This window comes from Salvelinus sp. IW2-2015, linkage group LG15 (genome assembly GCF_002910315.2).
Source record: "Salvelinus sp. IW2-2015 linkage group LG15, ASM291031v2, whole genome shotgun sequence".
Lineage (NCBI taxonomy): Eukaryota > Metazoa > Chordata > Actinopteri > Salmoniformes > Salmonidae > Salvelinus > Salvelinus sp. IW2-2015.
The window spans coordinates 18,807,481-18,938,864 of NC_036855.1; the positions used below are offsets into that span (position 1 = coordinate 18,807,481).

Consider the following 131,384-nt stretch of genomic DNA (forward strand, 5'->3'; position numbering starts at 1 on the left):
AGGCTACCTAAGTATGGTTCTCAATCAGAGACAACGATAGACAGCTGCCTCTGATTGAGAACCACACCCGGCCAAACACACAGAAATAGAAAACATAGAACACAAAACATAGAATGCCCACCCAAACTCACATCCTGACCAAACCAAAATAGAGACATAAAAAGGATCTCTAAGGTCAGGGTGTGACAATCGCAGGTACAGGCATTACAGGGGCTTGGCTCTCTCTAGGCGTATCATCTTTTAAAGGGTCCGGTAGGGAAAGCGTTAAATGGTTGGTCTCTCTCTCACCTTGTTTAACCAAGGCCAAATACCTTTGCAAGAGGTTTGTGTATTTTTGAACCTTATCATAGGGGTTCAATCCTTTTCGGTTCAAAATATCCTTCATGGCCATATTCAAATCATTTCCCGCTGTTTGTCTGATATTTTCAGGACCCTGCATTTGTTTTTTTAAGTCTATTCAACTCTTGTTGAGGCACCAAGTACATTTTATTTGCCATCACACTCTGTGTTCAACCCCCACGTCTGGCAGCAATAAGGCTGGTGATGAAGGGCACAGCTATAGTTAGCAAAGGCAGAAGAAAACCCACAGACTGTTGTATGCTATGTCTTTTCTTTTGAAGACTGGCCCTTTAATTGGCAAATAGTTTGATCGCGGTCTTTTGTCTCTTAAATTGTTTAAATTGGGTCAGGGTGAGTGGAATGCGTCCTTTGAGAAGATTCAAAGCAATCTCACATAGGGATAATATGAGATCTGAAGAACAGTGACCCAAGATGGCCTTCCGTTCTTTAGCGGTAGCCCCAACTAGGCTTCTCAAGAGGGGCAGGTTTCTTTTTAAATAAGAAAATGGCGCTTTGGTAGCGTCCTCATAGCGCTCCATGAAGTAGGATTTCCTTCCCGGGTACATCTGCTGAGCTAGAGTGTTAATTTGTAGTTTGTCTCTAGGGTTTTTGAACAAAACCATGTAATTGGCGTTCAAACTAATGGTACGGCTATTTTTACCTTGGTGAAACACATTCTGTACCAAGTAAAGCACGGACTATATTGGGTAAAAGCTCGTGCAATTTCAGGATGTTCGCTACCTGCAAATAGCATATCGTCCAAAACCAGCAGATTGTTTTTATGAGGAGGGAGAAGTTCATCATCAGACAGGGATTCGGGTATTCCTTCAACAAACGTGATTTTTATTTTCTTCAACAGTTCATCATACAAAGGTTGATAACACGAATAACAGGAAGTGGGAAATCTGAGGATTGTAGTTTTTCAACTCTTTGCCTATCCAAGATACAGTGTAAATTAGGTCCGATTGCACTTCCTAAGGCTTCCACTAGATGTCAACAGTCTTTAGAACCTTGTTTGAGGCTTCTACTGTGAGGGGGAGAGAATGAGAGCTGTTTCAACCAGAGGTCTGGTAGAGTGCCATGAGCTCAGTCTCGCGTGCGCCCGTGAGAGTTAGCTGCGTTCCATTGCATTTCTAAAGACAAAGGAATTCTCCGGTTGAAACATTATTGACGATTTATGTTAAAAACATTCTAAAGATTGATTCTACACATCGTTTGACATGTTTCTACGAACTGTAACGGAACTTTTTGACTTTTCGTCTGGACCTAGTGCTCGCGCCTCATGAATTTGGATTTGTGAACTAAACGCGCGAACAAAAAGGAGATATTTGGACATAAATGATGGACTTTATCGAACAAAACAAACATTTATTGTGGAACTGGGATTCCTGGGAGCGCATTCTGATGAAGATCATCAAAGGTAAGTGAATATTTATAATGCTATTTCTGACTTCTGTTGACTCCACAACATGGCAGGTACCTGTATGGCTTGTTTTTGTGTCTCAGTGCCGTACTCAGATTATTGCATGGTGTGCTTTTTCCGTAAAGTTTTTTTGAAATCTGACAGAGCGGTTGCATTAAGGTGAAGTGCATCTAAAGTGCCATGTATAACACTTGTATCTTTTATCAATGTTTATTATGAGTATTTCTTTTAAATTGATGTGGCTCTCTTCAAAATCATCGGATCTTTTGGAAGCAAAACATTACTGAACATAACGCGCCAATGTAAACTGAGATTTCTGGATATAAATATGAACTGTATTGAACAAAACATACATGTATTGTGTAACATGAAGTCCTATGAGTGTCCTGTGATGAAGATCATCAAAGGTTAGTGATTCATTTGATCTCTATTTCTGCTTTTTGTGACTCCTCTCTTTGGCTGGAAAAATGGCTGTGTTTTTCTGTGACTAGTTGCTGACCTAACATAATCGTTTGGTGTGCTTTCGTCGTAAAGCCTTTTTGAAATCGAACACTGTGGTGGGATTAACAACAAGTTTATCTTTAAAATGGTGTAAAATACTTGCATGTTTGAGGAATTTAATTATGAGATTTCTGTTGTTTGAATTTGGGGCCCTGCACTTCCACTGGCTGTTGTCATATCGATCCCGTTAGCGGGATTTCAGCCGTYAGAAGTTAAGTACAATTTCGACACATTTCTTTTGGTTTTGTTGACCTCTATTCTGTCTGGGTCAAGAAGTATGCCTTCTCTGTCGTGATAGTCTTGAATGTACTTGTCTTTGCTCTCTTGATCTGTGACCGATGCAGGATAGCCTGAAGCCATTTGCTTGCATCTCAAGAAGGTCTTGATGTACTCTTTAAAAAGAGTGTCTGATTTCCTGGAAAAGTTTCACACTTCAAAGATTTTGGCCACGCGGTACCCCATCTCTAGAGCCTTAGAGAATTCAACTGTGACCCATACACCTGTCAGGGCTCTTTCTTGATCTGAGTGATCACAAGGCTTTTCATGGTTGTTGTTTTCACTGCAGGGGAAAGAAACATTTTTCTTGAGGTCCCTTGTAAGGCCACACTGGTATAAACAAACCCCTAGGAGGGTAGACAGTTGCTTTGATCAGACCAAAATAGTTTTGGGGTAAGTCAAAGTCGTGGTGAATAATTTCAGGATGCCCCATAGGATAGCATGAGGAACTCATTACATGAGGATAAAGGGATGTAAAATCTACATATCCTATTGTCTCGTCGGGTTGTGCTACATATCGCAATGTCAAAGCATTGGTACAGCCTCCATACAAGGCCTGTCGTGGTTCCTGTCACGTGTCAAAGCTGGAAAGGAAGGCTCGAACATGAGGATCAGACTTTTTGAGTGCGGTCCACTCATGCTCCCACATCATATTCACTTTCAACCCGTAAGTAGCCTATAAAGATTCCAATTTGTCTTGGAACTCTTGGTACATTTCCCCAAAAGTCTTTTGGGTTAGGACACAGGCACAAAGCAAGATTTACAACCGTGGAAGAAACAACCGTTGTACACAAACACGTTCTCAACACCATCAATCTGTGTGTATCCATCTACATGATAAGGCCCAAACGCCTTCTCACCCCTATTCAAAGCATGTTGAATAAAAATAGCTTTATCCTGGGCCAAGTACTCCAACCATTGAATGGACCCACTAGAGCAGGGGTCGGGAACCTATGGCTCCCGAGCCAGGTGTGGCTCTTTTGATGATTGCATCTGGCTCGCAGATATTTTAATTAAATGATACTGGCCTACGTTGGCCGTTGCTAGGTAAAACAGGTAAACGCCTCCTTTTGAATCAGTCTGCTCGGTCATTAGCTCAAAGCTAACCCTTCGACGAAGAAGATGGCGAAAAGAAAAAAAGATGACGAGTATCGTACATTTCAGGACGAATGGACCGAAGAATTCGCCTTTGTGGAGAGAGCAGGTTCTGCGGTGTGTCTAATTTGCAATGACAAAATGAAACGGTCGAATGTAAAGCGGCACTTCGACACGCGCCATGCTACCTTTGCATCAAAATACCCTGCGGGAGACAGCAGAAAGAAAGCGTGCCAAGAGCTACTGAGCAGGGTGCAAGCTAGCCAGCAGCAACTCCGCGTATGGACCGGCAAGGTGACTATAATTCCGCTAGCTTTGCTGGATCTTTAGCAATAGTGAGGAACGGAAAACCATTCACAGATGGCGAGTATGCTAAAACGTTCATGCTGGATGTAGCCAATGAACTTTTTGATGATCTTCTGAACAAAGACAAGATAATTAAACGGATACAAGACATGCCTCTGTCGGCAAGAACTGTTCATGATCGTACCATCGTGATGGCAAACAAAGTGGAGGAAACGCAAGTGAAGGACATAAATGCAGCGCCGTTATTTTCCCTGGCTTTGGATGAGTCAACAGACGTGAGCCATTTGTCGCAGTTCAGCGTGATTGCAAGATATGCTGTTGGTGACACACTGCGCGAAGAAAGTCTTGCAGTTCTGCCATTAAAAGGGTCCACAAGAGGTGAGGATTTATTTAAGTCTTTCATGGAGTTTGCTCAAGAAAGAAATCTACCTATGGATAAACTTCTCTCAGTGTGTACTGATGGTGCTCCGTGTATGGTGGGGAATAAAAAAGGATTTGTGGCGCTTCTCCGTGAACATGAAAATAGACCCATCCTAAGTTTCCATTGCATTCTACACCAGGAGGCACTTTGTGCTCAGATGTGTGACAGGCAGTTTGGGGAAGTGATGTCGCTGGTCATTCGTGTGATCAACTTTATTGTTGCTCGAGCCTTAAATGATCGCCAGTTTAAAACACTGCTGGATGAAGTTGGAAATAACTATCCTGGTCTGCTTTTGCACAGCAATGTGCGTTGGTTGTGCGTTGGTTGTCAAGAGGGAAGGTGCTTAGCCGTTTTGCGGCTTGCCTGAAAGAAATAAAATATATTATATGGCTCTCACTGAAATAAATTTCATTTTTTTTGCTTTCATGGCTCTCTCAGTCAAAAAGGTTCCCGACCCCTGCACTAGAGTATGACTTGAATTGGCGTCGGTAGTTATCTGGCGATGGAATAGCGATACATGCTGGAGGTAAAAAGTGTGTACGATAGGTTTTCATGCATGCCGATGCAATAGTTGTACAACTCCAGGGGTCAATGCCTGCATCTTTGATTACCTCTTCTCTGAATCTGAGGCATCCTTCACGAAGTATAACTACATCGTTGTCACAGTATGACTCCATCTCTTTGTGGAAATCAAAATGCTGTGACATACTGTCTCGTACCATGTCATGAATCTCTCTCGCTCTTTGGGAGACATCTGATCACACCCGTACATTTCGGGGCTGGGATAAGATCCAATATAATGTAGATTCTCTTCAGATGTGAAGAAATGAGGGAACCAACCTTTCAGAGAGTTTTCAAAACCCAAGGCCTCAGGCATTTGAGCCAATCTCATGGGTAAGAAGCTTAAACTGTCAATGTATCTCTGGTTGAAGGCAGGGTCTAAAAACACAAGATTTGACTACCTTGAGCTATGACACTGGGTGCAACGCCTTGTTGTATCAGAGGGTTCAAAAGAAGATAGGAGTCATAGGCTCTAGAATTGTGAGCTATAAATGTGAAGTTTCTGTTCTGGGGTTTTCTGAAGTGTTTTAGAAAGAGGAGTGCACAATTGGGCCCCTCTGCCGACCACTTTTCACCCTTGAAAGTCATGGTAGATACAAAAATAGGTAAATGAACACCTGATTGCTGATTCTCAAAATCATAAAACATGTATTTCTCTGAATGTTCATCTTCAGCCAAGGGCTGAATATAACACTCGTGTGGCACTTCTTGAACCACCTCAGCGTCTCTGCTTTTCAAAGGCCCTTTACAGATTGGGCAATGTATGATTCCACACACATGAYGTTTAGGACGGTCTATTTTAAGGTTGTAATTGCAATGGCATTTTGCACATATCTTGTTAACCTCTCTAGGGTACGTGAGATGGTAGCGTCCCACCTGTTCAACAGCTAGTGAAACTGCAGGGCGCCAAATTCAAAACAACAGAAATCCCATAATTAAAATTCCTCAAACATTTTTTACACCATTTTAAAGATACACTTGTTGTAAATCCAGCCACAGTGTCCYATTTCAAAAASGCTTRACGACGAAAGCAAACCAAACGATTATGTTAGGTGAGTGCCTATTCACAGAATAACACAGCCATTTTCCAGCTAAAGAGAGGATTCACAAAAAGCAGAAATATAGATCAAATGAATCACTAACCTTTGATGATCTTCATCAGATGACACTCATAGGACTTCATGTTACACAATATATGTATGTTTTGTTCGGTAAAGTTCATATTTATATCCAAAAATCGGAGTTTACATTGGCGTGTTACGTTCAGAAGTTCCAAAACATCCTTTGATTTTGCAGAGAGCCACATCAATTTACAGGAATATTCATTATAAACATTGCTGTTATGCATGGAATTATGCATGGAATTTTAGATGCGCTTCTAAAATTCCATGCACAGCAACCGCTGTGTCAGATTTCAAAAAAGCTTTACGGAAAAAGCAAACCATGCAATAATCTGAGGTCGGCGCTCAGAGCCCTATCAAGACAAAAATATATCTGCCATATTGTGCAGTCAACAGAAGTCAGAAATAACATTATAAACATTCACTTACCTTTGATGATCTTCATCAGAATGCACTCCCCCAGGAATCCCAATTCCACAATAAATGTTTGTTTTGTTCGATAATGTCCATCATTTATGTCCAAATTCCTCCTTGTTGTTCTAGCGTTCAGTACACTTTCCAAACTCACGACACGCGGGCAAGTCCAGCGGAAAGTACGGACGAAAAGTTWAAAAAGTTATATTACAGTCCGTAAAAACATGACAAACGAAGTATTGAATCAATCTTTAGGATGTTTTTAAACATAAAATATATTAGACAAAAATATCAAATACATTTCAGATATAATACTATATATTAACAATATTAATTAATTTACAACGGCTTTTTTGACGCTGGCTGTTCTGACGAATCGTGGATACCGTGGGCTCTAGACTTTTTTCACCAGGCATTCCAGATTCTACCTGGCGTGTATCGTTGGAGTCTGAAAAAACATTATTTGTCATTGTTTTAACATATTCAATCATAWAAATTTAMAAATAATAATAAAAAATGTATAACTAATGACATATATATATTGGCTTCATACCATGTCCATAGAGCYTCTGTTCTTGAAGCCGTACGTTTRCCGCCCAGTAACACTTCTCGGGCCSGGGTGATTCTGCGCAGTGCACTTGCACCTGAGTTGTGCGTTGCGTCTTGGGTTCGCGAATATGGCGTGATTGGCATGAGGTTCTCGGGGGAGTTGATGGGATGGTTATAGCATCGGTTCTTGGTGTGTTTGAAAAAACTTTCGTACAGAACGGGAGAATATTGTCTGTTTCATCGGCTCCTCCGTAGTCGTTCAGAGTCCATAATGCAGCAGGGATCCTTCTTGGCGGACTGTCAGCTGTAAACACAAAAATAGATTTTAATATAGYGTGCACACTTTTTGTTTTTAATGTATAAATATTCTTATGGATTTTATTTTTGGACTTACGTCGAAAATAGTGTGATGGTGAAGGGCTTCGTAAATGATCGGGCGCAGTTTGCTTCTGAGAATCCCCGTCTAACGCTGTCGTTTCCAAATCAATTATTCCCGGTAGCAACTGGCTAAAGGAAGCATATCCTACAAACGTTAGATAATATTAACATGTATTTATACGAAATATATACATTTTAACTTATAAAAATATGTGCATTTGACATATTACCTAAAAAAATCATTGTCCACCCGTTTTAGAATATCTGTAAAAAAAACATAACTCCTGTTTAATGTTAGAACAATTTCAAATTGCAAAATTCAAACAATTCCCAGAAAAAATACCTAACGCCTCCAAATCTAATATATTATTTTCACTAACTCACCGTTAAAAAGCTCCATTAGGATGGATTCACAGATGATCTTTTAGCTGCTCGGTATTCCGCTGTTCTGGGCTGTTGGCCTGGGGTTTGGAGTTGTGCTAAAGCCGTTCCTACAGAATGGATAGAATACGGTCTGTTTCATCAGGACCTATAGCGTGACCGAGAGATAGTAGGGAATGAGTTTACAGAGCGGGGGTGATGTTTTTTCGGGCGACATCCAAAAATGGGCCTGTAGTACCCCATAATGTTTAGAGAACAAAACAATGATTTAAAACAGGAGGGTGTCTCGACATGTTGTCTGGCTGTATTGCCTTTATGCTTCATAGCACCTCAGGGGAAACAGCTTGGGGGGTGTCTGATGTAAATTTATAGACCGAGGTGGGGGGACCGTTAGTATCTGTGTTGATTAGAAATAAATGTTTTAAAACAACAGGGGGCGGTCTAGACATGACATATTCCAGCCTGCGGGTTTTGACTTTTACGCCCCACACATCCTCTGGGGTGAGATAAATACGGATTTGAAAGGCTTGTGTGGTAATGAATCGAAAGTGCCGTTATTGTTTCAAGAGCAATTGAAGAGAAGCCCACACACTTTTTGATGGGGGTAGACAGATATCTGTACATACAGTTTGCATGATAGTGCAAACCTTGGTTTCAAACGCCCCATGCAGAGACACACACCCCCCACTCCCCTTTGTTTTTGAAACACCCACATACATACACGCCCGCAACGCACGCACACACACGCACACACACACGTATTTCCCGAAAGCCAGGCTCTGTCGCAGCCGGCCGCGACCGGGAGGTCCGTGGGGCGAAGCACAATTGGCCTAGCGTCATCCGGGTTAGGGAGGGTTTGGCCGGTAGGGATATCCTTATCTCATTGCACGCCAGAGACTCCTGTGGCGGGCCGGGCGCAGTGCGCGCTAACCAAGGGAGCCGGGTGCAAGGTGTTTCCTCCGACACATTGGTGCAGCTGGCTTCCGGGTTGGAGGCGCGCTGTGTTAAGAAGCAGTGCGGCTTGGTTTGGTTGTGTTTCGGAGAACGCATGGCTTTCGACCTTCGTCTCTCCCGAGCCCGTACGGGAGTTGTAGCGATGAGACAAGATAGTAARTACTAYRAATTGGATACCACGAAAATTGGGGAGAAAAGGGGGTAAAAAAAATAATAATACACAGTATATATATATTTAGTACAGACATTTTAAAACATGCTATAATTAATACAAAACATTTTTACTATTCCTTTCTTACAGAAAAATTGGAAGCTATAGGGTTGTCCCCGACCCCCTGCCCGTCTCTAATTCCCCCCGTTAAAAGGTGAGATACAATTTTAAAGCCATTTATTTAATTCAAAATATTTAGTACATACCTTTTAAAACATGCTATAATTAATACAAAACGTTTTTACTATTCCTTTCTTACAGAAAAATGGGAGGCTATAGGGTTGTCCCTGACCCTCCGTCCGTGTCTAATTCCCCTTTGTCAAGACAGGCTCTCTTGCTCGCTCCAGCATGGTTCCATAAGTTTTCACTCCATGGAGAGATCAAACGTCTTGCATGTAGACCCTGGGTATGTCTTAAGGATAGAAGCGGCCAGCGACGTAATTGTTCACGATTTTGGAATAGACTGTCCAGCTTATTCATCATGGTTATGAATATATGGTAATCACGCCACTTAAAAGCTAAACACTGACATAAAAGTTAACATCCTTGCAGGCTTTGGAAAATACATATGAACTGACAGATTTTGTCGCATTTGTACTATCATATTGTTCACATGCTAAAATTGTCACTTCGGAGTCGGGGCTATACGCCATTAAAGAGATTCTTATGGCTTTCAAATCATCGCGCCTGCACACCAACTCTTCCAAAGCGTAGCCTGGTAGGGTTGTACCACTCAGGGCCTGTTCAATTTGACAGAGCGCTAGCTGTATCTTAAGCCATTCTCTCATATGCAACGCAGGAGAAAAACTCCCGGGTTTTGCTTGATAAAGGGGGTTGGGACCGCTGTCTGTCAAAATCTTCACAGTTGAATCCTCAGGTTGGAATATGTAAGCCATATGTCCATCACTCACATCCAAAACTCCTTTAAAACATTCAGGGGCCTCACACAAAATGTCCTCAATGCTTTTATTATTGGGTTCTTGACAAGAGGTGTATAGTACCCCCAGAATTGGCCTAGTAGACATAATTCTCTGTATAATGTTCTGGGTTTATTTTTTAAATCGTGTTTAGTGGTCTGGGGCCGCATGTGTTGTTCTGGGTCTTATTTTTAATGCATCTGCCCCCACACAATACCCCCGGACATTCCTGTTTCATAGACAACAGCCCTAAGGGCAATAAAATAGGTGGTGTGGGGCCATCCTCTTTGAAATGTTCAAACACATCCCCCCCAGTTCAATGAGGTCCCTACAGATAAATCATCATGACAACTTCAAAGGAATAGATGCAATATATGCATAAATTAACACACACTCTAACACGTGACAACAGGAACAGGGTGCCCTTATATGGGCATGACCACGTGATAACTTCCCACCAGGATGTCCTGACCGGATGCCCAAATATGGGCATGCACACGTCATCCGGACATAGGGTCATAAATCAAATGTTTGACGCGTGCCGTCTACTGTATTCTCTCTCAGACAGTTACATGACCTACAACATGGTCAAGCAAGTTAATGTCTCTGACATTTTCGGACCACGAAACAACGATTGGTTTAGAACCACAGAGTTACCGCAAGGTGCAAACAAAACAGGAGCTGCCTCCACTATTCCAGCACCATTTCAACATCATCAAATCACCTCTGCTTTGTCTAATAAAGTGATAACTAAAATATACCAAAAACAATTTAGTCCAATCAACGTAAGCTAAATATGATGTGGCTGTCCATGGTTCTGACTTCTGTGTGCGTTTGTATGCGTGTGCTTGCGCGTTCGTACAAGTAGAAAAACATGTTGACTCACCCTACATGTAGAGAAACGCCAATGCCAACCTTCTGTCTTCAATCAATCAAATGTATTTATAAAGCCCTTCTTACATCAGCTGATGTCACAAAGTGCTGTACAGAAACCCAGCCTAAAACCCCAAACAGCAAGCAACGCAGGTGTAGAAGCACGGTGGCTAGGAAAAGCTGTCTAGAAAGGACAGAACCTAGGAAGAAACCTAGAGATAAACTAGGCAATGGGGGGTGGCCAGTCCTCTTCTGGCTGTGCCGGGTAAGATTATAACAGAACATGGCCAAGATGTTCAAATGTTCATAGATGACCAGCCGGGTCAAATAATAATAATCACAGTGGTTGTCGAGGGTGCAACAGGTCAGCACCTCAGGAGTAAATGTCAGTTGTCTTTTCATAGCCGATCATTCAGAGTACAGCAGGTCTGGGACAGGTAGCATGTCCGGTGAACAGGTCAGGGTTCCATAGCTGCAGGCAGAATAGTTGAAACTAGAGCAGCAGCACAGCCAGGTGGACTGGGGACAGCAAGTAGTCATCAGGCCAGGTAGTCCTGAGGCATGGTCCTAGGGCTCAGGTCCTCCGAGAGAGAGAAAGAAAGAGAGACAAAGAGAGAAAGAGAGAGAGAGAGAATTAGAGAGAGCATACTTAAATTAACATAGGACACTGGATAAGACAGGAGAAATACTCTAGATATAAGAACCCCCTCTGCAGTTTAGAAAATGCTGTCATAATGCTGTGCTGATAAACATTTACAATACATGTTTAACTTGTGGTGGTTCTGACTTCTGTGTGCGTTTGTATGCTGCAGCATAAATACTGGCGGCTGAGACAGGAGGGGTTGGGAGACATTGTGGCCCCATCCGACGATACCCCCAGACAGGGCCAAACAGGCAGGATATAACCCCACACACTTTGCCAAAGCACAGCCCCCACACCACTAGAGGGATATCTTCAACCACCAACTTACCATCCTGAAACAAGGTCGAGTATAGCCCACAAAGACCTCCATCATGGCACAACCCAAGGTGGGGGGGCCAACCCGGACAGGAAGATCACGTCAGTGACTCAATCCACTCAAGTGACGCACCCCTCCCAGGGACGGCATGGAAGAGCACCAGTAAGCCAGTGACTCAGCTCCTGTAATAGGGTTAGAGGCAGAGAATCCCAGTGGAGAGAGGGGAACCGGCCAGGCAGAGAGAGCAAGGGCAGTTTGTTGCTCCAGTGCCTTTACGTTCACTTTCACACTCCTGGGCCAGACTACACTCAATCATAGGACCTACTGAAGAGACGAGTCTTCAATAAAGACTTTAAGGTTGAGACAGAGTCTGCGTCTCTCACATGGATAGGCAGARCATTCCATAAAAATGGAGCTCTATAGGAGAAAGCCCTGCCTCCAGCTGTTTGCTTAGAAATTCTACGGACAGTTAGGAGGCCTGCGTATTGTGACCGTAGCGTATGTGTAGGTATGTACGGCAGGACCAAATCGGAAAGATAGGTAGGAGCAGGCCCATGTAATGCTTTGTAGGTTAGCAGTAAAACCTTGAAATCATCCCTTGCCTTAACAGGAATCCAGTGTAGAGAGGCTGGCACTGGAGTAATATGATAGCATTTTTGGGTTCTAGTCAAGATTCTAGCAGCTGTGTTTAGCACTAACTGAAGTTGATTTAGTGCTTTATCCGGGTAGCCGGAAAGTAGGGCATTGCAGTAGTCTAACCTAGAAGTGACAAAAGCATGGATTAATTTTTCTGCATCATTTTTGGACAGAAAGTTTTTGATTTTTGCAATGTTATGTAGATGGAAGAAAGCTGTCCTTGAAACAGTCTTGATATGTTCGTCAAAAGAGAGATCAGGGTCCAGAGTAACGTGAACAAGTTGAACATGTGCTCCTTATGACCGAATGTAATTTTTTGACCAAGTTACACTTCTCAAAAGTCACCGAATTGGTCGAACGACCCAGGACTCAATTCAACAGGCAGGCCAATGTATTTATTTACCACTAGATGGCAGTTTTTACCGAACTGTTGCAGGTCCACTCATTCATTCAATTCAATTTAATTTCTGTGCCTGTACAAGTTGAGGACCATCCTTATTTGTGTGAACACATCTGTATAATTTAGTGCTTTGGTGCTCACATCATTGCCAATGTATGTACATTGCATGATTGTCATATTTATTGACCCATAACTCCTCCTGCCCTGCAAACTCATCTGTCCTTCTAATAACATGGATGACTAACTGCCTGGCTGGCATGTCATGCTGTGGTGAGCATGCATGTGGGAAAAAAATGGATAGATTATGGTCACGCTCTGATATCCACCAGGCTTAAGCCACTCTGGAAATAAATAAATAAATCACAACTTTTGTGTTGAATTTTCCTGGCTGGTAATCCCTTGGACCTGGTAGCTGCTTGCAAGGTAATTCTTTCTGGTAGGCAGCTTCCTGTCTCTCTGCTGTGGGCAAACTGGGTTTAATATTAGAGTCCTTCCAGTTCTACAGAGTACAGTAGCTTCTCCCAGTGAGAGGATGAGTCCAAGAGAAAGGCCTGGAATGAACAAGTTTTTGGTGTACAAGTACTACGGTAACTGAGTCCAGTTTATTTAAAATGAAAAACTGCAATGTCTCCATCCAGTTTGTGTTGCTGATAATGACAAGTAGCCGCTGTAGATGACAAACATATCTACTTAGCAGGAACATATGAGAGTTAGCGTATGCTCTTGCATGTGTACCTGTAGTCTTCTTTCTTACTTTGTCCAAAGAGTGATCATCTGTTGCAGTATTGAGGTTATGGATGTGTATCCATGGGGATGGCAGGGCCTCATGACTCTCTCCATCATGGCCGACTCCGTCCATCATGGCCGACTGTCCCCTGGAGGGTTAGGGAAAAGCTTATCTGTCTTGTCGCTTCGCAGCACGCAGCAGTCAAATCTAATGCTGCAAACTTAGGATGCAAACACATCACTAATGGAGCTACCGCCAGACAGATCTGCACAGGAATCATTATGGTCAGCAATGACATACTGTCAAATCATGAGAAATTACCATATACAAGTGTTCTATACATAGCCTAGGCACCTTTGCCTTGATGGAAAGGAATATTTTTTAGCATTGCCCAGAGGTGGTTTATTCAATTCTTCAAATGTATCATGACCTTGTCAATCAAGTTGTTCTTAATAAATCTATATCATTGTTTAACGTGTCTGTATCAACATCTATTTGAAAAAAGGTAGGTCATTTTGACCCCAGCCAAAAACACCTAATTATGCCGATAGTAATTTAATAGATAGGACCTTTATTTGAATCTACATTTCTCTGGAGACATAATAACAAGTTACCAATACCAGAGGGTGTGTAACAGTACTATTCTTGTGTTGTGCACAATCATCAACAAGGACTCCAGCATGTAGCACCAGTCACCGATTTATTATCTGATGGCAAACAGCAATTTATTCAATGTAGCCACCACAGATCCTCATCCTACTCTGCATGCATTGGTGTGGTGCTTGTTGACTGGGGTAACTATAGTTAACTAAAATAATTTGTTTACAACAGGAATACATGAAAACTACAATACGCTAATCATTTCACAAATATACCTGATGGGAAACAGCACGTTATTCAATGCAGCCACCACAGATCCTCATCCTACTCTGCACGCACACAATACATGGAAACCCCCGCAAGACACAGTAAATAACCAGCTATCACTAGCTGAACTTATACTCAACAAAATGCACCACAAATATTCACAAAGGAAACACCATATCATGTACAATATTCCAGCAATGTTTACACACAAATTGATATAACTTGTACATTCCGATCTGCTCTTAGGAGTATAAAAATCATTATTGATGTAAAATGCTTTGCAACAGTTAACTTACCGCTCTGTTTGGCCCTTGTTGACTGGGATGATTCTAACTCAGACACTGCCCCTCTGTAATGATGGGGCGGTGAGTCAGAAGCAGGTGCAGGTGAAACGTTTTAATAAAACAAAAAAACTAAGAACATGACACTAACAAAAGGCAGTACGCCGATATACAAGAACAATGCCAACTGGTGAGTGAACATGGGAGAGTGATATATAAAGGGGAGGAAATGATGAAGATAATGGAGTCCAGGTGTGAATCAATGATTCACAGGTGCGCGTAATGAGTGCTAGATGTGCGTAATGATGAATTGGGGAACAGTAACAGCTAGGGGACTAGGAACCACCGGCCTGAGAAGAAAGACATGAAAAGAGGGTGAGATACGGTAGTGACTGGGTAATTGTAACCTGTATGTCACCTCATTGACCCTCCGAAGAACCTTGAACGGCCACACAAACCGGTGGCTCAGTTTCTTGCCGGGCAGGCGGAGTGGGAGGTTCCTGGTAGAGAGCCAGACGCGATCCCCAGGATGGAACACAGGGGTCTCACTGCGGTCCTGACAGTGACTCCTCAGGAACCTCCCCAGCTCCTGATTCATCCTCTCCACCTGCCCATTAGATTGAGGCCGGTACCCGGATGTGAGGCTAACCATGACCCTGAGCTTCTCCAAGAAGGCCTACTATACTATGGATGTGAATTGGGGGCCAKGGTCCGAGACAATGTCCTCCGGAAGGCCACAATGCCGGAAGAGGGCCTCAGCAACCTGGAGAGCAGTGGGAAGACCAGGAAGAGGGATTAATCGACATGACTTGGAGGATCTATCCACTACCATCAGAATGGAGTGGAAACCATCAGAAGGGGAAGCTCAGTAACAAAGTCAATGGATAGATGGGACCAAGGTCGCTGAAGCACGGGAAGCGAAAGGAGTTCCCCTGCTGGAGCATCGGGGCGACTTGGTTTGAGCACACACGGAAAAGGAGTTGACATACCGCGTAACATACTGCATCAAGGTGGGCCACCAGTATTTCTCAGTGATGGAATGGATGGTGCGAGAAATTCCTGGATGTCCAGCGACAACAGCTGTGTGTGCCCAGGTCAGCAGCCGATCCCTTATCCCTGTGGGAACGTATATGCGTGCGGGAGGACAATTCTGGGGTGCAGGCTCCCTCTCTAGAGCCTGGCGGATGTCCACATGACATCTACTAAACCCATGATTCGGGAGGATGGGATTATGGGTGCTCTCTGGACTGGAGCCTCTCCCGAATCGTAGATAGGGGACAGGGCATTGGCCTTGATGTTCTTAGAACCTGGGTTATAGGTCAGCGTGAAGTCAAACCTGGTGAAGAAGAGGGCCCACCTGGCTTGGCGCGGATTCAGTCTCCTCGCTGTCCGTATGTACTCAAGGTTCCGATGGTCGATGAGGATGACGAATGGTTCCTTGATACCCTCCAGCCAGTGTCTCCACTCCTCTAATGCCAACTTCACCATCAACAGTTCCTGATCGCCAACGTCGTAATTCCTCTCTGCGGGGGACAGTTTCTGGGAGAAGAAAGCACAAGGATACAATTTTTGTGGGTCCCCCTGTCTTTGTGACAAAACTGCCTCCACATCCACCTCCAATGCGTCTACCTCAACCACAAAAGGTAGCGTGGGATCTGGGTGTTTTAGCAAGGGGGTGGAGGTGAAACGCCCCTTGAGGAGATGAAAGGCCTCGTTGGCTGCTGGAGACCAAATCAACCTATGAGGCCCACCCTTGAGGAGGGAGGTGAGAGGGGCAGCGACGGCGCTGAAGTTCCTGATGAAGCGGCGGTAAAAGTTGGCAAACGCCAAAAAACGCTGTACCCCTTGATGGTAGTTGGGACTGGCCATGACCTTACCGCATCTACCTTTTTGTCCTTCATCCTCACTCCCTGCGGGCTGATTTGGTAGCCCAAGAAGGAGACAGCCCTCTGGTGGAATTGGCACTTCTCCGCCTTGACGAACAGGTGGTTAGCCAAGAGGCGTTCCAGGACTGCTCGAACGTGAGTGATGTGATCTTCCAGGTTGGTCGAGAAGATCAGGATGTCATCGATGTACACAATCACCTGACGTCCGAGCATGTTCCTGAACACCTCGTTGACGAATGCCTCGAACACTGACTAAGCCAAAAGGCATAACCAAGTACTCGTAGTGACCAGACATCATGCTGAACACCGTCTTCCACTCATCCCCCTCCCGGATGCAAATGAGATTGTAGGCACTCCGCAGGTCCAGTTTGGTGAAGAACCGGGCCCCGCGGAGCTGCTCGATGGCTGATGGCACCAGCGGGAGAGGGTACTGATACTTCGTGGTGATGTCATTGAGTCCATGGTAATCGATACAGCGGCGTAATCCTCCCTTCTTCGCCACAAAGAAGAAACCAGCCGATTCAGGGGACGTGGACCTGCGGATGAAACCCTGTTGGAGCACCTCTTGAATGTAGTCATCCATGGCCTGGGTCTCAGCCACCGACAGAGGGTAGATGCGTCTGCGTGGAGGTGTAACACCGGAAAAACACACAGTTCCAGGGGCGATAAGGAGGGAGACAGTTAGAGTGGGTCTTGGAGAATATCTCTTTAGATCCTGATATTCCTCTGGGATGTTGGGCTGGAGGGCAACCACAGGACTCTCAACCGACGTGGAGCCACAGGGGACAGGAAAGCAGGTTTTCCAGCATTCAGGTGACCGGTCGGTGATTCTCATCCTCGACCATGAGATGGTATGGCTATGGCGCTGAAGCCAAGGCAGGCCGAGAATGATCTTGTGAACTGGTGCACTGGTGATGAAGGGGATGTTTTCCTGGCAATTGGGCTCCACGGTGAGGGTGAGTGGTTGGGTGATGTGTGTGATGGTTCTGGATCCTAGAGGCCGACAGTTAAGACCTTGAACAGGAAATGGAGAGGAGAGCGGGTAGGTAGTAATATTGATAAAGAAGGCAAGTGTCTGATCATAAAGTTCCCCGCGGCGCCGGAATCCACTAAAGCTGTAGACACAGGGCATGAGGGACAGTCAGCCAGAGTGATGGGTACTAAAAAAAAAAGTCTAACAGGAAGAGCAGTAGATGGAATACTCACTCTGGATCCTGGGGATGTAACATCACGTGAAAAGTCCCTCTGCTCTAGTGGATCCCAAAATCGGAAGTAACGGACACCTGGTTCTGGTTCTGTGTTTCCTAGTCTGCCCCAGACTAAGTGCTCCTGCATAGGCTCAAGAGTCACAGCCCCCTTTAGTCTAACAGTTCCAACTTTGTCAGGTACTTCACAGTCTTTCCATCGCCCCACGTTAGCCATCATGCTGATTAGCTTACCCTCCTCACCACTGTCACTCTCAGCAGTGGACACCTTTTTCCAGAAGTCACCAGGTGTCTTCAGCTGGTGAAGGAAATGCTTTAGGATATTACTGCCTAAGATGAGGTCTTCAATCTAGCCTTCAACCACCAATGAATGCATGGCGACACTATAGCCGTACACCTCTTATCTCCAGCTCAAAAACTCCCAAAGGACTCGTCTTCGACCCACCACAACCAACCAAAACCGCCTCTGTAGGACTCAATTAAGAGCTTCCCAACACTATTGCATGCAACAGCTCAGGTAAGACACTAGAGCTCAGGGTACAGGCCATCGACCCACTGTGAAGCATAGCTCTCACTTCCACTTTGCCTCCTATTAACACTTTGACAAAATAAATCATCATAATGAGAGAGTCTCTGTGTGTTCCCATAAAACCTCACTTTGTTCCTATTCCCTTTTTGGAACTGACGGTTAGACAGTTGTGGCCTCTGCTCCAGCACACGCTCCAGCATTGCAAGGATATGGTCCATCGGCTCAGCAGAGCCCTGAGTAGCCTGGGCTGGGGAAGGCACCGGGTTAGGTGGTACAGTGGCGGGTCTAACAGCAGGCATGGTGGGAGGCGTGACAGCAACAACCTCTTGCTTCAATGTTTTGATGACTGGGGCCACCTTAGATGAGTGTGAGTACCTCTGCTCCCTCCTGTATTTGTCCAGCGTCTCGTGAACATCTGCAGCGGTCCACCGCTGTAATGGCTTGCAACTTAAAGATAAGCGACAGTTCGGCATCAGGGCAATATCTGAGGAACATGACTGAGCTCACGAGATAGGTCTAAAACACTCTTATTCTGTCTCTTCAAACAGTCCTCAGCAACCTCCATTGCCCTGTTCAGTCTGAGCCAACAGTCGAATGGCTGTTCCCGTCAGAGGTATCGGAGGTAACGTGGCATAAAAGTCAGCGAGGGGCATGCTTGAGAAAGCAGTGTCACAGAAATGTTTCAGTATGTCAAAGACAGGACTTGGGCAAGTGCCATGCTCTACCAACTGAGCCACATTATCAAATCACATCACAAACCACTTGATGTCTCAATGTTCTCAATTACTGTATTGTGCATCGTTTTTCTCCATGGTGATGGAAAGTCTACACATACAAACCTAGATGACCAGCCTATGTACAATACAGTAACATACATTTATGTTAACTGGTTTGTAAGGATGGTAAATTAATACTGCACAAAAAGTGGATGTTTTCCATGTTATTTGATTAAGAAAAATATGCAATTTTATGTGGATGTTTTGTGTCTTTGCCCATAACTTTGCACCTTTTGATGAAAATATTTGAGGACAGAATTGTATTCTTTCTGATTCCATTAGAATGACAATCGCAGAGAACGGGACAGGGCAACACATCTTAGAATTCCAACTATTGAATCCTGCATAATACTGTTCTTAATTATACAACTACATTTTGGGCCAAAGCGGAGATGCTGATTATTTTTTTGTTGCCAGAGGTACAGATGTCTATATCAGTTCGCTAATACTAGTAAAGGCCCAGTGCACTACTTTTGTTTTATGAATATACATTTTTTATTCAGATTTATCAGGGGGTGTTGCAGCACCCTTAGCAGCCCTACTTCCCATGGCTATGGATATAGCTTGCATTGTACTTTCCAGAAAATATTTTACTTTTCTATACTGTATAGCTGTATAGCTGTGTACAAAACCAAAATAACCTTATTTTTGTGCATTTAAAAATCTGTCAATGGTATAGAAAGTCTTCCAATGGTATACATAATTGATAGAACTGCAATACATAACTCAGATATGCTCTGAATCTACACAGAGAGCGGAATTGGTTTGTATTCCACCCAAAAGTTATTCTAGGTCAAATCTAAAAAACTATTTATTTGAATCAATGTTTCTCTGGAGACATAATATTAAGTTATAAATATCCTCAGAGGGTGGGGAGGGACCTGTGTCAGTGATCTCGACCAGATAGAGATCACCTGCAGAGATGTAGTACTTTGTGTACTCGCATATGATTATTACTGGTTATTGTTGGTATGACCTTGTACAGAAGTACATACACTGCCGGTCAAAAGTTTTAGAATGATTACTCGTTCAAGGGTTTTTCTTTTTCATTTGACTATTTTCTACATTGTAAAATAATAGTGATGACATCAAATCTATGAAATAACACATATAGAATCATGTAGTAACCAAAAAAGTGTTAAACAAATCGAAATATATTTTATTTTTGAGATTCTTCAAATAGCCACCCTTCGCCTTGATTAAATATTTCTACTGTAAATGTTATATACAGTGCATTCAGGAAGTATTCAGACCCTTTGACTTTTTCCTCATTTAGTTACGTTAAAGCCTTATTCTAAAATTGATTAAATTATAATTTTTTCCTCATCAATCTACACACAATAACCCATAATGACAAGGCGAAAGCAGCTTTTTAGAATTTTTGCTAATTTATTACAAATAAAAACAGAAATACCTTATTTACATAAGTATTCAGACCCTTTGCTATGATACTCAAAATTGAGCTCAGGTGCATCCTGTTTCCATTGATAATCCTTGAAATGTTTCTACAACTTTATTGGAGTCTACCTGAGGTAAATTAAATTGATTGGACACGATTTGGAAAGGCACACACCTGTCTATATAAGGTCCCACAGTTGACAGTGAATGTCAGAGCAAAAACCAAGCCATGAGGTCGAAGGAATTGTCCGTAGAGCGCTGAGACAAGATTGTGTCGAGGCACAGATCTGGGGAAGGGTACCAACAAATGTCTGAAGGTCCCCAAGAACAATGTGGCCTCCATCATTCTTGAATGGAAGATGTTTAGAACCACCAAGACTCTTCCTACAGCTGGCTGCCCGGACAAACTGAGCAATCGGGGGAGAAGGGCCTTGGTCAGGGAGGTGACCAAGAACCCGATGGTCACTCTGACAGAGCTCCAGAGTTCCTCTGTTGAGATGGAGGAACCTTCTAGAAGGACAACCATCCCTGCAGCACTCCACCAATCAGGCCTTTATGGTAGAGTGGCCAGATGGAAGCCTCTCCTCAGTAAAAGGCACATGACAGCCCACTTGGCATTTATCAAAAGGAACCTAAAGACTCTCAGACCATGAGAAACAAGATTCTCTGGTGTGATGAAACCAATATTGAACTCTTTTGCTTGAATGCCAAACGTCACATCTGGAGGAAACCTGGCTCCATCCCTACGGTGAAGCATGATGGTGGCAGCATCATGCTGTGGGGATGTTTTTCAGCGGCAGGGACTGGGAGACTAGTCAGGATCGAGGGAAAGATGAACGGAGCAAAGTACAGAGAGATCCTTAATGAAAACCTTCTCCAGAGCGCTCAGGACAGACTGGGGAGAAGATTCACCTTCCATCAGGACAACGACCCTAAGCACACAGCCAAGACAATGCAGGAGTGGCTTCGGYATAAGTCTCTGAATGTCCTTGAGTGGCTCAGCCAGAGCCKGGACTTGAACCCGATCGAACATCTCTGGAGAGACATGAAAACAGCTGTGCAGCGATGCTCCCCATCCAACCTGACWGAGCTTGAGAGGATCTGCAGAGAAGAATGGGAAACTCCCCAAATACAGGTGGCCAAGCTTGTAGTGTCATAACCAAGAAGACTCGAGCCTGTAATCGCTGCCAAAGGTGCTTCAACAAATTACTGAGTAAAGGGTCTGAACACTTATGCAAAGGTGATATTCCAGATTTTAATAAAAAAATTGCTGAAATCATGAAAACCTGTTTTGCTTTGTCATTTTGGGATATTGTGTGTAGATTGATGAGGGAATTTATTTTTAAAATACATTTTAACTGTAACATAACAAAATGTGGAAAAAGTAAAGCGGTCTGAATACTTTCCGAATGCACTGTTTGCATTGAACCCATCTCTTGGATAGATTCAATAAGTGTTGAGTGTGAGAGAGAAAGAGGCTTTCTCTGGCAGACTATCAGCTGTGTGTAGCCTTGTCCTCTTTGCCTCGGTGTGGATGATTTCTCTGTAGTCCAGGATTACCCCAGGGATTAGCAGCCCTGCCGGGCGGCACACTGGCAGCTTCCATCGATGGGAGAGATGACAGTTTCCATCATCATGTAGTCCCAACTCCAAACCTCCGGTACACTGCGACTTAAAATGAATCAACATCAGATTACATGGCAGGACGGCAGGGGGAGAAGGAGTCACCCATCACAAACACAGTACAGATTAAGAAGTTGAACAAGCTCTCTCCTCAGCTCTCAGGGTGTGTACAACTAGACTAGAGGATGGGAACTGTCTTCTTATGGCCCAGTTTGGGTTAGTTCACGATCACATAGCTATAAGAAACCCCTACTGCAAGAGTAAAGGGTGAGTAAAATAAAACAACATGCTCGAATAAATATATAAGACTCATAATCGTCTTCATATTCTGTATTGATGGATCCACTCAGTATTTTTGATATATGAGTTTGCCCAAAACAATACAGCCAAGGTAGACACCCCTCTCTGTAGTCAGTGACAATGATAGTTAATGTGTCTAGTCTCTGACATTGACACGAAAATGAGTTTCAACACTTGAACAAGGTGCGTGGGAAGGCACTCCCCAACAACAGCTACCTCCATCTGTCAAATAGAATAATGATATACTGTACATTGAAAACACATTGTTTCCCTTGGCATCCACATCTATCAGCAGCTTATGGACACTATTCTATTCCCACTCTGGCAGAGCTCTGCTGCTATAGCTTTGACATCCATCAATGACAATAGAACCCAACTAAGTTGTATTTCCTGAGGCACTGCTGTTCTCGCAAAGTTTTTTTCTCCAGTGTTGCTTTTTTCTTATGCAAGGATGTGAGGTTGACCATGCGCTAGGATTTTAACAAGGAGTAGGCTTACGAAGTAGATGTGTTTTTTCTTGCCCAGAGTGAGGCTTTCATTTGAAAGGTGATGATAATAAGACCACGAAACTGTACAGGTATTTTCAAAGCAATAAACAGGACAAAAAAACTTAAGGGCAAACTGAACTTAATCAAATAAATTGAGCTCTATCAAAAGAAAACCCAGGCTACAATAATACCTGAACACCCGGCAGCATGCCAACCTTACCCTGACACACACACACACACACACACACTCTCTCTCTCTCTCTCTCTCTCTCTCCAAGATATGACAGCACACATCTCAATTAAGTTGTGAAACCATCATTGGCAATTTTAGCATGCAAATCTTGGTGGGGCAAACAAAAACAACAATTGGAGGATGCATGCCAGCAAAGCTACAACACAACACTGAAAAATACATTAATTGTACTATAACGGTGACAAATGGTGCCCACAAACTGTTAGGGCCTACATAAAGCTGTCCCAACAGCAGAGTCCCAACAGCAGTCCCAACACCTTACCACTGCTACAACTGAATATCAGCGCGGAGCCTTGTCTAGCAGCGAAACAGTTCATTCAGCCTCATTTACTTCCTTTAAAAAAAACATGGCTGACTTGCTTAAACAAATGTGGTTTCTACCGACAATTGAGATTTACAAACTATGGCATAAGGGGACTACGAGCGGATAAGAGGCAATCCGTAATTTCGATTAAGACATTAATGAGCTAGCTGTCACATGGAATGACGCTGGAGAGACGAAGCAGGTACGGGGAGTCAAACATTTAATACGGAACGGACATGGAATGAGACAGGAACAGCATCAGCAAACAGGTAACACAAACAAAAGACAATTAATGCAGCAGCGGGGAACAGAGCAAGGGAACTGACAAATATAGGGGAGAAAATAAACAGATGATGAGTGAGTCCAGGTGAGTCCAATATCGCTGAAGCGCGTGACGAGGGAAGGCAGGTGTGAGTAGTAGAWGATAGGAGTGAGTGATGCGTAGTAGATGATAGGGGGGGCAGACGTGACACGAGCTAGGACGGACYTAGTCAATATAACTATTTGTTCAGCACTTTTGAAATGTACAGCGAGAGAATTCAGAACATGGGCCATTCTTACAACGTTCTCTCTGTACACCAAGTCAGAACCGTAGGATAAATAAAGGGGGTATGTAAGCAGACGATGAAAGCTTTTATAATATTCAACGATTATATTTCTCTAAAACCGGTTATAGGCTACATGTGCACCATCAAGTCAGAACAGGAAAATAGACCAAATTATCAGGGTGAGGCACATGGGCTACTAACAGCTTACTACACAACATACACTTACTTTTACTTTCTTAGCTACAGTATACATATCTCCCTGGCATATTACATCATTTATGCAGTACCATACAAGACATTTTTGGACTCACCTTGTTGTGCTGTGCTCACTTGAACAGGAAGGTGGTGCGGRGGTCCTTCGTGGGAAAATGTTGTCATCAAACTTTGTCATCAAAGTTTGGCATTCTCTGAATTTATGGTGCTTTCAAAACAACTGGGAACTCTGGAAAAAAAACAAGGTTGAATAATGATGACGTCAGTGATCTTCAGGTCGTAGCTCTGAGTTCCCAATTTACAATTCCGAGTTGGATGACCAGAACTCGTTTTTTCCCATGAGTTCCCAGTTGTCAGATTTTTCAGTTCTGAGTTAACAGTTGTTTTGAGCAGGGCAGAAATAATGCTCGATTGACAGCATGGACAATGTTAAATGTGTATAATTTTAAGCTTGGAAAAGAGACCCTTCAATCCAGAATTGGGACCACACATCCACTCCACTGAATAGCAGGCTAGTGATTGCTTTGCAATGCTTCCAGTTAGCCACTGATTCCTTCCAAACCACTCATTGCTGAATTTGCAATTTCCAACTTGTTGTGAAATGTTTATGTTCAACGGCCGATGAGCACCGATATGTTTTATCTATAATTTCTCTTCATATGAGGATTGAAAAGGATTATCCACTAGATTGCCGACGTGATTCTTGATCATGACTGCTTGCTAGCTAAGATTTTGAAAGTATGATGTTGACATGATCAGTCCAATCAAAGCTACGGTAGATATAACGTGATTTGACGTCCTTATATCTGTGGCCAATGACCTTGAGCCTTCTTGGATGGTCACTTCTAATGTAAATCTATGGCAGCACGCAAGGGGGCTTGAACTTTCTAGCTGTAGATTTTGCAGTGAAGTAGTGACCCCATGAGTGACAGAACACTGAGCCAATCACTGCGCAAATAGAGAAGATCACCTACCCCTACACTCTGTATTTTCTGCTGGCTGCCCTTCCAGCACAGAAAGCACTGAGCTAGGCTGAAATACCTGCATTTTGGAGCTGCCTTATTCAAGAAAGCAAAGAAGAGACCATGTTTTTATGCGGCTTTATTAACTCAATATAATTGTTTTTACATTGTTTGCAAACTGATATGTGACACGTATTAATTCACAAAATAACATGCAAAACAGGCAAATAAAAACACATTATTTTAAATGTTTTGCTAAACAGGTGGGTCTCTGTCTCTGTTTCTTTAGCTTAACCTTCACAATGTAATAGATAAACATGATCACATTTTCTGATCATCAAATTAACCAAAATAAGGAGTTATTTTAACGGGAGACACACAACAGTAGGTTCCGGCGCCAAACCAATTACTGACGTGCCTAAATCAAACTTTTAAAATTTTTATTTTCTCTTTTACATTTGATTCTATCAACACATCCATAAAACAAATAAATGTTATTCTCATCCTAAACCATGAACCGTTTGTCATGTATGGTCATTTATAATAGGCTTTAGATTAAGTGACGGAGGACATAGGACAATCGTCACAAAGGGTCATCTCATTTTCAATCTTTTTCATAGAAAACGTGCGATGTGCTAGGAACACAAGCATTTTGCTACACCCGCAATAACATCTGCTAAATATGTGTGTGTGACCAATACAATTTGATTAGATTTTTGTCAGTGTGTGTGTATTTGTTAGTGGTTGTCTGTTTTCAGAAGCTGAGAGTTTGTGAGAGTTGTGCGTAGTTAGCTTGTACTCCATGGTGCAGCTTTAGGTAAATAGAGGATCTAAATGACCCTACGGCACCACAGCACTACAGCAGCAGAGCCCAGGTACTGTACCATCATACCACCACCACACAGTTTATCACAGAGCTGCAGTGAGGGGAGAGGTGTAGCTCAATGTAGCTTGTGGCATCTTCCCCCTGACTCTCTATCCGTGAAGTCTAGTACACAATTAATTAAGCGTGACCATAGAGAGTCTGTTAGCTATTGCCATAGTGGAGCACCTCAACCCCAACCCAATTCCTGAATAAATATGAAGTGTGTGTGTTCCCTGGCATCTGCTTTGGATGCTTGACTTGAACAAGCCCCTCACTGCTCACAGGGTGCTCCAATACAGGGGAGTACCGCTGCAAGCGACTTCAGTTACAGCAGTGTTGAAAACATCAGTACCTCTTGCTGCAAGAGCTTGCCAGAGTAGGGAAGATTAATCATAACATGAGAGGTACGGAGTGCTTTTGAAGCTTTGTTCACTTTGTTACATATCCTAATCCAATATCTGCACACCCCGAGCACAATGTTTGTTGGGTTAACCCACAGTCTAAAACTGTTGCCAAAGCTTTAGGAGAATATCAACATTACTGTGGTTGACACAAATATTTAACTTCCATGCAGTATGCCATAGACCTGTCTTACTCTTGACAACTTTGTCAAAATCTAGAGTTCTCTGTATTCTAATGAAATGACAACCCTTTAGACAATGAGCTCCAAACACTGATAATTGCTGATGTAACTGACTGCAAGGAATATAGGCATGTAAAATACTCCAAATCCACCAACATACAGTGGACTACTCTTATAATTCCTCATCTATAGCCAACAGAGGGCACTAGAATTCCACCACTATAGCATTAACAGTAGGCGTTCACAACAGCATGGTTTAGCCTCATTTACCTCATGCATTTACAGATGAGCCAATCAGAGATGGAGAGCATCATGTCCACCATGTCCATCACATTCGTATTGCCCCACTTATAAAAGTTTAGGAAAGTTATGGCAATATGTCATGATATATCCCACCCAGATTCAAAACTGGACAGGAAGGAAAATCTCCCCCTAAAATAATTGAACAAATAATTGGAGAAAAGTAAAATTTTTAAAGAGCACCCTCTACTCTAAAACCTACAATGGGATATTGTCAAAACCCCAAATAAGTAATTTATGTTCTGGTCTAACAGGCTATAGTCGACTGGTCAGTGTAATTAGCAGCATGTACAGTAGTCAGGCTATTTGTGTACATCATCCGTAGTCCATCTATRTCCTCATCATGGATGTGGAATCCCAAATTATCATGGTTTTGTTTTTAATTTACAGATGCTGTTAAATCCTGTCGCCACCGCATAGGACGTGCTCTGACCGGATGACATGATGCCTTTAGTGCCCCAAGGATTGTGCACAAGGCAGTCGATGATCTGTGAATCTCACTGTACATTGCAGCGGCGTCCCGACGATGGTCAAAGTTGGGTAGACGTCTGAGTCTGGGAGCGGATGCAAAGACTTCAAAATGAATCAGATGGAGTTTCTCTATCAAATAATCGCATTCAATACGGCGGCATAAGGGATAAAGTTAAAAAGAAAAACAAAGAAGAAACTACGTTGATCGCAATCTGATCAAGGACTTGGACAGGACGTCTCCAAACTCGTTACGCAGAACTTTTCCAAATTTGAGACCGTATCTGATAGCTCAATGCATAGTTTATGTGACACACGGAGTGCACACGACAAGGCTGTATTCTTCTTACAYGTGTGATTTTGTAGGCTACCCTAGGCAAGTTCACTTCCTGGGTAGAAATGAATGAAGTATACCATTATTCACTTTGTTGAAACTCCGATTCTGGGAATTTACATGTAATAAATTAACAGTTGGATGCCAAAATGAGTGTTTACTCTCATATCTGGAGGATTTTACAGATATTCCTAGCGACGATTGTCACAATTGTCACGCAAGGTATGTACCATACAAAAAGGGTTTACAATCAGCCTGAGTGACTATCTGCATATTCTATTCTATTTGTATGTTTTTGTTTGGTACATATTTAATTGCAGACTCTTTATGATGTTGAAATAGTATAAATGATTATTTAGGTTTATTTGTATTCCATTAGATAATGTGTAACAAACGAGTATATTATATGATCAAGGAGCTGATATGAGATAGACAGTATACCCGTGTGGTTAAAAATGTATTTAACTTTTATAGTTTCCTCTGAAATGTTATGCCGTACTTTTATGAATACAATACGCACACTGCCATCAGTCAATTGGCTTTGCAACATAGTTACAGACTGCAATTTCACCATGATAACTGGTCATTGTGGTCAACTGCCCTTATATGACACAAAAAGTCCCATTTGTCCAGTGAATAAGACAATGGCTTGAAATGAGTGTGCCTAGTCCAGTTTAGGTGCCACTCAGTTTTGTGAGAATACTGGTATACAGGTACAGTAGGCCAAGTAGATCCACCTTAGTCTAATTACTCCAAAGTGCATGTTAAGACTAATCGATCTTATTAAGTCTTGATTTTTACTTAGAGTTTATGTTATTGAGGGTTAGTGCGGATGTAACTTGCATTTAGATGAGCAAACCTTATAAGGATGAGAATGTTTTTGATTATGTACTGTGTACCAGTACTTTATGGGACATTTGGCACTGTCATTAGGTTATGAAATGGACACACATTTCAAAATGTAAAAATAAATAAAAAAATCCTTAGTTTAGTCTCAGTGTGCAGCAGAGCTGAAAAGGAGTTTCAGTGCATATTAGCAGAAGTCCAGAACACATTATTGTACTCATTCACATCACCTCAGTAATGAAATGGACAGGACCCTGTGAACTTTGATTAAAAACCCAGCAAATATTCCACATCACAAAGGCATTTGCTGAAAAGCTTTTAACTGCCTCAAAGACAGCTATTTCCAGACAATGTGGCCTTCCTGAATTATAATAAACAGACTGGATAAAGAGGACAAAAAGGGAGAAATCCTGATAAAACCAGCTTTAAGAGTCTCATTGGATATAGCAATCCCTACCAATCCCCACACAGGCCTAAGCATCTCCCTCCCTTCCTCTCCCTTTCTGTACACATATGATCAGTGCTCTATCACGTTTCTATCTTTATGTAGCGGTTGCAGGGARATAGGGTCTTTTCAACAAGTAAACCATTGCTATTAGGAGAGCTTTCTCCCTAAAATACTTAGGTCATGCCTGACTTTTCCTCTGGGGAGAGGACACAGCCAATATGGAAGTAAACAACATCTTGACCTAAAATTACAGACTCTATTCAACACTTCAAGTGGAATAAGTGAGACATCTGTGTCATGTCTCTGTCATGCCATTTGAAGTCGGATCACGTACAGGCTGTTCTTCACAAATATAAACATTCATTATAGCACATTAGAATGCATGGAGTTAAACTGTTACTGTTCTTTCAAAACACCATGCAGCATAGGCCAGGTTTGTTTGGTTTGTGGTCCTCTTAAATCTGTGGGTTCCATCAAGACAAACTCAAGTTGAATAGCTTGTCAGAGCGTGATAGATAATTCTGTATTAAAAGAGACATTGACATGTATACTTGTTGGTCTCAATATAATGCTGCTGAAAATAGCATAGAATGACAGCATGGGTAATCTTTTGTTTCCTAGTAACAACAAATAGCCTACTGTAATTGCACAGTAGCCTACAGTAAGTACAGAGCTTATACTCTTAAGTGAGCAATCCTGTGCTGTCCAGACATTGGTCAGCTGGCAGCTTTACCACTACTGGGAACAATGCCAAGCAGACCTACATACACGTATAACCATGCCATTAATTAGCTTTTGCCTCAGTCTCCTCACTTTTCTAGCGGCCTTAATTGTTTGACTGTGTCCAGTGATCCTAATGGTACTGTAACCCTGTTGTTAGAACATCGGGCCTAATGTAGTCCTGTCCTTCTCCCTGTTCCTTGTGTTCTAATGCCTTGATTATTTTCTGTATCTAACAGGCCAACAAGTAGTGACTTATTCTGAGAAAAGGTACCTGAAGATTATGTTTAAAGGTCGCCTCAGTCTTGTTTAATCAGATCTGAAAATCTCTCTCCCTCTCCCTCGTTTCATTTCTAATATACTATATATAAATTGCTTAATGCAATTGCAGTTTCATATTCTCAAGAAATATAGCCTATCCTATTGTACAAATGTAACCTATACACAGATGTTTTCATTTGGAATCAACTGTAGAATTTGTAACATAGATTTGATTAACAGCATATTATGTTGTGCTCAGCATATGGATTCGGTTGTGCATTGGATGTCTCATAGTAGCGTGGGGAATGCAAAATGGGTCAACTTTGAGCAATTTTTATCTCCTAAATGTTTTGGCATTTAGGTCCAAAAAGTAACTTTCTGATCACTTCGACCATGGGCAAACATATGGTAGAGGGTTTCGTTCAAATAAAAAAGGGGTGTAGTCAAAAAGTGATTGAAATGATTTAGAATGATCCAAGAGGGAAAACAACAATGTCAATGGAGACAAGTGAATTTCTGCAGACCAGAATAGATATTGTTCTTCTGGACAGGAAAATAGAAAAGTCAAAGATGTCAGTCTCCAAGTTGGGGGATTGGAGCAGCTATGTGCTGAAACAGCTGGTGGAGGAATTTGGCTCCTTCTTTATCAGCTGGATGCAAATCGTTTATCATGGCGAGAGAGGAGATACAGTACATACGCACGACATATACTGTAGCTTCACAGTGGAGAATCACAGTGGAGAATCAGTGATTATTGTCTCAGCAAATGCTACTGTTAACATACAGTATATACTCACTAGTGCATTATTTGCATTGAGCACAATTAGATTTCAGAGCTAACTCAAGTGTTCTTAAATACATTGGGGAGCACAGATGACCAGTCAAACCCAGCTTGAGAAAGATATAATAGCATGTGATATGTGTTGCCACAGTTGCAGCACATCTCCCTCCTGCAGAGATGCCAAAGCAGAAAAGACCCAGTGAGTGTTTATTCACAGTGGTGGGAAATACTGCCAGCTCTGGTATTAAACAGCACATCTGTCAATGGCCACTGGTGGAGCTAAGGGGGAGGCAGCCCCTGCCCCAGCCCAGGAAGATGATTGAGATACTGTACATGTCTGTGTGAGAAAAACAACAACATCCATTTGTGTTTCTCTTTGGGGGTCACTCCGTAGACTTGTCTCCGTTGTGACACACAAACTGTTTCCCTGACTGTGTAAAGCTCTCCAACCACTGCACAGGTGTCTGCTTGGTGATAAAAGCAGGTCGAAGGAGGGATGATGTAGAGACCTGTCACACGCCACAGACCGTGAGGGACAAGACTTAGTTAGACTTAGTTTACAAAAAGCTCCAAGCCCTCCTCCTCCTCAGGAAAAATAACCATCAACAATCCAGTGACAGACATGTCATTCTCTCTGGCATCTTTTGTCATAATTTGACAAACGGAACAGAAAGGTGTGTCACTACACATGCAGATAACATTATAGGAAATTAATATTATGGACATTTTGGGGGGGAATCTCTCTAAACTCTGTGGTAAGGACACATTTATTTATTTTATTTCACCATTATTTAACCAGGTAGGCTAGTTGAGAACAAGCTCTCATTTACAACTGCGACCTGGCCAAGATAAAGCACAGCAATTCAACACATACAACAACACAGAGTTACACATGGAATAAACAAAACATACAGTCAAAAAACAGTAGAAAAATAAGTCTATATACAATGTGATCAAATGAGGTGTGATAAGGGAGGTAAAGGCAAAAAAAGGCCATGGTGGCGAGGTAAATACAATATAGCAAGTTATACACTGGAATGGTAGATTTGCAGTGGAAGAATGTGCAAAGTAGAAATAGAAATAATGGGGTGCAAAGGAGCAAAATAAATAAATAAATACAGTAGGGGAAGAGGTAGTTGTTTGGGCTAAACTATAGATAGGTAATGTACAGTAATCTGTGAGCTGCTCTGACAGCTGGTGCTTAAAGCTAGTGAGGGAGATAAGTGTTTCCAGCTTCAGAGATTTTTGCAGTTCGTTCCAGTCATTGGCAGCATAGAACTGGAAGGAAAGACAACCAAAGGAGGAATTGGCTTTGGGGGTGACCAGTGAGATATACCTGCTGGAGTTCGTGCTACGAGTGGGTGCTGCTATGGTGACCAGTGAGCTGAGATAAGGCGGGGCTTTACCTAGCAGAGACTTGTAGATAACCTGTAGCCAGTGGGTTTGGCGACAAGTATGAAGCGAGAGCCAACCAACGAGAGCGTACAGGTCGCAATGGTGGGTAGTGTATGGGGCTTTGGTGACAAAACGGATGGCACTGTGATAGACTGCATCCAGTTTGTTGAGTAGAGTGTTGGAGGCTATTTTATAGATGACATCACCGAAGTCGAGGATCGGTAGGATGGTCAGTTTTACGAGGGTATGTTTGGCAGCATGAGTGAAGGATGCTTTGTTGCGATATAGGAAGCCGATTCTAGATTTCATTTTGGATTGGAGATGRTTAATGTGAGTCTGGAAGGAGAGTTTACAGTCTAACTAGACACCTAGGTATTTGTAGTTGTCCACGTATTCTAAGTCAGAGCTGTCCAGAGTAGTGATGCTGGACGGGCGAGCAGGTGCGGGCAGTGATCGGTTGAATAGCATGCATTTAGTTTTACTTGTGTTTAAGAACAGTTGGAGGCCACGGAAGGAGAGTTGTATTGCATTGAAGCTCGTCTGGAGGTTAGTTAACACAGTGTCCAAAGAGGGGCCAGAAGTATACAGAATGGGTGTCGTCTGCGTAGAGGTGTATCAGAGAATCACCAGCAGCAAGAGCAACATCATTGATGTATACAGAGAAGAAAGTCGGCCCGAGGATTGAACCCTGTGGCACCCCCATAGAGACTGCCAGTTTGTCCGATTTGACACACTGAACTCTATCAGAGAAGTAGTTGGTGAAAAAGGCGATGCAATCATTTGAGAAACCAAGGCTGTCGAGTCTGCCAATAAGAATGTGGTGATTGACAGAGTTGAAAGCCTTGGCCAGGTCYATGAATAGGGCTGCGCAGTAATGTCTCTTATCGATGGCGGTTATGATGTCGTTTAGGACCTTGAGCATGGCTGAGGTGCACCCATGACCAGCTCTGAAACCAGATTGCATAGCGGAGAAGGTACGGTGGAATTCGAAATGGTCGGTAATCTGTTTGTTAACTTGGCTTTCGAAAGACCTTAGAAAGACAGGGTGGGATAGATATAGGTCTGTAGCAGTTTGGGTCTAGAGTGTCACCCCCTTTGAAGAGGGGGATGACCGCGGCAGATTTCCAATCTTTGGGAATCTCAGACGATACGAAAGAGAGGTTGAACAGGCTAGTAATAGGGGTTGCAACAATTTCGGCAGATCATTTTAGAAAGAGAGGGTCCAGATTGTCTAGCCCGGCTGATTTGTAGGGGTCCAGATTTTGCAGCTCTTTCAGAACATCAGCTATCTGGATTTGGGTGAAGGAGAAATGGTGGGGGCTTTGGCGGGTTGCTGTGGAGGGTGCCGAGCAGTTGACCGGGGTAGGGGTAGCTAGGTGGAAAGCATGGCCAGCCGTAGAGAAATGCTTATTGAAATTCTCAATTATAGTGGATTTATCGGTGGTGACAGTGTTTCCTAACCTCAGACCAGTGGGCAGCTGGGAGGAGGTGCTCTTATTCTCCATGGACTTTACAGTGTCCCAGAACATTTCTGTGTTAGTACTACAGGATGCAAATTTCTGTTTGAAAAAGCTAGCCTTAGCTTTCCTAACTGCCTGTGTATATTTGTTCCTAACTTCCCTGAAAAGTTGCATATCACGGGGGATATTCGATGCTAATGCAGAACGCCACAGGATGTTTTTGTGCTGGTCAAGGGCAGACAGGTCTGGAGTGAACCAAGGACTATATCTATTCCTAGTTCTACATTTTTTGAATGGGGAATGCTTATTTAAGATGGCGAGGAAGGCACTTTTAAAGAATAGCCAGGCATCATCTACTGACGGGATGAGGTCAATGTCATTCCAGGATACCCCGGCCAGGTCGATTAGAAAGGCCTGCTCGCAGAAATGTTTTAGGGAGCGTTTGACAGTGATGAGGGGTGGTCGTTTGGTCGCAGACCCATTACGGATGCAGGCAATGAGGCAGTGATCGCTGAGATCTTGATTGAAAACAGCAGAGGTGTATTTGGAGGGCGAGTTAGTTAGGATGGCATCTATGAGGGTGCCCTTGTTTACGGATTTGGAGTTGTACCTGGTAGGTTCATTGATAATTTGTGTGAGATTGAGGGCATCAAGCTTAGATTGTAGGATGGCCGGGTTTTAAGCATGTCCCAGTTTAGGTCACCTAGTAGCACGAGCTCAGAAGATAGATGGGGGGCAATCAATTCACATATGGTATCGAGGGCACAGCTGGGGGCAGAGGGAGGTCTATAGCAAGCGGCAACAGTGAGAGACTTGTTTCTGGAAAGGTGAATTTTTAGAAGTAGAAGCTCGAATTGTTTGGGTACAGACTTGCATAGTAATACAGAACTCTGCAGGCTATCTTTGCAGTAGATTGCAACACCACCCCCTTTGGCAGTTCTATCTTGGCGGAAAATGTTATAGTTAGCGATGGAGATCTCAGGGTTTTTGGTGGTTTTCCTAAGCCAGGATTCAGACACGGCTAAGACATCCGGGTTGGCAGAGTGTGCTAAAGCAGTGAGTTAAACAAACTTAGGGAGTAGGCTTGTTTATGACAGTTATAAGATCAACAGTAGTTGTAAAGAGGGACATTATTGATTATAGCTACAAACAGTTGACTCATCACTGGCACATAAGATGCATGCATTGTGTATTAGTTCATAATTCATGAATTAATAAAATTACGTTATATTACAAGGCTCAGATGCTCTGTCCTCTMGGCAGAATAGAATGTGGCAATTTGTCATGAACAAGCACCTGCTTTTATTTTGTGTCATTATACTGCAAAATCAAGCTATAGGTCTACACTTAAGAGGAGAATAGACTGTTTCATACTTTTTTTAACAGACAGTTTATTAGCAAAGCCAGAGTGCTGTTGAGTGCCATTGAGTATGAGATCATCTCAGTTAATGAGCACATACCAGGCTGCTTCTCTCTCTCTCTCCCACCAAGTAGGCCAATTAGCCTCCCATTGACAGTGCAGCCTCAGGTCAGCAGCCATAATGTGTAATCTATCAAAATGGGGGCAAATGAGAGTGGATGCTGGCCTGTGGACCTGCGCCTCAGTTCACTTCCAGAGAGACAGTTGTGTCATACCCCTCATGCTTTTATGCCGGATCAGAGGCCTCTAATGCTGTTGTCCCCCTCGACACCCTCACCCTACTCCAAACACACACACCATGAACATGCTGCCCTGTGTAGGACCAGATCAGCCTCCACCTAGGTAGGTCAAGTTGTTTTAAGGCATACAAGTCAATATAGCTGGAATTACATCATTTACAGGGAGTAATCCCATTTAATTAATCTCTGATACAGTAAAATCTGCCAATAAATAATATGTGCTTTCATGCATGTCATCGGATCATGCAGATATTATTGCTTTCTACTTTGCCATTTGGTTTTACATAAAAGTTTTGATCTGAAAGAAGAGGGAGGATGAAAGTCAAGTCACTTCTGCAAAGCACAACAGAAAACACACCTCTTTTAACAGGGAAATCATAATGAGTAATAGAACACACCTGAGTGTCATAATTGTCTCTAGGACAGTCTCTGCCTCCCTCTGGTGACAGGTGGAACCATGACACCAAGTGTTCATGACAGGTAGTCRGTCCCGCACTTTGGTCATTTTCACTAGAAATCACTCTCATTTGGGAATGGGATTGACTTGATTTGGATGATGGATGATATCAAGGGAATGTAGTCTGTTCTGCTGCTGTCCCACCAGTGCTCCTTTGCCACTGCATCACACACAGTAATACTCTTAGCTGCTCCTGGTATGATTTCTAATATAAAGACCCTCTTGTATACTATGGGAATTTGAAGATTAAGTAAATGGTCACTTTAATGATGATGTCCCATCTAGTTGATCAGCTTGCCTCAAGTCTAGTTCCTGGAAATCTCTGGATGGTTTCTATTTGGCAATTCCCATTAAACTAATAATTTATTGGGATATCTTTGTACTCAGGTAATTATTATGATTTTGTACTTAATGATTGAGGCCAGCTATTATTCCTGTTCACTTGATATAACCATGAAACAATGGATCCTGTTATAAAACTCCTGACCCTGATTGTGGTAGGTAGCCCAGAGTTTAGAGAAACTGACCAGTAGCCGGAAGGCTTGTTAATGCCGGGCCGTAGGCTATTAACAGAGGTTAAGGGTCTCTAGTGACTCACTAGTCCATCCAAAATGATGAACATGAATTTCCTCTACATGTCATCAAAACAACACTGTCGGTTAACCTAAGGGTAATGTTTTGCCTCTTGCTTTCCCACAGAGTTGGACAGCCGGGAGATGTCAGACAACACTAAGAGCTCTCTGCCATTCCCTGTGTTCCTTCCAGTGAACTACCAGGTGAAAGACGCAGATTACTTATTTTTGAAGGAGGCCGGTCAGGACATCATGAGGAACTCCAGCATGCAGACACAGACACAGCCATTTGTCATCCTGAGAGCCAGCCGGCCTCCTGCTGTCAATGCCAGCTATGGGCCCCTGTCCACAGAGCAGCCTGTCCCTCTAGACCTGGTCCAGTCTGTGCAGCTGTTCCGGGCCCCGGGGGTATTCACCTACAACTGGAAGGTCCAGTCCTTTGTGCTGACCCCTCGGGTCTACTCCTCCATGCCCAAGGTGCGGGTGTTGTTCTATGTGGCTGGGAGGGACTGGGACAGGGGAGCAGATGGGCTAAAGGATGAGTTGCCCTGTGTTACGGTGTTTGCCTTCTGGCAGACTCAGGAGGTGAGGGGCTCCTGTGCCCTTGGAGGTCTGAGGGGCACATGCATGGCTGAGCTGGAGCCTGTAGCCAGCTGGTTCAGTCCCGCAGCAGAGAGCTCTAGCCCGGGGAGGTTGGACCCAACAGAGGTGAACACAGTAGAGCTGTACTACCATGCCCGGCCCAGTGCATATGGGAAGTGCAMGGAGGGCGATTGGGATCGCTGGGGCAGCTCAGAGCAGCAGCAGGCTGAGTACATCCCTGTGACTCCCATGCAGAGGATTAGCAGTGTGCGCCTCCTTCAGGTGCCCAAGGGAGCTCCATCTCTGTCTCAACTCAAGCTGGGAAAGGCTGTTGTCATCCAGACTTCCTCCAAACCCCTGAAGAAGACAGATATCGCCACTTTCTACATCCTCACGGCCAGCTCCTCCTCCCTGGAGAACTTCACTATGCGGTGAGTTTCAGATGTCATGTTTGATGTTTTCACTCATACTAACCTTGACTTTTTATTAGGTCGTCAATTATTATAAAACAATTAGTTATCTTGAATATTCAGAATTCCAAATGCAAATGCAACTATTTACCCATTAAATAAAGGAAAAACTATAGTGAGGTGCTTATCAGACCAATAATTGTCCTGCAGCGCACTGTGGTTATAATTGGTTAATAACAGTTAACCCTATTTGCTGAAGTACTGCCAATGTATTGCACAGTAGCCTTACTTATCTAGTCGATTTGGCCACACGTACCCAAACCATGTCCGTTAGAAATATCCAATGYGATTTGAAGTGGATTAAAGTATTTCTCTGAAAATATGATAGATTTTTGCGTTCTTACAGGGAATTGAGGCAGATTATTGAAGTTAAATTGAAAAATAGTGGAGAGTAATGATATTCAGAGCTACAGTGGCAAGAAAAAGTATGTAAACCCTTTGGAATTACCTGGATTTCTGCATAAATTGGTCATCAAATTTGATCTGATCTTRATCTAAGTCACAACAARAGACAAACATAGTGTGCTTAAACTAATAACACACAAATTATTGTATTTTTCTTGTCTATATTGAATACATCATTTAAACATTCACAGTGTAGGTTGGTAAAGTATGTGAACCCCTAGGCTAAGAACTTCTCAAAAAGCTAATTGGAGTCAGGGGTCAGCTAACCTGGAGTCCAATCAATGAGGCGAGATTGGAGATGTTGGTTAGAGCTGCCTTGCCCTATAAAAAACACTCACAAAATTTGAGTTTGCTATTCACAAGAACCATTGCCTGATGTGAACCATTTCTAAAAGCCTTGATGTTCATCAGTCCACGGTAAGACAAATWGTTTATGAATGGAGAAAGTTCAGCACTGTTGCTACTCTCCCTGGGAGTGGCCGTTCAGCTAAAGACTTACAGAAATCTCTGGAACATGCTAACATCTCATGAAAACGTATAATTGTTTTTGTGTTATTAGTTTAAGCAGACTGTGTTTGTCTATTGTTGTGACCTAGATGAAGATCAGATCAAGTTTTATGACCAATTTATGCAGAAATCCAGGTATTTCCAAAGGGTTCACATACTTTTTCTTGCCACTGTATTTCAACTTCCCATGCAGTCATCAAGAGTCTCTGTGTCACTGTGATGGAGATAAAGTGTGCTCAGATGTAGCTTTCTAGTGGCTCATTATCTGACTGATGTAAAAGGATTGCGTACAGTGTGCTGTGCGTCTTATTATAATGACTGCATATGTGTATAGTGGGGATTACAGGCAAAGCCCAATTTCATCATTTCAAGGCAGTGCTCGTTCATTATGTTAAATGTCCTGGTTGTACTCGAGGACAGAGCACTTGCACACTACAGAGCTTCAACATCATAGTGTGACAGCCACGCATGTAGGGTTTATATCCACACTGCTGAGAATTTTTGTCTGACTAATATTTTTCTCCGCTCATACAGGAGCAATACAGGCCTAGTGCACTAATTTGGTGGGAAAAAATATTTGATTTAGATTTCTCAGGGGGTGCTGCAGCACCCTCAGCACCCCTACTTCCCGTGGCTATGTTCACACAGCTGCCTGACCCTTTTGATTCTTTACACTAGGCATTGAAACTTATGGTTTCAAGGACTCTCAGGGCCGAGGTAATAAGGATGGAGTTGGCCTCTCTTTAGTTCCCTGGTTTATCATCTTTAGATTGAGGTGTTTCTGACAGCATTTTCATAGACTTGTCTATAGTGTGTGCAATATAAATTATCTCCACACAGCCTTCAATATCGCCACATCATCCTTATTCACAGCCAAACCCCTGCCTAGACCAATGTATTTTCACTGATGAACACATACAGTTGAAGTCAGAAGTTTACATACACCTTAGCCAAATGTATTTTAACTCAGTATTTCACAATTCCTGACATTTAATCCTAGTAAAAATTCCCCTTCTTAGGTCAGTTAGGATCACCACTTTATTTTAAGAATGTGAAATGTCAGAATAATAGTAGAGAGAATAATTTATTTCAGCTTTTATTTCTTTCATCACATTCCCAGTGGGTCAGAAGTTTACCTACACTCAATTAGTATTTAGTATCATTGCCTTTAAATTGTTTAATGTGGGTCAAATGTTTCAGGTAGCCTTCCACAAGCTTCCCACAATAAGTTGGATGAATTTTGGCCCATTCCTCCTGACAGAGGTGGTGTAACTGAGTCAGGTTTGTAGGCTTCCTTGCTCGCACACACTTTTTCAGTTCTGCCCACAAATTTTCTATAGGATTGAGATCAGGGCTTTGTGATGGCCACTCCAATACCTTGACTTTGTTTTCCTTAAGCCATTTTGCCACAAATTTGGAAGTATGCTTGGGGTCATTGTCCATTTGGAAGACCCATTTGCGACCAAGCTTCCTGACTGATGTCTTAAGATGTTGCTTCAATATATCCACATAATTTTCCTACCTCATGATGCCATCTATTTTGTGAAGTGCACCAGTCCCTCCTGCAGCAAAGCACCCCCACAACATGATGCTGCCACCCCCGTGCTTCACGGTTGGGATGGTGTTCTTCGGCTTGCAAGCCTCCCCCTTTTTACCCCCAAACATAACGATGGTCATTATGGCCAAACAGTTCTATTTTTGTTTCATCAGACCAGAGGACATTTCTCCAAAAAGTACGATCTTTGTCCCCATGTGCAGTTGTAAACCGTAGTCTGGCTTTTTTATGGCGGTTTTGGAGCAGTGGCTTCTTCCTTGTTGATCGGCCTTTCAGGTTATGTCGATATAGGACTCGCTTTAATGTGGATATAGATACTTTTGTACCTGTTTCCTCCAGCATCTTCACAAGGTCCTTTGCTGTTGTTCTGGGATTGATTTGCACTTTTCACGCCAAAGTACGTTCATCTCTAGGAGACAGAATGCGTCTTCTTCCTGAGCGGTATGACGGCTGCGTGGTCCCATGGTGTTTATACTTGCGTACTATTGTTTGTACAGATGAACGTGGTACCTTTAGGCGTTTGGAAATTGCTCTCAAGGATGAACCAGACTTGTGGAGGTCTACAATTTTTTTCTGAGGTCTTGGCTGATTTCTTTTGGTTTTCCCATGATTTAAAGCAAAGAGGCACTGAGTTTGAAGGTAGGTATTGAAATACATCCACAGGTACACCTCCAATTGACTCAAATGATGTCAATTAGCCTATCAGAAGCTTCTAAAGCGATGACATCATTTTCTGGAATTTTCCAATCTGTTTAAAGGCACAGTCAACTTAGTGTATGTAAACTTCTGACCCACTGGAATTGTGATGCAGTGAATTATAAGTGAAATAATCTGTCTGTAAACAATTGTTGGAAAAATGACTAGTGTCATGCACAAAGAAGATGTCCTAACCGACTTGCCAAAACTATAGTTTGTTAATTAACAAGAAATGTGTGGAGTGGTTGAAAAACAAGTTTATATGACTCCAATCTAAGTGTATGTAAACTTCCTGTAACGGCTGTCCTCCTCCTCTTCATCCGAAGAGGAGGAGCAGGGATTGAACCAAGGTGCAGCGGGTTGTGAATACATAATGAATTTATTGACAAGACGAAAAACGAACACGAACTACACTTGAAATGATACAAAATAACAAACGACGTAGACTGACCTAAACATGAGAACTTACATAGACACGAAGAACGCACGAACAGGAACAGACTACATACACACCGAAACAGTCCRGTGTGGTACGAAATAACATACAGACACGGAAGACAACCACCCACAAACAAACAGTGTGAAAACACCTACCTTAATATGGCTCTCAATCAGAGGAAATGAAAACCACCTGCCTCTAATTGAGAGCCATATCAGGTCACCCTTAAACCAACATAGAAACAGAAAACATAGACTGCCCACCCAAACTCACGTCCTGACCAGCTAACACATACACAAACTAACAGAAAACAGGTCAGGAACGTGACACTTCCGACTTCAACTGTAGCTATCTTCATCAACGGTTGCTGTCAACACAGGTGGAGATTTACGCTGTCTTGGTTAGAGATAGTACTTTTTCTGCTGCTACTGTATTTCCTCCACACTACTGTATGTGGTAAATTATGGCCATGTCAGGGGTTCCAAAACTCTATTTACTCAATATGTCACAATTATTTATTTGTGTTGCATGTATTCTGGAGTTTATTTGATGGTATCAGGAGTAGTGATGCACCGATATGACATTTTTGGGCGATACCGATATCTGATATTTTCCTTGCCCCCCAAAAAACGATACCAATAACCAATATTACATTTTTTGCATCCTTTAAGCATTCTAGTACAGTTAAATAGTTAACACACACACACATGGACACAGAGGTCTAAGGCACTGCATCTCAGTGCAAGAGGCATCACTACAGTCCCTGGTTCGAATCCAGGCTGTATCACATCCGGCCGTGATTGGGAGTCCCATAGTGTGGCGCACAATTGGCCCAGCGTTGTCCGGGTTTGGCCGGGGTAGGCCGTCATTGTAAATAAGAATTTGTTCTTAACTGACTTGCCTAGTTAAATTGACAGTGTGAAATCACCTCCCCAGTCAGCCTATTGTGTGTATTGATGTTCATATTGCACTGTACAGCTTTACTTAATGATTGGGGATCAATGAAATGGGGTATCAGTCTACTCAAAACCCAATATAGGCGGGCTGAACAACAGATTTTTACCTTGTCAGCTCGGGGATTCAATCCAGCAACCTTTCGGTTACTGGCCCAATGCTCTAATCACTAGGCTACCTGCCGCCACAAAGATAAGCGATAAGAGCTACAACATTAATATTTGCGTAAACTCTTCACAGTTATGTTCTGTGGATGTCACCGGGTAGACTGATACCCCATTTCATTGCTTCACATTCCAACCTTGTTMAACATMATCTAGTCTYAATATGGCATGATTCCACCAATTGTAACCTTCTGCATCACTTTCAAAGAGGTACTTTTATTTTGAAGGAAAACCGCAAAGTCCACTATTGTGCCTAATCCTTACTGTGGCTAGCTTCACAACACATAACCCGGTCRGGTCGAGCATCACTAGCCAGATGAAGCTAGCTGGCTGCTTATAACTTTGGCTTTGGGCAACAGGGTTAAATAGCTGGCTAGCTATTTATTTCCATGAACTAAAGTTCAACTTCAATAGGCGAACAACAAGTGGCTACCTAGCTAATACTTACTCACAAGAATTCCTAAATCATTGCTAAGAATAATGAAAATGACTGCAGTTTCTACTGGTCATTGTCTTCAGGCTGGTTGTATTGGTGCTAGCTAGGTACCAAGCTAAAGCTAGCTACCCCAGAAGTTTCTGTTGAACAAATAATGCTTTATTACCAACACGGTATTGTAAACACATCGTTCGTGGCCGGTATTTGCTTGTTTGTAGACTTTTTTGTACAGCTTTGACAGTGCTACTGATAGTAGTGGTGGTGCTTGGCTTGCACGTGCAAATTCAGAACACACAACATTCTATAATAGAACTGTGTTATTTGACGTGTCAAATTAAAAGCTTATTTAACGTTTAACGTTATTCGACTCTTTTGTATTTTTTGACACGCAAAGACCCAAACAGCGTTTCATAGTATGTTGTAAAGCTAATAGCAGTGACGCTATTACTGTGTAACTCCGGTAGGGCAACATGTGTACCAGTGCTCGAACAGTCGGCGAAAGCCAACATCACCCACAACAGAGAACTGTTGATTGTCAAGGACAGTGAATGCTATTATCTTGGSGTTAATGGATTTCACCTTTGAGTTGTCTCGCTGAAATTCTTACTCTTTCAAATGACTGCTCGACTTGTTGACTGCTCAATCCACACAGCAGACATTGTGGGCTAGGTTAGGAATGCTGTGTTGCACGTGTAGCGCAACATTTTACATGGCGGTATTATGTCATGTACCTACGTTATATAGGTATGCACATCAGCTTTGACATCGGTTTTGTACATCGGCGTTAAACTAGACATCGGGCCAATACTGATGTTGGCATTTTTAGCTAATATCGTCCGATTCCGATATATTCACCGATAAATCATGCATCCCTAACCAGGAGTAAATGTTTGCCAAAGTCCTACCTTTGCTGCTATAACAGCCTCCACTCTTCTGGGAAGGCTTTCCACTAGCTGTTGGAACATTGCTGTGGAGACTTGCCCCCATTCAGCCACAAGAGCAGTAGTGAGGTRGGGCACTGATGTTGGGAGATTAGGCCTGGCTCCTAGTCGGTGTTCCAATTCATCCCAAAGTTGTTCAATGGTGTTGAGGTCAGAGCTCTGTGCAGGTTCTTCCACACCTATTTCGAAAAACCATTTCTGTATGGACCTCACTTTGTGCACGGGGACATTGTCATGCTGAAACAGGAAAGGGCCTTCCCCAAACTCTTGCCACAAAGTTGGAAGCACAGAATTGTCTAGAATGTCATTGTATGCTGTAGCATTAAGATGTCATTGTATGCTGTAGCATTTAGCATTCACTTGAACCACCAAACTGTACAATTGCCACTATGCATTGGGGCAGGTAGTGTTCTCCTGTCATCTGCCAAACCCAGATTCGTCCGTCGGACTGCCAGATGGTGAAACGTGATTCATCACTCCAGAGAACGCGTTTCTACGGCTCCAGATTCCAATGGTGGCGAGCTTTACACCAATCCAGCCAAGGCTTGGCATTGGGCATTGTGATCTTAGGCTTGTGTGCTTTTTGTCCATGTAGCGTATCTCCCCCATCTCCCCCACAGAGATCTCATTCCCCCAGAAGTTGAGAGGTAAACTCTGCAGCAGTCGGACTCTGTTCACACCCTACAAGGTTCCCTAGCCTCCCTCACATTCACAGGGGCCTTCATTAGGCTGAAAAGGGGATGGCCCAAAAATTATTATTCAGCTGACCCTTCATTTAACCAGATGGGAATGGTGCCTGGAGGAGACCAATATTAAGTCAGTCAGTGCTGAGCGTTGCATGCATGCACCTCACTTCCTATTGGAGAATCTCAAATTAAGGCCAAAGTACAGATGGAAGGTGTAGCTGTGGGAGTTGGTCTCTCCCTCAGCTTCAATAGGTCCCTGTACACGTACAATGCTGCTATTSCCAGAGCACACTGACAGGAACATGCGCTGTTCTGATTTAATGCTTTAGGTGAGATTTATTAGAGTCAACAGTTGGTAGAGCATAGCGCTTGCAACACCAGGGTTATGGTTTCCCATGGGGACCAGTAAGAAGAAGTATGAAAATGTATACAATAATGTAAATCACTCTTTGCCAAAGCAACAATAGTATGTTAATAAGAGGGGGAGAAGAAAAGAGAGGAAAAAAGGAGAAATGTAGCATTCTTCTTCATAATTTAAGTGTTTATTATCTATGACGATAAGCTGGATGGAAATGTGTTTTTTTCCTGTGTTTGAGGAAGGGGATGAGAGGACCTCAAGGTCCCCAGTTCAAATCCCGCCTCAGCCAGAAAAAAACATTTCTAAACAAACCCTATAGTCTCCAAAAGTGTTTTGTTTTTCACATAAGTGAATTTGAGATCACCTGAGTTAATYGAACGATTATGGTAGCATAAACATAACATATAGAAGTGTTGTTCTAATGAGGTTGGTTTATTACCATACTATACTCCTGTTACCTTGTTTATGCAATTACTATCTTAAATGATCAGTTATCTGTTATGGTTTCTTGTGGACTGCATATTACCTGATATAATTATGAATACATCACATCCCACTGGGCACAGATGTCAATTAAACGTCTATTCGACATTGGTTCAACGTAATTTAATTGAAATGACGTGGAAACAACGTTGATTCAACCAGTGTGTGCCCAGTGGGATGTATGATTATTTACTCTGAGAGACATATATTTTAGTCATTAAAAGTGAAGAATGATTGACCTACAATCAAAAATCATTCAGAAAATGTGTTGAAATATAGAAACATGTTTATTAATGACAAATGTGAAACGTTGAACACAAACACACTCATAGCCCTTAGGGACCCAGGGTAATGAGTGGGTATGGCAGCTGACTGATTCTGAGTGAATAACACAACAGGATCCAAACATATGACAACATCCGTACAAACAGAGGAAAAAYCTCCATATGAACGTTCTAGGGCTCGATTTAATCAGATTAACATTGGTCGACACCCGCTTAGAGTTTTTTTGGTGGAACTGCGTTAGAGCTGTCTACAAGCAGCTCCTTGTGTTACCTTATCGCCTACACTGCCTTCGGATGCAACGAAACCACCCAACTTTATATCTGACAAATTCCATAAAGCCATGTTAGAAGTTCCACCAGCCTCGTTGCAAGTTCAAACACTTGAATGCATGAGGTTCAATTGTAGACTATAGGCAATGGTGGAAAATATTCCTAAATGTCATACTTGAGTAAAAGTATAGATACCTTAATAGAAAGTTACTCAAGTAAAAGTGAAAGTCACCCAGTAAAATACTACTAGAGTAAAATTCAAAATGTATTTGGTTTAAAATATACTTTAGTATCAAAAGTAAAAGTATAAATAATTTCAAATTCCTTATATTAAGCAATCKAGACTGCACCATTTGTTTGTTATCAAAATGTACTGATAGCCATGGGCACACTCCAACACTCAGACATCATTTACACATGAAGCATTTGTGTTTAGTGAGTCCACCAGATCAGAGGCAGTAGGGATGACCAGGGATGATCTCTTGAAAACGTGTGTGAATTGGACCATTTTCCTGTCCTGCTAAGCATTTAAAATGTAACGAACACTTTTGGGTGTCAGGGAAAATGTATAGAGTAAAAAGTACATCATTTTCTTTAGGAATGTAGTGAAGTAAAAGTAAAAGTTGTCAAAAATATAAATAGTAAATAAATAGACACCCCCCAAAAAACGACTTAAGTGTAACGCTTGTCGTGGTTGGAAGAAGAGGAGGACCAATGCGCAGCGTGGTAAGTGTCCATATTGTATTAATACGAAAAATGAACACTGAACAAAAACAATAAAACGTAAATCGAACACTCCTGTACTGTGAAACAAAAACACAGAACAGAAAAATGTCACCCACAAAACACAATGAAAAACAGGCTACCTAAATATGGCTCCCAATCAGAGACAACAACTGACACCTGCCTCTGATTGAGAACCATACTAGGCCAAACACATAGAAATAGAACAATAGAACAAAACATAGAAAAAACGACATAGAATGCCCACCCCAACTCACGCCCTGACCAAACTAAAATACAGACATAACAAAGGACCTAAGGTCAGAACGTGACATTAAGTAGTACTTTAAAGTATTTTTACTTAAGTAGTTTACACCACTGGCTATAGGCCCTACTCCTGATTAGACTGATAGGCTTTAAATCCCCCCATTCAAATTATCATGAAAATTATGAAGTTAACTATACTTTCTATCGCCATTTTTTACTTTTAACTTCTAACGCAGTAGGGATAATAACCCACTGGGCACAGACTTAAATTCCACATTGGTTCAACATAATTTCATTGAATTGACGTGGAAACAAAGTTGATTCAACCAGTGTGTGCCCAGTGGGAAGGAACACACAAGACACACAAGAGCAACTACGGGTTAACGCTCGATCGAGCCCCTAATTTTAGAAAGAAGATAAAAAGCAGAGTCTATATGGAAACTAGTGACACGTTGCCACTTATCAAACCAAGTTTTTTGCATGGATGGATTTGGCTGGCAGCAGACTGGGCTGTGGGTGAAGCAGGCCTGGTACTGGTGGCAGCAGGCTTAGCACTGGAGGAAGCAGGTTGGGTCCATTGCATAGTCCTCAAAATCAGTCTCTTCCAAGTCAGGGTCCATGTCCTCCAGGCCTTCCCAGTCCACACACCAATCAGCTCTCCTGAAAACAAAAAAGGCAACAGAATGCAAAACAAGAAAAATAGATGAATATGATTASGCACAATATCTTCATCAAATCGAAACACTGACCCATAGTTTTGTTTCTGCCATGTTTTAGTGGATGTAATGATATTAGTTAAGAAATGACAGTGTGTTATGTACMGTCTCTTAAAGGCTATAGCAGAGGAGACCTGGTGCCCTGAGGTCTTCACAGTGGTGTGTGACGCTATAGGCTGTGTCTTTCTTCCAAAGAATGAGAAGCTATACATGATTGGGTTTTGAAACATGGACATGGAGATGGTGATTGGACATGGTTGACAGCCTAACGTGAGTAAAATAGAGCCATAAGAGAGCCTGCTAAATGACAGACGTGTAATGTAAATGTCTTAGTAATGTAAATGTTTTTCGATAAAAATGTGTTTCTCTACTACTTCTAATTATTTATTTATCTTATGTTTTTCTAATGTCGAACTCATTTGTGTGGCAACTCATTTGAATGAGATTAATTTAAATCAAYTTGACAGCTGCCTCTCTCTTCCTGTTCTACTCTCATGTGTTGGAATCTATGTATACTTAAGCAGTGGGGCTGAAAATAAGCCTTTTCCCTGGGTTCTCTCTCTCTCTCACCCACCCCAGTGCCCATGTATCTTAATCCCTTTTGCTTTAGTTTGAATTCAAATTGCCTCTTGCTCACAGTCTCTGCCTCATGGGGTCAATGGTCACATAACAACAACAAGGAGAGTAAAGGAACAGGAGCAATGGTAGGAGCTCCTCTCATCTACCTCATGTCATTTCTCCTCTCCTCTCCCTCAAGTCATTTCTCCTCTCCTCTACCTCAAGTCATTTCTCCTCTCCCCTGTAACTTGAATCACCTTGCCTCTCATAAACAGAGGAGTACATCTGTGTGTATGTGTATGTGTCTGTCTCTGTACTGTTCACCACCCTGCCAACACAGCCTGTGTTCTAGACCTCCTTTTCATCATCATGCAGCCAGTGTCTCTTCTAGTCTGGGCCTAAGCAGCTGTCTGGCTGTTTTGTCACTGTTCAAGTGTCCCATTAAGTCAGGCTTAATGCTCAGTCGTCAACATGATGATCCCAGTGTTGGTGATAGCTAGTGACAAGAGGACCAGGGATCTAATCAGTGTGATAACATGGTCAAACCATACCTGATAGTTTCATTAGATTTCCATTAGATGTTATTTTTGCAGGTGTCAACTCTCTATTACAGCTTTATTACCGGTCATATTGACAATGTAATGCCATGCCATRACCTCCCTATGCTGCATAGTCAAATTATTATTATTGTTTTTAATTTTATTTAACTAGGCAAGTCAGTTAAGAACAAATTATTATTTATAATGACAGTCTACCCTGACCAAACCTTCCCCTAAGGTGCTGGGCCAATTGTGCGCAGCCCTATGGGACTCCCGATCACGATACAGCCCGGGATCGAACCAGGGTCTGTAGTGACGTCTCTAGCACTGCGATGTAGTGCCTTAGACCGCTGTGCCGCTTGGGAGCCCCAATTACATGAGGGGGAATCAGATTGCTATAGSAAATGTGTTTAGTCTGTGCACCATGAGCTAGCCAGTGTACAGATTGAGTTGGCAAACCCCAGATCACAGCCTCTTTTTTTAGGCAATGATTAAATGATTAAATRGTGATGATATCTGATCAAACACCATTTAATAATTTTTTCTCTGATAACATGTATTTTATTCAAAGACAGCCTCATGGATAAAAACCAATAAGCTTTGCTATCCGGTGGATGCAGTCAGTGGGCTACCGATCATTCATCTGTCTGACAAATAGGACTTTTTTCATCCCATTTGCTGTGTTTTTATTCCTGGCCATCTGGCGTTAACATTGCCCTAAAAGTCTCTCTAACTCCCTAAACTGCCCCATAAGTATGACAAGCACGTCATTGATGACTGGCGGAGCATCAGAGTGGCTGAACGATGGTTATTTGCTTGCATAATTAAAGATTGCATCTGTTTGAGATTGCATTTGCGTTCAGTATTGGCCCCATGTCTCTGCAGTGATTTATCTGTAGAGAGCCAGGGATGTGAAGGCAGAGTGAATCAGGGGAGGATTGTAACCCCTGGGCAGCAGTAGAACAGGTGGGCCTGCCTGCAGAATGGGTCTTACTGGGAACACTGCTCTCGGCTTTCCTCAAGACCAGGTCAATTGATGATGGGGAGCATCATGCCCATACTGACTGATGCTGTATATTAGATGTTTTTTATATTCATACAATCATCCATAGAATCATATACTTACATTTAATGATTGTGTTATTGGTATTTTAACAACAATATTGGTACTATTGGTCCAWGAGTGGCATTTCATTACTCACAAACAGCAACTAAAATGTTGAATTATATGGCAAACTATTCTACATTTAAGATTGTTTGCTTGATTTTCAGTGTCTTAGCCATTATTCACTCTCTCTGTTTTGTCTGAAACAAATAAGGCTTAGAGAGAAGAGCAAACAAGCACAAGGGAGGGGGTTGCTGCCTGGAGCGGACCAGGGGCCGAGGGCTGCCATGAGTGTGTGTGACAGAGGTGAGGGAGGCCATGGCTTCCTGTGGCAGTGTGGTTATGGGGAGGTTGGGTGGTGGGGAACCGGTATGCAAAATACACAGCGTTAGTCCGCCACCCAAACCTCACTTGGAGAGAAGTGAGATGGATGGTAGGTGCAGCACCTGAGAGCTGATTTTCTCACACACTGTCAGTTCRAGTCTATGGGCCAATCTATCTTCCCTGCCCTGGTGCCTCGGTGCCTCGTCCTCCTCCTGCCCCCCCAGTCAGCGTTGGCTAACCACAGCCACCGACTGCTATGGTTCCTGCAAAAAAAACTCCACCCTTAGAACCCAGAGGGCATGGAGGAGAAAAGGCTTCAGATAGGTAATCTTGTAACAATCTGTTTTTATTAAGTAAATCCCACACCAMTTTTTTTTTTACAAACTCCAGTCCTCAAGTACCCCCAACAGCACATATTTTTGTTGTAGCCCTGGACAAGTACATCGGATTCACCTTGTCAACTAATCATCAATCGTCAAATTTACTTTAGACAGATGGCAATGTTGTCAATAGCTAGCAAKGTTCGTCAAAAATAGCTGGCAATGCTAACGTTAGCTAGCTAAAATCCGGTGGTCAATCTTAGCTAGCTAGCTAAAGTCAATCTGGTGACATCACAATTTTTACATTTACATTTAAGTCATTTAGCAGACGCTCTTATCCAGAGCGACTTACAATGACGACAAAGGGTTTTCCTACTAATTATTTGCCTCCTTTAGGAATGTAATTGTATTTCCAAGCCACCGTAATGCATTTTAGATTCAATCTTCATCAGCGCCAATTGACACTGCATTGAGTAGAATGCTCAGTCGTGCTTCAGTCCTATTAACTAATGTGACYAAACGTACAACCCATGAATAGCATGAGTGGGTGGATTTAGAATGCCATTACTAGATTAACTGTGCTCAGAGGTTTTCTAACTTCTTATTACAAGAAGTGTGTCATCAGTACATATTTTTTTTGTAATACATGCCATTTCAYTGATGGTAGATAATAGCATTGTTGGTATTATCACTATGACTCCAGCAAATCCTTATGAGACATACTGATGCTGTGACCTGTTCCTATAGTTACTGCTAAACTAACATAAGTTAATGTGGGGGCAGGATGTTATGMTTTTTTATCTCAAGTTATTAAATGATTTTTAATAGCATTTCAGGTACTGTTAGTTAGTTAGTACTATYCCTTTATCCCAGAGGTTGTAGAGGCCTCAAGGTTACCTGTCTTCCTGACTCCAGGAGTGTTGTTGTGGTCAGGAAAGATGTATGGTGACAGGCATGTCCCCTTTAACCCAGTCACCCCCACTCACAGTCCCTGTCCCCCTGTTAATCAGAGGCTGCTGCGCTGCTCCTCTTCTCCCCTTTTTGCAACTCTTTTTACATTATCCAGCCCCTTTGGGGATGTGTAATTCTCCTCTAATCGTTAAACCTTCCTTTGCCAGTCTAGTAAGTACTGTTATTCACTTTCTGTCGGATAGAGATGTAGCAGTAACAGGAAGGATCAGTGAAATTTGCTGGAATGTTGAGTCCCGTCTCAACAAGTACCACAAGTATAGTCCCTCAACGTGAAGAGATGAGAGAGAGAGAGAGAGAGAAGAGAGAGACGAGAGAGAGAGAGAGAGAGAAGAGAGCAAGAGAGAGAGAAAGAGCAGAAGAGAAGGAGAGAGAGAGAGAGAGAGAGAGAGAGAGAGAGAAGAGAGAGAGAGAGAGAGAGGAGAGAGACGAGAGAGATGAGAGAGAAGAGAGAAGAGAGAAAGAGAAGAGAGAGAGAGAAGAAGAGAGAGAGAGAGAGAGAGAGAGAGAGAGACGGAGAGAGAGGAGAGAAGAGAGAGAGAGAACGAAGGGCATTGGGTCATTTCAGTGCGCCATGTGGCAGCATCACAGGACAATTTCAGCAACCTCCATGCCAAGATTAGTTCTCCCTTGAGCTTTCAACGGGTGCATCAGATTTCATCTAGGAAGAGCTGTATGTGCAGATGCTCTTACACTACACACATATGCATAGACACACATACACACACCACACATGCACACTTATACACACAAAACACAAATTACAATAACTCAAATTTGTTTTTAAATAGGATGAGTACATTCGTTTTTGTGCATGGCAGTAGCATGAATACAGCATCTGTCTATGACCTTGAATGTACACTCCCCCCCTCAACCAGGAGGGGAAGTAGGGAAGATCAGATGGATGCTTATATTGTAGATTATACCCCCCCCCCCCCAGAGACCCATAATGCGCTCAGCATTTGTTTTACTGCCATAATGTATATCTGTAAGAGTCTGGGATTAACCCCTGAGAAGCGTTAGGCTACACATGACGTTACACATAACAATACAGAGTCCCAGATAACAACAAATGTTCCCACAACTTTCGAGAACGTTCGCTTAAGTGTTGCATTAGGTCATTTGCTAAAATGTTCATATGAATGTTCCCYTGATGTGCAAGGAATGTTTCCCAGAGACCATTCCCTTAATGTCAAATGGAATTTACCCAGAACGTGGTAACATTGTTCTCAGAACTTAAGATATTAATGTTCTAGACACGTTTCATGGGAATGTTGCAAGAAAATTTGTGTCCAGTTTTCTGTGGGTTAGGAGAATATTCCATCAACGTCACACCAAATATACACAGAACATGGTGGCCAAGTTTTCAGTATAATYAAAAGCATGAGCTGGCGCACACCCAGAAAATGTTTGTGTGRTGAGGTGCTGACTAACGGTGAGTAAACTGTAGGCTATAAAAATAAAGAGTTGCACACTCTATATACAAGCTCCAAGTAATGTATTGGGTAAACCACCAACGTTTCTGCGTCACTGAGCCTTCTTCAGGGAATATTCCATCAACATCCCACTAAACATACACGGGACATGGTTGCCATGTTTAGAGAACATAAGATTTTAATGTTCTAGACACAATTCATGGGAACCTGGCAAAAACATTGTGTCCAGTTCAGTAAATCTCAGCTCTGTTAAAACTACACTCAAGAAAAACTTGTATTAATCATAGTGATTAAGGAGTATCATTAAAGCAGGTTAATATTCTCCACCAACATTTAACAGCTATACAGAAAGCCCTTAAATTGTTGAAATTAGTCAATCAAATCAATAATGAGAGAATAGTCAAAAGATCTGATACCTTACATGGATAGGGTGGCGTAGCAGGAATATCGGGAATCTGTGAACTAAGAGATTGTGAGTTCATATCCCAGTTAAGGACATGTTGAATAATAATGACTATGAAAACGCACAATATAATCATGTATGTCAAATATGTCAATTGAAAACATTGTATGTTAAAAGCACTTTGAGCGAGCATCTCAAACAGAGCTGTGAATAGATCAGTGTTTCACCAGTCAGGGCCTTGATGGGCTTGGCAACAGTAACAAGTTTCTTTGGGACCAGGTGATATCCTGACAACTGATACACTGAAATATTGCAAGGTTCCCACGAAATGTGTCTAAAACATTAATATATAATATTGTGAGAACATGGCAACAATGTTCTGTGTATGTTTGGTAGAACATTGATGGGATATTCTCCTAACTGGACACATGAATGTTCTTGCAATGTCTCCTAAAACTAATCTACAACATTAATGTTGTATATTCTGAGAACATTGTAACCACGTTCTAGGTAAATTCTGCTTTACATTAAGATAATGTTCTCCTAACTTTAACACCAAAACATGCTAAAAAGATTCTCAGAAGGTTTTTGCTAACATAGATAGAATGTTCCCCTAACTAACAGAAACTGGACACTCAAACATTAGTGGTGTAACGGTCGTCTTGTGGTGAATGAGCGGACCAAAGCGCAGCGTGAAATGTTGACATAATGATTTATTTAAACAAACGACGAAACACGAAATAACACTTGATAANTCTTGTGGTGAATGAGCGGACCAAAGCGCAGCGTGAAATGTTGACATAATGATTTATTTAAACAAACGACGAAACACGAAATAACACTTGATAATTAACAAAATAACAAACGACGTAGACTGACCTAAAACATGTGAACTTACATATAACGAAGAACGCACGAACAGGTACAGACTACAAACAACCGATACAGTCCCGTGTGGTAACATATACGGACACAGGAGACAACCACCCACAACAAACAATGTGAAACAACCTACCTATATATGGTTCTCAATCAGAGGAAAACGTCAAACACCTGCCTCTGATTGAGAGCCATACAAGGTCAATTAACACTGACACTTAACATAGAACAAGCAACACAGACTGCCCACCCAGCTCACGTCCTGACCCACTAAACACAACTATACAAAAGGAAAACAAGGTCAGGAACGTGACAAGTGGAACATTATGAGTAACATTACAAAAACGTTCTCTCTCCCAAAAATTGTTATCTGGGGTAAAAATACATTTAAAAAATACCATGATTTTGGGGATTTTCACTAACTTTCATCCATATTTGACATTTGTATCTTAAAGCATAATTGAGAAATTATGATTTGTTGATTATGATTAATTGATTTGTGACATTTTGGCCATACCCAGGCCTCCTTTAAGGCTCCATAATGATTAATCTGTTGGTGTCATATGACGCTTTACTGCTTGCTCTGTAATATGAGTAGTATTTTGAATTCAATAACAATTTTCTTACTTTATTTTATGAATATTGACAAATATAAACATTAATATTGAAAATATAAAATTTTGGAATTAGATTTTTTTAAATATATGTACATTGTCAAACATAATATACTACATGTACTCCACAGTTCCAAAGTGGGATCTCTGCTAGTTTAACATGTATAGCCATTTTAAACCGATAAATTAGCATAGTAGCCAACATAACCAATCACAGCCATCTTTTTACCAGCAGAGGGCGACCATTTTGAATCCATTTTCAAGTTCACTCTTTTGGTAATGCTTACAAATTGGAACCATAACTCTAAAAGTAGCAGAGATCCCATTCTGGAGCTTTGAAATGCCCGTAGAGTATACTATGTGCAACAATATATTGAACATTTTTATTTATTTTCTTCAATATTCATTAATTAATGTAACAAAATAGTTATGGAAATAAAAAATACTACTCATATAATAAAGCAAGTGGTAAAGCTATATGCTTTTTAGCACCTACAGATTAAGATATTAATGGAGTTCAGGCCATGAAACTGTGTGGTATAGTAAGTTAGAAAGGTTGACCTAATCAGATAATGAGGACAGGGTCAGGCTCAGGACAATGAAAATGGACGGGTTGTGATTCCCGACATCTAGCTAAACAAAGAGAGGACCATGGACATTCCACAGGGGAAAGGAGGAAACTCATTGGGTCATAAATGTATAGCTGGGGAGGTGACACCTACAAGGGTGGTGACCAAAAGGAGGGAAGATTATAAAGATGTTTGTGAACTTTCTAAATCAAATCAAAGTTTATTTGTCACGTGCGCCGAATACAACAGGTGTAGGTAGACCTTACAGTGAAATGCTTACCTATAGGCTCTAACCATATTGCCAAAAAGGTATTAGGTGAACAAATAGTAAGTAAAAAAAATAAACAACAGTAAAACAACAGGCTATATACAGTAGCGAGGCTATAAAAGTAGCGAGGCTACATACAGACACCGGTTAGTCAGGCTGACTGAGGTAGTATGTACATGTCGCTATGGTTAAAGTGACTATGCATATATGATTGAACAGAGAGTAGCAGTAGCGTAAAGAGGGGTTGGCGGGTGGCGGGACACAATGCAAATAGCCCGGTTAGCCAATGTGAGGGACCACTGGTTGGTCGGCCCAATTGAGGTAGTATGTACATGAATGTATAGTTAAAGTGGCTATGCATATATGAAAAACAGAGAGTAGCAGCAGCGTAAAAAGAGGGGTTTGGGGGGGGGGTGCACACAATGCAAATAGTCCGGGTAGCCATTTGATTACCTGTTCAGGAGTCTTATGGCTTGGGGATAAAAACTGTTGAGAAGGCTTTTTGTCCTAGAATTGGCACTCCGGTGCCGCTTGCCATGGGGTAGTAGAGAGAACAGTCTATGACTGGGGTGGCTGGGGTCTTTGACAATTTTTAGGGCCTTCCTCTGACARAGCCTGGTGTAGAGGTCCTGGATGGCAGGCAGCTTAACCCCAGTGATGTACTGGGCCGTACACACTACCCWCTGTGGTGCCTTGCGGTCAGAGGCCYAGCAGTTACCGTACCAGGCAGTGATACAACCAGTCAGGATGCTCTCGATGTTGCAGCTGTAGAACCTTTTGAGTATCTCTGTCTTGGTGTGTTTGGACCATTCTAGTTTGTTGTTGATGTGGACACCAAGGAACTTGAGGCTCCACTACAGCCCCATCGATGAGAATGGGGGCGTGCTCGGTCCTCCTTTTTCTGTAGTCCACAATCATCTCCTTAGTCTTGGTTACGTTGAGGGATAGATTGTTATTCTGGCACCACCCGGCCAGGTCTCTGACCTCCTGCCTATAGGCTGTCTCGTCGTTGTCGGTAATCAGGCCTACCACTGTTGTGTCGTCTGCAAACTTAATGATGGTGTTGGAGTCGTGCCTGGCCATGCAGTCGTGGGTGAACAGGGAGTACAGGAGGGGACTGAGCACGCACCCCTGGGGAGCTCCAGTGTTGAGAATCAGCGTGGCAGATGTGTTGCTACCTGACTGTATCCTTGGTTTTAAACACTTGAAACTTCTCTTGAGCTTTTGGTCTCAATTCCTTATTGCAAWGAGGTTGCAATAGCATTTTTCTTTTTAACATAGTCTTAAAAGAGGCCTGAGTAAGGCCAAAATGTCACAAATGTTTCAACTTCAATTAATTATTTCTCAATTATGRTTTAAGATACATGTCAAATATATGTCAACAAAGGTTCCACCGAAGGTTCCTTCTATTGATTACATTTTTTTGAAAATCCCCAAAATCTTTTTTGTTCTAGTTTTGTTAGTAATCACCCTACTATAGTGATAATATTAAGCACTATAATAATATTTTATGAAGAAACAACTTGATGGTGCTCAATTGTTATAGAAACATGCTTTGAATGGCTCTAAAGAGAGACAAATGAGTGCGGTGTTGTAATCCTGTACAGTGTCAGATGATGGACAGTGGGATGCCTCTCCTGCACAACACTATGGAGGCTTTCATGTATATATCTAACCTACCTCCGCTCTTACGCTACACTAACTCCCTTGTAGGACCTTTTACACTAGTCATTAATTGCAGAGTAATGTTTGAATTAGCATTCAGCTCCCTAGTGTGGCTGTCTACTGGAACAGTGTAAGTGTTCAGCTGCATTAGATAATGCTTATCATTTACAAATGAGAGGCCAGCAGGCCAACAAGCCATTAGTACACCATGAATAATTTGTGTACGAGACAGGAACAAAGAGGCCCATAGTATATGAGGAATACTAAACATTCAAAATGCATTTTTCCTCAGTCTATTGAAACCTATCCCCAGGGATTTGCACAATCCTCTTAAATTGCAGGGCTTTGCTCTGAGCAAAGTGGACTCTGATTGACTGAAGGTCTTAGGAATGAATAATTTCAAGGCCCCAAGCTATGGGAGCCAACATCATGTTAGCCATGTCCACTGGACTTACTGCTAGGTGTAGGATTTAGAGTTTACTTTCTAGTTACCTTGGTTTGTTTAACATGTGTCTTATTCCTGTCTCTCTTTTTATTGTCTCCATTGTTAGAGCGATTGTAAAAAAAGGAGTGTCGTTTCGCACAGCAACACCCAGTAACTCGTTGTTGTGGGACATCACGCTGGACTCTGGAGCAYATGGCACCATCGCTGTTGTTTGTCAGAGGAAATCTGCCATACCTGGAAAAAGGCAAGTCTGCTGAACATACACAACATTCCCCCCAATATACTATCAGTGAACGCCATTAAACCCACTATGTGTTCAACCATTGGCTGGACCCTTCATGTTTGGCTGCTCATAGACAGCTTTACACATACTCTTGAATAAACATTACTGTACTGTATAAGGTGTTAATGCCATGGGTTTGTTAGTTAATTAATTTTAATAGTAGTGTACATGATACAGAGGGTTAGTTACTTTCATTTTGCCTGAGTAAGTTGAAAATTGTTTGCAAAATAGTATGTGATACAATGAGTAGGCTAACGACTAGAATAAATAACACTCACACACAATGGCATTTTGACTGGGGCTTAGGCTATCTGACCTGAGAAGAAATCTGATGCTATACAAGCACAGGTCTACTGCTGAGAAAAGCTTAAGTAAATCTGCTTCTTAAAGAGGCCACTGTCCTCACAAGTCATTAAGTAGTGCTACGTCTGTAAGAAAATCTCTGGAAGTCTCTAATTGCTTATCTACACTGAGTGTACAAAACATTAAGGACACCTGCTCTTTCCATGACATAGACTGACCAGGTGATTCCAGGTGAAAGCTGTGATCTCTTATTGAAGTCACTTGTTAAATCCACTTCAATCAGTGTAGATGAAGGGGAAGATACAGGTTAAGGAAGGATTTTTAAGCRTTGAGACAATTGAGACATGGATTGTGTATGTGTGCCATTCAGATYGTGAATGGGCAAGACAAAATATTTACAGTGCCCTTGAACGGGGTAGGGTAGTAGGTGCCAGGCATTCTTGACGTTCCTGACACCGGTTTGTGTCAAGAACTCCAACACTGCTGGGTTTTCACTCTTAACAAAGGGTGGTTGGGGGGAGGGGGGGTTCTTAATGTTAGGAAGGTGTTTTTAATGTTTTGTGTATAGTTCACATGAAGGGGCTCCCGAGTGGTGCAGTGGTCTAAGACACTGCATCTCAGTACAAGAGGTGTCACTGTAGTCCCTGGTTTGAATCTAGGCTGCATCACATCTGGCTGTGATTGGGAGTCCCATTGGGCGGCGCAATTGGCCCAGCGTCGGGGTAGGCCGTCATTGTAAATAAGAATTTGTTCTTAACTGACTTGCTTAGTTAAATAAAAAAAAGTATTTCTGTTCCCTTTTCAGTATATTAAAGTGTTTCTGTTCCCTTTGCAGTATGTTGTTAAGACTTTGGGCAAATACTAAACAATTATTATTATTAACAATTAATTAAACATTAGTGTGCCCAGTCAATGTGAATATGTGGCTTTGTTAATACCTCTTCCGTTCCTAGAAGCCTGTGGGATCTGTTTCTGGTACCATTGCTGCTGTCACAAAGACATCTGGAGTCATGGTGCTCTTTCTGAAGTGTAACCTTTACCTTGCTTGAGGACAATACACCAGATGTAGGAATCTGTCCATGAAGGAACAGGACCTTCCATTGACATTCCATGTATTTGACCAACTCTGTGACTTGGCTGACCTTTATGATCTGGTGTGGCTCCAGGTATTTATAGCCTATGAGATGTTCCTGTGAATTTAAAGGTGGTACATCTTTGTATTTTGTCATTTTAATTGAAGCATTATGGCGTCCATGATTGCATTGAGCGTGGCAAGCAGGAAACACTTCACACTGATAAGCACGGAGTGATAGAAACACTGACCTGGTAAAAGGAAGTTATTATTGTGTCGACCTCATTTTCTTGTTTTCCCCATGTGATGGGGATTAGTCCATTCTTTATCAAACAAGTTTTTGTGAACATATTTGTGGATGAAGAATCGTTTGTTAGGGATAATCCATCTTAAAATGTAATTTAACTTACTAGACCCCCTGCAGGGGCTGTCTAATGTCACACATCTTTGGGTTTTTTATGGACTTTGTCTCTCAGCTTCCTAGCGCACTGTGAGTGTTTATGCGGCTATCTGGATATTAAGGAATTTTTATCCTCTGTTTGACAATACATTGCAACAGATCATCAGACTTAAGATGGCCACTTAGTGAGAGTGCTGTCCCTTTAATAATCTGGGGTTTGGAGTACTTCACTGCTTCACCCACAAGAATGACAGAAGGCTATAATGGTGTCCCCCTTTTCACTGTAATGCCAGATTAAAACAGCAAAATCCGTTTTAATGTATACTTTAGGGGATAGAGACCCTCTTGCACATCTTGTTTTGATACTAGACTAAAACACTGTTACGGTTGGTTTGTGTTTCAGTGTGTTTTTGTGCAATATTCTAAGATTATTCAATTACAGTAAATCTCTCTTGTTACGTCTTTACATATGGTGTGCAGAATTAAAAAAGCTCTTAGAGAAATGATAGAGAACTCATCAGAAGTAGCTTTGTGCTTGCATTTGGCTTTGAAGGGACACACACAGTACATTTTAAAATATTTGACAGTTGGTTGTGTGTAAGTGTTTGATGTGGCGAAGGGAGGGTGTGTGCCACCCTCCCTTCGACCGTCTTACTTGAGAGTGAGTGGATGTGGTCCTATTCAGTAGTGTGTTTCACAGGGAGTTGCAATGACAAAGGGATAGGATGGATACTCTTTATTGTCAATGTTCCAGCTGCGCAAATTGTGCAATATTCCAGCTGCGTAATATTACAAGTCAAGGGAGATCTCATGAATTCATGGCACCTCACTTGACTCCGAGTTCAAAGTCCATAGTTAAAAGCTGTCTAAACCCATCACCGCACTTACCCATTCTTGTAAATCCCCATGTTTATGATGATGATCTAAAGTACTGTCAGTTAAAACAGGACGAACACTTTCAGTAATGCTTTAAAGATGTTTCGCTTTAGACTTTGAACCGATTCATCAGATTAGAGGGGATCCTATCCAAGTCCTATTCAAGGCATTATCATATACATTGAGAGGATCAGGCTATCAGAGAACTTTGCTGCTACAAGCTATCTATCCTATTTAGCCCATGCGTGCATTCTCCTTCAGCCTGATGCCTGCAGTGGCATGTGTGTCTGTTCAGGGGTAATAGGTTTCAGTGGAGCCGGGAGATTGTCCATCTCATTAATCTGTCTCACAATCAAATCCCTGATGCTCATTTGACATGCTCAGCTAGTCATACCTTACATGTGCACAAACAATGTGATTACTTTACAGTAACAGGAAATTAATGTGGGAAAGAATATTAAATGACACCCTCTATGTGGATAATCTTGTTTTATGCTACTGGCGGTGAGAAGATAAAGTGTTTTGTTGTTATTTTGATGAAGGACAAAAGACCAAGGAAATAAGTCATTATTGGATATTAAAACAGACTGAAAAAAACAATAAATGAAAAACAGAATCATAAATTAGTTGTTTTCTTATTAGGCATGTGTAGGAAGTCACTTTGACAATGCTGGTTTTGTTTATTATACTAAACATACGGTACATGTAAGACATAAGCTTTTACAATGCAGTGAAGTCTATCACAGATTCAAGGTTAGGGTTAATAAACTGGATTCCTCCTGTTTTCCTCCTCGGTTTAAACAACGCTTCGGAATCAGAATCACCTTTATTCACCAAGTACATTTACATACACTCCACATTTTACTTGGTGATATGGTGCTGCTAGTGATTGACAACATTTAGAGATAAAATACAGACAGGGAAGTTTAAACAAAGTGTACATACATTATATACAACTAGGGCGAGTGAGCATAGAGCTATAAGAGGATGAGCAGTGGATATACAGTGGTTGTGCAATTTTACAATATCAGTTTGAATACAGTACCAGTCAAAAGTCCGGACACACCTACTCATTCAACGGTTTTTCTTTATTTTATTCTACATTGTAGAATAATAGTGAAAACATCAAATATTGAAATAACACATGGAATCACGTAGTAACCAAAAATGTGTTAAACAAATCAAAATATATTTTATATTTTATACTCTTCAAAATAGCCACCCTTTGCCTTGATGACAGCTTTGCACACTCTTGGCGTTCTCTCAACCAGCTTCATGAGGAATGCTTTTCCAACAGTCTTGAAGGAGTTCCCACATAACCTGATCACTTGTTGGCTGCATTTCCTTCACTCTGTGGTCCAACTCATCCCCAACCATCTCAATTGGGTTGAGGGCGGGTGATTGTGGAGGCCAGGTCATCTGATGCAGCACCATTAGCCAAAGTACAGTCATTGGATAATGAAATAGACTAACTACGATCACGTATATCCTACCTTCGGGACATAAAAAACTGTAATATCTTATGTTTCAGCGAGTCGTGGCAAAACAACGACATGAATAACATACAGCTGGCAGGTTTTACGCTGTATCGGCAGCATAGAACAGCCGCCTCTGGTAAGACAAGGGGTGGCGGTCTATGTATATTTGTAAACAACAGCTGGTGCACGAAATCTAATGAAGTCTCAAGGTTTTGCTCGCCTGAGGTAGAGTATCTCATGATAAGCTGTAGAACACACTATTTACCAAGAGAGTTTTCATTTATATTCTTTGTAGCTGTCTATTTACCACCACAAACCGATGCTGGCACTAAGACCACACTCAATGAACTGTATACAGCCATAAGCAAACAGGAAAACACTCATCCAGAGGCGGCGCTCCTAGTGGCCGGAGACTTTAATGCAGGGAAACTTAAATCCGTTTGACCTCATTTCTACCATCATGTTAAATGTGCAACCAGAGTGAAAAAAACTATAGACCACTCCACACACAAAGATGCGTACAAAGCTCTCCCTCGACCTCCATTTAGCAAATCTGACCATAATGCTATCCTCCTGATTCCTGCTTACAAGCAAAAACTAAAGCAGGAAGCACCAGTGACTCGGTCAATAAAATAGTGGTCAGATGAAGCAGATGCTAAGATACAAAACTGTGTTTTGTTTTGTAGTCCAGCACAGACTGGAATATGTTCCGGTATTCTTCCGATGGCATTGAGGAGTGCACCACATCAGTCACTGTCTTCATCAATAAGTGCATCAATGACGTCGTCCCCACAGTGAGTGTACGTACATACCCCAACCAGAAGCCATGGATTACAGGCCACATCCGCACTGAGCTAAAGGGTAGAGCTGCCGCTTTCAAGGAGCAGGACTCTAACCCGGAAGCTTATAACAAATCCTGCTAGGACCTCCGACGAACCATCAATGCAGGACTAAGATTGAATCGTACTACACTGGCTCTGACGCTCGTCAGATGTGGCAGGGCTTGCAAACTATTACAGACTACAAAGGGAAGCACAGCCACGAGCTGCCCAGTGACAAGAGTCTACCAGATGAGCTAAATTAATTCTATGCTTGCTTCGAGGCAAGCAACACTGAAACATGAATGAGAGCATCAGCTGTTCCGGAAAACTGTGTGATCATGCTCTCCGTAGCCGAAGTGAATAAGACCTTTAAACAGGTCAACATTCACAGGGCCAGATGGATTACCAGGACGTGCACTCTGAGCATGCGCTGATCAACTGGCAAGTGTCTTCACTGACATTTTCAACCTGTCCTTGTATGTTTCAAGCAGACCACCATAGTCCCTGTGCCCAAGAACACTAAGGTAACCTGCCTAAATGACTACCGATCCGTAGTACTCACGTATGTAGCCATGAAGTGCTTTGAAAGGCTGGTCATGGSTCACATCAACATCATTATCCCAGAAACCCTAGATCCACTCTAATTTGCGTATCGCCCCCAACAGATCCACAGATGATGCAATCTCTATTCCACTCCACACTTCCCTTTCCCACCTGGACAAAAGGAACACCTATGTGAGAATACTATTCATTGAATATAGCTCAGTGTTCAACACCATAGTGCCCTCAAAGTTCCTCACTAAGATAAGAACGTGGGACTAAACACCTCCCTCTGCAACTGGATCCTGGACTTCCTGATGGGTAGGTAACAACACATCCGCCACGCTGATCATCAACAGGGGGGCTCCTGAAGGGTGTGTGCTCAGTCCCCTCCTGTACTCCCTGTTAACTCATGACTCCAACACCATCATTAAGTTTGCAGATGATACAACAGGCCTGATCACCAACAACGATGAGACAGCCTATAGGAAGGAGGTCAGAGACATAGCCGTGTGGTGCCAGAATAACAACCTCTCCATCAATGTGAACAAGACAAAGGAGATGATTGTGGACTACAGGAAAAGGAGGACCGAGCACGCCCCCATTCTCATCGATGGGGCTGTAGTGGAGCAGGTTGAGAGCTTCAAGTTCCTTGGTGTCCACATCACCAACAAACTATCATGGTCCAAACACACCAAGACAGTTGTGAAGAGGGCACGACAAAGCCTATTTATAAGGGCACAAGGCGAGACCCAGATGCAGACACAGGAGGCAGATGGTTTGACTCCAAGATGTTTATTAACAATCCAAAAGGGGTAGGCAGGAGAATGGTCGTGGACAGGCAAAAGGTCGAAACCAGTTCAGAGATCCAGAGGTACAGAATGGCAGGCAGGCTCGAGGTCAGGGCAGGCAGAATGGTCAGGCATGCGGAAATGGAGTCCAGAAAACAGGCAAAGGTCAAAACCGGGAGGACTAGTAGAAGAGAATAGAAAAGTAGCAGCACGGGAAAAAACACGCTGGTTGACTTGAATATAAGACGAACTGGCACAGAGAGACAGGAAACACAGGGATAAATACACCAGGGAAAATAAGCGACACCTGGAGTGGGTGGAGACAATCACAAGGACACGTGAAACAGATCAGAATGTGACACTATTCCCCCTCAGGAGACCGAAAAGATTTGGCATGGGTCCTCAGAGTTCTACAGCTGCACCATCGAGAGCATCCTGACTGGTTGCATCACAGCCAGGTATTGCAACTGCTTGGCCTCCAACCGCAAGGCACTACAAAGGGTAAGCTTCCTGCCATCCAGGACCTCCTATACCAGGCGGTGTCAGAGGAAGGCACCAAAATTGTCAAAGACTCCAGCCACCCTAGTCATAGACTGTTCTCTCTGCTACCGCACGGCACACGGTACCTGAGCACCAAGTCTAGGTCCAAAAAGCTTCTTAACAGCTTCTACCCCCAAGCCATAAGACTCATGAACAGCTACTCAAATGGCTACCCAGACTATTTGCATTGCCACCCCCCCCCCCTTTTACGCTGCTGCTACTCTCTGTTTATTATCTATGCATAGTCACTTTAACTCTACCTACATGTACATAGTACCTCAATTACCTCAACTAACCAGTGCCCATGCACCTTGACTCCGGTACCCTCTGTATATAGCCTTGCTACTGTTATTTTACTGCTGCTCTTTAATTATTTGTTACTTTTTTTATTTATTTAAAAAAACACTTTTTGCCAACATCTGGTGAAATTGCAGAGAGCGAAATTCAAACTACAGTATTATAAATATTTAACATTCATAAAATCACAAGTATAATGCATCAAAATAAAGCTGAACTTCTTGTTAATCCAGCCGCGGTATCAGATTTCAAAAAGGCTTTACGGCGAAAGCAAACCATGCGATTATCTGAGGACATCGCCCCGCTACAAACACATGAAAAACATATTTCAACCAGGCAGGTGCGACACGAAAGTCAGACATATCGATATAAAAAATGCCTTACCTTTGATGATCTTTTTCTGTTGGCACTCCAAAAGGTCCCAGTTTCATCACAAATGGTCCTTTTGTTCGATAATGTCCTTCTTTATATCCATAATAACTCAGTTTAGCTGGCACGCTTCAGTCAATAATCAACCCAGTTTCCCTCCATTAAAATGCATACAAAATGAATCCCAAACGTTACTAATAAACTTTTCCAAACAAGTCAAACAACGTTTATAATCAAACCTTAGGTACCCTAATACGTAAATAAACGATACAATTTAAGACGGAGAATCGTTATTGTCTTTACCGGAGAAAAATACCAAAGAACTCGTTCTCTTCCACACGCTTGGAAACACTACAGCCAAAATGGGAGCCACCTAGAAAAACTACAATTTCTGGCTCATTTTTCCAAAAACCAGCCTGAAACTTTTTCTAAAGACTGTTGACATCTAGTGGAAGCCCTAGGAACTGCAATCGGGCACGATTTTGCCCTATTATAAAAGTGGCAGTCATTGAAATCAGTGGTAGGATGAAACATTTTTTGGGGGGGGGGATGGTTTGTCCTCTGAGTTTTGCCTGCCATTTCAGTTCTGTTATACTCACAGACATTATCACAGACAACAGTTTTAGAAACTTTAGAGTGGTTTCTATCCAAATCTACCAACTATATGCATATCCTAGCGTCTTGACCTGAGTAGCAGGCAGTTTACTTTGGGCACGCTTTTCATCCGGACGTCAAAATACCGGCCCCTATCCCAAAGAAGTTTTAAGGGCTTGTAAGTAAGCATTTCACTGTAAGGTCTACTACACCTGTTGTATTCGGCGATGTGACAAATACAATTTGATTAGATTTGATCACTCTCCTTCTTGGTCAAATAGCCCTTACACAGCCTAGAGGTGTGTTTTGGGTCATTGTCCTGTTAAAAACAAATGATAGTCCCACAAAGCGCAATCCAGATAGAATGGCGTATTGCTGCAGAATGCTGTGGTAGCCATGCTGGTTAAATGTGCCTTGAATTCTAAATAAATCACAGACAGTGTCACCAGCAAAGCATCCCCACATCATCACACCTCCGCCTCCATGCTTCACGGTGGGAACCACACATGCAGAGATCATCCGTTCGCCCACTATGCATCTCACAAAGACACATCAGTTGGAGCCAAAAATCTCAAATTTGAACTCATCAGACCAAAGGACAGATTTCCACTGGTCTAATGTCCATTGCTCGTGTTTCTTGGCCCAAGCAAGTCTCTTCCTCTTATTAGTACTCTGGTGGTGGTTTCTTTGCAGCAATTTGATCATGAAGGCCTGATTAATGCAGTCTCCTCTGAACAGTTGACGTTGACATGTGTCTGTTAGTTGAGCTCTGTGAAGCATTTATTTTGGCTGCAATCTGAGGTGAAGTTAACTCTAATGAACTTATCCTCTGCAGCAGAGGTAACTCTAGGTCTTCCTTTCCTGTGGCGGTCCTCATGAGACCAGTTTCGTCATAGCGCTTGATGGTTTTTGGGACTGCACTTGAAGAAACTTTCAAAGTTCTTGAAGTTTTCCGCCCTGACTGACCTTCATGTCTTATTAAAGTAATGATGGACTGTAATTTCTCTTTGCTTATTTGAGCTGTTCTTGCCATAATATGGACTTGGTCCTTTACCAAATAGGGCTATCTTCTGTAAAACACCCTTACCTTGTCACAACACAACTGATTGGCTCAAACACATTAAGAGGGAAAGAAATTCCACAAATTAACGTTTAACAAGGCGCACCTGTTAATTGAAATGTATTCCAGGTGACTACCTGATCTTTCCTGCATGCTTCCTTGCCCTGCAGTCATGCAGGACCTCGATGGAGGGCAGGTGGCAGCCGATGACCCTCTGCAACCTGGACGATGCTTTGCAGTCTGTCATTGGAGCATATACAATTGATAACAGCCTATAGTGTGTCCCATTGCATATCTGACTGAGGAACCCAGATCTTCCCACCCTCCTCTTTCTGTTCTTTATTGCTTTGCATTTTTCTGTTTACTCTGTGGTTGATGTGACAGGATCACTGCTGTGCCACCTTGATTACTTTGGTCTTGGCTGTCCCACCTTGCTTGCTTTTCCTTTCTTTTTAAATGCTCACTACCCGTCCCTCTGTAATGTTTATCTCACCGTACTACAGTCACATACTGTATGTATTCTATGTAGTATCAAAGATAATAGCTTGAGCTGAGTGTGTTCCTCTGGCAGTGAGATTCCTCGTCTGATCCTGACTCTTCTATCTTCTCTCAGGCTGGACAGCAGTCTACTGGAGGTGCTACAGATGGACTTTGAGGTAGAGGAGCTGAGCAGCCAATCAGATAGCCAGGTGATCACATGGCACCTGGAGTTGCCACCAAACAACAGGGATGGGGGACAGAAAGAAGGTTCCATGAGGATCTACACAACCCAGAGAGACTTTGTGGGCCTAGCCCCACTTGTCATGGTGAGCACGGACTAACAATTAATTTCTAGCATCCATATGCATATAGTACTTTCACTTGTGACATTTGCTATTGCAAATGTTGTCTTTGGTCTTGGATGTGGCCTCCAGCGTGTGGGTACTGTGACCTAATGCACTCTGTATTCTTGACATTCAAATCAAATTGTATTGGTCACATACACATATTTAGCAGATATTATTGCTGGTGTAGCGAAATGCTAATTGATGCCTGTGACATGATTTACCAGGAGGTTGTCAATCTTTGACAGCTGCTTCTCTATTTTTTATTTGTCTATGTTTGTGTGTTGTATCTTTTAATATAGGACCCCTGCAATTAATCCATCATATAATCTCTGTCACTAAATAGTGGATGTTATAAATTGTGGGAGCAATTTGCATTACAATATCCAATCTGCCATTAGCTCTTTGTGCTACTACAATCAAGGGGCCCTTGACTTTTAAGCCATTATTGTTTGTTTTCATGGGAGATTTACAATATCTGCCTAGTAATATTTTCAACATCATATCTTTCAAAATGTTCCATCTTTTATGATAATTTGTTTGTCCATTTACTTACCAAAAATTATTTAATAGATATTTGTAAATTCCTGTTTGAGAACAGTAAAAACATTGACTGTCGTTCAGTCACTCTGTCTGTATCATACAATAGACAGTATTTTGAATATGATACAGTTGAAAGGCACTGAAATATAAAGGCATTGGAAACTTGATTTTGGTTTGAAATTTGACACAGCCTGGTCTCATAAACTATATGTAACATAGTAAATGTAAATCCGGCACACTCAAATTAGTATAATATGTATGATTTGGTATGGTTACGTAAGACAGAGGCTAGGGCTACTTAAGGAGGGTGTTTGGTGGATGTGTCACGAGAACGTCTAAGAACCCAACGGTTGTGTGTTCGAATCTCATCACGGACAACCTTATAATTTTAGCTAATTAGTAACTTTTCAACTACTTTTTAGCTACTTTGCAACTACTTAGCATGTTATCTAACCATTTCCCTAACCTTAACCCTTTTAGCTAACTCTCCCTTAACCTTTTAACCTAACTCCTAACCTTAACCCTAAGCCCTATCCCTAACCCCTAGCCTAGCTAATGTTAGCCAGCTAGCTAATGTTGGCGCTAGCCAGCTCGCTAAAATTAGCCACAAATTGGAATTCATAACATATTATTTTTGTATCATCATTTGTAACATATTGTACATTTAGAAAATGTGTAACAAATGTTACTTTTGGCTAAATCATAACATATCATACAAAATGTAATTTGTAACGTATCATACAAAATGGATGATGGACATCCACAAATTAACACATATCATACAAATGGAGAGTCTCGGATTTACCTACAAAATAATACGAAATGCTCTGAGACTAGGTTGTTTGATATGGTCCATCTCAATCATGGATTAGATGGTGACCTCAGTCTGCGAGCCATACATGAGGAGATTTGGTGTTTGGCCAGAGGGGGCATTAGGTCTAGACTGATCTAGCACTCATTACTATGCTGTTGAATGTTGTTCAATACTGGTTGGAGCTATAGTTATATTGCCAATAAAATAAGGATTTATACTGATTGCTTGTATTTCCTGGCACAGATGTGGTTTCTGGAATTTTGATATCACAGTTTAATTCCAAAATCTATATTTCTACCAGCGATGGGAACTCATAACGTCAGGTCGTGTTTCCACACGCAATCCTCCCTTGCTCCCGCTTCCTACATACAACAAGCCTACAGTGCCTTCAGAAAGTATTCAAACCCCTTGTCTTTTTACACATTTTGTTGTGTTACAGCCTGAATTTAAAATTCATTAAATTGAGATTTTGTGTCACTGGCTCGCACAAAATACCCTATAATGGAATTGTGTTTTTAGAAATGAATAAAAAATTAAAAGCTGAAATGTCATGAGTCAATAAGTATTCAACCCCTCTGGGGGTTGATGGCAAGCCTAAATAAGTTTAGGAGTAAAAATGTGCGAAAACGTGTTTTCAATTGAGTCCATTTATTTTGAATTCAGGCTGTATCATAACAAAATGTGGAATAAGTCAAGGGGTATGATTACTTTCTGAAGGCACTGTAAATATTAAGCATCAGTAGTTAGGGGGTTAATATCTCATTAAAACTACACTGAGTGTACAAAACATGCTCTTTCCATGACAAAGACTGACCAGGTAAATCCAGTTGACAGCTATGATCCCTTATTGATGTTAAATCCACTTCAATCAGTGTAGATGAAGGGGAGGAGACAGGTTAAAGAAGGAGTTTTAAGCCTTGAGACAATTGAGACGTGGATTGTATATGTGTGCCAATGAGAGGGTGAATGGGCAAAACAAAATATTTAAGTGCCTTTGAACAGGGTATGCTAGTAGGTGCCAGTTTGAGTGTGTTAAGAACTGCAATGCTGCTGGGTTTTTCACACTCAACAGTTTCCAGTGTGCATCAAGAATGGTCCAACACCCAAAGGACATCCAGCCAACTTGACACAACTGTGGGAGGCATTGGAGTCAACATGCCTGTGGAACGCCTTCGATGCCTTATAGAATCCATTACCCCAATGAATTGAGTCTGTTCTGAGGGCAAAATGGGGTGCAACTCACTATTAGGAAGGTGTTCCTAATGTTTTGTACACTTAGTGTATAGCCAGACTGATGATGTGTTCCCTTTAGGACTCAGCGATCCTGAACACGGCTGTGCTAACTGGGAAGAAGGTGGTGATGCCTGTCAGGACTGTGGCTGTGGAGGAGGACGGGTCAGTCACTGATGTCTCAGACTTCACCGACTGCAGCTCCACTGATGAGGACATCCTGAAGGTACAGTACAGCAGGCTGCCTGCCACTTGATGCCACAGTGGTACCTAGCATTTACAGTTGTGTAGAAGGTGTATGTGTTTTAAAACCTCATCTTAGTGGTGGAAGTACTTGGCACTTTAACACACACAAAAAAGAAAGTGAGAGTGTGTTTCTTCAAGGTCTGGACATGATGTCAGACTGAGAGTTGCTAAACACAGAGCATTGCAACAGAGGTTTTGGGGCTACTCTAACATTCACCTTCATTTATTTCACTGAGAGCAACTTTAATGTACATACACTCTTAGAAAAAAGGGTTCCAAAAGGGTTCTTTGGCTGTCCTCATAGAACATTTTTGGTTCCAGGAAGAACACGTTTGCACATAGGAGAACCCTTTCCACAGAGGGTTCTACATGGAACACGTTTGGGTTCTACCCGGAACCAAAAAGGGTTCTTCAAAGGGTTCTCCTATGGGGACCTTTTTTGTACAGGTGTCAGTGCCATGACAGGTACTTTGCAGATCTGTGGTGTGAACAAACATGTCCAATAACCAAGGAGGTGATTTGAGGTCATATGAAGACCAGACTGTTTTGACTGTGGTTAGGAGGGAGTATAGTGCTGGATGTATGTTTGTCCTGTCTGGCTGCAATGAGACAGGAGGGCCATTTAGTGTGGGTGTAAGAGGGGAGGAGAGACTGCTAAAGGCAAAGAAGTTGTACCAAAGTCACCTCCCCACATTCTCTCTACTATATAAGAAAACGAAGAGTGAGTGACACTCCAGTGATGTCCTCCATCAAGCCAATCAGCTGATGAAATGGACACATAACAGGAAATGACAGGGAAACAAAGTAAAGACTAACCTCATATTCCTTTTTGTTATTGTTGCACAATGTCACTTTGTTATTACAGCCATTCGGCCAGTATAAGTATAATTATACAATATAACAAATGCTTATCTGTCACGAGCGTCGTCGGTGGAAATGACAGGACCAAGGTGCAGCGTGGTGAGCGTACATTTCTTTTAATGTTATAAATGTCACCAACAAAACAAGAAATACCAAAACCGACCGTGAAGCTGACTAGGGCTATACAGGCCACTAACACAGACAACTACCCACAGCTAAGGTGGATAAACAGGCTGCCTAAGTATGATTCCCAATCAGAGACAACGATAGACAGCTGTCCCTGATTGAGAACCATACCCGGCCAAAACATAGAAACAGAAAACATAGAAATAAAGAAACTAGAATGCCCACCCTAGTCACACCCTAGTCACAAAGCCTCTCTATGGCCAGGGCGTGACATTATCCAAGACACATTTCTTTGTTGTTATTCTGTATTTTAGGAGATCCATTAGTACATGACCACTGGAAATATGTAGTGTCTGTTGTGTAATGTAATATAATGTTTTAGATATGAGATCAGTGGGATTATGATAGTGGCAACAGAATGTAAATCACTGTTCATGCATTTAAAAAAATGTATGACCCTTTATAGTTTCCCCAAGCTGTCTGTGTTTGTTTGCTGATCAGATATCAGTAAGTTTGAGTCGCAAAATTTGCCCTAAGCTTCTTCGTTTAGCGGCTCTACTCAGATATCTTTGCTCTTATGATGCAAGTGAAAAAAAGTATGAGATCTGCAGAGTGATAAATGGCAAGGCTTTATTCCATAAAAATAATTTTGGGCTGAAATGCCAAAACAAGGTCAAATCTGTGATGATAAAGAGGCTTTTAAGAAGTATGGAAACATTTGCCTTGTCAGTTATGTGTGAAGAGAGTAATGGGTACTTTTGTGAAAAAACAATGAGATGAAGATTAATCTGGCACATCAAATATCAAAATCAAGAACAATGACTAATGGTTATTAATAAAAGTCTATTCTCTGTACATTTTTAGGATCTGGTGTTATGAATACAGTGCAAACCTTTTAGGATCTGGTGTTATGAATACAGTATACTCACAGTAACCTTTGATGGTTATTTGGAAGATCACTAATCCATGCAGTTGGTACCCACCCTGTCAGCACAGTTACTGATAAATGTTTGTGAGTCGAGAGAAAGATGAAATTCATCTTGTTGACCTAAAAGAGAGATATTTTCACTGCTATGCCACTTGTCTTTCATCACTTCACACACTGTCATTTGTCTTTCTTCACTTCACTCAGTATCAAGGCAGAGTGAGAACATCTCTCTTTCAGGTCAACAAGATGAATTTCATTTGCATCTTTCACTCGACTCACAAACATTTATCAGTAACATCAAATGAAACGTAACTTTCAGACACGTTACAACACTGAGTTATATTCTGTGCTATATTCTGTGCTCCATTTTGAGATTGTGTCTTTGGAGCCTTGCAGGAGACTTGGCTCTGCACTGCAAAACTCAACATCGATATAAAAGTATCCTCTGTAGCTCAGTTGGTAGAGCAATGTCAGGATTTTAGTTTTTTTATTTAACCTTTATTTAAGTAGGCAAGTCAGTTAAGAACAACATTTTATTTACAATGACAGCCTACCCCGGCCAAACCCGGACCAAGTGTGCACCGTCCTATGGTACTCCCAATCACGGCTGGATGTGATGCAGCCTGGATTCGAACCAGGGACTGCAGTGACGCCTCTTAGCACTGAGATGCAGTGCCTTAGACCGCTGCGAAACTCGGGAGGATAGAAAGTTTGATTCCCGGGACAACTGTACTTAAATTATATGTACGCATGACTGTGAATAAAAGTGTCTGCTAAATGGCATATATTATTATATACACTATATACACAAAACCATTCGTGGATTTGGCTATTTCATCTACACCCGTTGCTGACAGTTGTATAAAATCAAGCACACAGCCATGCAATCTCCATAGACAAACATTGGCAGTAGAATGGCCGGTACTGAGGAGCTCAGTGACTTTCAACGTGGCACCGTGATAGGATGCCACCTTTCCAACAAGTCAGTTGGTCAAATGTCTGCCTTGCTAGAGCTTCCCTGGTCAATTGTAATTGTTATTGTGAAGTGGAAACGTCCAGGAGCAACAACGGCTCAGTTGTGAAGTGGTAGGCCACACAAGCTCACAGAATGGGACGACTGAGTGCTGAGGTGCGTAGCGCCCAAAAATTGCCTGTCCTCTGTTGCAACACTCACTACCGAGTTCCAAACTGCCTCTGGAAGCAACATCAGCACGAGGACTGTGCGTCGGGAGTTTCATGAAATGGGTCTCCATAGCCGAGCAAGCCTAAGATCACCATGCACAATGCCAAGCGTCAGTTGGAGTGGTGTAAAGCTCACCGCCATTGAACTCTGGAGCAGTAGAAACACGTTCTCTGGAGTGATGAATTACACTTCACCATTTTTTTTTATTTTTTTTTTAATCCGTTATTTTACCAGGTAAGTTGACTGAGAACACGTTCTCATTTGCAGCAACGACCTGGGGAATAGTTACAGGGGAGAGGAGGGGGATGAATGAGCCAATTGTAAACCATCTGGCAGTCTGATGGACGAATCTAGGTTTGGCAGATGCCAAGAGAATGCTACCTGCTCGAATGCATAGTGCCAACTGTAAAGTTTGGTGGAGGAGGAATAATGGTCTGGGGCTGTTTTTCATGGTTCGGGCTAGGCGTCTTAGTTCCAGTGAAGGGAAATCTTAACGCTACAGCATACAATGACATTCTAGACGATTCTTTGTCAACCGACTTTGTGGCAACAGTTTGGGAAGGCCCTTTCCTGTTTCAGCATAACAATGCCTCCGTGCACAAAGCGAGGTGTATATAGAAATGGTTTGTCGAGATCAGTGTGGAAGAACTTGACTGGCCTGCACAGAGCCCTGACCTCAACCCCATCGAAAACCTTTGGGATGAATTGGAATGCCAACTGTGAGCCAGGCCTAATCGCCCAACATCAGTGCCCAACCACACTAATGCTCTTGTAGCTGAATGCTGCAGGGACTTGCTTTCAACTTCCAACATCCAGTGGAAAGCCTTCCCGGAAGTGTCGAGGCTGTTATAGCAGCAAAGGGGGTATCAACTCCATATTAATGTCCATGATTTTGGAATGAGATGTTCGATGAGCAGGTGTCCACATACTTATGGTAATGTAGTGTATATTAAATATTTTGGGGAAATGATTTGATTATGTTGCCATGTTAATATGGAAGGGTTTGTGACTCAATGAGCGTTAACTAATATGGCGTATTTTGGAGATGAGAGGACGAGGACTCTTACCTGGGAGCCTCAGGCTGAACAGATGCTCTCAGATTAAGGATGATTGTCTGACCTCGTCTACCGCCTGGATGAAAACTCTTGATGATCTCATTGAAAAAAGATCAGTGCATAATAGCACGGACAGTTGTTCATAACTTTGCATAACTGCATTGTGGGCCCTAATGTTACATAAGTGCTTGATTAGATGAGGTAGCTGCAGCACCTTTCTACTCCCTTTCCAACTCAATTCTCCATGTTGAATCGGGGTAGAGTCATTTAACCAGAACACCATTTTAGTTAATGAGTGCAAGGTAATTATTGTCACAGGATGTCACAGGACCCCCCACAACCAACAGGACATTACTCTGACAGTCCATCTTCTAATTGCTAAATTCATGAATAGGTAGATATGCAATCTCTGCCATTTGCATTCCTCCTTGAGCTGTCTGTCAAAGTCAGTGACATTTTTTTCTGCTACCCTGAGCACGGGAGCCAATGACAACTGTATTTCAATGCTCCGTAAATTATCCAATTGATTAAAGCAAGGGATGTTGATAGAACCAAGCCGACTGCGCTGTGTCTTCCAGGGTTTCAAAAAGCACATGAGATTTGTCAATGGGCTGACAGAAACTACTCGCCAAGGTTACATTCAATTAAAATGTAATGAATGTGTTTTCTGTGTGTTTTGATGTCCAATATAGCACAGTGTGTTATTGGATTAACATACATTTGCAATGTTATATCTTGTTATGGCCCGTGCTTTGTGTTTAGTGTGAATGTTTATTACAGCTGTTTGACTATTATTTTACTATATTATTACCATAGTGGAGCAAGTTACAGCAGAACGATTTGTTGAGTTCATTAAAGCTTAGGCAACTATTTGTCTATGTTAAGGATAACTTAGAGCCTGGTTTCATTATCTCTCCTTTTCATTAGTGTAGCTAAGCATCTCATATAAAATCTCTGTGTCATATAATGACCAGAACAGTCACATTTTCACACCATTTGATTTACAAATGAATGCTATATTATTTAAAAACTGTACATACAGTAGTTTTATTGAGAAGACCATATGCTAATACAGAATAGCCAATGGTGGAAAAAGTACTACATTGTCATACTTGAGTAAAAGTAAAGATAGAAAATAGAAAATGACTCTAGTAAAAGTCACCCAGAAAAATACTACTTGAGTAAAAGTTTTTGGTTATCAAAAGTAAATGGAATTGCTAAAATGTACTTAAGTATCAAAAGTAAAAGTATAAATTATTTCAAATTCCTTATATTAAGAAAACCAGACGGCACAATTTTATTTTATTTTGTTGATGGATAGCCAGGGGCACACTCCAACACTCAGACATAATTTACAAACGAAGCATTTGTGTTTAGTGAGTCTGCCAGATCAGATGCAGTAGGGATGACCAGGGATGTTATCTTGATAAGTGTGTGAATAGGACAATTTTCCTGTCAAAATGTAATGAATACTTTTAGGTGTCAGGGAAAATGTATGGAGTAAAAAGTACATTATTTTCTTTCGGGAATGTAGTGAAGTAAAATTTGCCAAAAATATGAATAGTAAAGTAAAGTACAGTTACCCCCCAAAAATACTTCAGTAGTACTTTAAAGTATTTTTTACTTAAGTACTTTACTCCACTGAGTATTTACCCATGAATATCATATGACAGGAAATGTATGTTTTTGGTTAGACCTGTTTTGATGATTTAGCCATTGTTATTTTTTCTGCTCCTCCTGTGTACAGGTGTCAGACAGGTGTGACTATGTGTTTGTGAATGGGAAGGAGATGAAAGGCAAGGTGGGGATGATGGTGAACTTCACCTACAGCTACCTGAGTGCTCAGCTGGAGATGAACGTGTGGATCCCACGGCTGCCCCTCCAGATCGAGGTGTCTGACACAGAGCTCAGCCAGATCAAGGGGTGGAGAGTGCCCATCATCACCACCAAGAGGTACAGTAGGACCCACACAACAGCCACCCCCATTCCTGTCACACAGTAAAACCTCCACCCACTGTACATACTAGTGTACGTACATACTGTAGGTACAGGGGGTAAAGGGACCAGTATAGAGGTCTAGTTGCCTGAAAGGCAGCCTTAGCTCTAAAATGAGTCTACATTTTTACCAAAAATAATACTTTGCAAAGAGCTCAGGCTTGTGTTTTAATACCATTACGTAATGTATTACCATACCTCAATGTGATCCGATTTTATTTTTTAATTTTTTWATTTGGATCTACAGAGTAAGAGAATGACAATGACAAACAGTGATGAGATTAACAGGGAAGAGTCTGTGTGCGTGCATGCCCGGGGGTGTTGAGACAGGTGTGCCCTGTGCTGTAACATAATACAGTGTTTCTCTTCATTCCCTAGGCTCAGCTGGAACAGCGAGGAGAAGGAGGAGGATAAGAAGGGCAAAGGCTGCATGTTACAGTTCCAGCATGCCCTGGTGCGTGTGATCACACACTTCATAGCCGAGCAGTCGGACCCCCGGGAGCCACAGGCCTACTTCCTGGGCTCAGACTGGCAGGTGGACGTTACCAGGCTGGTGCGTTACTTCCTCAAGGTGGAGGACCCTCGCATCGCCAGACTGCAGGCAGGCAGGGTGCTGTCAGGACGAGACGTGGGGAGCACCTCCATCCAGGTATGGTAACCATCAGGTCTGATTGGAAGCATGGCTGATTGCCTGTTTAACTGGGCCTTCTTCCAGAGATGTGACATTGTATATTGACATGATATGATATCTAATGCTGTCTGTGTTTTGTGCCTGAGCAGGTGTTCTCCCCCATGTCTGACTCGATCCTYGCAGAGAAGACTGTGACGGTGGTAGATGACAAAGTGACCATCACAGAGCTGGGGGTGCAGCTGGTCACTGGCCTGGCTCTGTCCCTGCAGCTCAGCCCAGGAAGCAACAGGGCCATCCTCGCCACGGCAACCACACAGGAAGTACTGCAGAGCCCCAAACAGGTGCCGTTTACAATCTTCTTGAATGTCAATCAGATCAGACACCGGTGCACTGTAGAGTTTAATAATATTCAATTCAAGTTAAAAATAAATCTTGCTTTGTTCTCATCAGGAGGCTGTGGTTAGTTCCTGGGTCCAATTCAGCGATGACTCCATGACCCCTCTGGACATCTATGACCCTGCCTACTACCGTGTGACGGTGACCTCTCTGGATGAGGGTGTGGTGTCGGTGCAGAGCTCCCCTCTTGCAGTGGTGGCAGAGGGTGAGGGACAGGGAGTACTGGTCAGGGTTGAGATGGCCATCTGCGAGGCCTGCCAGAAGTCCAAACGGAAGAGCACCCTTGCCGTGGGCAGTGGCAGCCTCAAGGTCAAGTTCCAGGTCAACAGCCGGCGCTTTGACAGCAGCAACAGCAGCAGCAGTAGTGGAGGTGGAGGTGGGGTTGGCAGTGGCAGAAGTAAGGACAGCAGCAGTGACTATGGGAATGATGGGGAGGAGGTGGACAGTGAGAGGAAGCAGCAGAAGCCCCAGCAGACCCTGCCCAGTAGCTCTGCCTCTGAGCGGGAGGAGAGTGCCATGCGCAAGATCACCACCACCGCCAAATCCACAGAGCGTGACTCCGTTCCAGGCGTTTCCAGTGATGGAAACCGCCAAGGCGGTGTAGGCGGAGTCATTGAAACAGGACGTTTCTTAAATGCTGGAACCCTCAACAGCCCTGCCAGCCCTATCAATGACAGTGATTATAGCAGCCCTAGTGACTATAGGACAGCTGAAGGGACAGACAGTGGGCTAGTTGAAGATATAGGTAGTGTTGCAGTCAGTAGCACTGTGAAAGCACCTGGTAACCTGGTCAACTACAATAACTTCCCCTCTCAGGAGGAGGTGCCTGACCAGGAGCCAATGGGGGTGGACATGGGCAGCGAGGACATGCTATCCAACCGGCCTCTCTCAGACCTGGAGATTGGCATGTACGCCCTGCTGGGGGTCTTCTGTCTGGCCATCCTGGTCTTCCTGGTGAACTGCATCTCCTATGTGGTAAAGTTCAGGCACAAACAGCCCCCCTCTCATGGCCAAGAGCCCACGGAGCACAGGCACGACTGGGTGTGGCTGGGCACGGACGCTGAGCTGGTGATGAACGTGCCTGGCAGTCCTCCCCAGCAAGACAACCACAGCGCCACCACAGTCATAGACATTGGGTCTGATAAGACTGCCTCTCTGCCCAGGCGACCCAGCTGCCTAGTTTCCTCCAGCCCCTCCTCTCCTCTGGGCTGTGGGGGCTCCCTCAGGGCCAAGCCCATGAACCGCAACGAGTCCATCCATTCGCCCACCAGCAAGAGGAAGAGGGTCCAGTTCACCACCTTTGCCTCTCTGGACCGTCAGCACTCCCCACACCCCCCCAGAGAGAACGGCCATGGGATCCACTGGGTGGGGAAGGAGGAGAACTGTGTTGAACCCCAAGTGCCCATCACAGAGCCCGTGGACCATTTATAATACGTATCGGGACCGTTTCACCCCAACTGTGGGTGTGTATGTGGCTTCGATCACCTCAATGCCTTTATTCATGGATAAAAGCAGACAATATAAGGAGCATCACTACTACTGGTTATACTTATTCATTATATGTGATTACGCAAAGATCCTTCTTCGTTTCAATATCTGTAAAGGCTTCTTACTGTACATGTAAATATCTCAAATGGTTTGCGAGATACATTTTTATATTAGATATTGGACAAAATTCTGTGAATAAGTGTGAGGATGCTTGTCATAAACCGACTGATGGCACTTTGTGAGGTGGAGAGAGGTTTAACCGTTTGACTAGTTGAAAGATTTATTTTTACAAAGCTTATAGACACAAAAGCCTCTTTTATACCTGGCGCTAACATGTGTCTTTTTTCCTGATTTGTCCACATTCTGATTGTGCCCACATTTTCAGAAATATGTCTACACATGGTATTGAAAGGTGTGTCATATCTGTCCGCATTGTGACGAGATTTCCTGGTCCCTCTCTTCTCTGTATGCAAATAGTTTGACAGCTGTTCTTTCAAAATTATATATTTTTTATTTTAAGACCCATATTGATGCCATAAGTCAATAATTTTAGAAAGCGGGATCCGTCCACACTTGTAAGGAATCAGCGGGTAACTGACTACCTCCAAAGGTGGTTAGGAAGATCAGATTACAATGCATATTTTAATTGTCTACACCTGTCTGAAAATGTGGGCACAATCAGAATGTGGACTAGATCAGGACAAAGAATGCATGTTAGAACCAAGTATAAACGGGGCTAAAGAGAGTCTTTGTTGCATGTGAACATTTTTATTCTCTTACCTTTTACACTCACATGGTGGTATCCCCCTCACACATAAACGGACACGCTTTACAAACAGTTTATCCAGAGTGATTATATGAGCCACTCCTAAAGGTACTAAACATAAGCAAGTGGTATTTTTCTATATGCACTGTTTATGTCTTCATATTGTGTACATTCATGTTTGATTTGTTTTTTAATTGTGTCTGATATGATTTTTCATTAAAGATATACTGTATCTCAATGATGTGTGTATTCCATAGAGTTCCACTATTATATATTTAGTTCTATGGTATTTATCATGTGATCTATCCGATGATTGTAGACTAGATACTGCACTCGACTAATCTGTTAGTCCTAGAACTCTTGATTTATTTTGCAGTCAGGGGCTAATTCTGATTTAGGAATTTACGCCTTTCCTACGCACGCCTTCCCTACACACTTCTCAGTATTTGGTAATCACACTCTGCAGGTATGGCTACCTACTGCTGAAAACCCTCCCGCTTGCTGGCCAACAGATTTTCTGGCTAATAGATTTTCTGGCTGAGTTTACATTTAATAGGGTTTTCAGTACATTTATCTTTAATTAAAAAATGGTGTATCTTTAATTAGGATTTTGTCGACAGCCTCAATAGAATACATAGAGAGAATGTGTTCAGAATATATGATCAATGAAAGAATGCTATCTATGCATCTTCATCTCCGATTTAGCACCAACTGGTAGATTTATAAACCCTCTGATTTTGTAAACTCAGCAAAAAAAGAAACATTCTCTCACTGTCAACTGCGTTTATTTTCAGCAAACTTAACATGTGTAAATATTTGTATGAACATAACAAGATTCAACAAGTGAGACATAAACTGAACAAGTTCCACAGACATGTGACTAACAGAAATGGAATAATGTGTCCCTGAACAAAGGGGAGGTCAAAAGTAACAGTCAGTATCTGGTGTGGCCACCAGCTGCATTAAGTACTGCAGTGCATCTCCTCCTCATGGACTGCACCAGATTTGCCAGTTCTTGCTATGAGATGTTACCCCACTCTTCCACCAAGGCACCTGAGAGTTCCCGGACATTTCTGGGGGGAATGGCTCTAGCCCTCACCCTCCGATCCAATAGGTCCCAGACGTGCTCAATGGGATTGAGACCCGGGCTCTTCGCTGGCCATGACAGAACACTGACATTCCTGTCTTGCAGGAAATCACACACAGAATGAGCAGTATGGCTGGTGGCATTGTCATGCTGGAGTGTCATGTCAGGATGAGCCTGCAGGAAGGGTACCACATGAGGGAGGAGGATGTCTTCCCTGTAACGCACAGCGTTTAGATTGCCTGCAATGACAACAAACTCAGTCCGATGATGCTGTGACACACCGCCCCAGACCATGACGGACCCTCCACTTCTAAATCGATCCCGCTCCAGAGTACAGGCCTCGGTGTAACGCTCACTCCTTCGACGATAAACGCGAATCCGACCATCACCCCGGTGGAACAAAACCTCGACTCGTCAGTGAATAGCACTTTTTGCCAGTCCTGTCTGGTCCAGCGACGGGGGGTTTGTGCCAACAGGTGACGTTGTTGCCGGTGATGTCTGGTGAGGACCTGCCTTACAACAGGCCTATAAGCCCTCAGTCCAGCCTCTCTCAGCCTATTGCGGACAGTCTGAGCACTGATGGAGGGATTGTGCATTCCTGGTGTAACTCGGGCAGTTATTGTTGCTACCATGTACCTGTCACCCAGGTGTGATGTTCGGATGTACCGATCCTGTGCAGGTGTTGTTACACATGGTCTGCCACTGCGAGGACGATCAGCTGTCCGTCCTGTCTCCCTGTAGCGCTGTCTTAGGCGTCTCACAGTACGGACATTGCAATTTATTGCCCTGGCCACATCTGCAGTCCTCATGCCTCCTTGCAGCATGCTTAAGGCACGTTCACACAGATGAGCAGGGACCCTGGGCATCTTTCTTTTGGTGTTTTTCAGAGTCAGTAGAAAGGCCTCTTTAGCGTCTTAAGTTTTCATAACTGTGACCTTAATTGCCTACCGTCTGTAAGCTGTCTTTATCGACCGTTCCACAGGTGCATGTTCATTAATTGTTTATGGTTCATTGAACAAGCATGGAAAACAGTGTTTAAACCCTTTACAATGAAGATCTGTGAAGTTATTTGGATTTTTACGAATTATCTTTGAAAGACAGGGTCCTGAAAAAGGGCTGTTTCTTTTTTGCTGAGTTAAAATGGTGTGTCTCAGATTTCTGTACAGAATAATACAAAATGCTCTGAGACCAGGTTATTGGCTTAGATCACCTTAAATTACCTCACTATAAAACAATAACCGGTTCTATGTACACAGCTGGATTTTTTGAACGTCCATTATACACTAAACAACAAGTGAGCAGAGGATGCAATTTGTCCGTTGTGCATCTCACTCACACAAAGTTCAGTGGGATCAATAACAGGGAACTTGGGGACATTTATAATGGACACCTGTCAGCTCTAGTCTGGTGAGGAGTGGTTGGGAGGAGACATAAGTCATGGAGGGTGTAATCTGTGACCAGGGACCTGTTTGAAGTGTAAAGCTGTCAGCCACAAACAGATTGGCCCTCCTGATTTGTCGACCAATGCACCAGACCCCAGGCCCCACAAATCACGCCCAGGCACCCAGGGACAGGGGGACGAGGGGGCCGGGGTCACAGCCTGGTGTCACCTGAGTAGGCCTGGGCCTGGGGCTAAGGTAAGACACTGGACATAGGGTGTCTGTCGGCTCCTGAAGAACTATGGGGAAGGTTGTGTACGTGACTCTGTCTGACACTTTGAAATAAGTTATGTAACATTATAACTTTACACATATGTTGTTTGTGTCTGTGTAGACTGGGTTTGTTTCTACAGTATGTGTATGTCTGGAGTGCCACCAAAAAGACTGACTCGTTGCTGTACAGTTGTTTGCAGACACTGACGAGGGTGAGTCTAATGTTTCTAATATTTGTCCCATTGGGGACACACCGGTTGAATCAACATTGTTTGCACATCATTTCAATTAAATGACATTGAACCAACATGGTATAGACGTTTAATTGATGTCTGTGCCCAGTGGGGTTTGTATATCTCTTCTCCATCGTGCCGATGCCTACAGCAGGTTGCTATAAACCAGGGCCTCTGACCTTTCACATCAGCTTGTTAAGCATTGAGACTGATGTGTCAGCCGACATCACACTACAGTGTCACGAGCCCACATCATCACCCCGCCCCCTATGTAAGGGCACAGCTCCTACTGTGGTGATTGGCAGAGCTGCTAACCTGTCACAACCCCATTTGATTTACAGAGAAGGTGAACACTCTCCTGCTTTATTTGGGATAAGATTGCATGCTCCTGCTCTTGATACTAGGTCACTTGAAGTGACCCATCTCGTGCAAAAAGTGACTGTATCTCGTGCAAAAAGATAAAAATTAATGAGTGAATCCCATTGGGAACAAGAGAGAGCAGAAAATTATTTTYCTTTATTATAAATCAAACTTTGCTCTCCCTTACCGTAACTAGGCCTGTAGGAGCTTACTCTCCTAACAACTTCCTGGAGACGTTGTGCTGACCTAATTAGCTGCTCAAACATGAAGTCACCGACCGGTTACACAAACRTCTATCCTTTTCCCACAGCTGTCTTGSCTTGACTTCACCATTGAATTGACTAGAACCCCACCTGACTGTAACAAGTGTTTGGGTTGATAAGGTTCACCTATTGTTTKATTTCTGCTTCCCTCGGRACGTTTCTGTTAATGAGCAACACACCTGTTTTCAGWCTGAGGTCTCCTCTAGATTTTCACAAACATTTATTGTTGTACGAAGGAAGATGGTAAAATCCTTCACCGTGCACTGCTACACACCACATCAAGGACAGTCAAAAACGTTGACTTTATTTCTCAGATGGAGAAATGGTTCATTGAACAAGCATGGGAACCAGTGTTTAAACCCTTTACAATGAAGATCTGTGAAGATATTTGGGTTTTTACAAATTATCTTTGAAAGACCGGGTCCTGAAAAGGGACGTTTCTTTTTTTTGCTGAGATTAGATTATTTAGGCAAATTGTAGGGTTAGTAAAGTATAAATCATACAAAAAAAATTTTTGGAGAGGCTTTACGCACTAAATATATTGATGAATCAAAAATACAGTGGTTTGATTCATCCTGAAAGATGTCACTTTCAAGTTCAATTCATTAAATATTGGAAGGTGGGAAAAAAGTGTTGAATAGTCCTATAAATCTACCCAATTCTCATTAATCATGAAACTGTAAGACGTCGTGAACCATGCACCAGCCTTCAGGTTTAACCTGCTAGGTGTGGTCTGAATTCCATAATGATTGAAATAGGCTACATGTCCCAAATTATTGCTTAATATGATCCACTAATGCTAGCACGGATGTGACAGAAGAAAGAAAGGTAAGCGGAATGGAATGACGCAAAATGTAAGCTACAAATTGAAAACTTAAGTTACAGTTATAAATATATGTGTATTACTGAGGGTGCCTCTCAATAGTGGCTAATATTTAACATTATTCACCTTGTAAAATAAAACTGAGAAAAGCCACGGCATAGGCCATAATTAAAACATTCTAAAGCGCATACATCAAGGTTTAGTCTCACAGAAGACTATAGCTTGGGTGTCCAAATTTCATCCATGCAAATTATGAGGGCACACAATAGAAATTCTGAAGAAAGGTGGAGCCATTTATAGCCTACTTCACAGTGGAAAAGAGGCTGCAATACATGTCATGTTGGTATGATTTTCCGTTTGCTTCAATATGGCTGGTTTCACATTCGTCTCCAGAGACCATAAGGCAAAATCATCTAAAACAAATGCTGTGTATTTACAATCCCCTTCTCCAAATGGATTACTCATTTACCTAGCTCTTATCAATAGCCCTTATCCATTTATACATTACAGTGCATGAAGAATGCTGTTATTTCTATCAGAAAAAAATAAAGTAAATGCTTTTTCCTTGGAACCGGTAGATTCACTTGACCTTATTCATGGTTTCCTGGCTCATTTCTCGGGAATTAAGTCAAAGTCAGAATATGGTGTATCTGTAGACACCTCCACCTGACCTTCATTTATTTGATTTCCACCTTAAACGAATAGTGGGTGAATAGCATGCTATTCTCATGCTTAAGTTCATGGTCAGAATTGCATAGAGAAAAGCACATAAAAAGGGAATTGTGTATAAAAAGGGAATTAAATTCCATTGGCGCCCACTTAACTCGGTCCGGAATCTGGGACCTAACGAATAGCAGGTGAATAGCACACAATTCTCATGATTAAGTTCAAGGTCAGAATATGCATAGAGAGAAAAGTGCATAAAAGGGAATATGTTCCAAATCGGGTCGGGATTGGGCCTCTGTGAATGACCATTTCTAGACAGGATTTATTCTTGACTAATTCTATTATTTTTAAGCTTCGCATTTTAGAGACAGTTTCACCCCATGCACCATGTCACAGTATGAATTAGGCTACTGTAAATGTTGATGCGTTTTWAAAAATCAAATCTATAGGTAGTTTACATTCACTGCACGAAAATATAAACGTAACATGTAAAGTGTTGGTATCATGTTTCATGAGCTGAAATGAAAGATTTTGTGCACAAATGTGTTTACATCCATGTTAGTGAGCGTTTATTCTTTGCCAAGATAATCCATCCACCTGATAGGTGTGGCATATCAAGAAGCTGATTGAACAGCATAATCATTACACAGGTGCACCTTGTGCTGGGAGAAAAGAAGGCCACTCTAAAATGTGTAGCTTTGTCACACAAAACAATGCTACAATGCCATTACGCCTACTCCCGCTCCCCCTCTCAAGCACTCGATGTCGCCGGTCTACTAACCACCTGCCCTGACAACCATCATTATGCACACCTGCTCCCCATCATTACGCACACCTGCTACCCATCATTATGCACACCTAAGTCACATTCTCAAGTTGAGGGAGTGTGCAATTGGCATGCTGACTGCAGGAATGTCCACCTGAGTGTTTGCCAGATAATTGAATGTTAATGTCTCGACCATAAACTGCTGTCAACGTTGTTTTAGAGAATTTGGCAGTACGTCCAACCGGCCTCACAACCACAGACCAGGTGTATGGTGTTGTGTGAGTGAATGGTTTACTGATGTCAATGTTGTGAACAGAGTGCCCCATGGTGGCGGTGGGTTTATGGTATGGGCAGGCATAAGCTAAGGACAACAAACATAATTGCATTTTATCGATGGCAATTTGAACGCAGCGATACTGTGACAAGATCCTAAGGCCCATTGTGAGACCCATTTTGTTTTTGTGTCTGTGACCAAAAGATGCATTTCTGTATTCCCAGTCATGTGAAATCCAGAGATTAGAGATTAGGGCCAAATGAATTTATTTCAATTGACTGATTTCCTTATGAACTGTAACTCTTTGTAAAATCTTTGAAATTGTTGCATGTTGATTTTTATGTTTTTGTTCAGAATAGTTGTTGAAATTGTTAGACTGAGACAGTCTACGGCAGGCCAAAACCCTGTCTAAAATATTCTGCAAAGGACATTTGATTGATCCTTTAAATGCACACAATACTTCCTCTGTATGCTCATTGGGGACACAAGCTTTTGAGTGAAGTAAAATGAATGTTGCCACCTCTGTGTTGTCCTCTGTAAATGTATACATTTTACAAACATAAGAATGAGAGAACTTTCCTTTCTCTGACTTGCAGGAAAGATAATAATTTCAGACAACAAATTAGATCGACCTTTAGTGCCCAGTTACCCTTTGGAACTAGATTGAGTATCCATAGTAGGGACTTTGAATGTGAGTAATCTTGCACGACACAAACCTCTGCACTTTGAAAAATGTATGCRACTGTAGGTGGACACTGAGGTACTGTAGTGTCTGAGTTATACATTGTAGGACCATTGGCAACCTAAATCTGGAGGACTTTCATGGAGACGTTGACTGATTATGACCTCAATTTGTTCGATGATACATTTTTAAGGATAGACACCTAAACAAAAGCAACGCATCATTTAACCATATTTTATTGAAAATTATACATCAGTAAGAAGCAGAATATACATATTTTTCATAGATTAACTTTCATTACAACATGTCAATAAATAAGTAAAAAATGTTTTTCTGTAGGCTACTTGGAATATATCAAGCAAGGTAAGCATGAGAGAGTAGCAGCACAGAACATATTTCTTTCAATGGACACCAATTCACCCAGTATTTTCAATAAGACTACTGTTGTGCTTTGAATAAAAGTTAACATCCACCTCCAGTACCAAAAGTACATTTGGCTAATCAAGTTTGATTGTGCAGTGTAGATTTTTACAGATACCTGTAAAAAAGACAAGCGATGAGGACACCTGCTCATCGAACATCTCATTCCAAATTCATAGGCATTAATATGGAGTTGGTCCCCCTTTTCCTGCTATGACCTCCACTCATCTGAGGCTTTCCACTAGATGTTGGAACATTGCTGCAGGGACTTGCTTCCATTCAGCCGCAAGAGCATTAGTGTAGTCGGGCGATGATGTTGGGCGATTGGGCGATTAGGCTTGCACTCTGCGTTCCAATTCATCCCAAAGTTGTTCGACGGGGTTGAGGTCAGGGCTCTGTGCAGGCCAGTCAAGTTCTTCCACACCGATCTCGACAAACCATTTTTGTATGGACCTTGCTTTGTGCACGGGGACATTTTCATGCTGAAACAGGAAAGGGCCTTCCCCAAACTGTTGCCACAAGGTTGGAAGCCCAGAATAGTCTAGAATCCCATAGTATGCTGTAGTGTTAAGATTTCTCTTCACTGGAACTAAGGGGCATAGACTGAACCACGGAAAACAGCCCTAGACCCTTATTCCTAATCAACCAAACTTTATAGTTGGCACTATGCATTCGGGCAGGTAGCGTTCTCCTGGCATCCGCCAAACCCAGATTCATCGTTCGGACTGCCAGATGGTGAAGTGTGATTCATCACTCCAGAGAATGCGTTTCCACTGCTCCAGAGTCCAATGGTGGCAAGCTTTACACCGCCCCATCGGACGCATGGCATTGCACATGGTGATCTTAGGCTTATGTATGGCTGCTCGGACATGGAAACCCATTTCATGAAGCTCCCGACGAACAGTTCTTGTGCTGACGTTGCTTCCAGAAACAGTTTGGAATTCAGTAGTGAGTGTTGCGCCCTACGAGCTTCAGCACTTGGCGGTCCCGTTCTGTGAGCTTGTGTGGCCTACTACTTTGTGGCTGAGCTGTTGTAGCTCCTAGACCTTCAACTTAACAGCACTTACAGTTGACCAGGGCAGCTCTAACAGGGCAGAAATTTGACGAACTGAGGTCCTATGAAAGTGCCACATTGAAAGTCACTGAGCTCTTCAGTACGGGCCATTTTACTGCCAATGTTTGTCTATGGAGATTCCATGGCTGTGTGCTCAATTGTATACACCTGTCAGCAATGGGTGTGGCTGAATTAACCAAATGTACTAATTTGAAGGGGTGTCCTCCTACTTTTGGCCATGTTGTGTACCTGATCATTAAAGCAATGCCTCTCTTTTGGCCTTTCTGATTTAAGTGTAACCCAGCTGTAACTCTGCGTAGTTAGGGAACAGCAGAGTTCATATATGAGCACACGGCGATGTGTTAAGCCCCAGATGGAGAGAAGGTCTAGGTCAGCATTGGTGTTATTCCTGAGAGACAGTAGGGCTGCCTCAGCCTCAGTGCAGTATGTCCACCAGCCTCTGGTAGGCCTCCCTCTCATGGTCCAGGCAGTGGTGCTCCTCAACATAGCGCTTCCCATTCCTCACCAAAAGCTCCCGCAGCTCCCCATCTACCAGCACCCTCTGGGACACATGCACAAATTCCTGGAGGAGGAGGGACAAGTACAATCAACGCTTCAGTATAAATATTTACTAGTATTTCATCCCAAAGTAAACTACTTGCTAAAAAAATTGTTATGAAACAAGCCTCTAAGAGCCCATGAAAGCAGTGAGTTTATGAGGTGTAACCACCATAGCAGTGAATAACATGAGGGAGTGTTGCTATTCTGAAAGGTAAACTCATATTGAATATGCTTTGCCTTGCTAATTGATGGAGACATCTGTGACCAGTTCCAAATAGGCCTGTGCAATGGCCCTTTGCAACCTATTCTGATGTGTGCTGCTTCCTATTTGCTTATGAAGGGAGTAGAACACAAACAGTGTCTGTCTGATGCTATTTAATGGCCCTGCCACACCAGCTGTCAGGATGAGATGGAGGAGATGGGGAGAAATATCAAGCAATTATGAAATGAGTAATGACATTATCCCTGAGTGCCGGTGGAAATGTTTGGAGCCCATAAGGTCCTTTTTGGGTTCTGGCAGCTCATTTAGTGGCCTGGGAGGCTGGGACCAGACCCGTAACATAATACAGACTCACACAGCCGTTCAGTGAGCACTCCTGCCCCCGGCACTGCAGCCAAGATCTCCTAGAGCAGAGAACCTTGTGGGTAAACAGAGCTGCAGCCAACGCCAGAACAGCAGGCTGTTTCACTTCACTCAAGTGATGTGATCATGTTTGGAGGGCATCTTCATTTGAGATGGAGCCATACGAGGAAGCCATTAATTCCCAGCAATAAATACAATAAAATTGTATGTCACATACACAATTTACAGCAGGTATAAAAGTGCAGTGAAATGCTTTTGTGCTAGCTCCCTCAACCATGCAGTACATTAAGCAATATAAATAACAATAAAAGAGTCAAGTCAAAAATAAGAAGTGTTAGAAGTAATAGAAGAGGTAGTATGCATAGTAATAATGCACTGTATTTAAAAATATGAAGTGGGTAATGACTTGGTCGCACAGTAGAACAAATACTATACAGTGCATTCGGAAAGTATTCAGACCCCTTGAGTTTTTCTACATTTTGTTACGTTACGGCCTTACTCTAAAATGGATTTAAATGTTTTTTTCCCTCATCAATCTACACACAATACCCCATAATGACAATGGGAGTTTCTCCCATTCTTCTATTGCAGGTTCGGGTTCTTGGTCACCTCCCTGACCAAGACCCTTCTCCCCCGATTTCTCCGTTTGGCTGGGCGGTCAGCTCTAAGAAGGTGGTTTCAAACTTCTTCCATTTAAGAATGATGTAGGCAACTGTGTTCTTGGGGACCTTCACTGCTGCAGAAATGTTTTGGTACCCTTCCCCAGATCTGTGCCTCGACACAATACTCTCTCGGATCTCTACGGCAATTCCTTCGACCTCATGGCTTGGTTTTTGCTCTGATGGAAAAAGGATGCACCTGAGCTCAATTTTGAGTCTCATAGCAAAGGGTCTGAATAATTCTGTAATTAATTTTTTTTTTTTTTTTTTTACCTTGTTTTCACTTCATCATTATGGGTATTGTGTTAAGATTGAAGAGGAACATTTTTTATTTAATCCATTTTAGAATAAGGCTGTAACGTAACAAAATGTGGATAAAGTCAAGGGGTCTGAATACTTTCCAAAAGCACTGTGTAACAGAGTGTGTGTGTGTGTGTGTGTGTGTGTGTGTGTGTTGTGTGTTGTGTGTGTGTGTGTGTGTGGTGTGTGTGTGTTGTGTGTGTGTTGTGTGTGTGTTGTGGTGTGTGTGTGTGTGTGTGTGTGTGTGTGTGTGTGTGTGGTGTGTGTTGTGTGTGTGTGTGAGAAAGAGTCCTGAGTGCATGTATATGCTTGTGTGTGTGTTTATGGGTGTTTGTGTGTGCGAGTGTGTGTTTGTGTGTAAGTTTGTGTGTAATGGTTGGGTGTGTTGGTCAGTGAAAATAATCTCTAAGGTGCAGATAGTCCTTAAGGTTCAAATAGTCTCTAAGGTGCAGGTCTGTGCAAGGTGACAGCTAGGGTTAGCTGTTCAACAGCCTGATGGCCTGGTGGTAGAAGCTGTCACGGAGCCTGTTGGACCACGACCTGATGCTCTGATACCTCTTGCCAGATGGTAACATAGTGAACAATCTGTGGCTTGGTTGACTGGAATCCTTGACGGTCTTTCAGGCCTTCCTCAGACCGCCTGGTGTAGATGTCTTGGAGGGCAGGGAGCTCGCCACCAGTGATGTATTTGGCCGTCTGTTCCACCCTCTGTAGAGCCTTCCGGGCTGAGGGTGGTGCAGTTGCTGTACAAGGCAGTGCTGGAGCCGGCCAAGACCCTCTAGATTGTGCAGCTGTAGAACTTCTTGAGGATCTAAGGGCACATGCTGAGCTTGGAGCTTGGAGGGGACTGTGGTGTTGAAAGCTGAGCTGTAGTTGAGGAGCAGCATTCCACATAGGTGTCTGCTTGTCCAAGTGGGATAGAGCATTGTGAATCTTTTTGGGCTGTATGCAAATTGGACGTGGCCCAGGGAGTCAGGTAAGGTGGAGCTGGTATGGTCCTTGACCAGTTTCTTAGTTTGCTTGGTATAGACAAAATGGTGGACATCTTGAAGCATGTGATGATCACAGACTGTTACAGGGAGAGATTGAATATGTCCGTAAACACTCCTGCCAGCTGGTCTTTGCATGCTCTGACGACGCGCCCGGGGATACCGTCTGGGCCGGCTGATTTGCGAGTATGCACACGCTTGAAGGCCTTAGGTCGGCCACAGATATCGAGAGCTCACTGTCCTCTTCAGCAGTGGGGGCCCTCGTAGGAGGATCAGTGTTGATTACCTGTAAGCGAGCATAGAAAGTGTTTAGCTCGTCTTGGAAAGAGGCATCGGTGTTTGCCGCGCAGCTGGTTTTCCCTTTGAAGTCCGTAATGGTTTCTAGTCCTTGCCACATGCATCTCGCGTCGGAGCCGTTGAAATGCGATTCCATGTCCCTGTACTGAAACAAAAGACTGCAACAGCGGCTCTGCGCTAGCAAGAGGGAAACCATCGTTGGCGCCATCTTGCTGGTCAATACAATTAAAGGTCAAGTTATGAGCAGTATGCTATAACCAATGGACTCTATAATAAATATACTACAGTCGTTCTGGCTCCAGGCATTCAAGTGCTTGATCTATAGTGCCTTTCCAACACTCTTGAGGAGTGTTTGTTGTGTATCAAACGAACAAGTCTACACCACAAATGAATGAATGGCTGATAACACAATGCCAGCGCTGGGAAAGGCTTGTGCAACATGCAAATTATCCTGTGTGAGAAAGTTGTGTCAGCCAGAGAGAGTTCCAATTGAAACTTGCTAGAGGTCATGGTTTAGCTTACCCTCGTCTCTGCAGCCATCTGTGTGTGAGGTTCACCGTTAGAGGGATTTCTCCATGGCTCAGCTGAGCACATGCGTCGTGACCTCCCCCGGAGAGGTGAGCTATGCATTCCTAGTTTGTTAATTTAGCCTAGCAGATGCTCTTATATTCCCATGCCCTAATCACAGTTAACACAAATATGTTGTAACAACAATATCATTGAGTAAAATAGAATAAATTAGAAAATGATAGTTTCCCAAATTAAAAAAGTTACAAGTGCATTACCTGATAATATGTGGTTGCTGTGTTGAATGGCTTTTTCTCAAAATCATTGATGATCAGATACTTCAGTTGTAGCTGGTTCTGTTGTTCTACATTTTTGAAGTTGCCAGACAACTTTAGCACTGTTCCAAACTTAGACTATCCTCATTTTTAACAATAGCCTGTATAGATATCAAAACGTCATGCTCTGTTGTGGTATTAAAAAAAATATTCTGCTTGTCTCCAGTCATGTGAAATGAGGTATAATTGCATGAAATGCGTTTATAAAATGCAGTTTTTTTTCTCAGACCGCAAATAAGATAAATTCATGCAGTGCTTTTATTATAATGGATATCTTTTCACCTTTGTCCGCGGTGGTTTGTGAATCCACAACCTTTTGGCTACTTTGTCATGTAATGCTTAAAAAACATATAACAGTTTCTAAAACTGCATATCTGTCACAAACGCCAGGAGTGGTGGGTGCAGAGTCAGATGCAGAGAGCAGATGATACTGGGGAAACCGACTTTATTAGGATCCCAAAACGAACGCCCAAAACAACGGGTGAAAATCGACAGAAAATAGTCCGACCCAACACTGGMCACAAACGGACAGGAACACAAACACGCACACCCTGACTAACAGAAAAACAATCCCGCACAAAAATAGGCGGGCCTAACAGGCTTAAATAGACATGAATCAAGAAACAAAATAAGAGACAGGTGCAACCAATAAGACCAAACTAACAGAAAAGGAAAATGGGATCGGTGGCGGCTAGTAGACCGGTGACGACAACCCCCGAGCGCCGCCCGAACAGGCAGGGGAGCCACCTTCGGTGGGAGTCGTGACAATATCTAAGGCTCTGGTCTGTACTAGGAGTGAGGTTAAATGATTGGCATGTTCTCTGCTATCCACTTTATGTTTTAATTAATATTTMGGGTATAGGGTAGGGTCACTTTATTTTTTCAAGCGTTCAGGTAGGGTCGGGTAAAAATATATTTTACTGAAGAGAGGGCCATCCGTTTTCATTTCAGAGAGATCCTATTTTCTACAGGTATCCCTCATTATAAATAATGTCCCTTATCTCATGGCATCATAGTAGCATCACGCTAATGTTGCCCTCCTTTCTGCCACCACGCCAGGCTGAGAATGTACCCCTTGCCGGCTGACACCTACGTTTACTCTTTTCACATCAAACCTCTCTTTGAGCAGTTAAAGAGACCCTTCAAGGAACTCTCTTTTTCTCCACATGCTTGGTTGCTAATGTGCACCATTATACTGTATAGTTCAGTGGATACTGTTGTATCTTGACTCTTTCACCTGAGTGTACATTCTCACGAAAGTCTAAGCTTCTGAGACATGTCAAATTATGGTTGTAATTTTAAGCCTTATAAAAAACAATAGCATGAGGAGAGTGTGTCTAGTACAGTAGGTTAATCCTCAGAAACAGCAGACTGTGTCAGAGGAAAGACAGTCCCATTCTAAGTGGGTCTGATACACCTCAGTGGTCGTAAGCCTCTCTCCTCATACCTAAGTAGCCAAGTAGCCAAAAGTGCTGCTATGCTCAGTTATGTTGCTACTGCTGGTGGTTATGTCTTTCTTCTGCATTTCTTCTGTACCTCCAGATCCATTGCCTGAACAATACAGAACATGAAACAGACACAGCTACATCAAACCTCACACTCCTGACAACTGCTATTGTTAGCTAGCTAGATGCCTATCTGCATCCAGCCCTTTATTGACTTTACTTGTAGGTATCCCCTTGGGACTTCATTGTAATTAATTCAGGTAATACCTCCTCAGCAGGTTGTTGAAGTGAAACATGCTAATCAGGGTTTAAACCTTCTGTGGGTCGTTTTAATCCACAGTAATTTAAACAGATGAACAGGATTACACCCCATTCTCTATGAGAAGAATAAAAAAGATAGTATGACAAGCTATTAATTATTATAATTGCTCTGGCACCGATCAGATAACACTCGAAGCAAATAATGAGGTTCCCAGGTTGGAGTAGTAATGAATATTGGTGCCTTGATAGAACTACACATTACACCAACATATTATATTCTGAGCTGGATTCAAAATATACATTGTGATATATTTTTTGGGCGGAGCATGCCACTGAAAATTATGACAATGATGACTATGATGATAAAAATATGTTTGCTGACTATGCCCTATATAGTGATCCCTCACTCTCCGAGGACATCCCCTCTGATACTGAACTGTTAACCAGGCTCCTGTCCTGGGCCAGGTAGACCCCTGATGACCTGGAGAAACACAGCAGTAGCAGCGCACTGTGTGACACAGGGCTCACCACAGGGCTCACCACGGGACTCACCTCGGGGCTCACCTCGGGGCTCACCACAGGACTCACCACAGGACACCACAGGACTCACCACAGGACTCACCTCGGGGCTCACCTCACACAGCAGTGAATAATGGGCAGGAGGAGTGGCAGGTGCAGGGCGTGATGCACGGCATGATGCATGATAACAAGCTAGATTACCTCTTTTTAATTTGCATTCTGCTAACACTACAGCAGACATAAGCAAAGTTTGTTTACATGCTCTCTTGGGTCACAAGGGATAAAGCGTAAGATAAGCCATGCGGGGCGTCTTTGAATTTCTCTCAGGAATGGCAGGCTCTAGATCAGTTTGGCAGATCTTTAGTCAGCCCTAAAGTTCTACTTAACTGATAACCATGAAAGAACAGTTTTAAAGGCTTTACCTTTTACTGATTGCTTTTACTTCTTCAATAAAAAAAAGAATCAATCTAAGACAAAAATCAGAGAAAATAACCATTTTAAAATATACCTTTTGACATGATTAATCTGTTGGTAAATAGTGTCTACATTCCAGTCAAAGCAGGTTAGACTTTATGCTGTTTAAATATATATTAATCTTGAGCATTTGTTTATTTTTCAAGAATGTATTGAAATAGATGCAGTGCACTCTACAAAAGGAATATGTGACTTCTTTGGGAAGAGGACTGTTCTGATCTGTACTGAATACTGTAGGCTACAGAGACGTAAAAGTTAGATATGAAACAGTAGCCTAGGTACTGCATAGTGCATACTTCTACCTTTTTACAGTTCTGGGTCCATACCTCTACCCTCCATGAGATAATGACAGCCATGCCTTAATCATGACCATAAGATACACAACAATGGCACAGCTTATCATTTCTAACATAGCCAAATCATTCTCTGAAAATCCTGTATTTTCAGAGATTAATCCTGTATTTTCAGAGATTGGGGTCAGGGTGGGGTGCCCAATCTGATTAATTGTGCTGTGGGATCTGCGTGCATTAGCTGGCCCACTGCAAAGTCCTAGCAGCATAGCAATTTAGGTCAAAGATGCTGCAAGCAAGCTGCTGTTATCTTTTCTTTGTTTTATTGTCATGCTTATCGCTTTCAGAATTTAAATGTGATATTTGATGCGCATGTGTATCACATGCAAATAATCTTACTTGAAAATACTCATTGTCCAGAAACAATGCTGGGATTTACAAAGATAGAAGGGTCAGGGAGACAATATAAAGTATGACATCAGTGATTACTAATCAATGACAGTCATGATACAGATATCAATATAGTAACTTTAGTGGACAGAATAACAGAACCTGTGTGAAATTGTTTGCAGAAAGACATCGTCATTCGCGTATATAACCCCCCTTCCCTGATCAACCTTAAACAACTCCATTATCTTGCATTCAATAATTAGCAATACATCTCCAGCATACTGTTATGTTTAAAACAGATGGATATGTTGTTGTTTTCATATCTAAGTGTGAGCACAGACACCACTGTGGTTCATTTGATGTCGTCTACATGAATCACGAAAGGCTCTGCTTTCACTCAATCTTTTTATCAAACAACAACACAAACTACAACAGAGCAGGAAGCACCAGTAAAACATCAGTTTAGACAGTGGTGTACCCCTGGCCAATTCTACTCAAAGGCGCCTTCGAACACAAAACACAATATGCAGTGTATTCGGAAAGTGTTCAGACCCCTTCGCTTTTTCCACGTTTTGTTATGTTACAGCCTTAGTCTCAACTCAGCAAAAAAAAGAAACAGCCCTTTTTCAGGACCCTGTCTTTCAAAGATAATTCGTAAAAATCCAAGTAACTTCACATATCTTCATTGTAAAGTGTTTAAACACTGTTTCCCATGCTTGCTCAATGAACCATAAACAATTAATGAACATGCACCTGTTGAACGGTCGTTAAGACACTWACAGCTTACAGGCGGTAGGCAATTAAGGTCACAGTTATGAAAACTTAGGACACTAAAGAGGCCTTTCTACTGACTCTGAAAAACACCAAAAGAAAGATGCCCAGGGTCCCTGTTCATCTGTGTGAACGTGCCTTAGGCATGGTGCAAGGAGGCATGAGGACTGCAGATCTGGATAAATTGCAATGTCCGTACTGTGAAACACCAAAGACAGCGCTACAGGGAGACAGGACGGACAGCTGATCGTCTTCGCAGTGGCAGACCACGTGTAACACCACCTGCACAGGATCGGTATATCCGAACATCACACCTGGGTGACAGGTACAGGATGGCAACATTAACTGCCCGAGTTACACCAGGAATGCACAATCCCTCCATCAGTGCTCAGACTGTTCGCAATAGGCTGAGAGAGGCTGGACTGAGTGCTTGTAGGCCTGTTGTAAAGCAGGTCTTCACCAGACATCACCAGCAACAACGTTGCCTATGGGCACAAACCCACCGTCGCTGGATCAGACAGGACTGGCAAAAAGTGCTCTTCATTGACGAGTCGCGGTTTTGTTCCACCAGGGGTGATGGTCGGATTCGCTTTTATTTGCGAATGGTTGAGCGTTACACTGAGGCCTGTACTCTGGAGCGGGATCGATTTAGAGGTGGAGGGTCCGTCGTGGTCTGGGGCGGTGTGTCACAGCATCATCGGACTGAGCTTGTTGTCATTGCAGGTAATCTCAACGCTGTGCGTTGCAGGTAAGACATCATCCTCCTCCCTCATGTGGTACCCTTCCTGCAGACTCATCCTGACATGACCCTCCAGCATGACAATGCCACCAGCCATACTGATCATTCTGTGCGTGAATTCCTGCAAGACAGGAATGTCAGTGTTCTGCCATGGCCAGCGAAGAGCCCGGATCTCAATCCCATTGAGCACGTCTGGGACTTATTGGATCAGAGGGTGAGGGCTAGGGCCATTCCCCCCATAAATGTCTGGGAACTTGCAGGTGCCTTGGTGGAAGAGTGGGGTAACATCTCTCAGCAAGAACTGGCAAATCTGGTGCAGTCCATGAGGACGAGATGCACTGCAGTACTTAATGCAGCTGGTGGCCACACCAGATACTGACTGTTACTTTTGATTTTGACCCCCCCTTTGTTTAGGAACACATTATTCCATTTCCGTTAGTCACATGTCTGTGTAACTTGTTATGTTCATACAAATATTTACACATGTTAAGTTTGCTGAAAATAAACACAGTTGACAGTGAGAGGACGTTTATGAGTTTATAATGGATTAAATCAATGAAAAATCCTCATAAATCTACACACAATACCCCATAATAAGAAAGCAAAAACAGGTTTTTAGAAATGTTTTCATATTTATTTAATATAAAATATTTATTTAAAATAAGTATTCATACCTTTTGCTATGAGACTCGAAATTGAGCTCAGGTGCATCCTGTTTCCATTGATCATCCTTAAGATGTTTCTACAATTTGATTGGAGTCCACCTGTGGTAAATTCAATTGATTGGACATGATTTGGAAAGGCACACCTGTCCGGGACAGGATTGTGTCAAGGCACATATCTGGGGAATGGTACTAAAACATTTCTCCAGCATTGAAGGTCCCCAAGACTCTTCCTAGAGTTGGCCGCCCGGCCAAACTGAGCAATCGGGGGAGAAGGGCCTTGGTCAGGGAGGTGACCAAGAACACGATGGTCACTCTGACAGAGCTCCAGAGTTCCTCTGTGGAGATGGGAGAACCTTTCAGAAGGACAAACATCTCTGCAGCACTCCACCAATCAGGCCTTTACAGTAGAGTGTCCTGACGGAAGCCACTCCTCCGTAAAATGCACATGACAGCCCACTTGGAGTTTGCCAAAAGGCACCAAAAGGACTTTCAGACCATGAGAAACCAGATTCTCTCATCTGATGAAACCAAGATTAAACTCTTTGGCCTGAATGCCAAGCGTCACGTCTGGAGGAAACCAGGCAACGCTCATCACCTGGCCAATACCATCAATACGGTGAAGCATGGTGGTGGCAGCATCATGCTGTGGGGATGTTTTTCAGTGGCAGGGACTGGGAGACTAGTCAGGATCGAGAAAAAGATGAACGGAGCAAAGTACAGAGAGATCCTTGATGAAAACCTGCTCCAGAGCTCTCAGGACCTCAGACTGGGGCAAAGGTTCACCTTCCAACAAGACAAGGACCCTAAGCACACATTCAAGACAACGGAGGAGTGGCTTCGGAACAAGACTCTGAATGTCCTTGAGTGGCCCAGCCAGAGCCTGGACTTGAACCCAATTGAACATCTCTGGAGAGACCTGAAAATAGCTGTGCAGCGACACTCTCCATCCAACCTGACAGCGCTTGAGAGGATCTGCAGAGAAGAATGGGAGAAACTCCTCAAATACAGGGGTGCCAAACTTGTAGCGTCATACCCAAGAAAACCCGAGGCTGTAATCACTACCAAAGGTGCTTCAACAAAGTACTGAGTAAAGGGTCTGAATAATTATGTACATGTAATATTTTTATACATTTGCAAACATTCCTAAAAAACGTTTTTTGCTTTGTCATTATGATGTATTGTGTGTAGATTGTTGAGGGAAAGAAACAATTTTATCAATTTTAGAATAAGGCTGTAACATAGCAAAATATGGAAAAAGTAAACGGGTCTAAATACTTTACGAATGCACTGGAGCCTAACTTTTTATGATACTGTTGTATTAGAGAGAGTTACGAAAAGTTTGAGTAGGGGGAAAAACAGGCTAAATGATTTGATGGTGTATTTAAAGCAGTATGTAATCAATAGGAAATGGCCAATGGTGAAGATCACACAGGGAAACAGAGCAGGAGTAAAAGTACCAAGGTGGCCATTGATACAGCCACTCTTTGGCAGCACTTCTCAGAAGATCAATAATCAAGCACGGAAAGTAGACTGCTTTCAAATCAGTGGAAAACTTRCTGGTTTTTAGTGCTGGGGGTAAGAACTAACTCTTACCATTGATAAGAGTGAACCCGACCTGAGGACTATTTTGCAGTGGCTCTCTACTTATCCTCCTTCCCAGACATCCTGTGTGGCCCTCGGCGTGACTGTGCCAGGACCTCTCATTAACAGTGGTGGAAAAAGTACCTAATTGTCATACTTGAGTGAAAGTAAAGATACCTTAAAAGAAAATGACTCAAGTTAAAGTAAAAGTCACCCAGTAAAATTCTTCTTGAGTAAAGTCTAACATTATTTGGTTTAAAATATACTTAAGTATCAAAAGTAAAAGTATAAATAATTAAAAAATCTTTATATTAAGCAAACCAGATGGCACCATTTTCTTGTTTTTTAAATTTGCGAATAGCCAGGGGCACACTCCAACCTTCAGACATAATTTACAAACGAAGCATGTGTGTTTAGTGAGTCTGCCAGATTAGAGGCAGTAGGGATGACCAGGGATGTTCTGTTGATACGTGCGTGTATTGGACCATTTCCGTGTCCTGCTAAGCATTCAAAATGTAACAAGTAGTTTTGGGTGTCAAGGAAAATGTATGGAGTACAAAGTACAATATTTTCTTAAGGAATGTAGTGAAGTAAAACTTAAAGTTGTAAAAAATATAAATAGTAAAGTACAGATACCCCCCAAAAACTACTTAAGTAGTACTTTAAAGTATTTTTACTTAAGTACTTTACACCACTGCTCATTAATACCATTGCCCTCAGTTAACACACAATACTGTACGTGACAGAGAGAGAGAGTGACATCAGTGGCCTGATCCCATGCTATCCTTTATGACACTGGTGCCCAGTGGAGTGTGACCTTACCCCAGGCAGGGTAGAAACCCACGATGGGCCAGACCATAATCTAGCCCAACAGATGTCCCGGTGCTGTGGCTCGTCAAGCGGTTGCACTGCAGCACCACAGTGGGCTGGCTGCTCTGAGAGAACAGGCAGGGTGGGAGTCAGGCAGGTGGGTCAGCTAAGCACTGAAACGGTAACTTGCCCCTGGCTCCTAAGGGTGCAGCTCGGGAGACGCTCAATGTCGCCCGTTATTCCAGTTTAATGCCGGCTAATGCTGTTATCTATGCTACATCCAATTAGAGGTACCTTTGACCTGGCTCCGGAGGCACGTTGCAGTCCATGCAATGATCTGCTCTAACAGACAAAAGCAGACAGTAAAGGAGGAACAGGAGGTTTGACCTCTCAGCTGTACAATCACCTTGATCCTATTATGGTCATTCACCTTAAGCCCGATAATGATGAGCACTACTAGGGGATTCTCGGTGTGCCACTATGAAAGACATCAACCAGAGACAGTGGCTGACAGCCAACCAGAATTCAAGTTACTTTCTTTCCCTTTGCTTCTGTGTGGCAATGCAAATATAAGAATAGCTCAGGTACCAGATTAGATAATGTAATTGTGGCAGGGCTTCTGTCCAGTGAAAGTCAAGGCAGAGGATGTATTTAGGGCAGCATATTGGGGCTACGGGGTAATCCTGAGGTTGCCTCCAGCAGATTGAAGGATCCTCTCTCTCCCTCCTCAGGCCAAGGACCAGCAGGAACACATACACGTCCTCAGGCTGTCACGATCGTCGTGGTAATCATACTCGGACCAAGGCGCAGCGTACGTAGAGTTCCACATGTTTATTAATTGAAACTCACAAAAACAATAAAGAGCAACGAAACGTGKCGTTCTGTAGAGCTCACAGGCATCAACACGAAAACAAGATCCCACAAAAACCAGTGGGGAAATGGCTGCCTAAATATGATCCCCAATCAGAGACAACGATAAACAGCTGCCTCTGATTGGGAACCATACCAGGCCAACATAGAAATAAATGCACTAGATCACCCACCCAAGTCACACCCCGACCTAACCAAAATAGAGAATAAATAGGCTCTCTATGGTCAGGGCGTGACACAGGCCACAGATCAGCAGGAACACATGCAGGTCCTCAGGCCACAGAACAGCAGAAACAGATGCAGGTCCTCAGGCCACAGAACAGCAGGAACACATGCAGGTCCTCGGGCCACAGACCAGCAGGAACACATGCACATCCTCCCCACTCACACCTGGGAACAGACAGACAGGCACACAGACAGATGGCAGAGTGTATCACAACCCATTATAATGAACAGCGAAACTACCACAGCAGATAATGAGAGCCATTCATCAGCCAAGGTCATGAGGAGAAGGAGACAGCAGTGACTAATGCTCTAACATAACTCTTAGATCACAGCAGAAACATCGACGGAGAAGAGAAGTGGTGGAAGTTGGGAAGTTGTACTACAAGCTGTGAGTCATGCAAACAAAACAACTACAGACAAATCAGTTTCATCGAAATGTACAATACAGAATTTGGGAGTCACATTGATGCATTACATTCCTAAATTGAATTTGACTGACTCAATATCAGACTAACCACATCAGTGTTTTTGTAAAGCGACCTTAATTGAGACGTAGACTTAATCTTCTCTTTTCCCAGATCATCCACCTTCCATGCTCAACCCCTACCCCCCTCCCCCAGATTAGTGGGGGACTGGCTGGCCTGCAGTGGGCCTGGACTTCCATGCCAGCTACCACTGCACCTGGTCTGCCAAGCAGATCAAAACACAATTTCCCTAAATAACTCCTGGCCCTAATAACACACTTTGGCCTACTAGGCACTGCAGTGTGACTCTCTGTCAACAGTATGACACTCCTAGTAGCATTACCCATGTGCCATTCAACGTGACAAAAGGGACCAGCAATGGTAGAAATTCTGCTACAGTAAGTATAATGAGTTGTTTAGGACAAAGTCTTTCAGGAGAATGCAGGACTGTAGGTAGGGGGTTACTGTTGTGTCAAGGTATAGGTTGCAGGCACCCAGGATACAATTGAGAGTGCCCTTACCAGAAACAACCTATAGAAATTCACAGAATTCAATTTCTGTGTCGAGGTATTCTCCAATTCCCACACTTGAACTCTTGGTTTATAATTATCTATAATGACTAATTCTCTAATTTAGAATATAATAAAATGGATAATAGATATTATTATAATATAATATTACACATTAATATGGTTATAAGATAATAATAGGTTACCAATCAATTCGTAACAAATCTATACCTTAAGTAGACATACCATTCACTGAGTGTACAAAACATTATGAACACCTACTCTTTCCATGACATAGACTGACCAGGTGAATCAAGGTTAGAGCTATGATCCCTTATTGATGTCAGTTAAATCCACTTAAAATCAGTGTAGATGAAGGGGAGGAGACAGGTTAAATAAGGATTTTTAAGCCTTGAGACAATTGAGACGTTTTTTCTATGTGTGCCATTCAGAGGGTGAATGGGCAAGACAAAATATTTAGGTGCCTTTGAACGGGGTATGGTAGTAGGTCTCAGGAACACTGGTTTGACACAACTGTGGGAAGCATTGGAGTCAACATGGGCCAGCATCCCCGGGGAACGCTTTTGACACCTTGTAGAGTCCATGCCCCTATGAATTAAGGGTTTTCTGAGGGCAAAAGAGGGTGGGGATGCAACTCAATATCTTAATGTTTTGTACACTCAGTGTACATACTAACCCCTAACATAGACTCACAATAAAATATGATTTCACTCACAAGCAAATAAATACAATTGCTTGCACATACACAGAGCCAGTAAACACGTGACCATGCTCCAGTCAAATCCCTTCCTACCGGTCTAGATAAGGCCAGATCAGGAGGATAAGGCAGCTCTTTTAACGCTATTACAGAACATCTTAAAATGACAGTACAGAGTGTGACAGGCATGCCACTGACCCTAGACCTGCTGGAGCTGAGGGAGGAAGCAAGGACCCTACAGTATCACAGCTTCAATTAATATAAAACAAAGCAATAAAAAAGCTGTGTAACCTGGGGTATTGGTTTGTGAGATCAGCAAAATCTCCAGTCTGTGCAGCAGACGCCTCTGCAGCAGGGACATGGAAACCTGGTGCTGCAGCAATGCTCGGTTTCTCCTTCGCTCTCTCAACCTGTTCTTGTGACTTTCTTACCGCTTGCAAGGGCCTTGTGAAATGTTCACAGGTCTATGATGCAATAGAGAAAAAATACAATGTTAGATTTGAACTGAATTGCATCCCACCAATTCAGGGGAGGACAAACGGTGTCAGTTAGGGTATAACCTTTTCACAACTTCAGATCAAATCAAATACAACAGTATTTGAACAAAACAGTACACTCCCGCTCTCCCCTTACAGTGAAATGCTTACTTACAAGGTTAACCAACAAATGCAGTTTTAAGAAAAAATAAGTGTTAAGTAAAAAATAGATAAGTACAAAATAAAAAATAACAGTAACAATAATTAAAGAGCAGCAGTAAAATAACAATAGCGAGGCTATATACAGGGGATACCGGTACAGAGTCAATGTGCGGGGGCACCGGTTAGTCGAGGTAATTGAGGTAATATGTACATGTAGGTAGAGTTAAAGTGACTATGCACAGATAATAAACAGAGACTAGCAGCAGCTTAAAGGGGGGGGGGGGGGGGGGGGCAATGCAAATAGTCCAGGTAGCCATTTGATTAGTTGTTCAGCAGTCTTATGGCTTGTGGATAGAAGCTGTTAAGAAGTCTTTTGGACGTAGACTTGGCACTCCGCTACCGCTTCCCGTGCGGTAGCAGAGAGAACTGTCTATGACTAGGGAGTCTTTGACCATTTTTAGGGCCTTCCTCTAACACCGCCTGGTATAGAGGTCCTGGATGGCAGGAAGCTTGGCTCCAGTGATGTACTGGGCCGTGCGCACTACCCTCTGTAACGCCTTGCGGTCGGGGGCCGAGCAGTTGCCGTACCATGCAACCAGTCAGGAAGCTCTCGATTATGCAGCTGTAGAATTCTTTGAGGATCTGAGAACCCATGCCAAATAWTTTCTAGAGGGAAACAGAGAAAGAATGGAGGAAAATGTATTTGCAGGCCTGTAAAAGCAAGCAGAAGAACTCAATATAAATAGAGAAAATAAAATTCCCCGGAGATTTAGAAACTATTCATCTTTCTGAAGGGGAGAAACCGAATTGGATAAATTGTCTGTTGTGCCTGCAGCATTTTTTTGGGCCTGTCTCCTGTCCCTTGTATCGCAGAAACACTGTTTTGTTCTTCTGCCTTTGATATTGAGGGACACTTTGCATAGCTCCCTGTCATTGCTGTGTGTGTGTGTGTGTGTGTGTGTTCCGCGGCTCTTGTCAGTACGTCTGGAGGCTGCCACAGTTTGAGACACACTGAACACAGAGGCTAAATAAGAGCTTCTGAAACACTGCAGCTTTCAAACATTATTTAAACTGAATTTAGGGCAAATTATAGGGAGTTAGACTTGGAACTGATTTCCACCAAGAATATTCCCAATAACTGCAAGGAAATATACGACTCTTACACACTTTTTACTCTCCAGATGTGGCAGCACTGGAGGAAATCAACAGAATATTGTTTATAATTGTGGCAGATAAACAAGCCTATTTTAGCTAAACAAATGCCACACACCCCATGCCTTTTCAGAAGAGACTGTGCAGTTTGGATCTGCCTCTAAAGGAGGTTGGTGACGGCGTATTCCTTCTGGACAGACTCAGGAACCCCCTTCCTGTCTCTATAGTGTAAAACCTGCTCCACCTCAGAAGACCCCCTGTCTGTACCCGGCCCTCACTCCCGCTCTCCCCCGTCACTCACCAGCTTGCTCTCCCCGGCCCTGCACCCATCTACCCCCTCCACACAGTGCACTAAGCAGGGGGGAAACACACTCCACTGATACTGGGCCTCTTAGATGGACCTGCAGCCTCTGGATTCTCCTAACACTACACTCTGCCCTTGGAGGCTTCACCACAACCAAAGGGTAACACAGAGAGAGACACATCTTCAATCAGGCAGCTGGGATGCCTGGGCCTCTGTCATGTTTCACTGAGGAGGTATCTTGGAGTGTGCTCCCTGTGCCAAGACTCTTCCCCCACACACATTTGGAGCTTAAATGGGCCTATTCTAACCTGCCTACAATACAAGAGAAGAGTTTTAGGTATCTGTCATTTTTATACTGTGTGTCATTGTGCAATCGCACGGGAGGGCAAAACAAGCCCTGTTTGGCAGAACATGCTCTGATTTACTCTGAACAAAACAAAAACAAATGGAAACAAAATAATATTGAAAAAGAAAACAGGCAGATGAGAAAGTGTCCCCCACTGTGCCTGAGTGTGAAGACATGGAGGGGATAAATGTTGACAGGACAGGCTAAGGGTTTGATCTCTTTCTGATACTGGAGGCGTTGATTCTACCAGCGCGTTTTGTTGTGTCTGAGAAGAGCCGAGAAATAAAGTTATGAAGGATGAATATGAATTATTCTGGGAGGAGAAATAGGGCCTCAGCGTGTCAAGGCTCAAAAGAGGGACAAGAACAACTAATCTGGTAAACAACATGGACACAAAGGCATCTAACAAGGGTCTAAGAACAACCACAAGACTGTATTAAAATCAACTCCCTTTCAGACACTGAAAAAAAATTCAATCTTACCAATTTGAAGCTCTTAATTAATTCTGGTTGACATGTTACAAGGTACTCTATGCTTTCTCAGACATACACGCAGAGAAACACACATGCAGTCAATTTCACACATTTAGATTAGAAAGTATTAAACTACAAAGAATCATACAGAAGCTATATTACATAGAAAACACAACAGCTGAGCTGCAGAGACTCTTCTCTCATATATATTGATTGGGGTAGTGACTGTTGGGCAATTCCACYCCAGGGAGGCCCAAAATATTTGGGGTATGTTCTCAAATTATTTGTGGTACAAATGTAAAAAGCATATCAAATATCCTTCCTCCCAATGAAGTTTCTATGTGAGAATTGCCAGGACAATCTGAGAAACCCAAAATATTTTCGGGCCTTCCTGGAGTGGACTCGCCCTGTTGGCAATCAGTACTACTTGCACCAGTGTAGAAACCTGGCGAGGAATAGCCCTGTATGAGAGAGCTATTAATCACAGGGTGTTGGAGAGCTGCATCCCTGAACAGCTCTGAGCTCTGATGTACCTGGGATGGAAATCGTCCCACAATTTTAAATTTAAAGTCAGGGCTGTGGGGAAGCTGCTTTGAGTAATGACATACATTTACTATGGTCGGTGGAGGGGTGACAGAGAGAGATGGGGGGGGGGAAAGAAAGAGAATGAAGTAGATCTAAAGAGAGAAAGAGACAGAGACACAGACAGAGTGATAGAGAGAGAGAGAGAGCGAGAGAGAGACACCGACAGAGAGAGAGAGAGAGAGAGACGAGAGAGAGAGAGAGAGAGAGAGAGGAGAGAGAGAGAGAGAGAGAGAGAGAGAGAGAAAAGAGAAGAGAGAGAGACCACGACCTTGATCGAGTGTCTGCATCAGGCAGATTTGACTGTCCACACTACAGACTCTGGATTCTTGGATGCTATTCTTTTGAGAGACACGACTTTCTTTCTGCGACTTGCAGTTAGAGTACATAGTGCGTATCTTGTCGAGTAGTGTGCATTGTACCATCTACTGTCTCTCTCTTCCTCTACATCTCCGATATCTTGACTCGCTCGTCGATCTCTCTCTCTGCTGACTCTGCATCTCTCTCGATCTGCTCGTACTTTCTCGTCTCTCTCGTCATGTACTCTCTGATGTGTCGTCACCCTCTGAACTCTCTGGTCTCTCTTCGGAGTTCTGTTGTCCTCTCTCTCTCTCTGGATGGTCTCTCTCTCATTGTTGTCTCTGACGCATCGACGGTCGTGTCCTTTCTCTCCCCTCCTCTCCCTCTCTCCTCCTCTCTCTCGGCGTGCCGCCGCCGCGGCTGGCGTGCCCGCAAGCCCAGCCGGATTAACGACGAGAAGAGCGGCAATAGAGCGGAGAGGCAAAAAAAAAAGCGAGAGGAGCGAGAGCGAGGACCCGAGAGCGAGAGCAGTGACCTCCAGAGAGATGTTAAACTCTCTGCCAGATTTGTAAACACTCTCTGCAGTTTGTAATACTCTCTCAGTCTAGTAACACGTCTCTCCAGCGCTACTCCGTGGGAGTAAAAACCTCTCTCCAGTTTAGTAACACTCTGCCAGTTTAGTAATACTTCTCTCAGTCTAGTAAAACTCTCTCAGTTTAGTAACCACTCTCTCAGTTTAGTAATACTCTCTCAGTCTAGTAACACTCTCTCCGGACGAGAGAGAGAGAGAGAGGAGAAAGAAAGAAAGAAAGAAAGAAAGAAAGAAAGAAAGAAAGAAAGAAAGAAAGAAAGAAAGAAAGAAAGAAAGAAAGAAAGAAAGAAAGAAGGCAATGTGCATGTCCTTCAGGTCTTCTGGAAGGCCGTTGCTTATAAATCTGTCATCTATGGTTTTTTCCCCATTTGTCTCCAGGTTAACTGTTGTGAAAAAGGGACAGCACCTTAGTTCCTTAGAAATTCACACCAGCTGAAGCTCTGAGCTTCAGAACCAAAGAAAATAGTGTGTCTGCGAAAGATCATTGTAATGAGTTACAGTATCATCAGTTTGGCCTCCTCCAAATAAACAGGCTAATGTGCTCTGAATATCTGTGCAACTTATCACACATACTCCACATGGGGTGATGAAAATTAGCAACCACTGTGTGACATATAAATGAGGTAAAATGACACACCTGGGAACGCTACCTGCTGACAGGAGTATAACACGCATGAGTCATTGCGGTTTTCTCCGGGTGTTTTTTTGTCATTGACACTCCAACATGTTTAGTGGGTAATACAGTTGGTTAGCAGATCTGGTCTGTTTCGGTGGGGTTGAGCCGGGGCACTATTGGCTCAGCAGATTTGCGGCTTGGAGACCTACACTGCTCTGTGCTGCTTTGGGCTGACCCATGTGGTGTGACAGACAGCCAATGGCAAGAGCGACTCAAAATACTCTACTGCAGCAAGTTATAATTGTGGGAGAACTGCTAAAGCTGCTTAATGCAACAGCAAATACTGCCACAGACAGATAGGGAAGCACAGCTATTGGCAATGAATATTTCATCCTGCAGAGCTTACCTTGAGGCTGGACGTAGACTTTGCTGCTTTCGGACAGCTGGGGGAATGAAAACAGAGGATATGATATTGGCAAAAATACCGAAAGTTTAATGAAACAATTTAAACAAACTACATGATTTGCATGGTAAGACATACCCCATTGAGTAGCACTAAGCAGTATGGAGACATTTTCATAATGGATCAAATTTCCCCCACAYATAACCGTGAGCAATAATTTGTGTTTATGTAAAGTGTATGGTTATCAAATATTGTRATTAGGTGGTACCTAAATTATTATWTTGATATAGGGGAAATGGACAATCACAGCAAATGTATATTTCTTGGTAGTCTAATTCAACCATGGCATATTTTTATACAGTCACCGCCTCAAAATAAGCAGAAATAGTCATCCCAGGAAGAGGGGGTGAGCCCATGCAAATAACTCACAGTTGATGTAAAGGAAATTGACTGGATGTTATCACACAGAGTTAGGCTAGATCAATCCCCCATGTGTGTTTTCTGTCTGAATTAAAAGTGCGGCCCATCCTCCCTGCGCCTGTCCTGCCCGCATGCTGTCACTGCTAGATGACAGAGATAAAGAATGCCATTCTCCTCAACCTGCAGCACACGGCTGGAATCTAATCTGGAAATAAAACATGGTAATATTGTTTTCGTGCCACACTATTATGGAATGGGGCAGGATATTGTAGTAAAACCCTTCTGTTTATTTATTGAAGCTGTCAGGGCCCTGCTGTCTCTTGATGTGCTGTAAATTGGAAGTGAAAAACATTTCACTCGCTCGCTTCCACAATGACCTCTGAGATGTCTTGCTCTTTTAGACTGCCATGTTTTGGCTATCATTACACATATCACGCACATTATTTCGCACAAAATCAGCACATAATGCAGTTACGACTGCCTCAATACAGATGTACATTAGAACTTTCATATGTGAGCACTGTACTAGGAATAGTAGTGAAAACTGATAAATGAATCATAGCTACCAGAAATACTTCAGCCTCCTCTTTTAATTTGTTAGTAAACGCAACAGCAAATCAATAATATATCTCATTTTAAAGTAAACAGTTACAAGGGCCTATGGACAGCAGCATGCATATCTCTTTCCTCATCATGATAATACAATTGCATTTTAGGGTTGGCATCTATGTCACTTATTACCAAACAATAACAGTTGAGAAAATGTCAGAGCAGAAATCAAAGGCGAATGACAGCAACAAAAACTTCCTAACTGAGGACGAGTAGGTGAGGGTGGAGAAGCTGCTGCTTCTGGTTTGAGAAGCAAGGATTTCTGCATGAATATACTAAGAATACAAAGGGAATGTTGAACAAAAGACAGTAGTGCTCTTTATTGCTTAAGGATTTTGAATTGGGCCAACAGGTTCTAGTTATGGATGACTGAATTTCATGATCAAGGTTCGTGAGGACAGGCAGTAGCAGCAGGGGATCCTCTGACTGAGACGTTTGAAGTCATGGGACCCAGATTGCACCAGTACTCCCCAGAGGCAATTATCCCTTTACACTCATAGTAGATGGGTGTCTTACTGCCTATACAAATCTAACAACTCCCTTGAAAATAAAAGACGCAAAGTTATCTGTGAAATGAGAGGTATAGGCCCAGATATTGATGAGTCAATGCACCGCTAGCCAGCAGAATTAGTGGCAGGGCGGGATCTCAAGAAGAGAGAACCACAAACAGCACAGCTGGGGTTAGCTTCCCTGGTAAACTGGGGTTAGCTTCCCTGGTAAGCTGGGGTTAGCTTCCCTGGTAAACTGGGGTTAGCTTCCCTGGTAAGCTGGGGTTAGCTTCCCTGGTAAACTGGGGTTAGCTTCCCTGGTAAGACAGTTCAACACACTCTGTGTAACGGTGGTCCTCCTCCTCTTCAACCGAAAAGGAGGAGTATTGAGGGAACCAAGGCGCAGCGGGTTGTGAACACATAATATTTATTAAAGACAAGACGAAAACACGAACTTCACTATAAACTAACAAAACAACAAACGGAGTAGACAGACCTGAACGACGAACTTACATAAACACGAGAACGCACGAACAGGGAAAATAGCCTACACATAAAATGACGATGTACAACACAAACCGAACAGTCCCGTATGGTGCGACAAACACTGACACAGGAGACAACCACCCACAACGAACACTGTGAAACAACCTACCTAAATATGACTCTCAATTAGAGGAACGCCAAACACCTGCCTCTAATTGAGAGCCATACCAGGCAACCCTTAAACCAACATAGAAACAGACAACATAGAATGCCCACCCAAACTCACGTCCTGACCAACTAACACATACAACAAACTAACAGAAATAGGTCAGGAACGTGACACTCTGTTTCATGCCAGTAATCCATATCCTAGGTCTCCTAGTGGTAGCTCAAAGTAGGCCTAATCCTCTCTTTATTTTCCCACACATTATTTTGGTTCTTAATGGGAACTACTATGGTGCGTTATGCACTACTGAGACTATAGAAAGTGATAGATTGTAAATAAGTGCTGTTTGTGGGATTAAGGAGAAGTAGAATGATGGCTCAAGACTCTGGGATGTTTTGTCTTACAAAGTCATAGTGAAAGAGAAAAGTGTTATGCTGAAATTGAGTGTGTCGGTTTGAAAAAGTGTCTGTGTACTCCCGGTGACTGGAGACCTCCAACATGTTATCTGGAGCAATAGTAGGACGAGAACAGGAAGTGGCACAAAGGATGATTCAACTATTGTCAGACGGGGTCTTAAATCAGGGTGAAAGTCAACCACAGTGGAAAACTGCTGAAGTAGTTTGGGGGGAGGGGAGTGGAAGAAAATCCTACGCCACTCGAGACGTACAGTATGTATACAGCTGTGCCACTCGAGGGGCGCGCATTACAGCTGTTGCGTATTTGGTATTAAAACTTCACTCTGAGTTTTGACTTTTTGTGTTAAATAAGGTTATTGCATATTGAATTTAACTTATCATTAGTAACATAGTGCAGTCATGGCAGCAATGATACAAGTGTTGTGTCTGTATGGTTATATTTTTCAGATCAACTGCATGGGCTTTTTGGCTTTTTGGTACCGAAGCCCCAAGTCTGGCACCAAAAGGCTCCTGAACAGCTTCTACCCCCAAGCCATAAAACTGCTGAACTGTTAATGAAATGGCTACCCAGACTATTTGCATTGACCCCCTTTTTTTTCACTGACTCTCTTGCACTGGCTCTATGCACACTCACTGGACTCTACCCACACACTCACTACACTGACACTCAAATACACACACACACACACACCACACACACAACACACACACACACACACACACACCACACACACCCACACACACACACACACACACACACACACACACACACACACACACACACACACACACACTGGGATGTATAGTGGCCGTTTTACAGGCTCCTGACCAATTATGCTATTTTGTGTGCTTTCTTTTCTGTGATTTAAACTTTTTTTGTACATAATGTCTCCACCATCGTTTCCCATGGCCGAAATAATTCTACTTCAATGACTCGGCCGCGCAGGACATATTGCTCACCCGGGAACAGACCCTAATCCCTGACACTTGGAAGAGGAAAAGACGGGGATATAGAGGCCGATGTCGGGGCAGCCTGATGAAACTACGGCGGTGAGCAAATAAACCACCACTACCCTCTGTTCTATCGGCAAATGTACAATCACTGGAGAACAAACTAAACAAGCTCCGTTCGAGACTATCCTATCAACTGGACCAAAAAAACGGTAATATCCTATGCTTCACAGAGTCGTGGCTGAACGAGGACATGGTTGTTTTTTCTATGCATCAGCAGGACAGAATAACAGTGTCTTGTAAACTCAAAGGTGGGGGAGTGTGTCTCTTTGTGAACAACAGCTGGTGCGCAATATCTAATATTAAGGAAGTTTCGAGGTTCTGCTCGCCTGAGTTAGAATACCTCATGATGTAGACCACACTATTTACCAAGAGAGTTTTCAACTATATTTTTCGTAGCCATCTATTTACCACCACAAACCAATGCTGGCACAAAAACCTCACTTTACGAGCTATATAGGGCCATAAGCCAACAAGAAAATGCTGATTCAGAGGCAGCGCTTCTAGTGGTCGGTGATTTTAATACAGGAAAACTTAAATCTGTTTTACCTAATTTCATCTGTGCAACTAGAGGGAACAAATCTCTAGTGCACCTTTACTCCACACACAGAGACGCATACAAAGCTCTCCCTAGTCCTCCATTTGGCAAATCTGACGATAACTTTATCCTCCTGATTCCTGCTTACAAGCAAAAGTTCAAACAGGAAGTACCAGTGACGCACTCAATTCGGAAGCTGTCCGTTGAAGCAGGTGTTAAGCTACAGGACTGTTTTGCAAGCACAGACTGGAATATGTTCCATGATTTATCCGATGGCTTTGAGGAGTTTACCACATCAGTCACCGGCTTCATTAATAAGTGCATCGATGACCATGTTCCTACAGTGACCGTACTTACATATCCCAACCAAAAGCCATGGATTACAGGCAACATCCGCACTGAGCTAAAGGCTAGAGCTGCTGCTTTCAAGGAGCTTGACACTAACAAGGACGCTTACAAGAAATCCAACTACACCCTCAGACGAACCATCAAACTGGCAAAATCGCCAATACAGGACTAAGACTGATTCCTACTACACCAGCTCCGGTGCTCGTCGGATGTGGCAGGGCTTACAAATTATCACAGATTACAAAGGGAATCCCAGCCACGAGCTTCCCAGTGACACAAGTCTACCAGATGAGCTAAATGCCTTCTATGCTCGCTTCAAGGTAAGCAACACTGAACCAAGAGTGAGAGCACCAGCTATTCCGGACGACTGTGCGATCATGCTCTCCGTAGCTGATGTGAGTAAGACCTTTAAACAGGTCAACAGTCACAAGGCAGCAGGGCCAGATGGATTACCAGGACGCGTACTCAGCTGGCAAGAGTCTTCACTGACATATTCAACCTCTCCCTGACCCAGTATGTAATACATACATGCTTCAAGCAGACCACCATAGTCCCTGTGCCCAAGAACGTCAATGGCTTACATCAACACCATCATTCCAGACACCCTGGACCCACTCCAATCCCCATACCATCCCAACAGATCCACAAGTTACACAATCTCTATTGCACACCACACTGCCACACTGACAAAAGGAATACCTACATGAGAATGCTGTTCTCAGCGTTCAACACCATATTGCCCTCAAAGCTCATCCCTAATCTAAGGTCCCTGGGACTGGATCTTGGACTACCTGACGGGCCACCCCCAGATGAACAACACATCTGCCATGCTCAGGGGGCCCCTCAGGGGTGCATGCTTAGTACCCTCCTGTACTCCCTGTTAACTCACAACTGCGTGAGTTAAGTTCACCGATGACACGACGATGGTGGACTACAGGAAAAAGAGGGCCAAGCACGCTCCCCATTCACATTGACGAGGCTGTAGTGGAGCGGGTCGAGAGCTTCAAGTTCCTCGGTGTCCACATCACTAAGGATCTATCATGGTCCAAACACACCAACACAGTTGTGAAGAGGGCACGACAACACATCTTCCCTCTCAGGAGGTTGAAAACATTTGGCATGGGCCCTCAGATCCTTGAAAAGTTATACAGTTGCACCATCGAGAACATCTTGACTGGCTGCATCACCGCTTGGTATGGTAACTACTTGGCATCTGACCACAATGCGGTACAGAGGGTAGTGCGTACGGCCCAATAGATCGCTGGGGCTGAGCTCCCTGACATCCATGATCTCTATACAAGGCAGTCAGAGGAAGGCCCAAATTTTTTTTCAAGACTCCAGCCACCCAAGCCACAGATTGCACTCTCTGTTACCGCACAGCAAGTCTGGAACCATCAGGACCCTGAACAGCTTCTACCCTCAAGCCATAAGATTTCGAAACAAGACTGATGAATTGCTAATCAAATAGCTACCCGTAGTAACAGCATTTTGCACTAGCTTTCTTGCACTGAATCTATGCACACACACTCGACTCCAACCACACACACTCGACTCCAACCACACACTCACAAATACTTACACTGACATACCAACACACACACACATAACATGCAAACATATGCATACTGACACCACACACACACACACACACACACACACACTTTGAAACTCACAACATACGCTGCTGCTACTGTCTATTATCTATCCTGTTGCCTAGTCACTTTACCCCTACCTTTATGTACCGTACATAGCTATCTCAGTTACCTCGTACCTCTGCACATCAACTCGGAACACCTGCTCTTTCCATGAAATAGACTGACCAAGTGAAAGCTATAATCCCTTATTGATGTCACTTGATATCAACTGCTTAGGGATTTCACCATGAGGCCAATGGTGACTTTAAAACAGTTACAGAGTTTAATGGCTGTGATAGGAGAAAACTGAGGATGGATCAACAACATTGTAGATACTCCACAATACTAACCTAATTGACAGAAGGAAGCCTGTACAGAATAAAACTATTCCAAAACATACATCCTGTTTGCAACAAGGCACTAAAGTAATACTGCAAAAAATGGGGAAAAGAAATACCTTTTTGTCCTGAATACAAAGTGTTATGTTTGGGGCAAATCCAATACATCACATTACTGAGTACCACTCACCATATGTTCAAGCATGGTGGTGGCTGCATCATGTTGTAGGTATGCTTGTAATCATTAAGGACTAGGGAGTTTTTCAGGATTAAAACGAAATCAAATGGAGCTAAGCACAGGCAAAATCCTAGTGGAGACCCTGGTTCAGTGTGCTTTCCACCAGACACTGGGAGATGAATTGACCTTTCTGCTGGGAAAAAAATGTAATCTACACTGGAGTTGCTTAACAAGAAGACAGTGAATGTTCCTGAGTTGCTGAGTTACATCTTTGACTTAAATCTACTTGAATATCTATGGAAAGCTTTTAGAGACGTACACAGTGTAAGAATATTTTAAGATAAAGAACAACGCAGGGTACTAACGGTCAATAGGGAATTAACGATCAATGGAAATTGTTGGTTTTCAGTTCAACATCTGTTTAGAATCTGTGTAGGAATGTCAGTCCTGGACTCATAGCTACGTATATCACGTTTTCATTGGTCTGAATTTTGGCCATTGGCCCAATTTTACTGCAAGGAATTCTAATTGGTCAACCACAAGCTAGGGTTGGGGGTAATAAATTACACCCTGTTTCCTTGTTCTGTTGAGAAAGTCACTGAGGACAGGGGAGAATGAACCATCTTCTTCCCAACATAACATCCATGATTTGTCCTCCTTGAATAAACCTATTTTTCGCCCCCTGATTTGCTTTGGGCTCTGTGTTATTGAAGAATAACATCAACTGCTAACACCAGAAAAAATCACAGCTGAAATCACTGCCAAAGGTGCTTCTTCCAAGTATTGACTCAGGGGTGTGAATACGTATGTAAAATAGATATTTCTGAACTAAATTTTCAATAAATTAGCAAACATTTCGAAAAACAACTTTTCACTTTGTCATTATGGGGTATAWTGTGTAGATGGGTGAGAAGAAAAAAACTATTTAATAAATMTTGTATTCAGGCTGTAACACAACAAAATGTGGAATAAGTCAAGGGGTATGAATACTTTCTGAAGGTATTGTAAGTGCCTTTGAACGGGGTGTGGTAGTAGGTGCCATGCGCACCGGTTTGTGTCAAGAACTGCAACGCTACTGGGGTTTTCAACAGTTTCCCGTGTGTATCAAGAATGGTCCACCACCCAAAGGACATCCAGCCAACTTGACACAACTGTAGGAAGCATTGGAGTCAATATGGGTCAGCATCCCTGTGGAACTCTTGACACCTTGTTTAGTCCATGCCCGACAAATTGAGGCTGTTCTGAGGGCAGCCTCAATTAACTCTGGAATTTTGGAAAAGGACGCGCATGTAAGCATTTCACTGTTAGTCTTTAAAAAAAAAAAAATCACCTTTATTTAGCCAGGTAGGCCAGTTGAGAACAAATTCTCATTTACAACTGCGACTTGGCCAAGATAAAGCAAAGCAGTGCGACAAAAACAACAACACAGTGTTACACATAAACAAATGTACAGTCAATAACACAATAGAAAAATCTATTTACAGTGTGTGGAAATGTAGAACATTAGGGAGGTAAGGTAATACATAGGCCATAGAGGTGAAATAATTACAATTTAGCATTAACACTGGAGTGATAGATGTGCAGATGATGTGCAAGTAGAGATACTGGGGTGCAAAAGAGCAAGAGGATAAATAACAATATGGGGATGAGGTAGTTGGGTGTGCTATTTACAGATTGGCTGTGTACAGGTACAGTGATCGGTAAGCTGCTCTGACAGCTGATGCTTAAAGTTGGAGAGGGAGATATAAGACTCCAGCTTCAGTGATTTTGCAATTTGTTCTAGTCATTGGCAGCAGAGAACTGGAAAGAAAGGATGCCAAAGGAAGTGTTGGCTTTGGGGATGACCAGTGAAATATCCCTGCTGGAGCGCGTGTTACGGGTGGGTGTTGTTATGGTGACCAGTGAGATGAGATAAGGCGCGGCTTTACCTAGCAAAGACTTATAGATGACCTGGAGCCAGTGGGTTTGGCGACGAATATGTAGTGAGGGCCAGCCAACGAGAGCATACAGGTCGCAGTGGTGGGTAGTATATGGGGCTTTCGGTGACAAAACGGATGGCACTGTGATAGACTACATCCAGTTCGCTGAGTAGAGTGTTGGAGGCGATTTTGTAAATGACATCGCCAAAGTCAAGGATCGGTAGGATGGTCAGTTTTATGAAGGTATGTTTGGCAGCATGAGTGAAGGAGGCTTTGTTGCGAAATAGGAAACCGATTCTAGATTTAATTTTGGATTGGAGATGCTTAATGTGAGTCTGGAAGGAGAGTTTACAGTCCTACCAGACACCTAGGTATTTGTAGTTGTCCACATATTCTAATTCAGAACGTCCACAGTAGTGATACTAGTCGGGCGGGAGGGTGTGGGCAGCAATCGGTTGAAGAGCATCCACTTCGTTTTACAAGCATTTAAAAGCAGTTGGAGGCCATGGAAGGAGTGTTGTATGGCATTGAAGCTCGTTTGAAGGTTTGTTAGCACGGTGTCCAAAGAAGGGCCAGATGTATACAGAATGGTGTCGTCTGTGTAGAGGTGGATCAGAGAATCACCAGCAGCAAGAGCAACATCATTGATATATACAGAGAAAAGAGTCTGCCCGAGAATTGAACCCTGTGGCACCCCCACAGAGACTGCCAGAGGTCCGGACAACAGGCCCTCCGATTTGACACACTAAACTCTATCTGAGTAGTTGGTGAACCATGCGAGGCAGTCATTGAGTCTGCCGATAAGAATGTGGTGATTGACAGAGTTGAAAGCCTTGGCCAGGTCGATGAAGACGGCTGCACAGTACTGTCTTTTATTGATGGACATTATGATATCGTTTAGGACCTTGAGCGTGGCTGATGTGCACCCATGACCAGCTTGGAAACCAGATTGCATAGTGGAGAAGGTACGGTGGGATTRGAAATGGTCGGTGATCTGTTTGTTAACTTGGCTTTCGAAGATTTTAGAAAGGCAGGGCAGGATGGATATAGGTCTATAACAGTTTGGGTCTAGAGTGTCTCCCCCTTTGAAGAGGGGGATGACTGTGGCAGCTTTCCAATCTTTGGGGATCTCAGACGATACGAAAGAGAGGTTGAATAGGCTAGTAATCGTGGTTGCAACAATTTTGGTGGATAATTTTAGATCGAGAGGGTCCAGATTGTCTAGCCCAGCTGATTTGTAGGGATCCAGATTTTGCAGCTCTTTCAGAACATCAGCTGTCTGGATTTGGGTGAAGGAGAAGTGGGGTTTTGGGCTTGGGCAAGTTGCTGCAGGTGGTGCTGAGATGTTGGCCGGGGTAGGGGTAGCCAGGTGGAAAGCATGGCCAGCCGTAGAAAAATGCTTATTGAAATGATCGATTATCGTAGATTTATCGGCGGTGACAGAATAAAAGGAGCAGATTTCTGGGTGTGGAAGACTAGATTCAAGGCATAATGTACAGACAAGGGTATGGTAAGATGTGAGTACAGTGGAGGTAAACCTAGGCATTAGTGACAATGAGAGAGGTTTGTCTCTCGAGGCACCATTTAAGCCAGATGAGGTCACCGCATGTGTGGGGAGTGGAACAAAAGGGATAGCTAAGGCATTTTGGGCAGGGCTGGAGGCTCTACAGTGAAATAAGACAATAATCACTAACCAAAACAGCAATAGACAAGGCATATTGACATTAGGGAGAGGCATGTGTAGCCGAGTCATCATAGGGTCCAGTGAGTAGCTAGGCAAGCTGGAGATACGGCGATTCAGACAGCTAGCGGCCCGGGGCAAGCAGGCTAGCAGATGGGCCTCCGGAGGACGTCGCAACGGAAGAGCCAGTTGAAACCCCCTCGGACGGTTACGTCGGCAGACCAGTCATGATGGATCGGCGGGGCTCCGTGTCGGCAGTAAAAGGATCCAGGCCAATTGGCAAAAGAGGTATTGTAGCCCAAGAATTGGCTGATGGACCTCTTCGGCTAGCCGGGAGATGCTAGCTTCAGGCTAACTGGTGCTTGCTTCGGGACAGAGACGTTAGTCAGGAGTAGCCAGGAGTAGTCTACACCTGTTGTCTACGAAGCACGTGACAAATAAAATTATACTTTATTTTATTTGACACACACACAAAACACACAGACACATGCATATTGACGTCACTCACACACACACTCACAGACACACTTTCACACACATTGCCGCTACTCTGTTTATTATCTATCCTCATTGCCTAGTCACTTTTAACCTTGCCTGGAAACCTTTGCATTGAATTCTACGTTGGGCAGAAATGAGAAAGTTTCCTCTCGTGACCTTTACAAACCAGAACGTTGTATCAAATGATATTGTTATGTACTTAACCGGTTGTCCATGCGGTTGGTCCAAGGGCTGTTACTCTGACCATATTACCGCCACACTGGCAGTCATGAGTCATGGCCGCAGTAAAATTCCAGTGACCTTTGGGTCACGGTAATCTCGTTTTATGCACTCTGGACATGCATTGGTAGGACCCAATTCACCAACCACCATCAGGTCGCCAATGGCCTGGTACTCAGGGCTCTATTGTCTCGCTAACCATTCTGACATAAATGCAAATGCATTCCAAAATCACATCAAACACTTCTCATCATAACAGTGACTGTGATTGATCAATTTGAAGAAAGAAGTTCAACAATAGGTTGAAACTGAGAAGACAACATGGTTGTTGTGGATGCTGTTTTAAAGACTAACACAACCGTGCTTTCTAAGGTGATGGTGAATTCAAAACACCCATACACATATTAGAAGTTATGCACATTAGAGATTATGCACATGCATATACATGAGCCCAAACCCCCCCAAAAATCCTGAATTAAAATAATGATTTTTGCAGTTATACAATAGCCTACATAGCTTACTGCATATTACGCACAGCAGAAAAATAGAAACATTTGGTACATAATTGGTCTAGCATATTGTCCAAAATTGATTTGATTGATTTTGAATAGCCTAGTAATAGGGAATTCTTTATATTTTCATAACTAATAGGCTGACATATTACCTTTAGCTACAGAATATCTCACCAACGTGCATTTCCACCTCCTCTCTGTCCTTCATTCCTTTCTCGAGCACACAGATAGAGGGGCTGTCAACAGTTTAATTAAATATGTTTTGTTGTGAAAACATGTTACTATCACGTTCCTGAACTGATTTCACTTGGTTTTCCAAATTAAGCACTGGGTAGCTGCAGGAGCAGGGTTGGAGAGGCAATGGCATCCAGAGTTTGGGTGGAATATCACCTGTCCTGCAGCTAGAGGCTGCATACTCCTCAAACAGTGGTTGATGTGTGGGGTGAAATAACCGGCATAGCATACCTGGCATGATTGAAAAACCAACATTCGCTATTCAACATGTATTTTTTTCCCTGGCCCTGTTTCTGCCCAGTTGATAATGGGCCATTCGAAATCTAAAATAATTGTACATATTGTTAAAGACAAGGTTAAATTGAGAGTAATCTGATGGGTGAAAATGATTGCTTGATGAGAGAACAGCGTGTGCAGCCTGAGGTAAGGAACAGAGCGCAAGCTTTTTTTGTGACTTTCTCAAATCATTAATAGCTTATGGTCACATCATGCAGCCCATATATGTTTGGATTTCTAAGACATTCTAAAGTTTGTATCATTCACAACTACAGTTGCCAAATAATTACATATCTAGCATATAGGACCTGTTTCAAATTATCACTTTTACGCTCAACATAGCCACTTCATATGTGCACTCAGAATGGGAAAAATATCCTTTCTATTTTATTCAGCTGTTAAATTATATTTTTCTTATTATAAAATCATATAATATAAAATAATGGCATGGGACTTATAAGCATATCTTGTTTGCTAAATGAACAAGCCTGCAGCCGATGGCATGGCGCATAGCCAGATTGTCAGGTTCTTGATAATGGACGGACCAAGGCGCAGCGTGTGTAGAATTCCACATCTTTATTACGTGAAACTTCAAACACAATAAACCAACAACGAAAACGTGACATCAGTGGTGCAACAAGCACAAACACAATATCCCACAACCCAGGTGGGAACAATGGAGAACTTAAGTATGATCCCCAATTAGAGACAATGATAATCAGCTACCTCTAATTGGGAACCATACCAAGTACACCAACATAGAAATAGGAAAACTAGAACACCCCCCTAGTCACGGCCTGACCTACAACACCATAGAGAACCAAGGGCTCTCTATGGTCAGGGCGTGACACAGATAACATACTGTAGGACAACTCATATTCTGTTTTTCTGAAATACATTTTCTTCATATCATAATGTTTCTTTAGACCTGCCTAAAAGAAATTATGGATTTATTGTGATGGTATATATTAAATTGATTTATTAGACTTTTTAAATGTAGACGTTCCAAAGGTGCGGCTTGTATGAGTGGAGATGCTAAAGGTGTTTGTTAATTAACTGTCAATTACCGTGAGACCGGCAGTCTTTTGCATGACAATAACTAGCTGAAAAAATGTCATGACCGCCACAGCCTCATCTTTTCAAAGCGCTTGTAGTGCATTCAGATGCCTGTCACCTGAAGCATACAGTGGGGAGAACAAGTATTTGATACACTGCCAAATTTTCAGGTTTTCCTACTTACAAAGCATGTAGAGGTCTGTCATTTTTATCATAGGTACACTTCAACTGTGAGAGACGGAATCTGAAACAAAAATCCAGAAAATCACATTGTATGATTTTTGAGCAATTAATTTGCATTTTATTGCATGACATAAGTATTTGATACATCAGAAAAGCAGAACTTAATATTTAGTACAGAAACCTTTGTTTGCAATTACAGAGATRATACGTTTGCTGTAGTTCTTSACCAGGTTTGCACACACTTCAGCAGGGATTTTGGCCCACTCCCCCATACACACCTTCTCCAGATCCTTCAGGTTTCGYGGCTGTCGCTGGGCAATACYGACTTTCAGCTCCCTCCAAAGAATTCTATTGAGTTCAGGTCTGGAGACTGGCTAGGCCACTCCAGGACCTTGAGATGCTTCTTACGGAGCCACTCCTTAGTTGCCAATGGCTGTGTGCTTCGTGTCGTTGTCATGCTGGAAGACCCAGCCACGACCCATCTTCAATGCTCTTACTGAGGGAAGGAGGTTGTTGGCCAAGATCTCGCGATACATGGCCCCATCCACCTCCCCTCAATACGGTGCAGTCGTCCTGCCCCTTTGCAGAAAAGCATCCCCAAAGAATGATGTTTCCACCTCATGCTTCACGGTTGGGATGGTGTTCTTGGGGTTGTACTCATACTTCTTCTTCCTCCAAACACGGTGAGTGGAGTTAGACCAAAAAGCCTATTTTTGTCTCATCAGACCACATGACCTTCTCCCATTCCTCCTCTGGATCATCCAGATGGTAATGGCAAACTTCAGACAGGCCTGGACATGCACTGGCTTAAGCAGGGGGACCCTGCGTGCGCTGCAGGATTTTAATCCATGACGGCGTAGTGTGTTACTAATGGTTTTCTTTGAGACTGTGGTCCAGCTCCTTCAGGTCATTGACCAGTCCTGCCGTGTAGTTCTGGGCTGATCCCTCACCTTCCTCATGATCATTGATGCCCCACGAGGTGAAATCTTGCATGGAGCCCCAGACCGAGGGTGATTGACCGTCATCTTGAACTTCTTCCATTTTCTAATAATTGCGCCAACAGTTGTTTTCTTCTCACCAAGCTGCTTGCCTATTGTCCTGTAGCCCATCCCAGCCTTGTGCAGGTCTACAATTTTATCCCTGATGTCCTTACACAGCTCTCTGGTCTTGGCCATTGTGGAGAGGGTTGGAATCTGTTTGATTGAGTGTGTGGACAGTGTCTTTTATACAGGTAACGAGTTCAAACAGGTGCAGTTAATACAGGTAATGAGTGGAGAACAGGAGGGCTTCTTAAAGAAAAACTAACAGGTCTGTGAGAGCCGGAATTCTTACTGGTTGGTAGGCTGATCAAATACTTATGTCATGCAATAAAATGCAAATTAATTATTTAAAAATTATACAATGTGATTTTCTGGATTTTTGTTTTAGATTCCGTCTCTCACAGTTGAAGTGTACCTATGATAAAAATGACAGACCTCTACATGCTTTGTAAGTAGGAAAACCTGCAAAATCGGCAGTGTATCAAATACTTGTTCTCCCCACTGTARATCTCTTTATTTCCCATGGGTTTCACCAGAGTACCCCCTAGTGGCTGGAATACAACTGTATTAAGCCCCTTACAACACCCCCCCCTGCAAAAACGAAATGTTGTCAAAATCATTTCACATATATACACATCTGAACATCTCTAGTTTGTATCCTGATAAGAGCTTGGCAGCCCTAAAGTGTTATAGGTGAGAATGTCTCTGGGCCTCGTCTGCCGGGCTGAACGGCAAGGCAAGATCATGGGTGAACCCAATGAATCAGTGTCCACTTCATCATGAGATGATTGAGTCTGAGCCCTCAGCTGTTTCCATATTTTCCCCTGTCATCTCTGGGCTCTCTCTGAGGACTGGCTGGCACTCCTTCACAGTCATGTCAGTCTGACCCCGTTCCTCACCATTATCTGATACTAGTTGTGTGCTACTCTGTCTGCTCTCTTCATCCCTACGTGGCCTATTAATGAAAACTGGATAAGAATCCTCATCTGAGCTCTCAGACTCAGGACTTTCCCATTTTGCTGCTTTTGCTGGGGTGGTTCCCTTCTCCACAGACCTCTACTGGGTGTTTCAACAGGTTCTTCAAATGGTAGGGAATTACATGACTTGAGCATATTGCGATGCAGAACCCGGGCCCAGCCAGTACCCCTCTCGGGTTTGACCTCATAGACAGGGCTGTCATCACCTTTCCTGGTTACCACCACYTGTATTTGGTCCTCCCAGTGTGATCTTAGCTTTCCCGGCCCCCCACGTTCTGACATGTTCCTCACCAGTACACGATCCACTGAGACCAGAACCAAACTCATTTTCTTCCGATCGTAGTAGGCTTTTCCCTTTGCTGTTGATTTCTCCAGGTTTCTAATGGCGATGTCATAGGCTTCCGCCATCTGTTGCTGCCACTTCTTAGCATAATCCTGGTATGATTTCTCCTGTTTCTTTATCTGTAATCCAAAGACAAGGTCAACAGGTAGCAGTGGAGACCTTCCAAATAGCAGGAAATACYGTGAGAACCCAGTAGCATCACTGGTGATACAATTATACTCAGATAATCACCCCAGTTGGCCTTTTTCTCTTCAACTACTGTGCGCAACATTGACAACAGTGTACAGTTAAATCTCTTCACCGGATTCCCCGGTGGATGATATGGAGAGGTTCTGGAATTGGCTATTCCCGTACAGTTCTGCAAGGCTCTGAATAACTGATTTTCAAACTCTCTTCCCTGATTTTGATGGATTTTTTAAACAAAGCCAAACTTTGGGAAAAAATTATCGAAAAGCTTTTTTGCTGCAGTTTTCCCTGACTTATTTCTGGTGGGGTAGGCTTGTGCAAATGTTGTAAAGTTATCTAAAATAACAAAAATGTACTCGTAGCCCCATCTGCTTTTCTCCAAATGCACATAGTCAATCTCGAAAGGAGCTGTAGCTTGTACATGTTGCATTGGGGCCCTAGTTATTACACTGGATTTCATTTGTTTGATACACTTACACACTTTAGTGATAAAGTGTTCAATGTCATGTTGCATGTGCGGCCAATAAAAGCYTTCTCGTGCTAAGTTCAACACTCTTTCTGTTCCTAGATGGGCCATTTCAGTGTGTAAGTACTTGTAAATCAGTGTTCTATACTGACTTGGTACCACAACTTGTGTCCTTTTTGCTGTTTTCCTTTGTAATAATCCATCTGGTGAGACATGGAGCCTGTTCCACTCTTGCAGTAACTGTTTGACTTTGTATGACTCTTGTTGACATTCTGTTGGTTTAGGCTTAGTCCTTTGACTTTTCAGTTCCAAGATTCTCCATACAGCTGCATCCTTTAACTGAGCCTGCATGAGATCGTGTGGAGACAGTCGGTCTGTAACTGTTCCCCCCCCACCATGACAGCTCATCTTGCACTGATGGCTTTAGTGTGACCGCGGATATCCAAGTTGCACAGTCATTCTGTTGTGTCTGAAGAATATTGAGTGTTGCTTTTACCATCTCAAGTGAGTGTCTCTCTGTGCATTCTTCCATGTAATGTTCAGCATGCAAAGGAGAGCGTGACAGAAAGTCTGCGTCAGTGTTTACTTTTCCAGGACGATACTTCAGTGTGAGATTAAAGTCAGACAGCTCTGCCACCCAGCGATGACTGGTGGCATTCAGTCTTGCTGTAGTTAGTACATCTGTCAAGGGGTTATTATCACTGTACACTTTTACAGAGGGAGCATAAAATAGGTCATCTCGGAACCGCTCAGTCACTGCCCATTTGAGGGCCAAGAATTCCAGTTTCCCTGAGTGAAGGTGATAGTTTCTCTCTGCTTGAGGCAGGGTGCGGGAGCCATATTCAATGACCTTCAGTTTGCCACTTTGTCGTCAGTATAACACACCTTCCAATCCCTCTTCGGAGGCATCAACATGCAGGATAAAACGGTCCTTGAAATCTGGGTAAGCAAGCACAGGTGAATTAGTCAACACACTCACCAAGTGTTCTAATGCTCTCTGGTGAGCATCCTCCCATATAACTTTCTGGTGGGGCAGAGCTTGTCCCGACTGCATAGCTACCTTGGTCCTTCGCTTCCCGGATGCTGGGGTCTCCGACTTCACTGCTAGTAAGTCATAGAGACATTTAGCATTTTGTGAAAAGTTCTGTACATAACCCTTATAGTACCCTAGAAACCCCAGTAGTTTCCTCAGCTCTCTCACGTTTGTTGGTGGCCTGTTTACCAGTTCTTGCACCGCTACAATTTCTTTAACATCCATTCTGTAACCCTCAGCAGAAATTATTTTTCCTAAAAAACGGACCTCATTCTTGAATAGGTCCCACTTATCAGCCCTGTGTTTAATACCCCATTTATTTTGCTGCCTGAGTACCTGACAGACATCTTCCACATGTTGTTCAAATGACTGACTAAAAATAAGAACATCATCCAAATATGGTATACAGATATCTCTTATACCCGTTAAACTTTCCTCCATGCTCCGTTGGAAGGCAGAGGGACTGTTTGATAAGCCAAAGGAAATTCTATTCCATTCATATAAGGCCCAAGGGGTGCTGAAGGCAGTGTATTTTCTGGACTCCTCTCCCACAAAGCCTTGGTGGTATGCCTTTCCTGGATCTAAAACTGTAAACCATGAGTTTCCTCCCAAACCATCAAGTATTTCCTGTACATGGGGTATGGGATGCCTGTCCAGAACATTATTCTTGTTCAATCCCCTGTAATCAACACAAAGTCTTAAACTCCCATCCTTTTTCCGTACATAGACCAGAGGTGATGCGTATGATGAAGTTGACTTCTTGTTTAAGTTTTTGTTCAGGAGCCCCTGAAGGTGGCTTTTCACCTTAGCATACAAGGGGCGTGGCACACCGTTGTATCTCTTTGCCACTGGTATGTTATCAGTCAATGTTATCTCCACTCTGAGATTTTCAATACACCCTATGTCCATGTCATCTTTGGCAAAAACAGCTGATTCCTCTCTGAGCATCTGTTTGACTAATTCTTGTTGTTCTTGGCTCAAGTGCTGAACATCTACAGGTGGGTCCCACCACTCTATGTGACATTGTCAGGGCCAGGATCCGGTGGGGATCTGTCCTGAATCTGTGCTATGGTAACCTTTTCTCCACTGGGCACAGGAACCTGGTGACACGCTACTACTCTCTGTAATGTCCCTATCACTGTTTGTCTTGGTAAGGTAATGTCATGTTTGGTAGTATTCACCACTGCAATGTCAACTTTCGAGATGTGTAACGTTCTTCGTCGGGCGAAAGAGAGGAGGACCAAGATGCAGCGTGGTGAGTATTCATTTTAATAAGAATACTTAAACAACGAACAAAACAATAAACCGACAAACGAACGAAAACGTAACAGTCCCGTATGGTGACCACAAACACAGGAACACAGGAACAATCACCCACAACCCACAATACAAAACAGGCAACCTAAATATGACTCCCAATCAGAGACAACGACTGACACCTGCCTCTGATTGAGAACCATATCAGGCCAAACACATAGAAATAGACAAACTAGACATACAACATAGAATGCCCACTCACATCACACCCTGACCAAACAAAACATAGAAACATACAAAGCAAACTATGGTCAGGGCGTGACAAGATGGCCGTTTTGATGTTTCACAACCTGACTTTGTAGGTCCAGGCCACACATCACTCTCTCGTCCGGTTCAAAAAACACAATTTCATAATTCAAGGGGGCCTCTCTTGGGGTACAGGGATGAATCRATTTTGTTTGTCCACCTGGAATGACAACATCACATCTGCCTGCTTTAATCAAGCATTCCTCCGTGTACTCTGAGTGCTGAAACAGATTGAGTAGAGTCTTTGCCTTTCCCTGTCCTAGCTTAAGTGCATTTCTAAGCATCTTTACTGTATACATCAGCTCTGAGGGCTCCTTGTTACTTTTTGTTTTAACTATTTCTTCAATTACATTAAACGCAATGATTGGATTCCCCAGTCTTTAATTTGTGACTAATATCGGAACCCTCAACTGTTTTCCTGCAATTATAAGGGCACAAGGCGAGACCCAGATGCAGACACGGGAGGCAGGTGGTTTGAGTCTTTAATATTTATTAGAATCCAAAAGGGGTAGGCAAGAGAATGGTCGTGGACAGGCAAAAGGTCAAAACCAGTTCAGAGTCCAAGAGGTACAGAGTGGCAGGCAGGCTCGAGGTCAGGGCAGGCCGAATGGCCTGGCAGGCGGGTACGGAGTCCAGTAAACAGGCAAGGGTCAAAACCAGGAGGACTAGCAAAAAGGGAATAGAATCAGGAGTACGGGAAAACATGCTGGTTGACTTGAAAGACATACAAGACAAACTGGCACAGAGAGACAGGAAACACAGGGATAAATACACCAGGGAAAATAAGCAACACCTGAAGGGGGTGGGGACATTCACAAGGACAGGCGAAACAGATCAGGGTGTGACAGCAATGACCTCAGCTTTGGCATCAAGCAAACTAAAAAAAATGTCCATCCAACCCAGAAAGGGAATTTCATTGCCATTGGCTGCCCTCAGATCCAGTTTCTCTGTATTGCCCATGATTTCTGCCAGTGGTCTAATTTGTGTGTGTGACAAACTACGTTTTCTCCATTCCTCACTTGATGGATACCTGGATATGATGATGGATACCTGAGCCCCTGTGCTCCATAGTGCTAGGGTCTACACCCTTCATATAACACCACACTTGACATTTTTTACCAATGAGCTGTGCTACATTACAATGTCCTGTGATAGCTGGGGTAGTTAGACCCCATTCTCTCTGTGTCATGGGACAAGGGGCGTTGTGGTCAGTCTTGCGGGCAGTCTTACATGTATGTTGGTGCTGTTTCCAATGATCCTGTTGGCACACATTGGAACAATAGGCAGCTTTATGACACAATGAACACAACTTAAACTCTAAGGTGCTCTACCTTTGCACTGCAGCCACTGCAACACTGGATGGAACTAGATGTATCTGAGGTCACTCCCCGTTCCATGGTTGTGACCCCCAGGCGTTTCCCGATGGATGTGCGTTGCCCTATATCCTACTGCCTACTGCCCAATGGCTATCACTGCCACATTTGTAGCAATGATGGCAAGTCTCCCTGTCGGTTGGACTTGGTCTTCTGTTGGAGCGATTCCTAACTGAACTGTCACCCTGGCCCTGCACTGACTGTACTAATGAGGCTACCTGACAGGTCAGTTCTTTGATTGCTTTTATTGCTCGCATCAATTTTACTCAGGAGAGGATTGTATTTCTTTTGTTTTCGGACTGTGGTCTGGGAGGGCTCTGCCTGTGCACATTCCTCTCCGCTATCCCCGTTATCCTCACTCTGTACTGCGTTCACTCGTGTGGGTGTGAACTTACGTGAAATCCAGGCCTTTTGCATGAGTTCACTTTCATTGCCCTGGGCAATTTACATTTTCTGAAGCAACAGTTCATAACTGGTGTTAATATTCTGGAGGTGCACTCTCATCTCTGCCCTGACATCATAATTTGTTAATCCTGTAACAATGGCCTGCAGGCATTGGCTCTTGACTAACTCTGTGCCATATTTCAGTACTGATTGGGCACGAGCTGAGGCTGATAACACTTTCTGTTTCAGGTCAACGACTCGGACTAGGAAGTCCAAGGCAGAATCTCCCGGCTCTTGCGTTGCTTTAGTCAACTTGTGATACAGTTCAGTAGCATCCTTCTCTGCATAATGTGTCCTCAAGATTTGCCTTAGTGCATAGAGTGTCATGTCTGTTTTCCCCTCCAGATAACTCCTCATATTAAGCCCTGGGCTCACAGCTCTGATTACTGCTGCTTCTACTGCTGCCTTTATTTCTTTATTTCACATGGGCTTCACCAGAGTACCCCCTAGTGGCTGGAATACAACTGTATTAAGCCCCTTACACCTTCACTTGGCTTTCAGCAGCACCTTCTCCATAACTGCATGTTTCTGCTCAACTTTCACATCTTCATTAATGTCCGTTCCCCTGAAGACTACTCCTAAGGGCACTTGGATATCAGGGGAAAAAGTAAAAACAAATTACAAGGACTTTATTTTTGAAAAATAAGTTTATATTATGATCTTGATCAAGTTGAAGGAGTTGGAACCTTTATCCTTATATTATTAACTAGCTAGTTAACTATCAATGACATTATCAGTACAATTCACCTAAATTAAAGGGTGAATCAATAAGGGAATAGAAAAAGATGATAAGAGGATAATATAACTTCACTTAGAAGGAGCCTGCCTCGTTTGAACAGGTAAATGGCAATAGCACCCTCAAAGGTTGGCTTCTGCTCTGTCAAACTGGCCACCAACGAATGGAAATCCGTGGCATCTCGAAGCTCACAGGTGTGACCAACAGATTCAATGTGTGCCCTGAATTCAAACAATTGTAGCGAACAAGTTGGCTAGCACTATATACCGTGCTATGTCTTGAAGTGTAAGTTTACTGGCTAGCTAGATGTATGAGCACTGATCCAGCTGGTTAGTTATAAAATAATGTTATATTAGTGTAGAACTACCTGAGTTACAAGCTCAGCTGTTTAACCAGCCCAGCCTCACATTCAATTCGCGCATATATGTACAAAATGTATTTCAGCAGATTTCGTGCGTTTTTGTGCATTTTTGGGGTGGTTCAATTCGTTTGAAAATACACGAATTTCTGTGCTACTTAATTCGTGCGAAAAGACACGAATTTAACCAGTAGGCGACACACAAGCCGTTGCAACAACCATAGACGCGATCGCCTGTATTTATTTATTTTACGTTATGAATATATAGATATTTTGTCTTTTTTTAACCATATAACCATAAGAGGTTATATATATATATATTGTCTTTTTTTRCCCCTATTAAAACATTGTGGTTTTATGCCTATATGTACTGTTTTTCTGAACAGACTTTTCAGTATAGAATGAATGTAAGCAATGCATGATGGTTAATGGTGTTTTATTCGGTTGTAGTTCCATGTATTTCTTAAAAAATAAACGTGTAAACCATTTTTATAGACCAGAATGTAACTGAAAATACAATGGCAGCCTTGCATTGTCCATCAATAACAAAACATTTTTTTTTCGTATAACATTTGGGGAAACGTATGCAGTCATTGTAGTCTTACATTTTGTTGGCCAACCAAAATTACCAAAACGTTAACCCGTAATAAGGCTAGGGTGGCTGAGTGTAAATACATGGCTCTGAGTGTAAGCACCTTTTCACTAGAAACGTTCTTGTGTTCAAATTACCGTCAGTGCGAAATAGCTAGAAAGCTTCGTATTTCCACTTGGCTGCACCTACGGTTACGATAACGCTAAATCAAGTGCAATACCTGCGTCGACCTGTGTCGAGCAGCAAAACACCGGAAAGCTTCTAGCCTACCGGAAAGTTACAAGAAGAACAAGAATAGTTACCTCATCCGGTCATGTGACACTCTGGATGCCCCCTAAAAGCAATTTCAACCGTTTTGAAAAATGACGCCTGGTAACCCCAAAAAAATACCAGGTGCACAAAAAGTTTGGACTTAGAATATTTTTTGAAAACCTCCATAAATCACTCAGGCCATTGACTCGAGAAGAATAAACATAAAATATTTTCCAGAAGAAAAAATATAGAATATTTTTTGAAAACCTCCATAAATCACTCAGGCCAGCACCCATTGATTTGGGGCGGTAGTATAGCGCTCCCAGAGCGGGTATGGAAGTCTGGATCCCCCCTAAAAGCATTTAAGGCTCTGTGTGTCTTTAAGCACCATACTTTTTC

The 131,384-nt window shown here is 42.8% G+C and overlaps 1 protein-coding gene across 1 annotated transcript; it reads left to right on the forward strand.

Annotated features, from left to right (window-relative positions):
• The first annotated feature begins 26,841 nt into the window (after positions 1-26,841).
• LOC111973757 (transmembrane protein 132D-like) lies at positions 26,842-79,959 on the forward strand. The gene is made up of 9 exons (XM_024001148.2): positions 26,842-27,847; positions 36,352-37,237; positions 57,361-57,498; positions 67,292-67,484; positions 70,172-70,315; positions 76,236-76,441; positions 76,862-77,132; positions 77,264-77,455; positions 77,565-79,959. The coding sequence occupies exons 1-9, from the start codon at positions 27,775-27,777 to the stop codon at positions 78,939-78,941; spliced, it is 3,480 nt and encodes a 1,159-aa protein (XP_023856916.2). The 5' UTR covers positions 26,842-27,774; the 3' UTR covers positions 78,942-79,959.
• Positions 79,960-131,384: the final 51,425 nt, after the last annotated feature.